The following is a 109,733-nucleotide window of genomic DNA, read 5'->3' as shown; positions in this document are numbered from 1 at the left end:
GGATTGGCACAAACCTTTCTACAGACATTCATGGTCCCCAGAGGATGAATCTTAATGACTGATGTTAGCATTTAGCTCAAAGCTAGGGTGGATGTGGAACACAGAGACTTAGAAGGCAGAGGTAGAAGCTATTAATTCCAGCAGTACGTCTGCAGTGTTAAGAAATAATTTTAATTTAAAATGTTTGTGTTAGGAATAGTGCCTTCAGGTGTGACAGCAAGAATTGTTTTTGGCGCAGGTTTATGCTCTCCAGTTGCCTTTTAGGTGTGTTTGTCACACAGTCTTGTGCATTATGATTGTTCTTACATTGGAGTCATCAGATGGACTGTAAAGGTTAGCACCACAGGCATTTCACGCTTGCACAGTTTAACAAGAACCTTATAAAAATCTTACATTTGTAGCAACTTCAGCAAATCTAAATGCTTATTCTGCTGGCGAGCATAAAAAACCCTTGATGATCAAAGCACAATATAGAGCAGACCTCCTTCTTACCAAAACCAGATCTCAGCAATCTCGAGGGTGACAGCGAACCAATTCCTCAGAGCTAAAGGAGATAACAAGCTGAGCTCTGAGGCCCATGATGCAGCCAAATTTCTCAGCAGAATTTTGATCCATCTTTCTGTCTCACCTCTGTTTAAGGCAGCAGTTCTTTACAAGATCAGAACAAACTGGGGAGCGTTGCAATAAAGTCCAGCAGCGTAACACTGAAGGCCCCTGTTAAATCAGCATATCAGAGCTCAAGCCAAGACTTATGGAGGGGAAAATAAACATATCATGGATAATGGGATTTGGCTTTTTCTGTGCTCTTTGTGCAGTTTGCAGAAAGTGGCCGTGGGAAAAAAAAAATCTTTTCATCCAAAAAATGTCCCAAAGTTTAAGACAATTACTGTCTTTTAATGTCTACGTGATAATGTTCAATGCCAGCTGAGCTGTGGCATAATCCAATGACATTTATGCACTTTCATCTCACAAGAAAATCCAATAAAGGACATGAAGTATACGCGGTAGAGCGGTTAACTTTCCTGTCTCACACATAGCCGCTTTGCAGGCATATGCCAGAGGATTGCCATAGTAATAATCTGTTAAAACAGCAGGGGGAGGGCGGTGATGGGACAGGGCTGGTACACAGCTTCCACTACTCAGTCATACACGGCTGAGGGCAGCTCTCTGACGTGAATTCATAGTGTCAAACATGGACGTGACCCCCTTCCCATTCAATCCCACCCCCCACCCCCCCCGGCCCCTTGCTTTGTTTTAGCAGTGTAGGCATATTGTATCTGATTATATTCATAAGATTAAAGCATTCGTGAATAATACATGCGATGAAATTGCTTGAGACACTGCATTTGTAACCATTATGGTCATGTGAGTGTTGTACGTGCATGTATGACTGTGTGCCTGTGTGTGTGTGTGCGCACGCATGTGTTTGTGTCATCAGAGGCAGATGTTAGGCGCATAGATTAGGTCTGGCTGGGTGTGTAATCCTGGTGTTACTGAGAAGAGCGTGGATTTATAATCACCCACACAGCTACCCCTCAATAAGCAGGAACTGGGGTATGGTAATCTCTCTTACTTTTCCCACTTCTCTACTCATCTCTTGCCTTTCTTGCATGATCTATCCTTCATTCCCCTCCTCCTTTATGTAACATCCTTTCATCCTTCTGTCCATCCCTTCCCTTCCCTGCTGTGTCCAGCCAGATCTGGAGGAACGTCATTGTGAGAAAAAAAAAAAAGCAGAGAAGAAGAAGGAGAGAATGGGGGGGGTGGGGGGTAGAAAGAAGGTTTTAAGTGGCTTAGCTGACTCTGTGGTGTAAATGCCAGATGGTCCAATGAAAAGAGCCAGCAGAGCTAAAGGGACTGGCAGGTCCTCATCAGTTTCCTCTGATGCATGATGAATAAACACAACAGTCACTTTGTTTATTGCTCTCTCTCTCTCTCTCTCTCTCTGTCTCTCTCTCTCTCTGTGTGTGTCTCTCTTCCCTCACACGCCCTCGTATTTGACTTTGGTTTGACCCTGTGCCTGTCACTACAACAGCCAGCATGCTTGGAATACGTTAAACAAGCAGGATGGTCATCAAAAGAGTGTGCCAGAGAGAGTATGTAAGTTATTGGGACATGTTGCATAATCCTTGTCAGAATAATTTAATAAGCTGTGGATCTGGGTGAATAAATCGCTCGTAGTTTTCCCCCCCTCCCTCTGACCAGACAGCAGGGCTATTTCTACCTGTGGTGCGTTGTTTAAATTTTTGTTGCTGATTCTGTGTGTACCACGCACATGGCTGGAGGTAATGTTATGTAAGGCATTGCCCGTGAGGATGCATGCGCTGTGGGTAATGACTCTTGTTTTCCTCCCTCTAAAGACCCAGAATGTCGGCAGGATCACCCATGAATGAAGGGGTGGATTCAGAGAAAGCTGACATGCCACCTACCTCTTATCACTGGAGACATCTTTAGCATATTATGCTAATTGATCAAATCAAATTTTCTGCGTTGCCTTGTTGCGACAGGCAAGGGTAATAGAGGAAACATAAATTCAGGTGTTGTGATCATATTGGGGAGCAAAACAACATGATTATTTTTGGGCTGTAAAGTCGGTAATAGGAGTTTTAGAATGTCTCCCGCAGTGACAAATTTCGTCAAGTTTTATGTGCATTTTACACAGTAATGCATGAATCTTTCCTGGGCTGAGGAAAATAGAAATTCATCTCCCTCGAGTTCTGCCTTGTACCTGTTTGTGTCTTTTGTGGTTCATGGTTCCTGCAGGGAGAGAGAATAGAACTGGAACAAGCCAGCCAACATTTGACTATGAGCTATTTCCATCTATTGCACTGACACAAACTGGCATGCACTAAAAGATATATGAAGTGTTGCGCTCCAAAATGATATCCACCATTCAAAAAAATGTAACACTTACTCTGACAAAACGATTGCTGTCGCGAAAATACAGCTATTGCTGCTGCTGTTGGCTATCCTAAAATGTACACTTTGCAAATAGTCATTTTAAAGGATGTAATGACAGATTCTTGAAATGGTTATAAATAATTTTAAGGCACTTTTTTTCTCCCAAACCTAAGATACTCAGGCATGCATGCTACTACTGAATTCTGACTTACCTCAGTGCATGCATACAAAATACCTACATATTATTTGTTTAGGAGTGGGCGAGTGCTTATTCTTGTGTCAAACAACCCCCCCACCCCCCTATCAAAGCAGGCATGTAGAGCATCATGTAGTGACAAACATCATGCATCTGTAGTACAGCAAACACACACACCGCACGTACAGTACACACACACTTATATACACCTCCTCGCCCCTTAATTGGCAAAAATGTGTTGCATGTGACAGGGAAAACGAAACACAAACATGATCAGGGGAATGTCTGGTTGCCATGGGAATGTTTTCTGGCAAACAGTCTACCTGGTGGTGTTTATACAAGGAGGGTTGGATGATAACAAGGACAAAGTTTGTGTGTCAACTCCACAGGGGGGGAAAGGGAAATAATCAAAAACCACAAAGGTTCCTCTGTGCGTCTCCTTGTTAGCCACAGATAGAGTAGACACGGCGCACACTGACCATCACCTGCCTTCAACCTTTTGTCACCAATCCAGAATTAATGACCGGCCACCTTTTGAGGATGTAGATGAAGCGATTAAGAGATGTCACCTTACTCGCTGGCAGCAGACCTTGTAACATTCCGTAATTAAAGTTGCCTTAATTTCATGTGCAGGGGTGCATGTTCTATTAATCAAATACATACGGGAGCTGTGGGATGGGTTTTTCATGCATGGCCGATGGCAAGACTCCTAGCAAATTTCTCAGCAGGCAGCAAAGGTATTATCTAATCACAGATATGTGCTTTTAGGGATGCATGGTCTGCATGATTTGATCACAGCACTGGGTCAGTATGGAAATAAAGTCAAACTCACAGGAACCACACAGTAAGCTGGATACATCTATTCAAGTCAGCAAAGAAATCTGTTCCTGAGGTAAACAAAAGGGCAGAGAAGATTACACTGAAATCTGAAAACTGTTGACAGTGTATACAGCCAAAGCAATCATATCATAACAACCTTTTCAAATAATCTCAAATGATTTCAAAATAAAATTTATTGTTCAACTGATCATACAGTTTATACACCTCACATTTCAGAAGACATTCTCACGCCTTCACGTCTCCCCAGGACATCGATGACTTTAAGCTCTGCTAAATGAATCTGCCAGATTCCACTCGGGGAAGGAAAGAAAAACATTTAAGAGGCGTGACAAGACTGACATGATAGGATTAAATATTTTATGGGTATTATTTATCTCATGTAGTCTGCGTTGAGATATAGCTCACCTGCTGCAGCACACCACGTACATATTCACCCTTAACACGAATGCCATTTTCTTTCCAGTAAAGTATGAATGTGCTTGATTGGAGCATATTCTTCAAGTCCTTGTGATGCGCAGCCACTCAAACACCCACACTGGTACATAAACATTGTGTTTCAGCGTGTCAGCGACCAAAAATAACTGACAGACTTGAAAGGTACTTTGCGAGACGATTCAACTGCAATTGATGGCAATAAAGTAGTAAAACCTGACAGCAAAGGTGCCTCAGGTGTTAGCAGAGTTGATTCACAGCACGGAGGTTCTAGGTTTAAATTTCAGCCTTTGGAAGCTGCTGTTCTGTGTTGAGTTTGTTTATCACAGTATTCCTATGGGTTTCCTTCCACGGTCCACAGTCATGCAGGTCAGGTGAACTGGAAACTGTAAAGTGCCCACAGGTGTGAATGTTTTTCTTTCTTTTTTTTTTCTTCTCTCTCCTTGTGTTAGTCTGACCTGTCCGGGTTGTTTCTCTGCCTGTTGTCCGATGTAAGCTGGGTCATGCTTCAGCAACCCACTTACAGAGCGGACCTGAAAAGGAATGGGTAAAGAGGATGAATGGATGGATGGACACCATACTGTGAGACATGGATGCATTAGGTGACACTAAGCCTAATCATGACCATGTTAAGACCTGTCAGTTGGTGTATGGCTGTTAGTGTTGGTTTTTACAGATCCTCCAAAGAGTTCATCCGTATAGTACATCTCACTATAACATTCTCTACAGTTATTCTGAAATACCACATTCAATGACAAATCAATCCCTCTACTCTCATTGGAGCAAGCTGATTTTCATTTGCACAACAAAAGCTATTCAAAACATAAAATAGCTTTCAATGGTATTTTTTTGTTAAAATGATTGGAAATACATTTGAATCCCCAAAACAGTTTGCCCTTGGGTTTTCGTATATTTCTTAAGTGCTATCTTTCTTAAAAGGCCTTCAGTGTTACATCGTAATTACAGTATGTGACGTGGATGATTTGCATTTACACTTGGTCCTTCAGGAGTCCAAAACAGTTTGCTATGTATATTGTTGGCTGTTTACATCCTTGAGTAAGATGTTTTCCGCTACACCACAAGGAGAGTCATGTTTACCAGAGGATATATGGCAAGTGTGAGATGAAGGCTGTCTTGTCCTGAGATGCCACTATGAATATGTGAATCCTTAAATACTCCTAGTTACCTAGTTTGTTCTGCCAGTGTTTCAAAGTTGTTTAACATGGAGTTTGAATCCCATTTACATTCCCTTTGTTGTGCGTGAACAGGGAACACAGCAGCATTTACACTGCCTTATCAGGGAGGCAACCGTGTGTACATGTTTTGGGTGAGTGATTCTGCACTTCACGCCTGCATTTCCACATAATTCTCTAAGCCTTTCAGCACATAAAGTCGGAAAATTCATATCACATATTAATACCAGGTTCTATCTGAAGCACTGCTACAAGTTCAGCTTTGGTAATATATACAAGGTACATAATGTACATGTGAATCTGTGCTCATAAGTGATCCACGCGCCATCTTTCATAACTGCAGAGCAGGTATTGTGAGTTAAAATGAGAGGTCAAAACTAATGTTGAGTTGCATGAGTAAAACAATCAAATATGTAGCATAGTTGTATGAGCCACATACCTCTGATGCATGTGTTTGTGAAGAGGTTCATAAGCAACCAAACAAACAAATAGTGTAATAATTAAAAAAATAATCATCAGAATAATTAAATGATGAAAAGATCCCGGTATCAACTCCTGGTAATCTTAATAGCATCTCTGAGGCTATGTCTGGGATGTGTGTTCTCTCCAAAACAACCCAGAGCACGCGTCAGTAAAAATAAGAAATGCATTAAGTATTACATGGTTGAGCTGTCAAAATGATTGTGTGTGTTATTCAACAGAATGATGTATGGAATACATGATAACATATGTACATACATTGGCATCATCTAAAACAGAGACAGATTGGCTCCTTTCATATTTTGATGTTAATAAATGCTGTGCTCCAGCGGTTCTATAAATAATAAATGTAATAGCATTGATTCACAGCCAATCTCGACAAACTCTCATGCAGCACAGGTGACAGTGTCTAGAGAACACATACATTTCCTCTTATTCCTCCAGCTTATAAATGAGCCAGGGGATTGGTGGTGGATTAGTGTTGCTTACAGTGGGATAATAATGCGGGATAATGAAAGTATATATGGTAATATTCTCCTTTAATTATTTTTAGGTGGTGGACCAACGGTGTAGTATTATAAATGTCAAGTATAATCAGAGACGGTCACTGCCTCTCTTTAATTTATAAAGGAATATTAAATCTATTTGTTTTAAACAGGTCCTGTGTGCTCATTTAAATTCGTCCCAGTCTGTCGAGGGTTCAGATCTGGTAGAGGCTCTATTTGTTCGCGTGGCTCTCCTGGCTCTGAGCGACACCAGGTTCAGTAGTCTCTCCAGCTCGTCCCCAGAACCTGCCAGACTGCTGGAGCCGAGCGCTCCGCGATCCTCCTGCGATCCCCTCCACTCCCCTGTCTGTAAGTCCCACGCCCTGAGCGGGGGCATGAGTTGAGCCGGGTGCAGGTTGATGCCTGGGGGGCTTGACGGGTATCCTTCGTAGGCTGGTCGGGTTGGGGGTAGAGTGTCATAAAGGCTCTCTCTGTCTTCATTTTGCTCTGGGTGATGGCTGGACTCTCGGTATTCCTCGTAAACAGGCGAGGAGCTGTCTTCACAGCTGTCATGGCCGTGCAACTGCTGACGGTCTCTGTGGTCCTGGCGTGCCCCCATGTCTCTGCTGCTGTTGCCCGTGCAGCTTCCTTCCCCGTCGTGAATTCTCTTTTCTTCTCTGTCCAGGATGCGTTTCCTCTCCCACTCACCCGACTGATTCCTCTCCCACTGGAAGGCCCTCCTCTCGGTCTCCCGCACCCGCTCTCGGCCCCTGTCACCACCGTAGCCCATCACTCTGTAGTCCAGCTGGAGAGACCGGGTGCTGCCTCCTCGTCGGATGTTCTGCTGGGTGTCACTGAGGTCATAATGGGATCCCACCTCTGGTGGACGCAGACGTGACGGTGACAACCAGCTCGAAGTCTGACTGGAAGACTCCCAGCGGTATGCTGAAAAGGAAAGAACAAAAACAGGAAAAATAAACAGTTTAAAATAGTTTAAGTGACCAATAGTACATAGTATGTTTGTGGCTTTGTTGTTGTTATAATTCCTTAATTGTGTGTACAGGCTGTGGAAACTAATTTCCTCTAACGGAGGACAATAAATTATATATCTCAGCAGTTCTCACTTGAATCTGTGTGTTATATTGCAAACCTTTCCGCATTGCACAGTGTGAGCAAGGAATGAGATTATCTATTTAATAGGATCAGCCTGCGAAAGGTGCCACATCAATAAATCACTCCACTTCTAAAACGACAGTATCGCGGCAATCTTATCTACCGGAGGTAAGCGAGGTGACACCAGCGAATATGCTTTTGTGAATCAGTTACTGGGGGGACTGATCTGAAGATGTTCACAATTACTCAAATCACTGCTGATTCCATCTCTGCCCTCCTAAAGCCACAGCAGCTAACTCGAGGTGTAAAATCACTAACACAAGATGCCAGGTTCTGGGATTTGCTGCCTCCAATAAACAAACCTCCTTTACTTAAAAGTAAAAAAATGTCAGCCAACTTTTTTTTACATTAATGAATATCCTGTGTATATACTTTGGCTTGTTGTGCTTGTTTCTATTTTTTCTCCTCTTTAGTTTTTCCTCTGCTTATTATCTACTCCCTTGATCTCTTTTTACTCTCACAGAACTGTGTTGCTTGTTAGTTGTGTGTGTGCGATTGTGTCTGTACATGTGTGAGTGTGTGCTGTTTGTTTGTGTCTGTGATGCAGTGGGAGGCTCGTGAAATGGCTTTGTTTCTTACTGTGTCACTGTGGGGTTTACTATGTGCTCTGTGTGTTTATGTTGTGTAATTGCTCCAATTCTCATTTAGAACTTATTAATGTGCAAATGAAACCAGTCAACAAAATTATTATTTTTTTCTTTTCATGCTGTTAAATGGACTGATGCAGAACTCCCCGCTAATCCACTACTTCCTACAAACTACAGCATGCAGGTTGCATAATTCATGGTTAGGTTAATGAGCTGTGAGTGCAAAAATATCATATTGATGAAGTGAGAGAAGCCAGAGAGGTCACCCTCTGTGTGGGATGGAGAGTACCTTTCATTAGCAATGCCTACTCCTGGTATATAATGCAAAAAAATGTGGGAGTTCTGACTGCATGCCATGCTCCTGAAATATCTCTACTTTTGGTTGAAATATTTTCAATTGAGTGCTTAAGGGGGGGGGGAGAAAAGAATGAATGTTCTTACAATCCACAATGTACTCTTTGATGAACTCTACACAAATCTCATCTTTGCTCTGCAGGTGGCGACTTGCTATCAGTGAGGTGGAAAACAAAACAAATATCTCATGGGACAGGAAGCCTTTGATGATGAAATGCTCCTCTCGTACAAACAAGTGAATGCAGAGAGACATGGTGAATTATGACAAGGAAGAAAACACACTCGGTAAAGGGAGAGGGAGACTGGCAGAGAGCCATTTAGCACCGATACATGTAAACAAACAAATACACACACGCACGGACAAAATTCATAACACATGATAAACACATGCACACTGTAAATGCACACACAAAACATGTGCTTGTATTAATGTCAAATGTAGACCAAATATTTTCAGACCCCATTTTCAGAATAACAGCCTTTTCTTTCTCTATATTGGTATTTTTGACTTTTTTATGCAGTTGTTTCTGTAGTGCCCTGTGTTTGGTACGTATGTATTGTCCTGTCACTTTTCTTGACTAGAAATATACAGTATGTTTGTACATGTGTTAACTTGAATCCAATCGGTTATTTGGAGAAATAAAGCCTCTTATGCTTCAGTAGGCTGGCAGTGAGAGAAGCAGAAGCGCAGTCTTGCTGGTGGGTAAGTAATGAAATGCTTTGTGGACCCAGTGAATTACATGCAACTGAGAGAACAAACAGACTTGGTAACTATGAGCCAATTAATATTGGTTTTTAAGGCTGGAAGCAGCTGACAAGAACAGAGGGATCTTATAGGATAGGTGCAACAGGATTACGACTGCCCTGATCTCTGTTTAAGCCGAACCATGCGTTTGGTAAGAGTGTAAAGTCAGTGTTCAGCCTGTAGATGATGCCCCTTTTAGTGTGGGGGGAAAAAAAAGTGTTTGAAGCTGCCTTCTCCTTTGCCATTCTATGTGGATGTGGATGTGAGGCTTGGCTCAAAGTGCCCCTAAAATCCACTGAGACTCTCTACGAGGCCGGGGTGAAAGCTTTGCTTTGCTTGGAGTGAGGACCGCTACACACAACTTGACCGAGCTATTAAATGTCAGCTTCATTAAAATGATCTTAATCAACTATTTATACACACTAGGCACTTGTGTATGTTGGATACTTGCCTGAAATAATTATGTGGTGAGATAATTGTTTCATGCATAGAATATTTTTGGACCTAATGTTTTTGTACATCATCAATCATAGAAATCTGAGTTTAATATTGGGTTTGGGTTTGGTAAAGGTTTATAGAATCTGAAACCAGTATCAAATCCACTTCAATTCAATCCAAAGCCTTTCAAATCCCTGATCAAACCCATTTTGGTTTAGCTTTCAACAGATTGTAGTAATTAAAGACATAAATAACTAAAAGTCTGACATTCAATTGAGATCTTTATCAGCTTTTGTTGACTAAGAAAGCAGAAACACTGCTGTTTTGAGTGGAAGCCTAATTAACAGAATTGATCACTCACAACCAGTTGCCACAATCTGCAGGAAGAGCCTGACACATACTGGATTTATTTTGTGTGATATCTGCCAATATTTGTTTTCTAGAATAAAAACATAACATACGAAAGCCCTGAGAGGCAAGTGAGAAAATAGAATTCCTGTGATCTATTTTCTAAGTCTGATCTAAATTGTCTTATATCCTGTGTTTATGACTCAAGAACAGGTGAGACAATCAGTTTTGCCAAGTGAAAAAAAGGTTTTCCAGGATTATTTCCCTGCAGGTGAAAAAAAAGGTTTTGGCACACAATGTTTCTTTTACTCAGGATCATCTTTCTAAGTGTTTGATGTTGTAATACTCATTTCGTCCACAAGACGCTGAGGTGCACCACTACCCCATGTTCTAAATAGGACTAAAACTTAAAATGTGTGTTAGCATTTCAATGGATTCTACACAACATTTCTAGCCAAAAGAAAGACATGAAAGTAAACACAGGAGAGAAAACAATTTAAATGAATATGGAAATAAAAAATTCTGGTGATCCATTTTCTAAGTGATCTATTTTTTTTTCTCACTTGTCTCTCAGGTCTTTCGCAATAATATAAAGGAGCCATTAATATTAAGTTATTTAATTTAAAAAAATTTAACCAAGATACTGTATGTACTGAGTGGGACCTTTTACTGGCCAGCCTGATGCTATAGAATTAATGTTAATTAGCTATAGCTGATATAATCTGTTTTTTTATTTTAACTGAGGAAAAGTGATGAGAAGGCTGAATATTGTGTTCTTTACTTTTTGCTAGATTCGAAATGTAACCAGCAATCAGAAACCAACTGTAGTTGGAAATAAGGAAACATAACTAGAAACTGGGAGCCTACATGTACAATCAAAGTTTGGGTAGGAAAAAAATGGCGTAAACATAAATGGTAATCTGTGCTGAACAGTGTATGATGAAAGTATTAAGAGAGAATACTGTAAAGACCACAAAAGGTTGGGTTTTGCAATCACAGCCTGAGAAATAAAGCCAAAGGGAGGCAAGTTAATAAGATGTTTTTCAGTTGCTTTGCAACTCACTCACCAGGGCTGTTCTGCCGCTGTTCTTTGTCCATGTTCGACACTACAAAGGGAGAGAGAAAGCAAGAGTCAGAAAAGACTGAGACAAACAACATAGAAACCAAAGGGGAAAAATTGAAACACGGAGAGATCCAGTGTTAGAAACTGACAAAAATATTGGAAATCTAAGCAGGATGTTTTATTCTGAATAGAAAGAAGAGTGAACAGCAGAGGCTCGGCTGCATTCAGTACATTATATCTTAGTGCTACACCACTGAACAAACACTCTGACATCAGAAGACAAAAGAGACAGAGGAGTTAACAGAAGATATTGTTTCATACCTTCACTTTCAATATCATCAACAGCATCATTGACGAGACGTATGACTGTCACTATCGAGGCTGGGCAGAATACAGAAAGAAGGAAGAAGAAGAAGAGAAACAATGTCAGTGCATTTATGAATAGGGTAAGGTTTCATGTGCTGGGTGTGACTGCGATGAGATGAGAGAACGTGTGAGCATGTGTGTGCACACGTGTTAAGAACAGACGAGACATGTTAGTCCTGCCAACACGTTTGTATGCTTGTGGTCTGTGTGTGTGTGTGTGTGTGTGTGTGTGTGTGTGTGTGTGTGTGTGTGTGTGTGTGTGTCCTATAAGGGAGTGGGAGAGACATGAGGACTCCTTTTCTTTGCAGCTATAGTAATTGGAGGAGAAACAAAGCACCTACATGGGCTCTTTATCAGAAAAACAAACCCACACACATGATCATTATACTTAGCTCACGGAAGATCAATGGTATTGAGTTATCTGGGAAAAAGACACGCTATAGAATTCAAGGAAAGAGTTAATAGTATTGAGGTATCTGGGAAAAAGACACGCAACAGAATTTCAAGAAAAGGGCTTTCTGTGCATTGGCCTTTGATGCATTTATATGTATGGATTTGGTTGCATTAAGGTACCTTTCATGAAACATTTCCATTGGTCTATTGTCTGCTTGCTTTTCAGTATGTTAATGCATTAGAGTAAAAGTGCAAAGTGGACTGCTCCTACATTTAGTTTATCTACAGCAGTGGTGCTGCCTAAATATGAAGCAATGTCTACTTAAAAAACTATTTCACAAGAAAAACGGGTCATTTTAGCGTTTTAGAGTCTCACCGTTGTCATCGAAGGACTCAGAAGTGTAGGAACTGAGGGAGTGCTCCTCAGAGGTGGAGTCTGAGAGACACGCCACCTCGTCCGCCAGCTCGGACACATCTAATGTACAAACACACACAAACACAAGTACATATTCATTTCCAAATCCCTTTTAGAAGCATTTTCTTAATAACCAACAAGCCATACCAACATGTTCCACCCAAAATCAGATATAAATTAAAGATTGTTAAGCTGATATAAATTCAAAATATTAAAGATGTTTCATAATGCAACATTCAAATGCCCATATTCATATGCCCACTTTAAGAGTTACTGAGTGCTGTAATCATTCCATCTGTCCATCCTGGCCATGAAGACATGCCTTACTGGCACGACTCAAAGCTAATATGAGGTTTCTGCAGTCTGAGTTAGCCAAGTCAAGTGGGTAGGCTCTTGATTTGGCTAGCTAGGACTACAGAAGAATTATATTAGCTTTGGCTGAACGCATTTCTTCACAAAACTATGGATTTTCCTATCTCTTACACTGAAGGGATGTCTTTACAGCCAGGTTGAACAGGAGAAATGATTACAGTGACCAAACACTCTTCCAATGTGCATATGGGCATGTGAGTGTTGTATTAAGATAGACTTTTCTTTAATATCCATCTATCCATACCATACCAACCACTCACACACATAAGCTATCCACACATAACGACAAGTTGCGGTATCTCCAAAAATAATTTTGATCTGTTCACAAAAGCTGCCCAACTGCTTTGGAGTGCAGCATTTTCAACAATTCCCAGCAGAGCCACTTTAATGCCGTCTGCACCAGCTGGAGGTGTCATGGCGGGTGAGGACGACAGAGTTACTTGTTCTAGTGTAGTGCCGTGCAGCAAGATGTGAAACACAAATTCTTCAAAGTACATGGAAAAATGCAGCCCAAAGTACGACCAATCACTCACACACACTGTAGTAATCAAAGCTGCCAGCCTTAACCTACATGTCTTTATAGGCAACATTTCAACTATAACGGATGCTTACAAGTATGGGTGATTCCTGACAATGTTTTCCTTTGCTGACATGTTATTTGGGAGGTCAGAAGCGCCTCTGAGTGACTGTTTGTCAAACAACTGCCGGAGGGGCAGGGTGGGCACTTATGTGTCACAATGACTTCAGATAAAAGCATGTTGCTATGAGGACTGTCTATAAGACTGTCTGTTAAGCCAAGAGAGAGGTGCGTCTGCTCTTCCAGGTGCTCTAATCTAGCAGCAATAAAATACCTGGTTTCACAGTAGTTTTCAAATTGGGAAAGAGATACAGGAGACCAACAGAGCGGAAAGCATCGGTATGGGCTCTGAAAACAATTCTATTTGGAATATAAAACTGTTTGGAAATAAGAACTGGCAGCTTGGCTGATGTGATTAAAAGTAACTTTTGACAAAACTAAAGAGGCTTTATGTTGGTAGGTGGAACGAATAAGAAAGAGCAGACAGAGAAAACAGTTTACTGACTTTTCAGTGCCTCTTATACTGAATCTCAATACACTTCAAGTGCTGACCTTAATGTGTGAAATAGCTGGAGAGTTGCCATTGAATGCTCAGGATTCTTAGTCTTGATGAAAGACAACAGTAAATATTCATGGCATCAGTACCGAGACTCAGCATTAGCACATCTAAAAAATTAAAACCACATCCAGTCCAGTACCGTTTTCATAAATCCTGTGCAGATATGTAACAAGTGAAAATGTATGATCTTGACACTGCTGTGGTTTCCAGCAATATATACTGTTTTCTGTTTGGCAAAGCAAAAAACAATTTGTTAGTGTACCTTGGTAGCATGGATTGTTTTAACAGGTTTTGTGATTGGTGGCTTGCTTCTCATAACTGGACACAGCATGTCTTTGCCACCCTTGTCCGTCACATCTTCTAACATTTCCTTGTCTGTTTCAACATTGGGATTTACACTGAAGTATCTACAAGCAAGCAGTCACGGCTTGGCCCATCTTATAACCAAAACCGCACTCTGTCCACGAGGGGACGGGATGTCTGGACATCAGCTTTAGCTTTCTGAGCCCAAGCTAGGTGGTCGTGGTCCAGTGCGTACGGAACAAGAGAAATGCTCCTGTGGGAATGTGAGCAGTAAGGCAGCACCATCAATCAAACTAAATAAGAAAGGCAGCCCAACAGCCACTGGTCTAATTCAGCATGCAGGTGAGGGGGACACTTGTCAACATACTAGAAGAAAACATTTGACTAAAAGTAAGCATTTTTCTTCTATTCTTTCTTTCTTTTCCATTTATTTTCTTTCCTCACATATACCCATTCGTTATTGTGCCAGCGACTACCCTGCCATGTGCCACTGTTGGCAGCCATGCCTGAGGTTACGGACCCGACCCCTGCTCTAATCCTACCACTAACACTCAGCCGAACCATATCCTCATCCTGGCCCCAAACTTTTTAAATCCCCTACACTTTTCCAGCTGTACGAGCCTTCAAAAAGTCATTTTCTGGCATTCCCCGTGTAATTCTGACAACATCTGTCATTCTAGAAAAGGTAAAACTTCACATCACACTAATATTTAATTAAGTTGAATTAACTATTAATATTAATTAGCACACAATCTGGTTTGGCTCCCTTCACTTTTTCCATTATTTTTCAAATTTTTCCATTCAGACCAATTTATAACATTTTAATTGGAAATACTTATTACCACTAATACTAAGCCAAACATAGGTCTAATCCTCACCTCCAACAGTTTTAACTCTTGGACTTCTTTCCATCAACCAAAAACAGCTTCACAAATTGCTTTCTGTAATTTGTCCTGTAATTGGTACAGTAATAGTCACAGCATTTGAACGGGGAAGCCTCCAATAAGAGGGTTTAATCGGCATTATGATGTGACTGTTTCTGTGAGGCATTAGTTGTCAAAGTCATTCAGTCATGAACCTTTCATTAAAACTACATTTCTTTGCAAACACCATGAAGATCAATATAGCCTTCTTATTCTGACACATCCTGTATTTGAGAGCACAATTGCCAAAACCTGAGCAATATGGGACCTATTTATTCGGTATTTAATCATTCATTAGATTTTATTTATTCATGAGCATCAGGTAGTGACAGAAAAAAGACCAATATGTTCCCTCACGTATCGACTTGTGCTTATCCATTGCAATATTTATTATTGTTATACTTATTTGTGGTTGTTGTAGTGTAAATAAACAACTAAACTCTTTCTATTTGATTAATTAAAGTGGCAGTTAACACTGGAGTCATTAATGCAATAATCAGGGTATTAGTTTGCTATTAGCTTAATCACATATTAATTAATGGACTGTGATGTAACTGGAAACCCTAGAGGCACATGCTTTTCTTTTTTTTGTGCATACACTCAACAGGGGAGCAAAAAAATAAAATAACCTATTTCCCATTCCCACAGGAAGGAATCAATAATTAACAGGCAGGAAGTTCCCACTGCAGGCTGTATTATTCAAACAACAGGTTGGACAGAGAATCGAAACATGTGACGTCTACCTCAGCAGTGAGATGCAACGTGGTTATTTCATTGACAGAGAACAGTGAACTGTGCTATTGCTGCTGACAGCGTCGGCAGCTAAATATCAGACTGACGTTGAACTATCTGGCAACTAGTTCTCACCGCTCTCGCTCACTTTGTCATCCTCTCAGTTGACAAAGGTACACGTGAAGCAGACTTGGATGAAGACAAACGGTAGAAAACTTAGCAGAAAAGTTGACCTTTTTTTTGGGAGTGGAAGTGTTCCAACTAGTTTGATTTTGACTTAACTTTTTTGAGCAAAAGTAGGACAAGAACATAGGACATCAGTTCTGGCTGATTACCCTGACCATTCAAACAGAAGTGCACAGGAGATGTAAGAGAGTTATCCTGATACAAGAGGACATGATTGCCAATTTCAGCAGTAAAACCAGTAAAGTACCTTATATTATCATTTATTGCTCCCAGGACGTAAATAGTCAAACTAAAATGAAATGATGGCAAAATAAAAATATTACTGCTTAATCACTCTTGCTTACTCTGGGTCATTTTCTTTGATGTGTGTGATCAAAAGGCAGAGATCACTGTGAAATAAGCTCTCTCAGTGGAGATGATGGCATGGGTGTAACACAATGAGTTCATGGCTTGTGTGCCTTTTTGATCGGAGGTTAGAAACTGTGTGTGCATGTGTGCGTGCACGTGGTTGCAGTCTTACCCTGTGGACTGTTATCTCTCTGTGTTCTCTCCAGCTGAAAAGCTCTCTGCCCCCATTCCTCCTCTCTCTCGTGTCTCACCCTCTCCAGCCCCTCCTCCCTGGTTTCCTCCCCCTCCCAGGACACTTTGTGGGCTGGACTGTGCTCTGAGCGACAGGCCGATGCCGAAGGGAGGTTGGGCGCCACACTGCACACTGCGATGCCCCTCCTATTGGCCACACCTCGGACATTAGAAATGTCTGAGAGGAAGCTGCTGAACTGTAGAGACAGGAGAAAACAGCAATGCACAAAAATGCAAAATAAACACAAGAAAACAGGAAAAGTGATATTCAATATTTTTTGTATTGTCAAGAAATCCAATGAAAAGACCAAACTACCAACACATCAATGAGCGGCATCATTGCGCTGGGTAACATGTTCTTTCATTATAGTGAACATGGGCAATGTAGTTCATTTCGAGTCAATCCCACATACATGCTGCAATGTATGTGGGATTGCTTCCATGACTTCTCGCTACCGTACCAAAATATGCTGCTCAAAATGGTCCCCATTAAATGCACTATTTATTCCATTTAGCCCATTTTCAAAATGAAAGTATATATTTGTGACCCATTTCTAAAGATTTATAAGATTAAGTCTTCTGTAGAAATGAATAGGCTTTGGTTTTGGTCTTTTCATGGAATTTGTTGACAATAACAAAACTATGTAATATCTCCAGCCTTATCCTTTTAACTTCTTATTTATTCTTAATCTTACAATGTATTTTAAAGCCTCTTTCAAATTTCTCTTGTGGCATAAGTTTTTATTTGAGGAAGAATGAGACCGAACCAGTGAAATATGGAGCAGTTTATGCATCATGCTATCAGCCCATTCGCCTCAATGTCCTCAGGTTGGGTCATTGTAGCAGAGGTATTTTTTAACAGTACCACATGGGGGCGGGAGGGGTTCCAATTCTTTACATGGTGGCTTTAAATAAAATAAAATAAAAAGTATAATATTCTTTAAAGCCTTTTGTTCATATCATACAGTACCCTCCAACTGTTCAAAAGTAATAATTGGAATATTACTAAAATTTCATTGTCCCATTTTTTTTTATATCAAAACTCCATCACTCTGCCATATAAGCACTTTTTTCATAGCTCAACCCTGAGGACACACTTTCTCAAACACATTATGGCTGTTTGTAAGTATTAGACGTACTAATATCTAGACTCTAGAGTCTCTTTCAAACAATAAAAGGAATATAACTGAATTACAGAAGCACAGCATCATCAAAAATAGGAGCTGGAAGATATGCTGATATAAGTATTGATATTATGATACAAAATTGATATTAATTTAATTTTTTTTTTATTAGTAGTATATAGTATTGCCCACCTCTATGAAATTACTTTCCCAAAACTGCCATGATAAATACCAATGCACACTTTTGCATACCTGACTGCCCTCACTGGAAGTGGTCTTGTCACCATCTCCACTCCTCATGCCCTGGTTGCCGAGTCCTCCTGGTAGAGGGGAGTGGGCAGTCGGACGCACCATGACCTGGGGAGGTCCCCCAGTGCTGCCTCCCACCTCGCCATAGGTGCTAGTGGTCCCTGGTGAACCTGATACACGCACGGCTTTAAACTCAATCCCTTCGGCCCCCACTCCAGTCTTGTGCAGCATGTAGCTGGTTTCTGTGGAAATAGCTGAAACACCCATCACAGCCTGAGTCCCCGGGCCCGGGTCTGACTCTTTCCTAAATTTGATTTTCTTCCGAAAGGCGATGAAGAGTACGAGGAGGAGAATGATGACAAAGGCAAGGACCCCGATGCCAATTATCTCTCCTGGGCCGACATAAGACAGGGGCTCCGCCTGGGCAACACGAAGAGAAAAATCATAAAAACATGGATAGAACTGTGCAGATGTATCAGTGTCTGCTGGAATCATATCAACTCCAATTTAGAGGATTTTCACCTTTAGAATTCACTTCCATTCAGATACAGAACAATCACATATTTTCAAATTGCTGAGAAAACTCCTGCACCTGTTGGCATGATGAAACCTTTTCTAAAAAATGTTGCATATCAAGGTGTCAAGGTACAAATTGGTCTTTTTCCCGTCAGTCTGTGACAGTAGTACAGATTCCTTTAACATGATCAAGCCAGTCATATGACAACTGTATTTACTGTGCATGTTTGATGGTGGAGGGCACAGATACAGTGCAGTTGACCGACCACTTATTGACATTTTGTTGATGTGATGACGTATATATCTCCATTTTGTATCTACTCACTACTGCAAAGAATTACAACAATCACATTCCTGGTCTTGCAGTATGGAAGTAAAGATTAATTCCATGTATTCTTGTTTTAATACATGATGAGTAAGTTCCAGTACAAAAAAGAGCAACTTTTATTCCGCTTTATTTCCAGCAACAGATGTCCTCAAATGTCCTTAAAAAAAAACAAAAAAAACAAAGCTTAACGTATCCATTGGTTGTGAAAGCAGCTTATTAGGTTTTGTCAACTTTGGTTACTTCTCTGCTAATTACAGTCTTCTAGGGAATAATGAAAGCACCTTTCTTCTTACAATGTGTAACATTAATTGGGCTTACAGTCTCAATATAAGGTATATAGTGCACGACAAAAGTCAAGAGCGTGACAACTTCAAATGGAAACTGTGATTTACCCATTACCACACTTTCATTCATCTACTGCAGAGACAAACATACCAAGCTGGTGAATAAACCTTCCCGGGAGGCCACTGCACACTCAGAATTCTCAACAGCTCCACTGAGTATGCCAAGTCCCATTAGGAGGAAGCTGAATGCGCAAAAAGCAAGCCGAAAAGCTTGGGACTTTTTGGAATATACTTGAGTATGTTCTGCAAGATTCTGTAAGTGTTGTTCATACTGTACCTGCATGTCATCCCCCGGGTCACCAGGCGCCTGATCATCACAGAACTGACCCTCGTACCCCTCTGAACAGTTACAGTAGAACGACCCGAACGTGTTGACACACTCTCCTCCATTTCCGCACTCGTCTTGGTCGCACTCATTTACATCCTCATCACATCTGTGGAGGCATAGACAAATAAACTGCTATGCATGGGAGTGGTGAAGACGATTTGTATCAAAGTGAAAGAGAAGAATAGAAGATGAAAGCGTGACAGTGAGTTAAAAAGACAGAAAGAAAATAAATACTTTGGAGATCATCTTTTCAGAGGGCCTTTCTTTTGCTAAATCAAGGGATTATCTTCACGGATTCCCTATTATCCTCATTTACATGCTTCTGATTTAAAGAAATAAGCATGAATGCAAAAACACACACACACACACGCAGACAGACTAATATTCTTAGATAAAGGCGTAAATTCCAACAGAACATCACAAACATAATTTTACTCCACACACATACGTGCTCATCGTGGCTTGTCATTTCAAACATGGTGCCCCGCTGTGAGGGAGATAGAAAATACTTGTATTTCTCTTTTCAATTATTTTTTCTTGATGGGATTTTCAAAACACTGGACAAGAGTTGGTCTGATGTAAAAAGAAAGAGCACTTCTGAGGACTGCGGGAAGCTTCCTTGTACCCAAAGTTTCGCTTTAAATGAGAAAAGTGTAGGGAGTCATTAAGCATATGCAGTTTACGTAACAGGGCCTGGATATATTAGCCAGTGATATCTCCTCATGAATATTTTAGAAAATGAATACCTTATACCCTAATTAACAAACCTCATGAATTCAGCAAGTTGTGTCATATTTGTATTGTATGATTCAGCTTTTAAAAGGGAACCTTTCACATTTTTAGGGACTATTTCAATTGAATACACTCTATGTTATTATTATTTAAAAAAAAAAAAACGATTTCATAGCCAATTATATTCAACAGCTGTTTGCTTGTGGCAGAAAATAGTATTTGCTTTGGCTGTGGTTTCAATCTGTACTCATCATGAACTGATAATGATAATAAACAGTCTGCTGCCTTAAACATCTTCAATTTAAGTGAATCCAACTTCATCAAAAGCATTTTTACATCTTTGTCAAAAGCATTAAAAAGCAGAAGCATTTTCTCTTTTGAGGGAAAACTGCTCTCTAGTGGTGGCTCCATTGAACAACACATCAGCAGAGAGGTTACTTCAAAGGCAATTTACTGAGCTGTAATTAAGAAGGAAGCTAGAGAATGATTATAGGCTTTTCAACTGAAATTATTCTGAATTAAATTAGAAACACTATTTTATCTCACACAATAACAACTAAAACAACACAGTGGGTGCTGGGGTGCTAATGTGGGGTAATGAGTGTGTGTGTGTGTTTTCGCTGTGTCCTACACATGTTCTTTCACATTTGAATGTGAATGAGAGGGGAGATGCGGATGTTAATGTTTCTAAATTGTCACTAACCTAACTGTTATTGTGTGCATACACGCCATTCATCAGCAATGTTTTTACAGTCAGTAATTAAGGTTTAAAAGTGTGTGTGATTGCAGGCAATTTTATCTTACATAAGTCCCCCGAGTCCTCTGGGACAGCCACAGAGGAATGCACTGCCCACAGGCTTACAGTCCCCACCATTCTGGCATGGGTTTGGCATGCAGGAGGTCAATTCAATTTCACAGCGCCCCCCAGTGAAGCCAGCACTGCAACTGCACATGAAGCCTGTTGGAGAGAGAGATTCAAAATGTGACAAATGATAATAACGTGTATAATCAAACATTAATAAATAATATCAATATCAAATCCAGTTAATATCATGTGATTTTATTTGTGAGTAACTGACTGAATATTTAAGAGTTGATGGTCACTACTGCACAAACAAACCATCAAATTAGAATTAAGCAAAAATAAAAACTCAAGTGAATTTGTTTCATGTGACAGCAGTTGTTTATGTCATTTATATTTCCAACATGATGACTAACACCCACACACAGTCACACTGTCTTCGACACAGACCTCCAGAGGGCAGGCTGCTGCAGATGGCTCCGTTGAGGCAGGGCTGACTGACACATGGATCTGGATAAAGCACGCAGCCCAACTTGACCTCGCTCAGCCCGGCTATCTCAGCGTAACGGCTCCTCTTATTCTGGAGTGGCAGCTCGTTACCGTTCAGCACCAGTGAGCCCAGGCAGCCCTGGAAGCCATCCTGGGCTCTCGGGGGGGCCCTCGATGCACGGTCCCCGAGTCCCGGCCCTCCCTGGCTTCTCCCTGGCCCCGGGCTTGGCCTCTCGCCCTGCCCGTTTGTTGGCCTCACTTGGGCCCCGAAGAAAAAGGATGAATCTGGGGCCAGAGGCCAAAGGCGGACAGGTGCTCGGGCTGCTCGGCGGCGCTCCACGTAGCTGTCATCCAATGACAGGAGGGTGTAGTTCCTAGTCAGCTCCAAGGCAACAGCATGCCAGAGGCCGTCGTTTATTGGTCTGCCAGAGATACCCATAATGCCAAGGGTGTTGTCACAGTCCAACTGGAACCAGAGTCGGCCCCCTTCAATCTGTGGGAGGAAAGGGAAAATAGTTGTAACTGTAAAAAGGATGCAGCCACTAAAATACAGTCCACCCTTTGCTGAGCAGATCTTGCATTGGAAAACTATATAGTAAATACCATTAGGATGTAAATGTCTTTACCTTGAGCATGGTACAGGGGTTAACACGCGTGAACATAATGACTCCTCTTCTCTGAAGTGTTCTGATCCTCAGGCCGAGCCTCATCTCTCCACTCTGGCCACTCTCTGTCACTCTGTACTTGATATAACTGTTTCCAGAGAAACTCAGAGAGGTTTGGCCTACACATTCCCAAAACATAGAGATACAGGATTAAAATCAGAGGGGAAAGGCTTGAACTTATAGAAAAAGGCAAATAATATAAAATCAAATGCTTGAAACTGGTGATCTACTCATCTGCCCCCGATCAGATACACAGTAGACACATCAAATCCTACCTGCACACTCGTCTAGTCTCTCAGGCTGACACTGACAGACAGATGGCGCTGTAGGACCAGAACGGACACACTGCATGTCTGCTGGACAGGACTGACCATCACAAAGCTCCACAGGAGTGGGGCATGTCCCTCCTGTTTGGAAAGGATTATAGAACACAAGAAATATCTGTGTACACTATTTCACAGATTTTTACTAACTAAACTAATGACTAATACTGTAGATTTACACTGACAATGTGAGCTGGGCTTAGTTTAGATTGCAAGTGCAAGTGCTCACCAGGACAGGTGCAGGTCTCTGTAGGGCGGAACCTTGGTGACACCAAGCTGACCCTCTCTGTGCTGTAGGTGACAGGTGAGCCACCCTCCATCACCAGTGTCTGTTCACACATCCTGTCCCCGCACTCCAGCTCCCCAGAACAAGCGCTGCTCACCACCACTGCCCCAGCTAAGACACCTCGAATCAGGCCTCGCTCGGCTGCTTCCTCCAGCTTTGCAGACAACTCTTGCTGGGAGTAGATCCCCCCCATCCGTCCGCTGCCTGGTGTCTCTGGCCTCTCCATGGCCAGAAGCAAGTCCACGTCAGACGTTCCCGCCACTGGCTGTACACTGAGTATGTGGAGTGGATCCTGTTGTCCTGGTGACCATTTCCAGCTGGCTAGTCCACGTAGCATTAGTTTGATCTGGCTCAGGTAGCGACCAAGCAAGTCCTCCGGGGACAGGGAGCTGAAACGTAAGGTCAGGGCACTACGCAGCAGCACATCCGTCACCTGTTCGACCTGGACCGACACATCAGCTATCACAGCGAAACGTCCGTCACTCACTGTAGCATTCATCTGGTATCTGAGAGAGGACAAGGAAATCTGTTGTGTTTTCATATCAACAAGTTTTCAGCCTGTGTGTGTGCTAGAGAGTTGCGTGTTTGTGTGGTATAGTGTGTACCTGCCAGGTTCCAGGCCCGGCAGAGCCACAATGCTGCCATCCTGTCTGTTTATCTTAAACATGCTCTTGGGCTGAGGCTTCTGGGTAAACGACAACACGTCATTGGGGTCGCGGTCGGTTGCATAGATCCGACCAATCGGGCCGCCCTGGAAGGTATCTGTTGCCATAACAATGAAGATTTCCAGTGGGGAGACGGTTGGCTTATACTGACTGTTCCCGATGACCCTCAGAAAGATCCAGGAAGAAGAGGTAAGACTTGGCTTACCAGAGTCACTTGCCTATGAGACCAAAACAAAGTTACAGTAAGATATTCAATGAGTCAGAGAAACAGAGTTAAAGTTGTGCTGAAATATCAAAAACTGATTTAAGGTTGAAAACGAATTACTTGTGTACCATTTCTTACTGGGGAAGATGTGTAAAGAGGGTTATAGCATACAGATGTTTACATTAGGACACTCACTCTCCTGGCATCTATATAACCAAACACTTATAAGCAAAAACTGAAAAAACTGACTGGAAGCAGTCAATATTAAAGACAGACCCTCCTTCTATGCCACTATATTAGTGGTGTTAATAGCTTCTCCATTGCAGAAATGTGTTTATGTGCTGCTACTTATTAAAACCCAAGACTCTAATAGCCTGACTTAGCAGCCAACAGTGTGAGTAACGGGCTGCTCCTAATGCTGACTGTGTGTAACCATGCTAACAAAGTGTATTTGTCAGTCAACTTTTCCTGAATATATGGTGGTTGCTAACCTGGATTTCAAGAGTGAACTCTCTGGGGGCTTCAGGCCCAAACGCACGGTTGGACCTCAGAGTTCCAGTCTGGTCCAGGGAGAAGAAATTTCCCTCATTTCCTGACACGACGCGAAACACAAAGGGAGGGCCGTTTCTAGGGGAGTCTTTATCGCTGATTGATAGCTTCAGCAGAGTGATTCCAGCAGCCTGGTTTAGCTGGAAGTATGGAGAGAGAGGAGTTGAGATGTCACTGGCACAAAAACACACAAACACCAGCAAAGACACGCAGACGGTTACCTGTATGATGGCTGTGGAGTTGGGTGGAGTGAAGACAGGAGGGTTGTCGTTAACGTCGGAGACGTCGATGTTAAGGGTGACGGTGGAGGACATGGCAGGAGAGCCACTGTCGAACGCCTGCACTGACAAAGAGTACCTGGATACCTACATGGAGCAGAAGGGGATGAGAGTGCCATAGCATCTGTATGTATCAAGCAATATAGCAAGCACTGTTATGCTTGCATAATATGAGACTTTATTTGGGACTTTATTTGGTGCTGACCTTGAGCAGACTTGGTATTTTCTGTCTTGGCTGTGCTCATGAACCAGAAAATTACTATTGATTGTTTATGAGATATTCTACTTAAAGATGCATCCTTACTAGTTCTCTGTCGAGCCGCTTATTGACTTTGAGCAGTCCTGTAACAGGGTCAATCCAGAAGTGGTTGCTACGGTCACCTTTCAGGATTGAGTAGGTGATTCGCCCGTTCACCTGGCTGTCCAAGTCCTCTGCCAAAACCTAAAAAAATACACAGAGTAACACAAAAGTTAATGAAAAAGACAGGAAAGCATAGAGAGACCAATATAAGAGTGGAGAACCAATGAAGACAAAAAGTTACCCTTGTAATTGTCTGCCCAACAGACGCATCCTCGCTGACCAGAACATTGTAGATGTCCTGACTGAAGGCTGGAGCGTTGTCGTTGACGTCCATGAGTACAATGGTTACCATGGTAGCAGTGCTGAGAGGAGGGTTCCCGCTGTCCCAGGCCTCAATGGTGAGGTAGTAGTCCTTACACACCTCAAAGTCCAAATCATCAGCCACAGAAATAGATCCTAAAACATAAACATAACACGTTATGTATCGGATTCAATGCAAGAAATTCTTCTGCTCAAAATAGAGGACAGTACAAGGACCTCTGCTCACCCAGTTTTCTGTCTATGGTGAACTTTCTCAACTCGTTGCCTGACCGGATGCGATAGGTGATTTCAGCATTAAGTCCAATATCAACGCTCGTCGCCAACACTCGCAGCACCTCGGTTCCCACGGCTACATCCTCTGGGACAGTAACAGCGTAGTCCCTCCTCTGGAAGACCGGAGCGTTGTCATTCACATCCAGCACCAAAATGGTCAAATCAACCTGAGGGAGACACAAGAGACTCCCTATCAGTTCGTTTGTCTGCACTGCTCCTGGCCCTGAGAGACTTTCAGCACCTCGGACAGTGGGCCCACATACATAAATGGGAGCAAAGATACTAATGGCTTTACTAAAGATACTAAAGGCTTTACTAACAAGAAAGTGGACTGAGGCAAAAATTCTTCTGTATCCACCAAAGCCTGAGAAAGAATTTCTTGGCCGCTAGATAAATGTTAAAGATTTGTGGCTTTACTGAGCCAGATAAATACACTTTTTGCTCTATTGAGTCAACAATTCACCTTTTCTGGTAGTGTGATTTAGTTTCTGCCTTTTTGAGGGAGGTTACAGAAACGGTTAACTTTTGTTAGGAGAGCTGCTGGAGTGCATTCCTTGAATATCAATAATTTTGGAATGCTTCTTAAACATTTTATTTTGGAAGGAGATATTGCACACAGAAATAACAAAACTAAAAACATCTTGAAAGATTGGAAGTTGGACTTTTTGTAGCAAAGGGTTGGGAAGAAGTACGCACTTTATGAACTTTGTATATGTTAGCTTTTGCCTGGGGTTTATTTCCAGTTTGTGTTTCTGGTTTGCTTTGGCAGCCTCAAAAGGACCTAACAAAGACAAACCTAGTGGGTGTGAGAGAGCAAACACCGTCTTTTCCTCCTCTTTTCTGCACTGCCTCTGTCTCTGTACCTGCCACCTTCCCCATCTTCCCCATCCCACCCACTGTACACTTTGACGGAGCTTTATCTTGATTGAATCTACTAGGTCCTTTATCTGATCCCTGCAGTAAACATGTTTTTATTCATTGGCTTCTCCTATCCACGTGCATGGACAGAAATACAGATTGCACATCCACCAGATGGATGACTCCATGGCTGACTAATCTGCCAGTTAATATATAGTGTATAAATTCTAATTACATTATTGCGGTAAAATGGTTTAATGGCATAATCATATCTGTTTGTGTTTTTAGAAATAATTGATGTTAATTACTCAGAAGCTGTGTTAATTGCTCTGTATCTGATTTAATTACTCAGAACCATGATTATATCACCTAAAATATAAATGTTGTGAAGACTGTTGTGAATTTTAATAATGTACATTTTATTTATTCATTTTTGTTTGAGCTAGCATCAGAATAAGTGCCAGTTCTTTGGGGGGATCATGAGTATCTGGTGGAGTAACACTCCCAACTGAGATTGAATGTGGGTCACTGGGGTCACTGGGGTCACTGGGACCACCAACCTGTGAGGACAGTGCCCCCTGTTGCCCAGCTTGGTCAGTGGCCCGGACACGAACACGATAGGAGTCTCGGCTCTCTCTGTCCAGAGATCTCTCCAGAATTACCATCCCAGATACCGGGTCGATGGAAAAGAATCCACTGACTGGATCCACCAGAGAATAGACCACCGTGCGGTTGAGACCTGGAGAGAACAGAAGACAAATTCATGCACACCCAAGACTAAACATCAAGCCAAAATGTTCCTGTTCCTGTTCCTGATGATCTTTTTTCTATTACAGGGTAATTTTAGATACATGGTAAGAATAATAAAATGTGTCTCTTGGACAAGTAAGCAGTTTGAATGCTGAGTGACACAGTGGCTTTTGCCTGCATTCAGTGTGTGTAGGAAATGTTATCATCCTTGCTTTGCATGTTACACATCCAACATATAAAAGCACAACATCACACCAGCTTACCTTCATCGGGGTCGCTGGCTTGCAGCCGGGTAAGCAAAGCCCTGGGAGCGGCATTCTCGTACACACTAGCCAGGTAATGAGGAGAGGAGAAAGAGGGGGCATTGTCATTCACGTCCAACACTTTGAGAGAAATGTCAGAGCGGCAGAACAGCCCTCCTCCATCAGTTGCCTGGGCAATCAGTTTGTAGGTGGGCGTCATTTCTCGGTCCATGAAAGTGGCTGTACGCAGCTCACCTTGAGACACAAATGGAGAAGTGTATAAAGCGCTAGAAAATATGTGATGTATGGATTGTTTTGATACAAACACCTAAAGAAAAACAATAATCAAATGTACCAGTGTTTGCATCCATGTAGAAATCTTCGACCCCGATGCCAAACAGTGAATATTGGATTTCAGCGCTGGAGCCTGAGTCAGCATCTGCTGCGCCGACTGTGAGGATGCCCTTGTTAGTGGGAATGTCCTCAGGAAAAGAGGCGCTATACACAGCCTGGCACAACACACACACACACACACACACACACACACACACACAAGCACAAAGTGAAACCACAAACAAAAACCAAAAAGCATACATCCAACACATCAAAAAACACAATCAACTGTTGGGCGCAGCATCCATTATCCCTGCTGATAGAACAGCACAACGGCCCTTTTCTGACCCCGCCTGTGACTGCCTGTAGAAATGAACTTTATGACCTCACTATTTCATCGAACACAGACCAGCATGATGGGAAAACTACTGTAGTATGTCCATGTATACAGTGCAGCATATACCACCCTGCTGCTTTTGCTCTGTACTGCAGAGTTATCCTGTAAATGATTTAATTATATTTAGAGCTGGAATGATTAGTCAGTAAACTGATTAGTCCACCAACAGAAAATGAATTAACACTATTATGATAACTGACACCTTTCAAGCAAAAATGTCAAACATTTTCTGGTTCCAGCCTCCCAAATGTGAGGATTTAATTACCTGTTACCTTTAATTTACCTGTCTCTGTTTTATATAATTGAAAACTGAATGTCTTTACTAATACATTTTTGACTGCTTGTCGGACAAACAAGCAATTTTAAGATGCTCTACCTGTATGGTAGAAGCAATACAGTGCAAAAGTGGCATTAGTATATGCACCTTTACTGCCATTACTGCTGCTACCACCTCGACAACAGACCACTACTGCTACTTCAAAAAGAAATGCTATTATAGAACAGGTACAACTGCTATTACTTCTACCACTACTATTGCTACTACTACTACTACTACTACTACTACTACCCCTTAATAATTTAAAAACATGAGATTCATGTGCTAACCACACAGTTCAGTCCGTGTCTGACTCTTAATGTGTTTCCATACATTTGATGCTGCTACCGTGTAATGTCGTGTAACCACCTTGTAGCCACACAGGCCTGACTTGTCTAAGAACAGACAGAATATAAGAGGAGAAGAGGGACACAGGGAGGATTGATTTCAAAGAGAATTAGTAAGAGTTTAGAGAGAGAATGAAAGTTTCTCAACTAATTATGTGAAATTGAAGAATTGCTGAATACTACTAAATATAAAAGGGAAATTCCCAGAAGACCGCACTGCCCAATTATCTTCCCTTCTCACAGTGATCTTCTTCTCATAGATCAGCTTGTGACACAGTATTAACGTTAATTTTAGTCTTAAAGTAGCAAGGTAGGAATTAGCACACTTGGCTGAAGTTGATTGGTTATCACTGATTCGTGTCATTTCTTTGCATATATTCTGTAATTTGTGTAATTTAAAGAGCACAGTCCATCAGATTTTGACTGTGGGCATTTTCAGATTTTAATTGAACAAATTCTGTTTTACTACATCCCCAGATTTTGGCTTTAGAGTATGCAAATTTTAACATTATGGAACACAATTTTTTTTCTGAGCTAAGCTACCCTTAAAATTACCCAAGAGGAAGTTCATTATTGTGGGAATTAGGGCCTGTTAATCTATAGCCTAAATAAATAGTCTCTAATATTTACTGTGCATTGACATTATCATACAATGTATTCAAAAGGAAAAATCTTCCTACACTCCACAGTCTGCTCTGTGTTGGTTTGCTTGGATTTTTTTTATTTTATTTGACCCACTTCCCTTTTCCTGTATCCCTGACCTGGTTGCAGATGGGACTGTTGTCGTTAGCATCCATGATGGTAACTTCCACGGCAGTACGAGCTACATACAGGCCATCGCTGGCTGTGATGTTGAGCAGATACCAGTCCTGCTGCTCACGATCCAGTAGACCACTCACATAAACCTTCCACTCTCCCTGCACCAGGGCCAGGCCAAACACGCCCCGCGGGTTCCCGCCTGGAGATTAGACAGGAGAGGATTAAAACGCTGACTGACACTACACAGCAAAGAAAGAGGAGAGAACGCATTGTAACAGACTTGTGAACAAACTAGAAGTCTTATTCGTTCACAAGATGAATAAGCATCAGCTACCCACCCATCCACACCCACCCACACACACACACACACACACACACACACACACACACACAAACAAATGATGCAGGTACCCTTTGGCACAATCAATAAACATCTATCATCAGAGTGTAAACCAGACTCGTGGTGCAGCAGAAATGGCCTTTCAAACTTTAAAAATTTGACCTTTTATTACAACACTTCCATTAGGCCAATCAGTATTTTTAAATGTCAGAACACCAGGCTAAAATATTTCATCTTTAGTCATTATCAGACAGTGTCATGTCACATCAAGCTCAGTGTCAAGGTGAGAGTTTTGCTGGAGAGGCTTCACAATGTTTTGAAAAAGGAGCGACCACACAAAGTCTTGTATGTGTGTGAGAGACTACCTCCGATTGTGGAATTCCAACTAATCTACTCATTTCACCCAGGTTGGTTGATTTTATTGAAAACTACATAACATAAACTATAGGTTTTAAGCATTTTTCTTTCACTTATGTTGTATTCAATTTGAGAAATAAAAATGTGAACATACAGGGTTTCTCTGCCTCCCTTGATAAAAAATGAAAGGTAAATCGTGTGTTTGACATTTGAGTTCAAAGTAATTTAAAATTTGACCTTTAATAATAAAAACCCCATTAGGCAGAATGAGTTTTATGCAACAAAGCCTCATCTCACTGCATGATGGACAATTGCTGCAGCAGAGCATGTCTGTGTTCGAAATCACATACTAACATACTATTCATACCAAGTGTGACTATTCATGGTATGTGATTTCGAACACAGCCTGTGTTGAAGTACATTATGTTAGTGTCCTCTTCATTTCCTTACCAGCGATGTAAATGCTGACTAGGTGGTTTTGATCTGCGCCGTCTCGATCTTTGGTTTTTAGAACAGCTACCACCTCACCGAGGGGATCGCTCTCCTTTACTGCACCCCGGTACAGCTCCCTCTCAAACAGCGGTGGGTTGTCGTTGACGTCCGCCACAGTGATGGTTACCACCGTGGTGGAGGAGAGAGACTGTACCTCCCCCAGATCAGAGGCCACTACTTTAAAGCTGTAGCTGGAGCAGGCCTCGTGGTCCATCTGACTCACTGTGGTGATCCAGCCCGTTTTACTGTCAATAGCAAAGACAGAACTCGCAGTGATGGGGCCACTGAGGGAGCGAGCGTCTTCTGTCAAGTCCAAGTTGTAGGTGAGCAGAGGTCCGAGGCTGTAGGTTACCTGCAATTAAAAAAAAAAAGATACATACAGTAGCCTTTCAAAGCACCTACAACACTCTGAACTGAATAACTGTACTGAGAAACACAAATACAATAACAACAAAATACTCAGTTGAACTTGTCACACACCTGTCCATTAGAGCCCCAGTCTGGATCAAGTGCACGCACTTGGACCACTCTTGTCCCTGCTGGCATCCCCTCCATCACTGTGGCTACATAGGTGTTAGTCTCAAACACTGGCTTGTTGTCATTCACATCCAGGATCTGCAAAATGACAAATCTTCACTGACTCAGCCCAAAAAAGTCTGAATTCTACTGAAAAGACAATGCAAATGGATTTGGCATTTAAATTGCATTCAATTTCTTTATTACATTGTATTTGAATAATTTCTGAATTGTACATTTTAAATCATCTACAACAACCATTTTAACAGAAATGCATTTCTGATCATGTAGTTTTATGGGCTGTGTGTGTGCAGTCACTACCACAACCCCTCATGGTTCATTTTGCCTGACTCAAACTTCATTTTCTGTAGTTCAGTTACATTTTATTTGATTGCACTCAGAGGCCGAAAAAAAGATTAAATTCAGTTCAAATGAAATAAACAAAAGGAAACAACAGGCTCTATGTTTAACTGTATCACCAACCTTAACCTCCAGGTCTACAGTGGACACAGACTCAATCAGGTCTCTTCTTGTTGTTGCTGCAATCTTAAAGCGGAAGATGCTGATCTGTTCGTAGTCTAGCGGCTTGATCAGACGGATCAGACCTGATTCCCTCTCCACCAGGAAGGTCCCTCCTTGGTTGCTGTCGAATGTCTCTCCTCCGACTACGGTGAAGAACCCGGTCTGTCCAGGGCCCATGTACACAGACCCCAGGGCTGTTCCTACTGCTGTGTCCTCGGGGATGGTGAAGGAGTACTGAGGCTGGCTGAAGGAGGGAACAAATGCATCTGGTGGGACGACGTGGATGAAGGCCGACACCAGCGAGTGTTTGGGCGGAGAACCGCAGTCTGTGGCTTTGACAAAGAAGGACAGCACAGTCCCCTGGAGGTGGTCTACGGTGCTTTTAGTCATCATCCAACCACTGTCTGACTCCACCTGGACAAAATCACAATGCCGTTTACATCAACTTTAGAGACAATACTCCTAGATTGGTAATAGAGCTCACATCTTTGACTCTCAGCCTGAACATTTGAGCCACTTGGTATCTATTTATGTTTATATTCTAATACTACTTTTTAATATGCATTGATATTTTATTAGCCTTTTATACCACAGCTTTTTGTTTCATTTACAGTTATAGTTGTTTATTTATGTGCTATTTAAACAGTGCTAACTTTTGAACAGCAAAAACTGAAGCATCAGTCTTAATGTAACATAATCTTCATAGGATGAGTAAAAATTCATAATTACAGTTAACAGATGACTGTTAATTCACTGAAATGGGGAGGAGGTATCAATTAAATTGAAATTCAGGATTATAGCATAATATATTTAATATGGTTTACCCTGATTAAATACAGTTGTTGAGGTTTGGATCTAGTTAGACTTTTGCATCTTTTTCTTGAAGGAACTGAGAAGATGTTTGCAGCTCTATTAAAACTAAGAATACAGCTATGTAGTGCAAGTACAGTAGTCTAAAGTACAAAGTTAAAGAGCAAGAACGTACTGACCTCCAGCACATCAACCAATGATAGGCGTGCCTCGCTGTAAAGGGAGTAGGTGATCCTCCCATTAGACCCAGCATCAGGGTCAGTGGCTTGGATCTGTGTGACCAGAGAGCCTTTGGCCACATTTGCTTTAATGCTCATACGGTACTCCACAGCTCTGAACCGGGGGGCGTTGTCATTCTCATCAGCAAGAACCACTCGCACTGTGCAAAACGACGCACGGCCTGGAAAAATAACAGGATATAAATATAAATGTATGGATTCATCAAATGTACATAGTTTGAATACAGACAAAATGGGCATTTTTCTACTGTAACATTCATTTTGGATGATAAAATGTAATGCATCGGTAAGGTGAAGATGCTTAAATTTTCATTCATTTTCAGGAGTGTGGGATCTTATTGTACAAAAGCTACCCTCTTACAGGCAATACCTGCAGTGCATTTACCAAAAACAGTGACCACTCATGCATTAATATTAGCTAAATGTTAGGCCAAGGTTGCTTTTTGTCAGTTTACAGTCAGTCAAAAATAATACCTCCACCATCCAGGGCCATAACAGTCAGTACCATGTCCTTGTTAAGAGGATTTTCTCTGTCTAATTTCTGAACAGTGGATATGACTCCATCTGCATCAATGGTGAACTGAGTTTTCCCCAGATCATTGATGAAGGAGTAGGTGATCTGGCCAAACAGCCCAGAGTCCTCGTCTGTCGCACGAACCTGGAGGTGCATACAGAGATTCAGGAAATAATGTCAACGTTCTTCAACATCATTGTTCCTACTATTCATGTCGGAGGTTTCCTATTGAAAGTCCTGATGGAAACATTACTGATTGAGTAGTGAGAAGGCAAACTTACTTGAATGACTTTTGATCCTGGAGGGGAATTTTCTTTGACTTCAGCCAGGTAGAACCTCTGGCTGAACACTGGGCTGTACAGGTTAGCTCCCAGCACACGTATAATCACCTGGGGATCACCATCATCGTTATAATCATCATCCCACCACCATCATCACCAACATGATCACATCAACATGGCATGCAGACCAGCAGTAAGAGCGTCAGGCTTGTGATCAAACGGCGGTTGATGCAGCTGCATGCACTTTCTCAGTCTCTCTTACAAACTACTGTGGAGGTACACTGTGTTCACATCGTGTCAGAAGAAGAAGAAGAAGCAAAGGAATTGGGTGATGTGTTATTGCTACAGCATATAATGTGGACTATCAGAGATGTGGGATATCAGAGTCCCACTTGTAATTACCACTAAGAGACAGATGTGAACATTTTTTTCCCAGTTGGCAGCTCGTCCTCATAGTAAATCCGATATGACATGAACACACATTAACCTCCGACTGCAAAGCTGCACAGCAGCCGGTGGTAGAAAACAGCAGACGTACTAGACAGCTGCAAATGTGTGTAACAAATTTGAAGCGAGGGGTTGCTAAAGAAGGTCATCCGGCTTTCTGAGCATAAACACTGAAAAGGTTAAAAAAGAGCAAATCAGTTGACAGAACTAAATTGTAACCGCCGAGAAGTTATCTCACCTGAGCAGTGTTGGTGAAGACTCCATCTGACACAGACACATTGAGTTGATACGAGAGTTTCATGCCTTGTCTCCTCTTGTTAGACAGACTGAGCACCCCTGTATCTGGCTCCATCATAAAAGTCATTCTCTCATTCCCAGAGAGAATACTGTACCTGAAGGCAGATCAAAACAAAAGTACAATGTTGATTGTGTTGTATACTGTTATTTTGCTCAGAAGCTGCTGGAAACGGATAAGTGCTGAGCCACAACCACTTGAGAAAAAGACAAATAAAACATGGAGTGAAAATGACTTCGATTTTTACAACAAAAACAGGGTTGCCTGGTAAGCAAAGTGCTTTTCTAAACATAATGAACTGAAAAGTTTACACAAAGATTCAACTGAGTTCAAAAATTCCAATCATCACAGGAACAAAACATTACAAAGAAAACACCAAACCCATAACTTTTTCTTTTTTCTCACCTCAGCCTATGAGCGTCACAGATGTCAGCATCCGACGCCTGAACACAAGTCACGAAGTGTCCTCGGGGAGCCAGCTCGTTGACAAAGGCCTCGTACAGCGCTTGGCTGAAATTAGGTGGGTTGTCGTTTGTGTCAGTAACAATCACAGTGACACTAACATCACTGCTGAGGGCAGGGTCTCCACTGTCCGTCGCTCTGACAATGAAGTTGTAGCGCTGGATGAGCTCATAGTCGAGAAGGCGTGCCGTGAATACCAGTCCGCTGTTACTGTCAATGTGGAAGTAGTCGCTGCTGTTGTAGATGTCAGATAGGATCTGGTACCTCACCACGGCGTTCTTCTCTGAGTCTTGGTCCTGGGCAAACACCTACAAGGAAAGTAACATTAAACTTTGCACTGCCTCATGCATAATTCAAGGTAAGCTCTGATTTGTTTACCCTGACATACTCTATAGCTACAGTACCCACACACAGTCCAAATGGAAAAAAGTAAATTAAGTTCTGGATTTCACTGAGCAATAATTGCATCTAAAACCACATTAAAACATTTTCAAGCACCTGGCATGATCATTTTGTTGAAGCACAATACTTTAGCTTTTTATTCTTAGTGTTAAGTTTGCAATGTATCAGTGTGACTGGCTAACCTCAAAGATATTGTTACAGAAATCAATGAATTCAATAATTTGGTGTCTTAGAATCATCTTGTGCAAACCTCAGTGCAACAACAGCACTGGTCTATTACTCACTAAAGGTCAAGCGCTTCCACTGGGAAATTTCACGGGAAACATCATACTATCTTCTCATAAATAAATGATTTGGCATCTAATATTCATCCCCAATACTTCTGAGGCGAGTCTTAGGTGTAAACAATCAGTAAGAGCACACACTGGACTCAATAAACAAAGACACACACACACACACACACACACACACACACACCTGTAATACGGTCGTTCCAATCATGGAGTTCTCAGCAAGCACAGAGGAGTATGAGGTGTTCTGGAAAAGCGGCGGGTTATCATTCACATCCAGCACGACGATGTCTACATCGACCTCAGACTTCGCCCCTGTCATTGTGTCTGTAGCCTTCACAGATAACCGGTAGTACTGATTGGTCTCATAGTCTAACGGGTAAATCACACTGATGATTCCTGTGTCAAAGCCGATGTCAAACTGGAGGGCAGGGTCTCCATCCGTGATGGTGAAGATGACGCTCTGGCCTTCAGGACTGGTGGCATTGGTACACAGGACAGGGGTGGACACGACCACATCTTCTCTGACAGTGACACCATAGAAGGGCTTATCAAACACCGGCATGGCTTTATTTACTACAGTAACAGGCAGCTCCACCTCTCTGGACAGAGAGGGGAAGCCACCGTCAGTGGCCACAAGGACCATCTTGTACTCCGCGGTAGATAAGTCTGCCTCAAAGGCCCTCTTTAAGGTCAGCTCTCCCGTCACAGGGTTCACCTATATGGAATAAATACTTGTTTAGGAGCATAAGAATGTACAAGCCCATGAATTTTGAAATGTATACTCACCAAAGTAAAAAAAAAGAAATTAAGAAAACATTTAAGAGCAGTTAATTGAAGCTCTCACCTGAAAGTTCCTGTGCTGTTCCTTTAGGCTGTAAGTCACTTCTCCATTCAGACCGTAGTCTCGGTCAATGGCCGAGACCCTGAAAATGGCCGATCCCGGCTCTGCTTCCACTTGCACTGCAGCGTAGTAGGGGAGGTTCACAAACTCTGGAGCATTGTCGTTTACATCCTCCACCTAAAGAAAGAACGGTTGTCTTAAGAAAATCCAATGTGGTCGTAAAAAAAACTTTGGTGGGAACTGAGGACTTAAAGAATCAGTCCCTAACATTTGCTGACAGGATCAGAAAACGTTGTTGGTGTTGCTAACGATCAATGTCAAGTATGGTAAACAACAAATATACAGTAACTGTCCCACACATCATAGTAAAGTATAGATCCTAACTAACCTCTTAACTTTGTGAAGCATAAAAACAATCTCTATCAGTTTGTTCCAGCATTTTATTGGAGCCAATGTGCATCATACATACTGAATTATTCAAAACCAAAACACCGTGTTTAGTAGAGTACCACTCTTACAAAAACGTATAACATCAAACAAAAAACAAAGCACCCAACAAAAACTTCTGCAAGGGATCTGGAGAACTTCCGATCTTGACAACATTTAAATGCAGAGTCCTGAACAAAATTGCAAAAGTGAGTCAACAGATATACACGAATGTCAAAGGGTATGAATGAATGAATATGTTTCACAAAGCAAAATAAACAAACATTGTGTGTAATATAAAACTAACTTGACTAAACGGAAAGACACATGTACACAAGTACATTAAAGAGTCTGTGCACGTGGGAAATAAGACACAGGAGAGAAAGTAAAAAAAAACAACTCATGCGCACAGATTTCCACACCCACCTGAACTCGTACAGTCACCCTGGCCACCCTCAGTATCTCATCTTCTCTGCTGACCTCCACCACCAGTTCATAACTCTGTCTCTCCTCTCGGTCGAAAGGCACACCAGTGGTGAGCACCACTCCGCAGGTCGGCCGGATCGTGAAGCGCCCACCGGGGTTCAGCAGGGTGTACCTCAGCGGCTCATTGAGGCGGTTGCCGACTGTGTTGACAACAGTCACTAAAGTGACGTTGGGTATGTTCTCTGGGATGGAGGCGGAGTAGACCGGGAAGGTGAAGAGAAGGCCACTGTCTAAAGCTTCTCGGACAAGCACTGTGACCGATGCCATGCTGGAGAAACGTCCATCCCATACCTTTAAACAGACAGAAGTGGAAAGGCGCTCTTTGAATTTATTTGACAGCTGACTCACAATAGGCTAATGCAGAGGATGTCATGCTAGGGTTTTAATGTGTATTCAATAAGACTTTGCATGCACTGCCCTTTTCTGTCTTACCAAAAATAACTAAACAATCCTGCGGCATGTTGACCACCCATCTACCTGGGCAGAAAACCCTGCGTCAACTAGCTGAAGTATTCTACATCAAGAGACTGAATAACTATGGACTCTGTGTGCACAATTCTGCAGCTGACCCTGTGCTCTGACCTGACAGGATACATAGAAATTCTGTGTCCAAACACTTACCTTCACATTAAAGCGGTAACGGTCTTTATTGAGGTTCTGGTTGATGACAGTCACAACCCCAGTGAAGCGCTCCACAGAGAAGCACTCCGCATTGCTGTCCACCAGAGAGTAAACTAGCTGGGGCGTGATGGACTTGTCTGGGTTCAGGGTGAGGTCAGAGGTCATATCAGGGTCAAAAGCCTCAACCCTAAGGACCTCGACGCCCATGTAGGTTGGCAGGAGGAGTACTGTCTCATAACTGTCCTGTGATAACTTTGGAGGTGAGTCGTTGATGTTGATCACCTAAGCCAGGGTATGAATGGAGTGAGAAGATGTCTACTAATAACATAAGAATCAAAGTGAGTTAAGAATGGGTAGAAGCTGATTCATATGTCTTTTATTTACCTTTATAACCACCTCTGCTGGGCTGTCAGCACTCTTAGGAGGCTGACCACTGTCCCTAACATGAACCCAGAAGACGAACTCAGAGAAGGTCTCATAGTCCAGACTGGCAATCGTTCTAAAAACGTTTTAAGGAAAATAATAATCAAATAAGAAGAAACCCATTCTTTGCTCCAGAAATTATCAGATTATAAGCAGGTGAATCAGACATCCTCAGAGGCGACACAGTCGGTCTGGTTTCTACATATCACCTACCGAATCGATCCAGTCCCGGAGTCCACGCTGAAAAATATACGAGCAGTCTCGTCTACAATCTGAAACACTAATAGGGCGTTGTGATTGCGGTCCCTATCGGTCGCCTGGATGACTAGAGGGTTGCCATCCTCTCCCAGGACCACAGTGTTGACTGGAGCGGCCTCACTTATAGCGCCCACATACCTGTTAAGGTAAAAAGAGGACACTGTTGTAAAAGAGGAAAGCTATACTTGAATCACTCCAGAAAAGTACATGCTGTCAGGACTCAACACGGCTCATCAAACAGCACAGGAGCATGTCAGTGCCAAAGCTCTTCTCTTTTGACCACCACTGATACCTGATTTGTTGGAAGACAGGCGGGCTATCATTGACATCCCCCACCTGAACGATGACAGTGGTGCTGGCCTCCACTCCGGCCATGCTCAGGGCATGCACCACCAGAAAGTAGGATGTTGTTTGCTGCCAAAACAAAGAAATGCAATGAGCAAAAGTGCTATCTTTAAATCTCATGAGTGAAAACAATCAACACTGAGCTTTGGCAGATGGTATAAATTAACACACCCACTACGTTGAAACACAAGCACTAACAAACCTCAAAGTCAAGTAGTTTGCGTGTGCTGATTACGCCAGTATGATGGTTGATGAAGAAGCAGTGCTCCTCGTTGCCCCTGGTGATATCATAAATGAGTGCGGAGCGGCTGAGGGCACTAACGGTGGTCACGTGTGTTCCAATAGTGCTGTTTTCCATTATCTGTAAAGACATCGGTGGTAGAATTTTAGGCACTTTGGTGAGTTATGTGCACACTTATATCATTGATATGTACCTACTGTATATCACCATCTCCCAGACTTTCTTCATTCCGTTTCTCTGTCCCTTCCCACAACCTCTCCCCCATGCACTCATCCTTTCAGTCAGCCATCTCTCTCTTTACCTCAGCCTGATACTCCTTCTGGGAGAATTTGGGATTGGAGAAGTCAGAGAGCATCAAGGAGATGCGAGCTGAAGCTGTGGCCATTAATGGAGGAAATCCACTGTCTGTGACACGCACAGTGAGGGTGTAAAAGCCCACAGAGGTGAGGTCCAGGTCCCGGGCAACGAAGATAAGGCCTGTGGTATTGTCGATGCCAAACACACCACCTGTGTTGCCTGAAAGTAGCAGAAAGGTCAATCAATACTGGTAAATCCAAAAAAGACTTTTCATCCCAATTTGTTCTCCTCCTGACAAAGCATTAAAGTCATAATTCAAACCACTGTTAAAAAACAGAAGACAAGAAAGAATTAATTAACTTTCAGATAGCATCACACCTGCTTCCATAGAATAGGTGAGTTGCCCGTTAATCCCATTGTCTTTGTCTAAGGCTGTCACTTGTAGTACAGACGTGCCGATGGGAGAAGACTCATACGCTACAGCATCATATACGGTGCTGGTGAAGTAGGGGATGTTATCATTGGAGTCCTCCACCGCCACCAGGATACGAGCCAGGTCGCGGTTAAATGGAAACTCCTGATCCTTGACCTGCAGCGAAACGAGAGATGAATATGGATGGCCTTGTAGGAGGTGATAAATGAAAGAAATCAGCTAAAATTAAGTAAGGCGGGCACTGCTGCCAAGAGGAGCGTCATTTGTAAGAGAACACAAGTACACTCATACAGACCCATGCCAACCATTACACAAAGAAACATATATTTCCCTGCTCACCATAATAGTGAGGATGTGCTGTGTTCTGGCCTCATAGTCCAACCTGTCTGCAGTGTAGACAACTCCCGTACCCGGATTGACCCTGAACAGTCTCATACTGGCTGGGTCAACGCTGCCATAGATGGAGAAACTCAAACGGGCACGCTCGTCCATGTCTGACGCTCTAACCCGCAGTAGCTCCATGTCGACCGGTATGTCCTCTGAGACACTGACATCATAGGCTGGCTGTGAGAAGACCGGAGGGTTGTCGTTGCTGTCTAGTATTCGGATGAACACCTGAGTGACAAAGAGACAGAAGGGGAGTTTAAAAAGTCAAAGGTAGGGAATAGAATTGTGCTCAGTATATTGTCCTTAAAGATAAGAGCCCTGGTGTAGCGTTTGCTTTGGTGACTGATATTTGATGCAGTTGTAGGGTAGAGCTACCCTTTGAATTTTTCATTTGCAAGCTGGAGGTACCAAAAGGATTTACACTAAACCTCTATATTCAAAGCAATAGTTTTGGTGTTTTTTCAAGCCAGACAGGGTGTTTTCCAAGAGAGATGTGGGCAATTTTCATATTTATACAAACACTTGACCTTTATTTGCCCAAGCTAATCCCATTAATCCACTGATATCAAGGATTTCCCATACAAGGCAGACCTAGTAGGCCAGCCAAGACAGCAGGAGCACAGGAAATGCCAAAGACAGAGCAACAAAAAGCAAAATTTCATAGTCAGCGAGAGATAATTTAAGAAAAAGGGAGTACATGCGTAGGAAGGAGGAAAGCTGGGAGTAAACAGCTCCCTTAGGAAGACAATAATTTAATTTGATGTGGGTCTGGAGTGTATAAGAGGCAGCGGCAGTACATAACAAATCAAAAGTGCGTGTACCTGTGCTGTGGCAAAGTTGGTCCCATCTGTCACCTGTATAGTCATGTTGTACACAGACTGCACCTCTGCATCCAGGGGCTTGGCCACAACTAGAGTCCCCACTCCCACTTGAAGGTCAAACTGCATGTCAAAGCTCCCTGGAATCACACACACACATGCACACATGGTTCACACAGAGTTTCATTCATTTCGTATTCACTGTGCGTGCTAAACTCAGGTGCTCTAAGTTATTACTGTGTAATTGTTTTGGCCAGGTGCCTGCGTCTGGAGCTGGAGGGTCTGTGAAATAAACTGAAGTGAAATGCAATGCAATGTAGCACCGAACCCACTTGGCAGCCTGCAAGCTGTTAACAGCCACACAAACATCTGTCTTATCACTCCAAAACACAACCCATCTCACAGATCAAAAAACCTGCAGCCGGGTCTTTTCCACGGGCGGTGAGTGTACAGTTTAGAGGCTTAATGTTTGATTAGAGTGAGGGAGAGGATTGATGTGTGTTAGGTATTCAGTACCATCCTTCGTCTCATTCCAGCTTCTCTCTCGAGATATCTAGGAGCTTGAGCTCTCCTCAGCATATGAATACTGATTGGGCATTTTTCACAGAACCACTGATGCGTGTTGAGTCGGAGCAAACCACGGGGATTCGCTTTTTTTTTCTGGAGGAGAGGTTGGTCAATATTACACTGCAATCTCACAGCATCAAGAAAAACAGAAATCACAGTCTGTAGCCTCAAAATAACAAGAAGTACCTTTCTTTCCTGTCTGTTAGAGGTGCCTCTAGGGGATCTGATGATACTTCAGATTTAGTTTTAGTATTTTTGGTTGCGTCTGTATTTTAGGAACATATAGAATCTGAACAGGTATGTATAGTTTATGTCTTCAGAACAAATTGTGTCAATAAATTATGACTTTGTTTGGACATAAATGTTTTAATTTAACAGTAAATAGTCAATATTTTACTTTCTATTTGACATACTTTTTAATTACTCACCTAGATTTTGTCTTATTTTAAGATAACAGACCTATAATTAATTATTAACTAATAACTCAAATGTACCCTGTCGAGTTTTTGATGAATAGTGGTGCTGTAGAGCAATTGTTTTTCATTGGCTCCCTATATTGTTTGTATCACATATTCTACTAGCATAAGAGCCCATAAAAATGAATGGCACACATGAATGTCAACCCAAAAAACAGATAAACTGAAACTGATCTCTGGGAGAAGTGAGAGGATGTCTGCTATTAAAATAACATCAATGAAACAGTGTGGACTCATATCAAAACTTTAGTGGCATTGCTGTCTTAACATCACAACAGGTATATTTTCAAATAGATCTAGTCTCTCTGAGGTAGGAACACTACAATTAGAGGCCGACTGTGTCACATCACCTCCCCATTTACTTTCCAAAGTAGCAGCAGAGCGGCTGAACACATGATATCAACTTGTCCCACCTGGTTCAACAATAACAAACCAGTGCTGTTTGTGTGAGAATATTTTTTCAAGCTCAAATCAATCAATACTGCCTTTGGCTAAACAAGGTCCTGACACTGTGCGCTGCATTTTTGGAATTCCTCCAGACCCGGGGCATTTGAGGAAGAAGTGTGGCACAATGAGCTTTGACCAGACCTGTGTCTAGTGAGCAGTTTCTTCCACATGCATTCTGCGGGATGTAGAACGTTTCTCTGGCGAGCCGTCCGCCTTAACGGTGAGAGACAGAAAGAAAGAGAAAGAGATTATTCAGGCAGTCAAGGATATTCTTGTGATCAAAGGTCTGCATCATCTACAGTACATACAGCACTCTGCAAAGTCGACTCCTTGACGTTTTTCACATTTATGTGTATTATTAAGTAATGTAAGTGGACTACTTCAGCACAGTGTGGTAAATGCGATTCATTCATGGGTGATGTTCGAGTTCAGTTTTTGAAGTTTGAGAGAAAAGATAATCACCCTGCTTTCATTTTTTGTGATAAAAATACGTCAAATATTAATGAGCTTCTCCTGCACAATTACTCCCCTGATGTCAACAGCAAGAGAGGAGCAGGAAAAACCCACCACATTTGCATTTTCTGTATCTTTGATGTGTGTGACTGAAGAAGAACAATCAACTAATAACAGTCCTTTTCATATTAACACCAAAGTAAGGGAGCAAGACTTGAATCAAGGGGCCAGACAGAGCTCACCGATTTTAAACAGGCAGACAGGTATAGGCCTTTTGATTTTAACAAACTAATTTTGATCATGAGGAATATCCACTGCAGGTAACTTTCCAGAAACTTGCAGCAGTGAGAGGTAACAGAAATATACTGCAATGTGTCCAAGTTAAAGAAAAGTTGTTGTGGAGGTCTGTGAGGAAGCCTGCAGTTTGAATCAAGAAATATAACATTTGCAACCTTCTACATTGCACATTGCATGGTGTGAAATGCATTGGTTCCAGTGTTTCGGTTCCAGCTCACAGATCTGACCCGAAAAAAGCCAAATACCATCGCTCTTATCATGATACTCCGCCATGCAGTTGGATTTTTCAATTCAAAATACTTTATTCATCCTTCATGGGGCAATTCAATCTCTTCTGGAATTAAATATATATAAAAACATGGAAAAGAAAAACTAAATTTTTGCTTGTGTGGCCTGGCTATTTTTGCTATACTTGTTAAACACCCTGAATAAATGTATTTGAATTTACTTGACAGCACAAGACAATTCTGAATATGGATTGTTCTCTGGCCTGTTAGTTTAGTATCGTACATTAATTTTCTTACCGACTATGTTGAACCACAGAGGTGTGCTTGACTGGCTGACAGCGACCACTCCCACCGGCTGAGCTACAGCTGCCGTCTCCGAAATAGAGAAATTGTAGTACCTCTGTGTGAACACTAGGGGCAGAGGTGAAGGGACAGGTTTGCGAATCCACTCTACGTGGAGTTTGACAGTAGACCATAATGGGGGATCACCGCTGTCCTCCGCTTTTATCTAAGAGAAAGAACAATACTGAGAAACCAGACATTCAGGGGACACATCCCCGAGCAAAATTAATCATTTTGGGAATTTAAGCAAAATGCTGAAAGATTTTCACTGGTGAAAGGAGGAGAAAGATTTACTGTTATTTACCACCTCACAGGATCTAGTGTTATGTATTCAGGGCCTCTCCGCTTCACACATATTGTCAAAACTGTACGAGATCTACATTCATCTTCTCTACACTGACACCTACATTTACTTACACCTACACCTCAGTGACAACGTCTCTCCCATAAATAATATTTTTGTTAACCTCAAAATTGATCCCAGCAATTACAGTTTAATGTGATGGCTGTCCCTGCCTGACTTCAAATAACTTGCAGTGCTTTTCACACACCAAATAGGAAACGCATTAACCAAAATAAATCAACTAAATCTTTGGAGGAACATACGAATATAGTATATATAGTAAAATATGGTGTTATAAGTGGTGCTCAGTGAAGACCGGAGCCTGTGAGCCAAATACATTATTTGAACGATTTTTTGCTTAGAGAACAGTGTTACCCTGAAAATAAAGAAACACTGTCGAAGGGGAGAAGATTGGTGCGTTTGTTGTCCTTATCACTGTAGAAGGCTGCTCCCACAATTCAACTATGAGCCCTTTTCCACTGAAACGGAACTGCAAGAACAAACACCCAGGGCACACGGGCGTGATCAACTAATCAGTGAATCAGGCACATAAGAAAAATCAGATGTCTGCAGCTCATATGTAAAAGGGGCTGGATTTGGTACACAAACAAAGCCACAAAAATTGAAATATGTGCTTGTGTTTGGGATTAGACAAAGTCTGAGCAGGGGGAAACACAAGTGCCATTTCATGCCAGAGTATCACAAATGCACTGTGCCACCTGATGTGCATAAACACAACTTCAGCTGTGCCACTTCACCAAACTTAGCACTTTTAAGTCTACCAAAAACGTACAAATTCAAATACCTGGGCTGAAAAATGAATAATGTGAGCACCTGCATGACAGCAGAGCCCCATAAAACTAATGGAACTCCTACTGGTTATGAATTTAGTTGTAACAGGAAACTGGAATTGGAAAAGTAGCACTCAGGGAGCAGAAAGAGAGGAGCACTGTGCCTGAAAGAGGTCACAGTCTTATCTCATGTCAGACCACCTGTAGTCTGTAATTGAGACCATAGACTAATTGTCATGTTTTCCATGTTGCTATTGAGTGCTGTATTTTAGCAGAAATCTCCTTCTAGCCATGTTCAGACTACACAGCAATTAAATAAAAGTCAGAGATCAAAGACCATGTTTTAAATCTTGTGTATGAAACTCACGGTGAGGATATCATAGCTTCCCGCTGTCACCATCTTCTTTGATGACACCATAGCAGTCCTGGGGTCAATACTGAACTTTTCATCCTCATTACCATCAACGATACTGTAGGTGATGTTGCCATTGGCTCCGAGGTCCCGGTCGTAAGCAAAGACACGGTAGACCGGTTCACCGCGTTTGTTGCGGTCTCGTTCAGTCAGGCTGATGCGGTAGGTGACCTCCGGGAAAGTGGGCGGGTTGTCGTTCTCGTCCTCGACGTGAACTATGACCCACACAGTAGACTGGCGGGTAGTCACTGGGCCATCTATAACTGTTACCTGAGGACAAAAGGACAAGTGTACAAGTACAAAAAACACATATGAGGTAGTCCTAGAGACTTGAACATGTTTCGTCAGGTGTGTGGGATTTTATTTGTGAGTACCCACATTTATTAACATCTTAAATGCTGGTTCCCACTGTGTGTGGAGTGCAGGACCATGTGGGGCTGAGCTCACGGGAAATCTCTCCGTATTATTGATCCCCTGGAGGCAGAGGCAGAGGTCTGATCACTGATCAATTGGATCAGATCAGGGTGAACACCACTGCTGCCAGCCTGCCTGCTCACTAGACTATTAATTACAAACAGGCAGCATAGACTGGCAGGCGGAGCAGTGGGTGGCATGCATGGACTGGCATCCCGATTGAAATCTCAGGACAAGACAGGACAGGACAGGACAGGACGATGCAACAACAAAGACTTCTCTGCCCCCAATTTTAAACTCATTTTAGGTGGGAATGTTTAAGTATATGATGTCGGTGGTTTCAAGTTTCTTTCTACAGTTGCTGTTTTCATTTTGTAGTGTGTTGTCATAAACTGGGTTCTTATTAAGTGCTAGAATTGAACAAAGCAGCAAAAAGAGTTATTGAATCTAGACAATTGGCTCTGCAGAAACAAAACACCAAGCTGCAACGCTGTGGGTCAACTGTGGGTTATTTCATTCCATTTTGCAGGAGGGCAAAGTGCTTGTAGATTCAGCAGCATTTAATAAGTTGTAAGAAAAGTTTGGGGAAGTACAAGTTTGCTCAGGCCTCTGAAGTTGAGAATCTCTGATTATCAGGTTCATCTGCATGCAGAGCAGCAGGAGCGACAGAAATGGTAATCACGGAGCTATCTGTATGCCCAGTGTCTGCGCTTATCAAACGCTGGGAGAACCAGCTCCTCTCCTCCCTGTTCCCCTCCTGAGTAGAGACGATAACCAATGATGAATGATTGCATTTAGAAAATACTAAACCTGGGGCCCAAAACTACGACCATTCATCACTGTTTATGGAGCCTTGAGGGCCTGCCCGGGTTGTCCTCCACCCTGTCTCTGTTAATAGTGGGCTGTGGCATGTGGCAGGGCCAGATAAATAATAATACTACCAACCCATATACATTGTTCAGGTTTTTCTATACCTCTAAGAAGTGCACAGCCTGTTGTTCTCTGTCCAGTTTCCTCGCGGTTGTTGTGATCAGCCCTGGAAATCAGAAAAAAGAGCAATTTCAGGTTACACAAACACAGATTTGCAGATGGTTGACACTTGGTGTCTTTTCGACATTTAGTGTGAATACAACTTTCATAAAATATTCATCATCTCTCTTCACAAGTTTATATTTATATTATAAACATTTTAAAGAATTATTTCCAATTAGAAAGCCTCCCACTCAAAAATGAGCGGGTGCGCACACATATTGCTCAAAGAAATATAGCCTGCAGCCTTGGCAGAGACGATGGCATTTGGCACATGTTCATATGGCACTGTATAGCTGAGGGTCATTCAGTTGGCCGGCATGCCACCAGGACAGAGGGAAAGGAGCGAGGCTATTGATTATAGCTTTGATCGAACCAGATTATTCAGATGACGGTTAGATGGTTTGACAAACGCTAGCAGGCTGCAAAGGAGGACAACCGCAGCGCCATTTTCCCCTTACGTTTTTTGTTCTCTCTCTTTCTTTCAGTGTTTTGATACTTTGTCATTTGCTTGCTAGCTCACTGTCATTGTACAACTGCATAGACCCCCCCCCCCTCAAACGCACACACACACAAACAAAGACACAGTTTGTGTCAATCAATCAATAATTGCTAGGTTTAGTCAGTAAAAACTTTATGAATAAAACAAATCAAAAGCTCTCCAGTCATTATGGCTAACAGGGAAACAAGAAAAACAAATGCAGGTATTAATCCATAAGCAGATTCAGCACATTATATGACAGTTTTATAATATTGTAAGCCGACTTTTGTTTTCCAGAATAAATTAATGTTGTGGATCACAATCCTTGTATACTATTCAGCGTCTCATGAGAGCATCCAAACACAGTGAAATGGGCACATTTCTCAAAGCCTGGATCCATTTTACACACAAATACAAATGCACAAGAAAAATATACACTGATACAAGCGCTGAAATACTATTATTTTGTTTTAGTTTTAGAAAAAGAATACATCTGTCTGCTGTAGCATTCTTTGTTTCATTCAGAGTATGTGCATAAAGTACTCTACACCAGACTACATGCATGTGCAAATAAAGTCATCCATACACACACATGGGTACATGCACAAATAACGTACATACATATATATTCTGAAATTATGTCTGTGTAGATTTTATATGTGGAATAATTACACTGAATGTGCTTGAATGGTGATAATGTGTTTGTTTCAGTGTAATGAAGCGTTGCAGTGAAGTAGGATTATTCTGGATGCTTAAAATATCTGTGCAGTCAACGCTCAACGGACGGACTAAAACCATGGTGCACACACACACACACACACACACACACACACTCACACGCGCACACTCTGGTGCTCGCACATATCGCAGTGTCACCTTGAGCTTGCTACGCAGGCTAACTTCAATTAAGCAAATTAGGAGTAAATCTAGAGCAGCAGTCACAAGCTGCAGGAGAGAGACTAGAGGGTGGGTGGGGGGGGGGGGGCTTGTTCAGCAGAACACAGTAACAACTCTGATAAAAATCAATGATCTACAGCTCGCAGCACATCTGCAGTTGGACAAGCCTCCATTTTAATTGGACATGAGAAAAAAAAATTAAAAATCCCCACCCACTCCTTCACACACACACACACACACACACACACACACACACAAATGTATGTAATGGTCCAGTGGCTTGTTTCAAATCTTTAGACTTCTCCTCCTTCCTATAAAATACAATCAGTAAAGTCAATTCATAGCCTACTTCTTTGTAAGGGGAATAGCTCTCATGCATTTTCTAACTGGAGCAAGAATAAAAATACAAACTTGAGATTTTCATACTTTTGTTCATTGTTGATCATGAATATTGACTTGACTTGAAGTGTTAATATCCTGGTACAACAAAACCAATCCAATCCAATGGTGTATTGCAAAAAAGGTCACACTCCATGAAGACACTCGACAAACATGCATGTTTTTCTAAGAAGCACTCCATCTAACACTCTGTGTCAACACTTATCTGTTCTGTCTTCACCCTCAAAGGAAATAGGCTTCACTCACACACCCAGAGACAAACACTGTATGCTGTCACAGCACATTTACACACTTTGCACTCATTCAAAGTTCTGCTTCAATACATTTTGGGAATTGTTGCAGTACCTCAAACCCATCAAACTGACACTTCCAGAGTGAAGTTGAAAATGTATTTACTTTGAACCCCCCCAAACCTAGTTTTGAAAAACAATTTGAAACTTGAAGGGGTTTGCCAGCGGTTCAGGTCAAAGTGTGGCTGACAGCCGCTTCATGAAAGCAAATCAATCAGTTTTGTTTATTCATCTATCCAATGAAATCACTCTGGTACATGGAAAGTTTTTGACTGGGTAAACAGTGAGGAGTGATTCATACTGAATGAATCTCTCACTCATGCACGTCTCATTACCAAACTAATAGACTGGCACTATCAGTCACACCATTGTGAAAATTATGTTGAGGATGTATTGAAATTGACACCTTGTGATTGTGCCTTTCTAAAACTGCAGAATAAAGTATATCCACAAAAGAAATCCATGCTTTTTCACATGCTGCACTTCAATAGGCTGGTGGGAACCAACCTGAAGTGTGGCCTCTGAGAGAAAAGATTGCATGAAACATTAAAAATCAATTGCTCAGTATTGCAGTGAAAGTTCATTTATCACAGTGTGAAGAAGATAGTCATCAATATGAATTCTCTTGCATAGAATTGACGAGAAACAGATAACAAAATACTGAGTGTCTTTGACAGAGACAGACAGCAGGGCTCAGATGGCTAAAAACTCTCCCCTGTGGCACACACACACACACACACATAAAGACAAATTATTTTTAGACAGCTGTTAGGTGTATGTTGTGGTTCACACAGAGACATGAACACATGTGGATACACACACTCTGTTTCATACAGTATTAGACAGCATCATCTTCATCGACTCATTGCGACAGCGCTGCCCTCTCTAACACACTGCTGTAACCAATTAATCAATTGATTAAATTGCCACACAAACTCTCTTTCTCCCTCTCTCTCTCACACACACACACACACATACATGAATCATACATACGGTAGCTGGACCTATGAAGAGTACTTGTAATCTGCTGAACAATAAATCAACTCGCCGTGTGATTTTGCAACTGTATTAATGACATTCACATCTGATGGATGCATCAGCACAGGCACAGTAACTGATTATTACTTAGAGTCATATGACCTGAATCATATTTCACTCTCAAGGACTCTAAAGGGTCAAAAGTAAGTGTGAGAATGTGTGTATGTTGGGTTTACATGTTAATGAGTGTGTGAGGACCAGTATGTCTCTATCGGGATCAATATTAGCCTTAATATATATCCACAATGCTGTAATAACAAAAGCCTATTTGTAGGAAATGGAAAAACCCACTTTGATTTACAACAGAGTGAACATGCAATAGCACACCGTTAGGGGATTCCTTTTACCATAAGCTTGATAACTGACGTGCTGCATGTTACATATAGGCCACTGGTTTTTGATCATTACGTTGACATTTCTTGAATCAGAATACAGATCCCTGTAACAGCCGAAATTTGCCTTTTTGTTGTTTACTGAAACGCTTAATCTAGGGCACAGACAGAATAGACTTCACAATTTTTTTTCCCCAGGATTTGAATAAAACATTTCACCTCTTCAATAATTCTTTAATGGAAGCTTCAAGCAAAGCTTGTTCTGAGAATGAATGGGACCCTCCCTCGACTTCAAACTTGGCAGCCAAGAGCTAAAAAAAACATTTGAATTCATTTGCTTTAATGATGTTTGCAGTCTGAACAGATATAATGGTAATTCTTCTAATAATGGCCATTTCGTCAAAAAGTCATAAATACTTAAAATACAAGAAGACTTGTTGTGAGATGATATTTACTTCACAGGCTGAAGTTATAAATCATCTTTTCTGAGCCTGTTAAAAGAAATGTATGAGGAATTCAAGTGTGTGAATGTCTAAAAAATGTTGCAAGCACATACAATTTGTGTTTCAAGAAACATGTTGAGAATGTATGGATAAAATATGTGCACAAATTGTCTCAACAGTAAGGTTACACAAAAATTCTAAAAGGCAGAAGACTTTGTGAATATCTGGGTACAGACAAAAAAGGAAAGGAAGGAAACTCTGTTTAAAACTGAAAAACTGAAAGTTCCAATGATGTGTCTGAAATTTAAAGGGGAACTCCGCCAATTTTACGCATCAAAGTGTGTTTACAGATCTCAGGAAGTACTACTGCATTTGTGAAAAACATTGTATAAAGCTTTTAGCGGCTTGAGAGAGCGGCGCTAAATCAAATAAATTGCCTCAAGTGGTGTGACTTTGTCACTGTAGCTTGCTCCTAATCTCTGCTTGAGGCTAGCAACTCAAGGCTACATTAGCCGCTACTAGCATAATGCGTGTGGGTAATGTAGGCACCAGGTTTTGACAAGGGAGAGGAATGCGTAGAATAAAACAGACGACTGCAATGCTAAATCGGCAGAGTACTCTTTAAAAATGCACTCCCAATTTCTGATCCCATCTTTACAGCCCAATCCAACTAGATAAAAATAGAACTACCCACTGACTATTACGCAAATTAGAGGTTTTATCACCCAATTAGGCTACATTCACAGAAACAGACGGGTATTTTTGCATGCACACGTTAAAGTACAATTGGTCAGGACCGGGACAGGGTACAAATTTTGTCATTTTGCACAGATGCTTTTTACACATTCATGCTTTGATTTCTCATGCAGTATTTTCCCACAGGCTCCAAATAGGTAATATACAAACATGGGCTGTCTGAGCATCATTTCACAAGCTCAGGCTCTTTAAGACCTTGTCTTGATCCCATAGTAGAGGGCTTATGGTGAACCCACGTGGTGGTTGGCAGCATTTTCTGTATACAAACCTAATTCCAAATCCAAGCAAATACTCCTGAAACATTTTGCCAACTTCAGCTTTGGTTTTCCCTTTAGACTTTTTGGAACGTTCTGTGAAATGCATGTTTTTATTCATGTTAACATATATCACAGCAGCTGGATATAAACTATTTGGCCCTCCTTGAGGGAACAAAAGTAATGGGAAAGAAACTTTAATTGTAAACTCCTTCATGATTAGAAGATATTCACCCACACACTGGCTTAATAAAAAACTAGCTACACTAATTCCCTCACGTACATTGCAAAGAGCTTTCACCCCTAAAGAAGACTGGAAGCAATATTCAGTTAAGAGTGCAGTGAAGACTGTCTGGGCAGCTCATCAGTGTCCTAGATGTTTGACTGTGTGGGCACAAAAGTCTGTTTAATTTGTTGCGTGGGAGCCAAAGCCTTTTATTGAATGAACGTGTAGTAGGAGGTGCATGATGAAAGAAAATTCCTGTCATTTCAGAGGCATTTAACATCGAAGCACAAAAGACTGGTGTAATTATTTGTTCTTGATAAGGATATATTACTTATTAAGCCATTAGTCCACAACATTGTACTGCCAATAATATTACCAAGATATTTTAATTATCTAAAATTGTGTGTCTGTTTGTGAGTCTCACCTGTTTTGGGGTTGATAGAGAAGAAATTCTGCGGGTTGCCAGCAGTGATGCGATAACTCAGACGACTGGCCGTTGCAGTGAGGTCAGGGTCCTGCGCCTGGATACGGATGACTGACACATCCTTTGGAGAGTTCTCCATGACAACTGGGTGGTAGATAGGATCCGAGGTGAGGGGGGCATTATCATTGACATCTTCTACCTGAGAGAGGAAGAGGGGGAAAGAAGAGGAGGAGGGAGAGAAGGCAGGGTTTGGGCAAAGGACAGGAGTATGCAGTGTTGTTTGTATATATCTGAGTTGGATCTGAATTGGCAATTAGATGATAAAACCTTCTAAATCAGCATGTATGGTAATATTGCGTTATTGTGTGGAAAATCTGCAGATTTTAGTATCTTTGTTAATCAACAACTCATGAAATGTAGCATGGACTGGGTCCATTATCAATCACAAAGTGGAAATTTATCCAGCAGAAAATGTCATGGATGTCATACTTTAAATGCACTGCAAATTAATTTCCCTTCTTACAGCATAGATCTAGAATATTTATGGCAAACAGAGCGTTGATTGAGTGTTTGCTGGGAGGCACAGAGAGCCAAGATGGTTCAGCCGGTGAATGAGGAGCACCTGTGCCTGATTAATCTCCCTATTTTTGTCTGTGATGAAGAGGCTGGGAGTAAAGTACCCGATCACGCCGCCACACCTGAATATCCCAAAGCCAGAAAAGGCTGTTTCGGGTTTTTTACACACTGCTGAACCCTTCCCCAGAGGGTGAGCAGTGTTGTAGCAGTGATGTGTGTGTTTGAGTGTTTAGACAGTGGATTACTTAGTGCCAAATAAAACAGAAGCTGAAGCAGAGAATTCCCTCCAGTGTGTATCTCTTGCTTACAGACTGAGCAGTGCTATAGTTATCCACTGCACTGAGCACCATTGGTGTTTTAGAGAGTAACACACTGATTGCTTAACTCCATAATGTTACTTTGGATGTAACACTAAAAGCGTCAAAACAAGCCTGCAGTTACATGTTTGCAGGCTGTAAGAATGTATCAATGACAGATGTTAGCTGCTTCCTTTCATACAATGTCATCATTTTTGGAGTAGAAAGATGTCAAACGTTATATCTAAAGGAAAGGAGTGCTGGGTGTATAACCAAATATGGTATATATAATAAATATAGAGATAAAGCTGAGAGGACAAAAGTCAGAAATGTGGAAAATAATGTGACATTATGCTGGAAATACTCCACCCAAACTCTCTTTTCAAATGTCAAACAATCCCCCTCCTGTAGACTTGAAAGAAGGCATTTAAAAGTTATGCTCCTTTGCAGAGTGTGATGGCTGAGAAGCTGCTGTATAAACTTTTTGGTGCGACTTGGTGAGCAAAGTCAAATCAGTGATTCAACATAGATTAGCTGTTTTCTATCTAGCTAGTACTAGTATAGTGCGCCTTGGGCCCATTGTTGATTCATTTGGGACAAATTCCCTGCCTGTAATTTACGGAGTTACTGTATCTTTGTGATCGATTACAGTGGATTGAGGTTCCACTGATGAGTTTTTATTAAAAACGACACCATATTCAAGTACTGGTTTGGGTACTTCATGTTTCTGCTCATCTCTCAGTGCAAAAATCAAAAGACATCTCCTCTGTATAAAACCTCTTATGCATGAATAGTATAATGTGAATATTGGCAGCAGAGTGTGGGGTACCTGAATGAAGACTTCAATAGAAGCTGACAGGGGTGTAACCCCCTTGTCTGTGGCAAAGACTGTAAGCCAATAGGAGTCTTTGGTCTCACAGTCCAGGATACCAGCAGTGTAAATCACCCCTGTTGAAGCGGAGAGAAAGATTAATGCAGTTGTTACCTGGGATTGAGAATACATATCTATTAGGTATGTGACGGGGCAATGTGGGTGTCATCAGCAGAGTACATCCCTAAAAGATCTTGTGGGGAAAGTCTTTGAATACTAAGTTTCCAGAGGCAAAGACACAAATTTAGAGTAAACTTTGTGTCCTGGCTTCAGTGACATTCACAGGCATTAGTGGCGCCGCTGTAGTCACCTTCAATGTTTCAGCTTCTCTACAGCTAATCACAGCTGACCAAACTGCTCCCGCTGCAATTTGCTTAGTGCTAAACGTACCCTGAACTGCCCTACACCAATATAGACGCACACTCACACACACATTGACTGGCGTGTGTTTAGTGGCCTTAAGGAAGATGAGTAGCTGACAGCTTTGGTGACCTCTTGAGGGACAAAGAGAACGCTCACAATGGATGACACATAGGCACCTCTTTTCTTTTTAAACCAGTCATGTAGGACTGTCCATGCAAACACTCGAAAAATGACACACGTGTGAGTTCACACTCTAGATTTTAGGGTTCATTCATGTCATTTCTAAACATTGCCAAGAGCACTGAAGCACAATGGAGGAAGGTCACGGTCACACGCAGTTTTTTATACCAGGGAACCTGATGTCATGATGAAAAACAACACATATGTCTAACTTTTCTATCAACAGAAAATAACACAAGTCCACTAGGAATAAATGGACTCTTCATAAGGGCAGAGTAAGCAGTTGATGTGCTTTTACTGAAAGCACACAAACTTTCATCTCCCCTTTTATGTTGAATCAAGGCACTTTTAAAAGCCAGCATGAGTCTGTTACTTCAACTAGCTTAAAGGAGCTCAGTAAGAGCTGAGACATACAGCATGCCTCTGTCAGTGCTTGCAGAGTCTGTGCGTGTATCTGTGCTTGGGAACACAAGCAATTAACCCCAACAGGATGCTAGACAGAGCTGAGACTGGACATGTGAGCAAGTGCATATTTACTTTGGCTCTTTTATGCTTATCTAAACCTTGCTAGAGGTAGTGCTAATACACTTTTTATAATTAAAGACTGGTTGATATTGATGATGTTAGAGTTTATGCTCTTGCATGCAAAGACTTACAATGTGTTAGTATTACCATTAGAATTAGTATTAAAAGTAGCGGTAGGAGTCCGATTTGGTGTTGGTTGGATGGCCTTATCATTGCAGATGAGCCTATTGTCACCCCAAATTCATATTTATGGACATGTAGTACTTCGTACATGACTTAATTTTCAACGTAACCACATTTCTGACATGGCAACACAATTGTTATTAACTGTGTTACAAATGGCCAAAGTAGTAAGGTAAGTAAACAGGCTGTCTGGGTATTTGTATTTTAAGTGAGAGCATCAAGATAGATGGATGCAACACATTTTATCAAAACTGTGTTTCCCTTACCATCCACTGCAAAGAGAAGACCATATCTGGAATTCCTTTAATTTGATCGAAACAAATGAAGACCTATGTCGGTGACTCCAGGGAGGCAGAGAGAGCCAAGGCGGTTCAGCCCAGACTTCACGCCCCCTGGGATAAACATGCTCAGTGCCACTCATGCTGGATTCTGTGCCTAACCCCGGCCACCCTATTAAAAACATTTTTGCAGGATATCATCTAAACAATCATAAAACATATGTTGTTATTCAGTGGAAATCATCTAACTAGAGAACTTGAGCACAAGTGCCATGCCAGTGATCCTTTCTGATTATTAAAATATTACGTTATTCTTTTTATAAAAAATGACAGAGATCGATCCTTTCATACATATATTTGTATTTTCATATAATTTGTGGCTGGGCTGCAGCAGAATTAACTTGATTTCCTGTCACACAGTAGATGTCTGCTGTTCCCTAAATTCCACTGAACCATAAACCCCACATGCCCAGGTTACAGCCATACAAGCATACAAATCAGTGACTAGAGGTGTGACTGTGTGGCCTTTTTTGTGTACTTTAGTCAGTCTTGTTGCAGCTTCCTCAGCCGCATTGGCAAAGGTGTTACGTTATCATCACAAAGTGTGTGTATATGTCAGATTATGATTAAGCAGCTGCCCAGGGCATGCACAATGCATAGTAAAAGTGTTTTTCTGAAACACATCCTTGCTCTGTCGTCCTTGACCACGTCCTTTTCAAACCACATCTCATCTCTGTCAGATAACTCGACAGAGAGAGACGACAGGCACTATTCAGTGAATTCAATATAAATCTGACTTGACAGCATCCATTCTCACCATAAATAACACACTTCAAAGAGTGAACAAAAAAATTGAAGGGTCATGGCGTATTTTTCTAATCTAGAAGGTCACAGCACGCTTGGGTTTGCATCCATCTTTCATGTCTACTCAACTTCCCCATTCTTGAGAAACAGGTTTTGAGGTCCCGCTATCTAATTAATGCCACCATATCAAATAATCAATCCCAAGATTGATGAGAAAATACTGTGTGTGTCTCTGCATCTTGAGACACAGCTGAATAGCTCTACGTGTGGCAGAAAAGAAGACATCAAAAAATATAGCCTGTTAATTTTTTAACAAATGCAGAATAGATTACTTTTTAAAAGTGTGTTTGCCTGTAGCTTAAAGAATGCTCTATCCTGACTGTGACAAATCCTGGAGCTTGCAAACCTACTAATAGAGGAGCAGTGGCTTCTGACAGCTGCCCAATGAGAAATTGCAGGGCTTGCTTTCCCCCTAGCCAATGACAAGAATACCAATTTTTGTTCAAAGTACAGGAGAGTTAAGGATTTAAGCCAGGGAAGATCCTACTTCTTTTATGATAGATAGCCCCTGTACTTTCCACCCATATAGGAGTGAGTCATCTTAAACATTTAAATATCAAATGTGTGAAAAGGGGGCATTCATAAACAGCAGGGATGGCAGACAACGAGGGTGTCATGGGCCATACAAGATGCATCATAGAGCCGATTTACAAACTACCAAAGGGGGGACATGCACAAGTTAAGACAGGCTAAAAAAAAAAGATTTCTCACACTTTCTCTCATTCTCTCTGTCCCTTTTACTCTCTCTCACTGTCTGTCACACTATCTCCTCACATACTTCGTTTTGGCACTAAGAGCCACAGATTGACAAGCAGTCAGAGCTGAGCCACTCAACATGGCAGCTAAATGCGTGGTGGGAGGACAGAGCGGTGCTACTCTGTCCACGCCTGACAACACTGACTTCTACGCTACAAGATAAAATGAAACACTTGATGAGGGAGAACTCGGCATGCGCTTTCTGTGTCTTCTAATCTGATACAAACAAAAAAGACTCTGGTCAGAGACTCAGGATATTAGGGAGAAAAAATAACAAAAGCCACAGCTTAAAAACAAACTTCCCAAAAGAAAAAAAAAAAAAAATATATATATATATATAAAGGCCTGGGAGGAAGAAAGCAGTATTTTCTTCTGACACTTTTTATGTACTCCAGACTCCCCTGCATCCTCTTCCTTCCTCTCTTCGCTTCACTTCCACTCCCCTCTCCCTTCACTTTCTGCTCTAACAAGCACTCTGATTTCCCCTGGAAAATCTGCACTCAATAAACTTTCTCGCTGGCTGTGATGCTCCTTACTGAGGTTTTAATACTGAAGTGAATAACAGCGCCAAGCACTATTACAGAAGACTGTAGGGACATGTCTGTCTGCGTACTGTAACACTGTTTTGTCTGTGACTACAGTATATACACTATGCATAGGTGATTATGTAGACATAGTTATATATGTGAAGAGAGAGAGAGCGAGAGAGTGAGGGCAAGAGACATTCTCTCCATTTGTCCATCTGTTTCTCTCTCACTTTCTCTCACAACTACAGTCAATACTAATTAGCCTAGTTAAAGGTCAATACAGGCCTCCAGTGCAAGTCATGTACAGTAGGGACAAGTGTGACGAGAGGTGAAGAGAGAGGCCAGAAGAAGAACACTGTCATTTGATCCATAAAAAAAGTGCTAAAATAAACTCTACTGGTTAAAATAAACCACTTCTATTTATTTTGTAGGGAGCCACTGGTCACTACACTGCCAATTACTAGTGACAATTGATTTTACTAGCTGCTGTACTATAGATTATATTTCTAATTATATAACTACTGGTCATGCATTTGGGTTTAAATCTAAATGTTTCACTTTTCCCAAGTGTCAAAAAAAAATATATATATATATATATTTATATTGCTAACTGAAATCTATGGGGCTACGCATTTTAAGTAAAGCTTTTCATGATTAGCCTAGGTGGTCTGTAAGAAACTAGGTTTTACTAGGCAAAATATGGATGTATTTAATGTGATAAAAAAAAACAGTGAGTACTAGCAACTAGTGACAATAGAAGTTTCCAGAGTAAAGAAGAAAAGCAAATAGTCTTTAAAACATACTCTCTAGCAACAAATCCATAAAAATGAGTGAAACTGGGTTAGATATGTGGTAGTTATATTAGTGAGTTTTGAGTGGGGAAAAATGTAAATAAATTACTGATATAATGAAATATTATACCCAGTACTGATTAAATCATAACTAGTGCTTATTACATAATTTATCTTGTTAAATTTAATTTCTATTTTATATACTCCCAATTATTTATTGTTTTTACCTTTCCCTATTTATCTGAACATATTTCTGTTCTTATGCTGCTGCAAAACCTGAATTTCCCCTCTGGGGATCAATAAAGGCTTATCCTATCCTATCTTATCTTATCTTACTTCCTTTTAAACAGTAAAATAGAGACTTCCACCTTAAGCTTTCAAAATTCCTACACTTCTCACCTTTGCTTGCTTATATGCAATACAGGACCTGTCAGTGGTAACACTTAGCATCAGTGGTGATTATGAAATACTACTCACTATGGAGTACCCTACAGCATCATGCGGGGAAGAGAGATGAGTGAATGAAGGACTGATTTCGGAGCTTGAAGTTTGAATTTTTCAGCACCATGGAGAGAGACACACAGAAAGATTAGGTTTAAAAGCTGCAGCACCATGAATAGAAACAGAGACTGCAACTAGCCTTGATGGGAAGGCAAGAGTTCTCACTCACTCTTGGGGGGGGGGGGGGGGGGGACTTGTTAACAATATCACTTGGGGTTTCTAATATTGCCTTAGTAAAAATATATCGCAAGACAAACTTTAATCATATGATGTACCCTCACGTTTTTAATAATGTTATGTGGCATGTACAATATCTTAATGTCCAAGGTTATTACATTACAACAACTTGGAGGAAAATAATTAGACAACGCTAGAAAAAAATATATGTGTAGTTGGCCTTTCATTTTGTACACGATCCAATATGAACTAATATGAACTGTCCTATTTTCATACTGTGTATTTGATTCATTTTATCCCTGGGTGAGTGAGTCGCGGCTTCTTGTTTGGACAAACATGTTTTCAGCTGCGGTTTGACACTGTAGGACAGTTGGAGACAACCACACGCTCTTTTTTTTGGGTCAGGCATCCTTAAATAAGTCACAGTTTCACTATTCTTGGAAAGGATGGTGGTGCTGTGCAGGAGAGCCTTGATCAATGTTATCCACACAGCACTGGATCAGTTGTACTGAGCGGCCTGAGGCCCAACCACTGTAGCTGCCATGCTGCCCTCATTACAGTAATGATCTCCCAGTACACAGCTCCCACGTGAGGCCCCATCAACCCACTGACTCTCAGTGTACCTCACACTCTCTTCACCTCTCTCTAACACACACATACACATTCACTCAAATAAATAATGCAATTGCAAAATAAGCAATGATTAACAATACATTTGGATGTTGATATTCCACGCAGGGCACAGTAAGTTACTGGATTTTCACTTTACATAAATAGGCTTCAAAATTGATCTTGTGTCACACCTGTGTCTTCGTCAATGGTGAAAGTGCCCAGTCCGCTGCCTCCTCTGACAGAGTACCTCAACACGCCATCTCGTCCCTTGTCATCGTCCTTAGCAGTGACTGTCAGGACGCTCGTGCCTGCACGAGAGTTCTCCTTCACTGAGCCTCTTACAGCAAAGTCAGGGAAGTACGGTGCATACAAATTCTCATTGACATCCACCACCTGAAGAAATGTAATGGTTCACTTTAATTTTGAAGAATTGAGTGAAGATATGTGTAATATCATTCATTAGGAATGCAAGAACAGAATAGCATTAGACCAATATACCAATATTGCCTTTAATCACATTATAGCTAGCAGCTATTCATGCCCACTGACAACATGATTTCCTGACAAGAATTTTGTAAATAAATGATTTACTTTGCTAATGTACCTTAAATGGGTTAGGATTAGGGTTAACAGAATTCAACAGAATTGAATTGAATTGAACTGTTGTTCTGAATTGAATTAAATTGTGGGGCATCCTGCAACTTGTCCTTAAACAGTCACTATATTGCATGGCTTGGTCTGGGGAGTTTTAGTGTACCTTGATCTAAATGCTGTTACACAGGTATTTCTATGCTGAGAATAAAAATGGGGGGAGCATGAAAGAAAATATATTATTATAAACGTAATATTGGCACATCATATCACATCACAACAAGTGGAAGCTTGAAATGAACCAACAAAACTATCAATGTTGATACTTAATTGATGAAAACAATCATTAGAATTTGTTCTGATACAACTATGTGTGTGTGTGTGTGTGTGTGTGTGTGTGTGTGTGTGTGTGTGTGTGTGTGTGTGTGTGCGTGCGCTACATACCTCCACCTCCACAAATGTCTGACTGCTGAGACTAGGTACTCCTCTGTCCTCAGCAAGTAATGTCAGGTTGAAAAACTGTTGCTTCTCAAAGTCCAGCTCCTTCCTAATCCTCAACACTCCACTCACAGCATCGATCTGTACAAAGCATTACAACACATCATAAACTGTCAATAAAAACAGGATCAACATATGCAGCAGTATAGACAATACAAATCGTGACATCACCTACCTTAAAAGTGCCATTGAAGTCATTAATCAAGGAGTATCGGACCTGTCCACCGGGGCCAATGTCTGGGTCCTGAGCCTGTACCCAGGTAATCACCGCCCCTGGCGGGAGGTCCTCCAGTACTCGAGCATTATAGCTGCTAGGGACAAAAGCTGGAGCGCAATCATTGACATCCTCCACTATTATACTTAGAGTAGTCACTGACGACCGTCGAGTGCCTCTTTCAGCCTTGTCTCTCACTTCAATCTTCAATATGAACATTGGGGTGGTTTCTCTGTCTAGATGGCTGGCAACAAATACACTTCCAGTTTCGCTGTCAATGCCAAACTGAGGGACACTGGTCAGCATTATATAGGAGAGCTGTCCATTTTGACCCATGTCTCTGTCAAATGCAGTGACGGAAATAACTTCCATACCAATGGCTGAGTTTTCTGAAACAAGAGCAGAGAGGCTGTCCTGATCAAACTGCGGGTCATTGTCATTTGCATCCTCAATGATCACAGTCAGCAGTCTCCAATTGGACATCTGAGGAATTCCCTGATCGTAGATGGTGATATTAAGGAAATAACGATCCAATCGCTCACGGTCTAGTGGCTGTAATACAGTTATCAACCCATTTTCCATGTTGATATTGAAACAGTTTTCTTTGTTGCCATCAGATATTGAAAAGAGAACACGGCCATTGAAACCTGTGTCACCATCTCGTGCTCTCACTTGAAATACACTGGCACCAGCAGCGAGGTCCTCTCTCACTAGAATACTAGTGGGCAAGGCCTCAAACTGTGGGGCCTGTTTGTTCACAGAGAAAAGGTCTGTAAATCTCTCATCTGGTCTTGGTCTAGCCATAGCAGACACTTTTGAGAGCATTTTTTCTGCCAAAAGCTGGGCTACCCTGGTCTCCTTGCAGCTGAACCCCCTGGGTGGCATCCTGCCCCTCACCACAGATACATTCACAAATGTAGGATCAGAGAACATCTCTCCATCTGTTGCAACTATTTTCAGGTTGAATAGCCCACTTTTTAAATGATCCACTTCTAACGATCTCTTCAATGACAAAGCCCCAGAGTCTGGATTTAAGTTAAAGTAGTCTAACTCGTTCCCAGACAGTATCTTGTACTTCACCATTCCCAGCTCATCCATGTCTACAGCTGACAAGGTGACAATAGTCTGGCTGACAGGGAAATCACGGCTTATCATCCCCCTGCAAGAAACCATCTCAAAAAGAGGCTGGTTGTCATTAATATTTATAAGACGAATGCTGACATTAACCTCACTCTCCCTTCTGTAGGGTGAACCCCAATCAGAGGCCCGCACCGCAAAAGTATAGATATCATCTGATGACTCATAGTCCAGATCTCTTGTGATCCTCACCTCCCCTGTGTCCTGGTCTATGGTAAACGGAAGAGACTGCTCACCACTTATTGTGTGGGTGACATACCCATTCTCTCCTTTATCATCATCCACAGCAGACACTACAAGAACAACAGTACCTACAAGTAAGCTCTCGTTGATTGCAATATCATAAAATGGCCTGTTGAACACTGGAGAGTTGTCATTAGCATCCTCTATGGTGATTTGGACCCTTGCTCGCTGCTGACTAATAATATCAACCACCTCCATCTCCATGAAATCCTGTGATATCCTTGTCAGCTGCCTTGTGGTCATAATAACTCCAGTCAAAGGGTTTATATCAAAGTGCATTGGATCTGAGAGGCTGCTGAAGCTGTAATTGACACTCAGAGGAGCTGGGGAGATTTTCACCACCTCTACAATAGTGCCCGGGGGAGCTATTTCACTCAGCTTGACTACATAAACATCCTTCTCAAAATTCGCCAACACTGGGTCTGGCTTTGTAACCAACAACTGAACAACTTGGGTATTAGAAAACTTTGGAGGTATACCCCTATCTTTAGCCTGGAAAGTTAAGTTACAGCCATAAGGAAATGTATCCCAGTCGACCAATTCTGATGTTTTAACCCTATACTCATTCCCAACAGGTGATCGATCAATCACAAACTGCTCAAAGGGGTCACCCTCAATGATAGACACCCACTCTATATCCCCAGATACCCCCTCGTCTTTGTCGTCCACAGTCATGATGACATAGACGGGGTTCTTGTCCAACCACGATGGAACGACAGCAACTGCACTAAGAACAGGAGAAAATTCATTAACCCGCTCCACAGTTAGGACCAGTCTAGCAGTGCTGCTGATACCATTGTTCCCATAGAGTTTCATCCCTCTGTCGACAACCTGCACCTCCAGCTCAAATCGGTCTTGTTTGTCCATCCTGGGACGTCCTGTGAGGGTGATGACCCCGCTGGTTGGATGAACAGCGAAGAGTTCAACTCTGTTCTTGAAGAAGTAGTAGAACTCTCCATTGGAGCCCATGTCAGCATCTGTGGCTGTTACACGTCCTATGCTGGCACCCAGTGGGGCACTCTCAGAAACAACGAATGAATAAGAGGTTGGGGAGAAGAGAGGTCGGAGATCATTGGTATCCAAGACTTTGATATAAATAGTGGCTAAGGCCTCTATGCCTCCTTGGGCAGATGCCTTAACTGTCAGTGTGTAATTGTCCTGTACTTCCCGATTCAATATGGCACCACTGCCTCCGTTGGTGCGTATACGAAGGAAACAAAAATCTCCCATTACAAACTCCTCAGCCTGAAAGATTTCCTCATTGTCCCCAGACTGAATGGAATATTTTATGTCTAAAGACCGAGGCGGCCCAAGAATGATGCCCATTTTGACCTCACTTCTGGCATATGTTCTTGCAGCAGAGTTCTCAAAGATGGAAGCATTATAGGCAGGCTGGGTGAAGAGCAGCAGGCCTTGTCCTGCCCTAGGTTCAGGCAGGAATTGGGCATGGCTTGGGGGGAAACAGAGGAGGAGGAATAAGCAAATAAAATGGAAAAGAAGAGAGAAGATGGGTAGAGGAAGCATATTTCCCCACCGATTAGGCTTCATCACTATTCCATCACCCAGTCACCCTATATTTGGAAAGAATAACAGAGAAAAACAGGGTCTGGATTGAGTTGGTAAATTGTCAGAGACATGAGCTCGACATGCTAAAAATTTGATCGAGAACTTTGAGACAAAGTTACAAAGACATTTCTAGGTACTGCTTATCACTACAGGGATATGGTAGCATATTCAATGTTGCGCTCAGTTTGCATTCACTGAATATTGCACCCGAAAGGCTCAGAAGCAAAAAGTGACATATCTTTAAAAAAAACACATCAAAGCACAGCCCACTTACAGCCTCAGTGAAACATATCATGTCACCAAATGAAATAACAGAGATCAGGAACAATCAATAAAGAGTGCCTAAAAGACACAAAGGCTTGTTGTTCTTTAGCCAGTGACCAGGGTTGTGATATTTTCACAAGAGAAAATGTGACTAGGAGATGGTTTGAGAATCCTCATCAAAAATTACACTTTCTTTGAAATTAGTTGCATAAACACTTTTTGAAACAGTCTGGTTGAAACAACTCAAATGCACAGCCAAAGTTTAAACCCATTTAATAACCGGCAGAAAGGGAAATGAGAGGGAAAACTAGATGACCTAATTAAAAACATTTTCTTATCTCTTTTCTTCTTTTAAATGGTTTTAAATATTGTATGGGCTACAGTACACTGAATGTTGTATGCACCGCCTTGTACAGCAGCCTTTTCTTGATCATTATACAACTTCAACGGAAACTAAAATAATAGAAAAAAAATAAAGAAAAGATGATATGAAATTTGACCCCACTTGTAGGGGTAGGACCTATAGTATAGATTAAAATCAGCAGCAAATAGGCTGTCAGAATTTAACGATTCAAATCAACATTCCCCAGAGGGTGACTGTCCCGGGAGATCTTGGGGTGCATTTATAGTCTCCCATGTTGATGTTGATGCAGATCCAATGGAGCTCGCCTCCGTGCAAAATCCACGAGTTTCATTATGCTACAGTCTGCAGCTTAATTAACTATACTGGAAAGAGACTTCACTCACACATCGCAGCGTGTCCTACCTTTAGACGAAACAGCTGTAATCAGTGGAAGTAAATAATTTCCCATCCTCTCTCCGACAGTCATTTAAAAAAAAAGAAAGAAAAGCAAAACGCGCAAAATAGTCGCGCAGGAGTCGATGGAGATGAGCGAAATGGAAAATTCATGTGAGCATATCCCGAGAGGCAGTTGTCTGCTCGGCTGCAGCCATCCTCGTAAAACTAAATAGCTATTGCCCCAGTTTCATGCACCTGACTACTGTAACCCTGAGTGCAGGGGGCTATTTCGGCTTTATCAGTAATAGTTAACACAAAACTGACGTTTAAACAGTTCGGCGTTCGTTTGCTTCACGGTTAAGGTCCGAGATAAATGTGGCATGAAGACCATGTCGCTTAACGCAAGTTTGGAAGCGGTCAGCATCAGTTGTCGCTTGTGTGGGACCACTGTGCGCTCACAGGATGGAGGAGGCGGGTTGGGCGAGCGCCGATCTTTGCCGAGTGTAGCCGACAACATCCGGAAGTGAGACCAGTGTAATGCACAGCAGTTACAATCGTTGCGGCTCTGTATCTCTCACACACGCGAGCGTTTTAGTCGTTAGTGACAAATCTGGCCACAAGTTAAACTTGTTTCACCCGCCACCATGTCCGTTTTGTGTTATAATAAAGGATGTGGACAGCGATTCGATCCGGAGAACAACCCGGACGGTGAGTAGTATGTTAGTTAACTATCGCTGTGCCCTGTACCAGTCTGTTAGCAAGCTAACCTCTGATCATCTGGAATTTTCTACAGCGAGCAGGCCCCGGTGGGCCCATGTAGCGAACCTGATGTTAGGTGGCTGACTGGACCCAACACAGTGGCAACTTCATTCATCAAACGTGCTGTAGCTAATAACTCTGGTAGCTAATAACACATGGGCCTGCTGTGACTTATCACGATGTTGATAGCATGTTAAGCTCGTGTGATTAGCATGTTCGAGGGGAGTTCACGTTAGACTTTCTGGAACCGTTGTCCCGGACGGGGCACTCGGGTTAAAAGTTACAGTCAAAGAAGCAGGTCTTTCAACGTTTTTACTAGCTACATGTAGACTGTCTACAGCTCTTCCCTCAATGCTCTGCAATAATCGTAATCATCACCTTTTTCAACCATTCGAAAAGACAGCGAGGAACAGAGCCGACAGCTACAGTTATAATGTTAAGTTAGTCAGCGGCACTGGTTGTTAAGTGCTTGAAATATCCATCACATGGCTTGTTTTTTCAACAGCTTTTGGAGCTGACTGAAGATCAGATATCTCCATATGAGAGATCTCCATTTACATAAGGGTTGTCAAGTAACGTTAAGTCACACATGAAATGGATGTTAACACAAAAGAGACATAAATACTGCAAATATAAAACTAAATTGAAGGAAGCAGTGGGACCAATGAGAAAGGTGGGCAGTTGACTGGATATAAATGCTGAAATCGTCACCACAGCCTCCCATACACCACAATGTATATCATACTCCTTATGTTTGTAATTACATACCTTATGTTTATGGCATGTCTGCTTTTAAGCATACAAAGATGCATAATTAGGAGCACACAATCTGAGAAACTCGGAGGAAATGGAAAGAAGTAAGATGCATTCATGAGCTAATCCTTTTCTTTACTACCAGAAGGGCTTATGCCTGAGGAAAGCAAGCGTGTATTTTGAACCCACACTGTCTCCTGTCAGCAGTTAAATATCAGTCTGTGAAAGTGAGAGCAGCCTCCCCAATGACCAGGGGCCGCATCTAGAAATCAGGACATTTGACAAATGTAGTCCTGATGTGTTTTCAGTGTATGTTCCTCTCCAAAACAGTGGCCAAATCCTTGATTTTAATGACATTTTAGACACCACTCATCATCATGAGCAAAACAAATTATTCCCGTCTCTTTGCCTTTTCTCATGTTTGAGGCCATGGTTGATAACATATACAAATGAAATGATTAACTCTTTTTCTATATAAAAAAAACAGTGTACTTCCAGAAGTGCAGTACCCCAACAAAACCACTAGTAAATTCACTTACATGAGGTTTACAGGGATAAGATTATTGTGATGATAGTTTGCTTCTTGATCTTGAGTTTCCTTTCTTAAAATTAAGTTTGCTCATGAAACCATTGTTTATGTGGAGCCACAGATCTATATATAATTGAACGTTCAAGGTGGTATTGTTGTCTTCAGCTCCCATGACAAGACCTCAGTGAGTCCCTTATTTCTTTTCCTTAGAAATGTCCTCCTCTGTTTTCAAGTAATACACAATGAGTCAAGTCTAATTTCCATTTTAATGGGATGCCTCTTTTCATAACAGTAGAGTATATTATCATTACCTTTAGGGGTATCTAAGAGCTGTATCTAAGGCAATGGCAGGGAAGGAGCACAGCCCTTGCTGTACTATAAGGAAAATGCTTGATTTATAGTGTCACCCAGCCACATTATTTTATTCATTCCACAGTGTCTTGTCTTTCAGGGCAGTTCCAAAAAGAGGACATTTCAAGCTGTACTTTTCATTTAAGGCTGATCTCAAATGATGATTTGTCTTTCTGCTGGCATCTCCTATGTGTCATAAATCCATTAGTTTAAAATTGTATTAATATAAAGTTTTCATGTGTAGTGATCTTGTGTCGGTTTCAGATTGTCTTTTGTCTTGTTTGGCTTTTTATGTTGCTCATATTTCGGGTTTTTTTTCATTTGAAAAACTTTTTTCCTCCACAGAAATTTGTTCTTTTGAAAGGAGAGTTTGATCAATCTTTCCAATTCATTTCCTAATGCCCAAGTTAATAATTTATCTATGCATTTTGTGTTCTGCTCTTCACAAGGACAAATGCAAATGATTTAAGTTTTATGTAAAACATAGAGAAACTTGTACTCCGTTTTATCAAATGGAAGTTTAATACTGAGTAGGCTATTGAAAACATTTCATTATCTACTGAAGCGTAAATTCTCTATCTTTTTTTTGTTTTCTAGTTTGTTAACTCTGTAGTCTGGTTGTTCGTTTTAATCATGAATTATTCAATGTTGCTTTTGGACATGTGATCAGTTCTTGTTCTAAACACCAAGGATCATCCTACTCTTTTTTTACTGATGAGGTTTTTCCAGTAAACTACTGAATTGCCTTCAGAGGGAGAGAGCGAGAGAGAATAAAGACATTTTTATTTTGTGTTTTATACTATAATCTACACACAATTTATGTGAATTCATTCCAGCATATTAGGTAATTTTAATAAAATGTTTTTTAAACTTCACACTTGTCTGAGTACATTATGATGAATAGTGTTAGGGACAGACTTCACCCCATACAGCCATCAAATACAGCTGGAATAATAGTTACCAGCTGAGTGCACATCAACAAACCAGTGCAACAAGTCAATTTGGCAGGGAACAGCTGGAGGCAGCATCAGGTTTGCCCATCAAACAGTTGAAAATGACTAGATTGTTTGTAGTTGTTGGTTCTCAAAATGCCTCGCCACATTCAGAAACTACTATTCTACACCTATTTTTATTATTCTTTAAAATGAATAAGCTTTTTGCCAGTGAGAAATGTAGGGTCTGCAGTGAACGCTGAAACCTTTGTTTCTTTTATGAAACTAGAATTCATTGAAAGAAGGCCAGGAAAGCTAGAAGAATATAAACAGTCACGTTTGCATGTTATTCGATACTGGTTTGAGTAACACTGTTTCCTGTATCACTTATTTTTCCTCTGAATTAATCAAAGTCATGTTTTGTTTTCACAGATGGCTGCACCTATCATCCAGGAGTCCCAGTATTCCACGATGCATTGAAGGTAAAATGCCTGAAGATGCACAGTTGGCTTGTGTCACGTAATCTGGTCAAAGTTAATGTCTCTCTGTCTTTCTCCAGGGATGGTCCTGCTGCAAGAGAAGAACTACTGACTTCTCAGACTTCCTCAGCATTGTTGTAAGTTATTGTTTCGGTTTGAATCCATACTTTCAATTCTCCATGGTCGTGTTTCCATTGTCTATTGTTTTCATAGGCATTGACTGCCACCCCACCTCTGCTGTGGCCGTATAGGCCATATTGTCTGTGAGTCCAACAGAGTGACTTTCTCCTTTCACAGGGCTGTACAAAAGGTCCACACAACAAGGAGAAGCCCCCTGAGCCGGTGAAACCAGATGTGACCTCATCTGGAGAAAAGAAAGACGCAGATGACCAAAAACCAAAGTTTAACGAGTACATCATCTCCGCCCCAAAGCCTCAGGAGGCGATACGCAGACCCAGGTTGTACAATTGGCTTCAAACATAGTTTTTTTAAATATTTTAATCAATACCAGAGGAATACCCTAAGCTCTTATTATTTGTACAGCGAATCCCTATTCAAGTAAAGGAAAAATGTTTTTGGAGATACAAAGATTCAGCCCATATTGGAACTGTATTTTATTATATCAATAATCATATTTAAAGGAAAAGCAGGCCAAGAAGAACACACTTTCAGTACATCAACAGGGCTTCCAGTTTAAAACTGTTTATCCTTATTGGCTCCGCAAACTGCATTCTCCCATTAATTATTCTGGTTTTGTATCAAATGCATGAAAGGATGGTTATAGTATCAGATGTATTAAATCAGCCGGAAATCATCATTCGTATGCTGAGGATCCACAGTATAGTCAGAGGTATTCTCTTGTTCCCACCAGAGTTCAAAAGAAAGTGGACAAGCGACTGATGAGGCGATTACTACTGAACAGTGAAACTCCTTTCAAGTAGTGTATTGGTCTTAGGCTGGCTTTGTACCCAAGCAAACTGATGTTGCCAATAATGTATTCCTTACTCAAAATAAAAACCACAGTACCCTTCCAAATAGTTTTCAACTAACAAATTAACAATAAAGAGACCTTTTGTCCGTCCCTTTCTTATTGTTTCCTGTCTATTTGTTTTACAGTGCTGATGAGCCAACAGCGAGATTGCAGCATAAAGTCTCCGCTTCTCTGAAGCAGGCTCTGGAGAAACTGAAGCTTTCTGAAAACGCGACAGAGAAGGAAGGTGAGAACAGAACTTTATCTTCCCCTTCTTTGTCCTCTTTACTTTTCCATGTTTCTGTTATAGTAGACAGGAAGGTCATGTTGACAGTTGAAGTTAATGGATGGCCACTGGGAATTTGCCCTCACCTGTGTCATTCACATAATGGCATTTGAGGAAAAAGCTGACAGGGACAGGACAACTCATCATAACTGAATGCATTTTTTAGATGCTCTTCAAAGTATGGGTGTCACTTCTTTGTCTCTTCTGTCTTTCCAGAGGAAGATAGTGACGAGATCAAGATTGGAACATCGTGTAAAAATGGAGGATGTACTAAAGTAGGTGAATATGTTGTTGTATACTGGGGAAAACTTTCTTGAATAAATTCTGAAGGTGTTGACAAATCTTTTTATCTTCATCCATACTTCTGTAGAACAGATATCATTAAATGAAACAAATGATGATGACCCGATTTGATCCTGACAAAGAAATTAGAACGCCCCAAAAGAGCCCACCGCTCTGGGTGTGCAAATCAACATTTTTTGCTCAAGCTAATCTGGCCTCTCAGAGCAGAAACCCCAAAATTAGAAAATAAATTGTGAGGAACATTTACATTGACTTGGGTTTTGTAGAGGCTTGGAGTGGGACTTTAACGATTTACATAATTGTACTTTAACTGATTTGATTGAAGGGCATGGGATATTCTCTCAAGGGCTGCCTGCTGTTGGTTCATTAATCAGTTGGGGTCTTGGTAGAGTCGAAAAATGGTACTTTTAAAAAACATTTTGTAGTCATTACTCAAATCCAGAAAATGCTACTTTCACCTCTACTATTATTATTATTATTATTATAATCAAGATTGTGCTTTAATAAGCAATATATTTTAGGAGAACCTTTGTTAATGCCTCCATTCGTCTGCAAAGAGATGACAGTACTGGGGAAATTATTCAAGACCTGTCAGTTCAAATAACTAATTGGGAATCCTATGACTATTAACTAAGAGTTTCATTAGTTCATGAGAACCCAAGTACCATACATGTGCAGTTTAGTCCCATGTATATTTTTGACAACAAAAACAATCTACTTCAGTCTTTTGAACCACACTTCTTGTTATCTTCAGAGTTTTGATGGACCTGCAAGTGATTCGGATGTGTGCTCATACCACTCTGGATTTCCTATCTTCCATGAAGGGTTAGTATTACTGATAATTTTTTACCACATCATGAAGACATTTTAAAATTCAAGCTAAAAATAAAAACTTTCCATCTCTGCATTTCACTGTATTGACATGAAATAGTAGTTATTCTTTGTAAACTGTAAAAGGAGTGTGAAGAGCAACACTAGTATTTTCCTGTAAGACTTGTTTACTGGTTCTCTTGAGTGACACGTTATTGACTGCTAAAACTCCAGCGGGTGTATGTCTTTCCTGCATCTCCAGCATGAAATACTGGAGCTGCTGTAAGAGGAAAACCTCCGACTTTAACACTTTCCTCTCTCAAGAGGGCTGCACCAAGGGAACACATCTATGGAGGAAAAAAGATGTGGTAGGTGCACCCGTTGATACCTGTGATCATTTATGTGTGCAAGTCTGCATGAGAGAGCCTCAGCTGTAACTCCATCTAGTGGTGTCTGGTAAACACTTGCACAGTGGAGACAATGCTACGTGGAAGAGACTGAATGGCTGATTATCAAATGATCTAACGCTTCTTCAAATGTTGTTTATCTGAAATCCCCTAGCAGGGTAAGAAAGTAGTTCCATGTCGGTTTGACTGGCACCAGACCGGGGCGCAGGTCATCATCTCTATCTACGCCAAGAACGCCATCCCCGAGCTGAGCTACGTGGACGCTAACAGCACTACGGTGAGGAATACTAATACACACATATCTAAACTGCTTAGTTTTTGATTGTGTTCTTCTCAACCTAACATTTATTTGTCTTTTTCTGCTTCAGCTCAACATCCATGTTGTATTTGAGGGAGAGAAGGAATTTAATCAGAATATCATCATGTGGGGAGTGAGTACAACTTCACTTTCAATCTGATGTATAATATTATATTATGACCTTTGCTCTATGACTTTTAAAATGTTTTAATATATACTTTTTTCTTTCAAGATATCACAATTTAACAAACTTTTGTGAATGATTATATATGTCTTATTATTTGATATGCTACAGATCTACACTAGGAATTGTACCAACAAAAAAGTTTATCACCATGTGATCACCTTATACCAAGGGAACTCTCTGGCTGCTGTTTTTACTTTGCTCCCATGTTGTGATTCATAATTTATTTTGGGCAGTTCCCATAAGTGACGCTACAACTTGATTTGAGTAAACTTGATGATCGGTTAGAGTTTGAATCTTTCTTCTGGTTCTGCTGTAGGATTTCAGCTGGCAAGACAAGATCATTCTCTGAAAATACACCTAAGCACAACTCTAATTGGTTGCATTTTGTATGATAACAGGCCCTTTTACTTTTTTTACCACCTGTTAAGCCTTTTGTCTTTTCCTTGCAGGTGATAGATGTAAGTAAAAGTACAGTGAACATGATGGCCGCCAAGATCGAGATAGCCATGAAGAAGTCTGAGCCCATGACATGGGCTCGTCTTGACCTTCCTCCCCCCGTCGCCCCACCCAAGGAGAACGAGAAGAAAAAGGAGGAGACCGATAGTGAGGATGAAGATGAATGATGAGGAATTAAAATACAAACATAGTGTTTATTTTTTAGCTGAATCTAAGGCCACACAGTCCATTCCTTACCTCTTTAAAGAGTCGCCACTTTTGCTGTCATGGAACTTTGGCCTCTGCTCTTCAACAATGCAGTGTTTCCCCTTTCATTCTTAGTTTTCAACGTTCTTGATTTTGCCCGTTTTTCTTGAGTTTTGGTCCTTTTATTGGTCATTATATCGTTGCAATGCTGAAGTATTTTTTACAACAGTTTTTCACTCAAGTACTGAATGAAAAGGGGGGAACACTGACTTTTAGTAAACTTTCAATCAAGTCAGAAGATGACACACTCAATGACACACTTGTTAATTGCACTGAAATCCCCTGGGAAATAATGCCACAAAATATGATAGGAGTCAGGTGTGACCATGCTTTATCTCAGACCCATAAAGGCTGTCATGTGGACTGCTCACATCAGGTCATCATAATGGGCCACAGTTGTGACCATCTTCTGTTTCAACAATGTTTGATAACAGGTTCATTCCATCCTTTTAGTTTCATAAATTGTATAAATGTTTGTATCGTTTGGTCTACCAGCATCACATCAGACTAAATGTTGTCTTCACACATATATTCCCATGTCTGTGTGATAATGAAACTGCTCTACGTAGTTTGAGTAGGAAATTTGGATCTCTAAAATGTCCACACTTGTATAATATGAATAGAAGAAATATAGTAGTTCCTTGGGACTCTTAAACTTAGAAATTAAATGTTTGACAGGTGTGCTCTGACTATCCCACCTTTTGCACAGTTAAATTGTAGATTTGCTTGTTTTTTTACATAATTATACCTAATGTGTATTTTGTAAGTTTCGCTTCCAAATGATCAACGCTGTATTTATCTCCTCATTTCTTGTCAAAACAACATAGCGCAGTTTTAATAATGAGAATGTACTGTAATATCTGAGAATGCCAATTGAATACAAAGTATTTTGAGCAAAGTACTGTATTATAGAAACGTTATGCTAGACAGCATGTCTCGAGGCTTAGAATGTATGAATTCAATTTCACTGAGTGAGACCATGACGTAAGGGTAAAATTATTCGGGAACCAATTTATCTTACCAAAAATAAACTTTTGTGTTGAACTTTTAAAAGTGGGGTGATGTGAGTGTGAGATGGTATATTTCCTACTGTGAATATTTCTAATGCAGACTTGCAGTGTATGCAGAGCAGAGTGGTATTAACGCCAGACTCTTCCAGCAGTGGAAAGAAACACTAGAATTAAGGTGTATAGAAGTAGGTATGACCTTTCAAGTGAATATTTTGAACCACATGCAACTTTGGGAATTGCAGTGACTTTTACAAATGTCATAAAGTTTTTTAAACTATTACATCACTCTAAGGTCAGAGTATGTCCTGGTGCTGTGGAGATGTCAAAGACCTTGACACCCACCATCACCTCTTTCTCTTTCCAACAGCACGTCTCACACCACAAACATGAATCAATTTAAATGTTGTGGTTCAGTCAACTCCCACGTAAAGATAATACAAGAAAGTCCCCCAAGGCTTCTGTAAATGTAGCTGAAGAGTTTGTCTTTCTCACTCTGAATGGCAGTTGGATGCACGTAGGATATCGTTTCTTCATAATAAATCCCTGCGAACATTGCTGATGCAACATACTGCGGAACCTTATTTTGAAGGTAGTCATCATGTTAATTCCAGAGAATAATTTGTGAAAAGTCATTATGGAACATTTCCATGACAGAAACCATTAAATGTTGCACACACCGTGTCTGAAATTACCTAATGGGTAGAATTTGACAAGTTACAAATTGTCGGTGGAACATGTTCAAAGTCATGCCTCATTTCAAAATGTTTTACTCTTTAAATACAGTTTAAATACATTGCCATCAACAAAGATTGTAGGCTCATTACAGTTAGTCAGTGTAATGTATAATTCACAGTGCTTTGAAATTCAGGCTGTGCCTTCACATAGTTGTTTGGTAGTTTCGGTGGTTGGTTTCCTCTTTGTCACTTCTCATGATAAGTGGCTGCCTTTCCGGGAGAGCAAATAACTTTTTCCATCTCCCCACATGCAGCCGCCGCTTAGCTTTCAGGACAGCAGCCGCCATGGCCACTGCTACGATTCCTCCACAGAGCCCTGCAAGCAGCAGCCAGGGCCACACGTCCTGTAATTCCTCCACGTAAGGACGCATGGATTCTGCTAACCTCTGGTCTGGGAAAAAAAAAGATAAAAGTAGTCACAGGAAAGTAAGCAACATGGTACAAGCATAGTAGGTAACCTAAATCTGAGTGGGTTAAACTATCATTCCTTTACAGAATAATTTTTTGAGAAATGAATGAAATTTGGTTTAAGACACTTTTTTTTCTTAAATTGCTTTAACGGATAGATTTCTGAAAATGTGGGGCAAGAATGAAAGAAAACATTAGCAGAGATAATGGAAAGCAGTAATTTCTTTCCTCAAATGCAAATCAAAGTGGAAAATAGAAAAGCTTCATGTAGACAGAACTTACTAGCATCCAGCAGATATGAATATTCATATCCCAAGTCCTTGCTGGAAATGAAGAACTCTCTGTTTCTGTGGAGGGGCAGGAAGGGCACCATGTGGTATTCACTGTTGTGCCCTATAGGAGCATTAGACTCTGGGTACTGTGATGGAGATGGTCTATGCCTCCTGAGCCATTGCTCATAAATGCTTTCATGGAGAAAATGAAAACAAAAACAGTATCTCTGTTAAGTGCAAGTGTGTAAGTGTAGTCACATTATAAAATGTGTGTCTGTGAGTGTCTCACCTGTCTACAAAAGCATGGTGGAGAAGGAATATGGGGTCATTTGCTGAGCCCTGTACTGAGGACATGGATCCGTTCATGAACACATGGAGAGCAGCGTGCATGCCCATACGAGAACTGTTTCCTACCCCAGTCTGAGGATTACCAAATCCTGCAAAATGTATTTAATTAGCATTGACAATGGTGGCAGCAGCATTTTGACCCCCGATACACTAAGTCTTTCATTGACAATATGGAAAAATAAGATAATTTCTGCTTTGGAAACAATTCAAGTATTCAGGTAATTTTTTCAAACAAAATGGAAACAGTACATATTGTGCATTTTGGAATTTAACCTGTCAAACACACAAGCATTGTATCTTTAACTTAGATGTGTAAGGAAATAGCAACTTCCATAAAGCTCTCCTACATTTAACATATCTTTTAAATATGTTCAGGTCTTATATGGGTATCCTAGGAAACCATCACAAGCCTCTAAAGCTATGCTAGCACTTTATTTGGATAGTTCTGTGTTGATATGCAACTGTTAATAGAAAATAAACGTTTAGCAATGTGTCATTTAGTTTTCCTACAACAGCTGGACTTGTGCAGAATTTCTAATCCTGAGCCCATGTTAATACAAACCCTGAGATTAATGTATACTTAGATTATCAACAATATATTTAGATAGTTCTTTTGATTGTTTGTAACCCTCAGTTTCACTAAATGTCACTTTCACTGCATACTTTAAAAGGGTTACAGTTTACGTGGTCATTTATGACTTGTTAATCATCTGCAAATCATTGATAAATGCATTATAACAGCTTATTACAATAAATAAGACGTTGTAATTCATTAATGAAACCAACTTGGGTTGTCAGATTATGAGCCTTATTGAAAGTGGTGAGTATCCCTTCATCTGTTATATTCACACGGTGCAAGTAAACTAAATGTATGCCATGTGATGCAATTTATCACAGAGTCAGAGTAGCCTACACATAGCCAGCACATTACTGGGATGAGACAGGCAGAGTACCAGATTAACGCAGTGAGAGTGAAGAGTAGCAGAGCAGAGTGAGAGATATTGCTTATAGAGCAGAGCAGTGTGTGTGTGTGTGTGTGTGGTCAAGCTTATCTGACCTTCCAGAGTGTTCCTGAAGCTCATGTTGGCACTGCGGTCCATGGCTCCGGTGTCATAGTTGGCCAGACTGACAGTGAACTCCACCTCTGCTGAAGTTGGTAACCGTTCAACCACGTTGCGATTTTGGTTTCCAGGGTTACGACGCAGCGGGCCCTCTCCACTGGCATCACACAACACACCTCTGTCATTGTAGTCCTCTGCTCGGGAGCACAGCACCTGTTGATGGAGGACACACAGCAACAGAGTGAAGACCAGACATTTGTCAGTTAGAATAAGTAACTGTATGGCCCTGCTCTGTCAGGTTTACTGGGTTAATTACATTTTTACAATCCTCTTGATCAACAGACATTTTTCCTCAAGTAAAGGTGCAAATGTAATTTTTTACAAATTCATTAATTCATTTAAAATTAGGCTATATGGTGTATGAGTGAGCATTGACATTTCACTTACCTATGAAATCCAATGCCCTTCATTTATCTTTTATGTGAAAATGCGTAAATACTATAGGCAACATTTCAGAAATTAACCCTACTTCAATGTTTTAGCTAAAAAGTCAGTCCACACATACATGTTACTGTGTTAAGTAAAGAAAAGAGGGAAGGGAGGGACGGTGGATGAGTTACTTGAGTGTGTTTACCCTCCAAGAAGAGAAGACCGAGCCTGGGCTGAGAAAACTGGGGTCCTGGGGGCTGCGGTCCCCCATCAGCTCGTCCGTGCACACGTCACACCCCTGTGCATCCCTCCAGTCCCAGTACGGGATGGTGAAGCTCGTGTCTCCGGTCAGCTTCCTGATCTCGTGCTCCCAGTGCAGCAGGTACAAGCGGTGCCACGGGAGAAACGCAGGCGCCCAGTGGGCAAAGTCCACATCGGTCCACACATTCCCCGGCCCGCCCAACAGCGCGTTGCGGGACACATAGTAATGGATCCACACAAACACATCATACACAGACACGTTAGCGAACATCGGGTCGGAGCCGTTTCCCATCTCCTGGTAGGTCCCGGTGGCCACCACATAGTCCCTGCTGACGGTCTGCTTGGCCAAGTTCAGGTAAGACACGAGCCGGATCCTCTCGGCCCTGGACAGGTGAAATATGTTCCTCCTCAGAGACTCTCTCCTCTCGTTGCAGTTCTCTCCAAAGTAGCCAAACTTACAGTCCGCGCAGTTGAAACCCATGAAGTTCCCCGCGCACTGGCACGTGCGGTTGTAGAAAACCAAGGGCCACTTCTCCCTGTCGTCCAACCCGGAGAAGGGGTACTGCGGCCCGTCGGGCTCGTCCGGCACCTCCGCATCCTGGCAGAAGCCCCGACCCGAGCTGGCTCCGCAGGGCGAACCGTCCCCTTCCCAAGACGGGCAGCACTCCTTGGTGCGCAAGGCTTCCCGGGTGGCACACAGACGGGGGAATTGTTGATGGCTGGGCGCAAAACATAACATGAAACTAATGATTACCAGGGGCCACATTACAGCAAGGGTCTACTTTGGACACGGCAGTCACCGAGACATGAACCAAGTAGCTACACAAAGTGAGAAAGCCTCACAGACTTGAATTCTTTTAAGTTTTCTCCGGGCACCCTCACCCCCCTCCTCTTTGTTGAGCCAGTCACATGCTGCTTAACCTCAGGGTGAAGCTTACTTCATGAGGGGGGCAATAAGGACAAATGCACACATCCCAAGACTGCAGCCAAACTCCTAGAAAAAAAGAAAAAGAAAATTCAATGAAGCAGTTCTATAATGCGATTTTCAGAATTTGTTCTGCTCAATGAAGGCCTACTGAAAGCTTAATGTCATTATTATGATTAAAGTATTCTAATTATGATTATAATGATACTAACTAAACAATACCATCAAAGACAACAATCCCTTGAAGTCATTTAGAGGCATATGACGCCTGTAGGCTGACGGGTCGTCAGCGTAAAACAGGCGAGTCACTCATGATCTCTCTCTCCACACACACACACACACACACCCCGTGCCACAAATAAATGAAACGGTTATTCCTGACATTATGGGATGGAAATCACTAAGACAATACTGGGACCAGAGAGCGAGAAAGAGAGACATTTAGAGGAGGAGGTGAATATAGTAGGCTACACATGTTCACAGATGTAGGTGTATATATATGTGTAGGAACACTGTATAATTTTCTTTTTTTTGTCTCTTTTTTTATTATTTTCTTTTATGTTGAGGGCATCTGTCCCTGTCAGAATTCAAATATATTTTTAAATGCTCGCCTTTTGGTGTTTAGTAAAGTGTTGCCAAAGATTTCTGTGAATAAATCACATTATGGAATTGGCATTCGACTGTGTGGTCTTATGACCCCACAGTACTGTACCTCATGGCCTACCTCGTGTAAACTGAAGGGGTGCATTAAAACAAACGATTTAGTGAGTATAAACTGATAAATCAAAGCATTACCTAAGGCAACAAGATTGTATTTACATTTGTACAACGTTTCTAAGAAAATTTCAATGACTTAAAATTTCTCAGTACTATTGTCTCACATGGCTCTCTTTACCTTGAACTGTAACCACTCTGACCTTTAACCTTTAGACTAATGCTTATGAAACTTGCATGTGATATTCATTGGGCAAGAATATTACAGTAAATGAAACTCCACCAGAGGGCACCATGCGACTACTTCCAATACCATTCTGTCTCTATAAACGACAGTTTCACTCACTGTTGTCACCATGCTGAAGCTACATGTTGATTGTGTGCTTAGTCATGTTCAGATTGTGGTGCGTCTTTTGTAGTTTTCCTCTGCAGATGAAGCCAATCATCACAAAATAGCACGTACATAATTATTTATGGGGTCAAATTGACATTTACACAAAAAAACATGAGACTAATCTGTGTCTCGCTCTATTTATAAGTTACCTCTTTGTCAGATCATTATTATCGCCTGTGCAACTTCGAATAAAGAGCTTCGGGTTTGGTGCTTAAATGACTTTTATTCAAAAGTTATGTCTCATGACAATCTGGAAAGACATCCATTGAAGAGGGTGTGAAATACACGTTATATTATACAAAACAGACCTTTAATTATGTTTGGAGTCATTCTGACCTAAGGCAAGAGAGGGAAAGAGCTCCAGTGAAAGTGCATTAAAGGATAATTTCATTTCCCATCCGGCTCGGAAGAAACCCGACCACGTCTCTTTGAGAACAGAGACTATAATGACAAATTCAATGAAAAGGCATGAAGCATCAAGCAGAATAGATAAAGTTTTGTCTGTTTTGTTTTTTTTTCAGATTTCAAACAGTGAGTCAAATCGACCTCACAGGTGGGTCGGCCCAAAACAAAACCATTCAAAAACATTGGATTGTACGGTCACTGTTTATATCTTTCTAAATGCTATTTGAAACTGACAGAAATGGGACATATTGAAACTGGTTGTTAAATGTAACTTTCCAATTAAAGGGAATCATCTCATTTCACAGACCTCAGGGGGGATAAGCCCAATTAAATTATGCCTGATTAATGATTAATTGATCAGTTTGAGTTGGTTACCACAGTCACATTAAAAGGGTGAAAGAGACTTAAAGTGCAAGAGAAAAAAGAAACCACTTTATGAATTGATTGTTAGACAAATAAGACCTACAGATAAGCCATCACGTTCCATACTAACCACCACTCTATCCCTTACATGTCTACTTATATATTTGTTTACTTCTTTCTTTTTTCATATGAAACATGCGTCTGTGTGGCACGCCTCCCGTAGCTTTCCACAGTTGTACCCATTTAGTCACTGTTGATGCTCCATGCCTTCCACTGTGCACATCCTATGTGAATGCGGTCTGCTTTCTAGTCCGGGTCGTCAGCGTAAAACAGGCGAGTAACTCATGATCTCTCTCTCCACACACACACACACACACACACACACAGCGTGCCACAAATAAATGAAACGGTTATTCCTGACATTATGGGATGAAAATCACGAAGACAATACTGGGACCAGAGAGCAAGAAAGAGAGACATTTAGAGGAGGAGGTGAATATAGTAGGCTACACATGTCCACAGATGTAGGTGTATATATATGTGTAGGAACACTGTATAATTTTCTTTTTTTGTCTCTTTTTTTATTATTTTCTTTTATGTTGAGGGCGTCTGTCCCCTGTCAGAATTCAAATATATTTTTAAATGCTCGCCTTTTGGTGTTTAGTAAAGTGTTGCCAAAGATTTCTGTGAATAAATCACATCATGGAATTGGCATTCGACTGTGTGGTCTTATGACCCCACAGTACTGTACCTCATGGCCTACCTCGTGTAAACTGAAGGGGTGCATTAAAACAAACGATTTAGTGAGTATAAACTGATAAATCAAAGCATTACCTAAGGCAACAAGATTGTATTTACATTTGTACAACGTTTCTAATAAAACTTCAATGACTTAAAATTTCTCAGTACTATTGTCTCACATGGCTCTCTTTACCTTGAACTGTAACCACTCTGACCTTTAACCTTTAGACTAATGCTTATGAAACTTGCATGTGATATTCATTGGGCAAGAATATTACAGTAAATCCATGACAGTAAATGAAACTCCACCAGAGGGCACCATGCGACTACTTCCAATACCATTCTGTCTCTATAAATGACAGTTTACCCGAACTACTCTTCTTTCTCTCTGTCTCCCCAGGCAACTAACAAACCACAATTTTGCAGGCAGAAATTCATTAATTTGGCTCCTAGTAATGAATCTGTGGAAATGTGGAAACACATTTGATTCGACTTTACAAACATCCTCTAAAAAAAATTTTTTGCTGTTAGATGTGCGTCACACATTTTACCCTACAAATACATTTGCGTTACACATTGTCACCGTGCTAACTAACTGTGACATGAAATCTTATTACTATTAGATGGGAGCCTGCTGAAAGCCCCGATGATGCTGCATCTTCCACCAGAAACCACTGGATTCACCTACACATTGTGTTCACGTGCATGCAGTAACTACTGAAATGTAAATTAGTTACTGTGACTTCCAAGTATCCTCCTGCCTCCTCTGTCATAGATGGATAAACCGGACCAAAATTGCATGGATCAACATGTTCCTGTTGTGGTTAGCTGTGGTGGAGCCTCTTTAAGCTAGAGCAGGATGTTCCACTTGATCAACTGAACTGAACCACTGCAATAGTTAGTGGTATCAAATCAAGATATTTCACTCACTGTTGTCACCATGCTGAAGCTACATGTTGATTGTGTGCTTAGTCATGTTCAGATTGTGGTGCGTCTTTTGTAGTTTTCCTCTGCAGATGAAGCCAATCATCGCAAAATAGCACGTACATAATTATTTATGGGGTCAAATTGACATTTACACAAAAAAACATGAGACTAATCTGTGTCTCGCTCTATTTATAAGTTACCTCTTTGTCAGATCATTATTATCGCCTGCGCAACTTCGAATAAAGAGCTTCGGGTTTGGTGCTTAAATGACTTTTATTCAAAAGTTATGTCTCATGACAATCTGGAAAGGCATCCATTGAAGAGGGTGTGAAATACACGTTATATTATACAAAACAGACCTTTAATTATGTTTGGAGTCATTCTGACCTAAGGCAAGAGAGGGAAAGAGCTCCAGTGAAAGTGCATTAAAGGATAATTTCATTTCCCATCCGGCTCGGAAGAAACCCGACCACGTCTCTTTGAGAACAGAGACTATAATGACAAATTCAATGAAAAGGCATGAAGCATCAAGCAGAATAGATAAAGTTTTGTCTGTTTTGTTTTTTTTTCAGATTTCAAACAGTGAGTCAAATCGACCTCACAGGTGGGTCGGCCCAAAACAAAACCATTCAAAAACATTGGATTGTACGGTCACTGTTTATATCTTTCTAAATGCTATTTGAAACTGACAGAAATGGGACATATTGAAACTGGTTGTTAAATGTAACTTTCCAATTAAAGGGAATCATCTCATGTCACAGACCTCAGGGGGGATAAGCCCAATTAAATTATGCCTGATTAATGATTAATTGATCAGTTTGAGTTGGTTACCACAGTCACATTAAAAGGGTGAAAGAGACCTAGAGTGCAAGAGAAAAAAGAAACCACTTTATGAATTGATTGTTAGACAAATAAGACCTACAGATAAGCCATCACGTTCCATACTAACCACCACTCTATCCCTTACATGTCTACTTATATATTTGTTTACTTCTTTCTTTTTTCATATGAAACATGCGTCTGTGTGGCACGCCTCCCGTAGCTTTCCACAGTTGTACCCATTTAGTCACTGTTGATGCTCCATGCCTTCCACTGTGCTGGAGTAGGAGGAGGAGGAGGTGGAGAAGAAGCAGGGAGGGGGGGCCGTCGTGTGCGTCAGTAAGTCAAACATGTTTCAATAACGGGCTATATTATCTGCTGCTATTTGCAGTTTGCTGTAGCCAGGCGCCAGACTGAGCTTGAGCAGAAATCTGCAGCGCTTTTCTTATTGCTCTTCTGTGATGGAAACGGTCTCAAAAGGGATGGCATCTTCAAGGCAGCTGGCAGAAAAGAGGTAGGCTGAAGTTGTCTCTTACTTTGGGTATGCGGTGCGCACTATAATGACTGAATTCTTAAATACAGAAGAGTTTTACATAGGTTGTTGATACCTCATTGGACCACCAGATAGGATATCAATTTGACAGGTTTCATAATGTGCTGCCAACATCATTTCAGCACTGTGGACAGCAACTTGATGTAATTTTTAGGGAGGGCAGCAAAAAGAGAGGAAACCTACTTTTCTTTTTTTCCACATGATTCAAAAATCACTGTATGTTGACTTGCCTGAGGAAGTCTTACAGCGAAAAGTCTTAGTGTATTGTATGTTAAACATACGTACACTGAGCTCATTTGCTTCCTATCTCTGTCCTTTTCTCCAGGAATCTAACCTTTATCCTCGGCACTATGAGCACCATGCCAAAGATGACACATTCATCCCAACCTCAGCTTTAAGAGGACCAAGCATGGCAGGAGGTGTGAGGAGGAACACAGGGATGGGAAATAGGCTAGGGTTATATGTGAGGCTGTTTGCAGTGAGTGTGTTACTGGGAGCTGATTTGAGCTGGCTGGGCCTGAAAGACCAGGTTGGGGTCAACGCCCAGAACACTGAGAGGAGGGTACTAGCACATATCCCCGGTGACATCATCATAGGGGCTCTGTTCTCTGTCCACCACCAACCACCTGCAGACAAGGTACATGGTGTGGTGTGTGTGTGTGTGTGTGTGTGTGTGTGTGTGTGTGTGTGTGTGTGTGTGTGTGTGTGTGTGTGTGTGCGCTTATTTTCTCCATGTAATCCACTTGTGTTACACTTTGCTCAGGTCCATGAGAGAAAGTGTGGTGCAGTGCGTGAGCAGTACGGGATCCAGAGGGTTGAGGCCATGATGCACACTCTGGATCGAATTAACGCAGACCCCGCAATCCTCCCGAATATCACACTGGGCTGCGAGATCAGGTCAGAAACCAATCACAACACTTATCATGTCATGTTGTTGTTGTTGTTGTTATACAGCAATACATTGTTGTTGTGACCTTTACTGTTAGACTGAAAGTGGACTATGTGTTGGCACAATGAATATAATTTTCATAGAAAAGACGGGTTCATTTGCAAACAATTGTGGCTCATCCGTTTCTTTGAGAGAAAGACCTGAAAGACAGATAATAAATCTTACACAGAATAGCATGTGTAAGCTCAGGGTAGGATAATACCTAGAGGTTTGGCATAAGACTGTCGTTCCTTTGAAATACCATATGTAAAGACTAATTAGTTACACAAATTATTAAGCAACATTTGTTTGGATTCTGCTTTTTACAACATGTGATATTAAAAACAATGCACTGAGGCAAGGCCTGTTATATTAATTGTTTTACTGGTCTCTAAAAAGTCTAAAAAGCTGCTGTGATCTGGACTTTTTTATAAAGAAAGCAAAGCAAAATTGCACTAAAGTTAATATTTCTTAATTTGGGTCCAACATTCTATAAGGAAAAGGATTTCCATGTAAACTGTTTCCATTAAAGGAGCAGGCAAACTGCCAGGGAGACTGTAGTTAAATGAAGACGGCCGGCGACAGACAGGTGACCTGTGGTTAGAGGAATTAGGCCATAAGAGAAGACTGACAGGTTACCAAAGAGTGTAGGCAATGAAGTAAGCCAGACAGAGGCAGCCATCCACTTACAGTAACCTGCAGGTCCCACCAACATGGCAATCTGACCCACTGACAAACCTTGTCTGGAGACATTACCTTAAAAATCAAAGGACAGGTTCAGAATTTTTCAGGTGGAAGCTGCTGCAGATCTCAAATGCCATGTTGAAAGAGTTGGTTGTTGCAATCGTCCCTCCTCTCCTTACGGGCTGTGAGGTGATCACTTCCAAGCACAAAAGCACTCTAAGAAATGATGGACAAAATCCACAGTCTCAGTTTCGTACAAGTTCAGCTGAAGCTAATATGAGGCTGCTGTTGCTGCTGTTGTTCCCCAGCAACAAGCCTACATGTGACTAATAGGAAATATCTCTCCGCAGGGGAACAAAAAAAAAGGCAAATTTGTACTAAAAAGAATTTGGAAGATACCAGCTTGATTTGACTGACCCAGACTGCTGAAACATCATATTAGCTTTGGCTGAACCTTAGATTGCACACTTCTCACTGCTCCAAAAATTGTGTTAGTCAAGTGGTTCTTTCAAAAGACTATGTACTTAAAAAGCATCCAACTGGCTACTCCAAGCTATCCTCCTCTTATTCCCATCCTGCTTGCCTAAACAACGTGTACTCCATCTTTCTACACCAGGGACTCATGCTGGCACTCTGCGGTGGCGCTGGAGCAGAGTATTGAGTTCATTCGGGACACGCTCGTTTCCAATGAAGAGGAGGAGAGCCAGGGCAGGTGTACTGCAGAGGCAGGGAGCTTGCTGGTGCAGGGGAAGAAGCCCATCGTGGGACTGATTGGACCAGGATCCAGCTCTGTGGCCATCCAGGTGCAAAATCTCCTCCAGCTGTTCAACATCCCACAGATAGCTTACTCAGCCACGAGCATGGATCTCAGTGACAAGGTAAGACCAGTTAACACAATCAATCAATCACATCAAAGACTGAGACAATTTGAAAAAGAAAAAAAAATTACAAGGTAGAAAAATATCAAACATGGCAGAAAACCAAAGCAGGAAAGAAAATGTTTTTTCATTCTTACTTACGTTACTGGTTTTGGGTTTGATGAAAACTTGTTGTTGATGTCAACTACATGTGTCCTTTTTACTTGAGTTGCATTATATGCAGTGTAGACTTCACAAAGTAACCTGACTTGTAGATCATCCTCTGACAATAATATAATATATGACAACAACAAAAGCAGACATTTCATTGTGATGGATTATCTATCTCAGGGACGATTTTTACATCATAATGAAATTAAAACTGGTGATTGGAGGCCAGGTAAAAGACATTAAAGAATCTAAAATGCTAAAGCACGTGTAAGCCTGTTAAAACATCGAATGGGGTTTATAATCGGGGGTTATTATGGATGCATGTGTAAAAAGTAGACAGGCTGTCACATGGAAACATATCACGTGTACTGCCAGACTTGTGAACATGTAAATTCCTTCCAACAGAGCCTGTATAAATATTTCATGAGGGTGGTGCCATCAGATATGCAACAGGCCAGAGCCATGGTGGACATTGTCAAGAGATATAGCTGGAGCTACGTGTCGGCAATACACACAGAGGGTAAGACTGTGTGTGCATGTTTGTTACTGCTTTACATTTGTCATTCTTATATTTTGTCATCCTGTCATTCTCCTTTCATCTCTCTCTCACATGGATTAAGCAACATTTAGGATGTTTACACTGAGTTAAAAGTTTATCAGTATGCATTTGTGCAGTCTATTGTGGTCTAATACAATAGTGCAACAGTAAATCTTTAGAGAAACACGTGTGTCTGTTTTGTGGGCAGTGACTGACTCAGTTCTTAGTTTCAGTTCGTAGTTTCAGTAGTTATTGAGTTTTCCATCCGAAAGGGCAGAAGAGAAGCATTATACTTTTACTCACTGACACTCTGACCTGCCATCAACATAGGCAAGTAGCCTCCTGCAGCAAGCACATTGGAGCCAAAAGAAGCCTGCGCCTTCACACAGATACACATAGCATTCACAAACAATCAAATATAATGCATAAAGTCACTATCACTTATACAATACAATGGAGGCCATTATATCTATGGCATGAATATGAAATCTAGATGAAATTAGCTGTGATTATATATTCTGCTCATCATTGGCAAAGTTTCCCAGGGAACATCTGCCATTTGCTTTGAACTGTATGGGGTATCATGGCGCTCTGTCCACTGATTTCAGCTCTGCTTTAGCCACTGATCACATTCTCACAGCTATTTATTCACTAAAATGTGAAGGAAATCATCCATCATTTTAGCAAAGAGTTAACCCCCCCCCCCACATGTTATAAAAATGGACAGATAAAGTAGCATCTTTATTGTTGTCCTTTGTGGATGGTTAGATGGATATATTTTTCATATTTTCTTTTTTTCTGTTTCCACAAGTGAATCTCTCATATTTCATAGTGCAGACATAAGGCTGATCTCCAACTCTTGCCTCAAAGCAACCCCCACAAGCCTGACATCAAGGCAACATCAACACAGGGGGTTATCACATCTTCAAAAGATCCAAGCCCTGAATCCCTAATCCTACCTATTCAGAAACAAAATACATGGTATTGGCATCATTCTCAATATCAGTCTAAATATCCCATACCGTTGCCATCAATTTATTGCTTCTGTCTTAACCTCTCAGTGGCTCGAGGCCATTTTTATGAAATAAATCCCTCTTGATAAGAATAAGTGCTAAATCCTGACAGGATCGTTCCAGTATGGTCCATAAAAAGGAGGAGGATTTAAAAAAAATCTTTTGCATGCCAAATGTTCTTTTCCAGGATAAAACCTCATGTCATGGGTAGCTCTTATTTAAAAACAAAATCCCTATGTTTTAACATTTATGTTGCCGACTATCTTGTCCAGGCTGTGGGATGCACATTTCTTAGTCTATGTATTTAATAATGCACACACACACACACACACACACACACTTGATTTATTTATTTCTATTTCTTTTACCTGTCACCTGTTACCTGACACTACCTAGACACTGTTGTACAAGTTTGTTAACTAGTTACAAGACAAACATTCTGTGCAACATTACTCAGCATTTAATGTGCTCCAGATTAAATGCTGGCTAATGGTTAAAAATCTATTGCACATCCTTGGTAGTCAGACATCACAATTATAATACCCAGTCTGTCAGATGCATGTGCACTTTACTTGTTACTCTGCTTTGCATAAACTAATAGCAAGGTTTATGGCCCAGTAAACAATATAAACTTTGCTCCATTAACAGCTACAAAGTACACAAAATTGCTTAAAAAATGGTCAGTACTGACATAACTGGTATAGTTCTTTAACGAAGCACAGACATCCTAAGTACAGAGATGCAAAGATTCCTCTGTAGCCCCAGAGGTTACAGTTGTGGTTATGAAACACTGTACTGCTCAGCCCACTTTCCAATATATTTTGCCTATACCTCCAGCAGGGCAACAAACTAATTATTATTTACAATGTTGGCCACATAGAAGGTAAAAAAGCTTCTTGGAGAATTAGAAAGGGGGGAAAGAAAATAACATAATTATAATGCAGACAGAAATGGCAGCATCATCAGTAAGAGAGTTGAATCGAGGTGAAAAATACAGTTAAAAAAATGAAACATTACATTACCATTCAAGGAGGCATGCCACATATGGGAGTACAAGTCACTCGTAGTAATGAAAAGGATGCTTCAAACAGTGTCATGCCCAGATTGAGAGTACACTTGCCAAGCAGCAGAAAGTAGGTGACCTCATTTCCAGCACAAACAGGGAAGTCTAACCCCTGACAGCTTCCATAACGGGGACAAAATTACCAGCTTCTTAAGTGTTGTGCTGGCATTACACCTTTGTATTTGTCCACACATCTAAACTGCTTTGTTAAAGAGGTCTGGTGAGTTGAAGAATGTTGTCATAGTCTAATCTGTTTGGTTTGATAGCTTCAATTAGGAAGCAAACCCTAGGTTTTGTGTGAACAGTATTGTGTGTTTACGAACACCATTCCATTCATGTTTTCCCCTCCATAGGTAATTATGGTGAGAGTGGTATGGAGGCATTTAAGGACATGGCAGCAAAGGAGGGGATCTGCATCGCCCACTCTGATAAGATATACAGCAACGCAGGGGAACAGAGCTTCGATAAGCTGTTGCAGAAGCTCAGAGGTCACCTGCCCAAAGCCAGGGTGGTGGCCTGCTTCTGCGAGGGCATGACGGTCCGAGGCATACTGATGGCCATGAGACGACAGCGCCTGGTGGGAGAGTTTCTGCTGGTCGGAAGGTGAGTGGGGGGTCGTGGTATGCACAATTTATGTCTTCATTTCTTACTCATGGGCTTTTTGCTATTATTAGAGGCTAAAATAATTGAGTGATATATTTGTGCTTCAGGTATTTTAGTGTTGTGCATTAATTTCCAATCCAGACTCTCTTCAGATGTCCAGCATCAAGGGACAAGATGTGTTTGTTGTCATTGGGGCCATCTTTGTCCTCTCATCATCATCATCCTTATTAACATCTTCATCGCATACATCGACTTCATGATGGTCTGGGAAAATCAAGGTATTGTTAATGAATGTACTTTTTTTGTAAATACATGACAGTGACACGGTGCCACACATTTTTATGAGACTATCAAAATGGAGATTTCTGTTTATCTTCAAATTAGAAATTCTTGATACTATTTTTACATTCGGTCGATGCACTTGTTGCTATTATTGACAAATTCTAATCCAGCCTGCTTTGTTCTTATTCCAAATAAGGTTAATTCATGCAGGTGTTGTTTGTAAGACCATCCTTCAGCTAGAAAACTGCAAAAATGTGCCTGAAAAGAATACAATCTGAGGATCCATATAGAGAAGTACAGTCAATGAATCATACTCAATCAAGAAATGGAGGTATAGCTATTATCATATCAGTGACAAATGAACAGATAGCAGCATCCTAATCCATCCCTAAAAATATAACAACACTGTGGACATTTTCTGAATTTTCTACCAGGGAAATAAAGACTGGGCATGTGGTGTAGGAGAGAAAGTATGCAATTAGAAATAAAAAATAAAATAAAAAAATAAGCGGGAAAGAGGGGGTTGATTTAGCGGGAGGCTTCGCTCTCTCCGAGAATAACATGTTTTATTTTAAGGTTTAGCTCTCTGGCTCACTCTCGTCCCTCGTGTTCTATAAATGCCTTTCCTCATTAGGAGCCACATATGTAGGCTGTCGCTCAAATCTGACAGCAGGAAACATAAAATAACCTTGAACTACATATTGCAAAACACCCGCTCTATAGTCCATATTACCACACCGAGCTTCCAGACAGTTGTGGTGTTGTCTTCTGCTCATTATTAAAGATTATAGTGAATTTGTTAAGATGTTTCTCCTTGCTGTTCTGTTTCGAGGCTAATTAGATTTGAGTTGCACTGTTGAGGTGGCAAATTCATGTCTCTTTTGATGCATATGCATTAATGCGATCATTCGTGAGCACGCACTGTTATGTGTGTGTCCTATTAAGAGTTCTGGCATGTTTTTGACTTCACTTTGTTGGTTTCATCAGCTTTCTTGTTATTCTAGATAGTTACCGGCAGAAACCATCCATTTCATGTCATCCTGGAGGATGTGTCACCAGGTTTGTGTGTGTGTGCAGTGCATGCATGCTTAGGTTCCATTTATAGAAAGAGAGAGACTGAAGGAGCAGATGATGTTTTGATTTTTTTTTGTGTTTGTTTTGTTTTGTTGCCAGCACAGTTGTATCCAAGCCGCTGTCAGCCTTCAGTTTGTTTGTATAGAAACTAATGGAGAAAAGACAGTTCTTGTATTTATCACAAGAATATTATAGAATTATGATTCTCCTCCATATGGGGCAAAAAGTCACACAAGTATAGTCCCTCTATAGGATGGATTGCCATGAAATAATGTGCAGACATTTATTGTCCCCAGAGGATAAATGTTAGTAATATTGGTGATCCCCCATTGGTGCCGTGTTTATCAGAGGAGACATACAGTATGGCAGTCCCTTCACAGAAGTGCTCCAACTGACCTCTTGGGAGTTGCTAGTGCTGGTAAAGCAACACGATCCCCCACTGGCCTCCCACCAGCAGATTCTGCCTTTTGTACTGGTTGGAGCACCTGACTAAGTCGGAAACACGTCAGCCAAGGTTGCTCAGGCCGTGGGAGAGTGTTATTTCTCCGTTCTGTTTTCCGACAGCTGTTTCACTTTTTTTCCCCTTTCATCTCTTGTTTCATTTTAGAAATGGACACCTTTCCAGCCTCAAGTTCATACCACTACAGAGTTCTAAAGTATCCACTCAGAAAAGATCTTGCTTGAAAGTTGACCAGTATTATGTCGTATGAAATAAATGTACAATGTGCTTGTGTGTCTTCAGGCTTGTAGGTGGTGTAGCAACACGCCGCATACAGCATATTGCCCTCCCAGGTCGATGTGTGGGTTTCAGAGCTCTCGTTCAAGAGTGATTCAAACTATCCAGAGTCAAAGCCCTCCATGCTTTTCATATCCATTCCTGTCTTTTCTATGCCAGTGTGCAATTTCTGTGCTGGCTTCTGTAAGGATGTGTTATGAAATGATCTCCTACCTCACCCAGAGAACCAGGCATCATAAAAAAAAAAACACCCACACAACTGTTGTGTAACTCGAGCTCGGTTAGCGAAGTTTTCAAAAATGACTTCTCTTGCTTTTTTTGAAGAAGCATTTCTTTGTGTCAGTGAGGTGTGCTTGTTTACATGTATGCACATGTGTGGAGGTGTAATCAACCTTCTGTCTTTGTGGATTGTAGACAAGTGTCCAGAGGGAGGGATAATAATAGATGGAGTAGAAACCATTTCAAACAGCTCATTGATGATAAAGCTTATTGAGTCCAAGCCCACAAGGTTTTTGAATAAAGAGCCGACCAGATGTGTCTACAGATGCTGCAGTCTGGTGGTGTTTGTCTGGTGTTTAAAGGTTATTTAGCATCAGGTATCTTTTTGAAACTAATGCCAGAAGGTGTTACGCCAAACAGCCTTTCTGTAGCATGAAAGGAATAATTAATAATTTATGTAACATTTACAAGTTACAAATCAATAAATGCTCAGACTTTGTCAGAATTAAAAATACATTAACAGATAAGTTCACAACAACAGCTTTTTCCTGCGCTGAGATGTTTGCTCCTGCAGTTATTCAAGTCAAGTAAATCAATACACTCTTCATTACAAGTGTGTCTCAATGGACTTCACAGATAATGAGCCTACAGAGATCTAATTAATCAGCAGTCAGACACAAACTTTGCAAACAAAGGTATGTGACCATGGAAGTAATACATACAAAACAAAGCACACAACACAAATGCTGAAAAGAAAAGACCTAACAGGCCTCTCTATCTCAGCTAGCCAAGTCCTCCTAGTCCCATCAACCTTTGATCCCTGGAGATTTATCTTTGCACATGAACATAATTAAAACATTTCACTTCACAATTCTTAAACTTGGATATGTGAGCAAATACTTTCTATTTTCATCACCCAGTGTGTCTCGTGTTGGTACATCTGAGTCATCATGATGAATATTTTATTCTACTGTAACTCTCTGCAGAGCAGTCATTAGGTTCATTTTGCGAGGCACCACCTGTCTCCTTCAATCTGTGCAACAGTGGGACAAAATATACTGTAATCATAAGCTCCAACTGCAGCTTTTTACAGCAAACTTCACACAGTAATCTGTTGTACTCTGACTCTGTATTTAGTTAAAACCTTGATTTCTGAAATATTTTGCCTCAAAGTGTTTTCTGATATGACCTTATGTGCTATAGACTTTCTGGACTAGAACCACAGTGCATAGGCACAGTGTTGGTTAAGGGGTGGGAGCTGTTCTTCGGCATCAACTTCATAACCCTAATGATGTTTCCACCCACCACCTCTGACGTCCATGCTAGATTTCCAGGTTCACTTGCCTTAGTTAACAGCAAAATAAATCCGCTAATGTGTTCCCAAGAATGCTGTTCACCACTAGTTTACCTGCTGGTGATTAACTGTGTGAACTGCTTCAATGTTCTTTAGTATTAAATATGAGGACAGACGTTAAAGTGAGGTGTCCCTTGTAATGGTCGATAGAAGTTGTGCCTTTTAATCATTTGTTTTTCTGGCATTGTGTCCGGTTTGCTAACTGTTCCAACCCACAAGTCTTGCTGAGGCGACAGTGCTGTCGAAACAGTCAAATCCTGGTGTGGGTTGCAATATTGAGCAGTTACCAAGATGCTAAAATTGGGTTCAATGTGCTGTGTATACTGAATGGTTTCTGTGTAAGAATTAGAAAGCTATTCTTTAGGAAAATGTGTGTACATCCGCTATAATTATTCTATTATTTGCATGTTTGCCTGTACACATTTCACACATTTCTTTAATAAAAGTGCTGATTTTATCAATAGCTTTGGGAGAAAACAAAAAATCTATAGGCCAGCAAATGGAAAAAAATAAAATAAAATGAAAAATATTGAAGAAAACATGTCAAGTCTCCTAGGGACCGATCATTCCTCTAACTAACAACCTTGTTGTACCTTTGTCTCTCTCTCTCTTCCTCCTCCTGTCCAGCGATGGCTGGGCAGACAGGTACGATGTCACCGATGGATACCAGAAGGAGGCAGCGGGTGGAATTACTATAAAGCTAAAATCCGCATATGTGACCTGGTTCGATGATTATTACCTGAACCTGAAGCCTGATGGCAACCTGAGGAACCCTTGGTTCCCCGAGTTCTGGCAGCATCGCTTCCAGTGCCGGTTGAGGGGACACCCGCAGGAGAGCAGCATGTACAACCGCACCTGCTCCTGTTAGTACAACACAGAGGTCACTTAGTCTGTATTCACATCCTAAAATGTTCACCATCAGTTTAGAATACAGTGATTGGGTTTCTCTTTATGAGCAGGTCTCTGTTCTCCACAGGGAGAGAGTCTCTGCGCCATCAGTATGCCCAAGACACCAAGATGGGCTTTGTCATAAATGCCATCTATTCCATGGCTTACGGCCTGCACGCCATGCAGGAAGCCCTCTGTCCGGGATATAAGGTAATGAACAGTGCGCACATTTGTATACTTTCATATTGGGCATGACATTATTAACAGTGTTTGCTCCTCCCCTGGTGTCAGGGTCTGTGTGAGACCATGCGGCCCATTGATGGCCGCAAGCTGCTGGAATTCCTAATGAAAACCAACTTTACTGGTGTAACAGGGGAGACCATCCTCTTTGATCAGAATGGAGACTCACCTGGCAGGTAAGGATCATGGTGGGGAAGGAAGAAAGGAAGGAGAAGAAGTAGAAAGACAGGTTAAATGTTTGCATACGCTGTTTCATGCATACAGTATATGTGCCTCAGGTATGAAATCATGAACTTCAAGCGCATAGGCGAGGATGAGTACGCTTACATCCATGTGGGAAGCTGGGATCAGGGTGGCCTTAAGATGAACGATGAGGAAATCTGGAGTAACACCAGTGACCAGTCAGTGATCCAGTCAGTCTGCTCTGAGCCCTGCCAGAAGGCACAGATCAAGGTACGCACCACATCAACACACAACATTTTAAAATCAACAAGCTATATTGACTTTCTTGGAATTTTAACAGTTTTTTATTATTTAAATAACAATATATCGTGTATATATTAACATCTTCAGTTTAATATTGGCAGCTCTTTCTGTTATGATGATCTCCAAACAAAAGACATGGTTTCATACATTCATGCTTCACTGTAGACCAGAGAACATATCATAGTTGCACTGAAGAAAAACTGTCAAGCAAGACCCACGCAACAGCCTTGACTTGGTCCCACTAGTTTGCAATCTATGAAAACGGTCCAATCAGATCCTCGAGTACCCCGCCAGGGACTCAGCAAAGCTCCTTGTTCAAGCTTTAATCATGTCCCATCTGGGCTTCTGTAACTCCCTGCAGCCCATCCAAATCATGGAGAACACTGCGGTCTGCCTCCTCCTTATCATCCCAAAAGTCTCCAACATTAAACCCTTCCTACACACTTTGCAGTGACTCCCTGTAATATAGCAGCTAAGGAAGTAAGAAATTCAAAACTCCAGTCTCATGCAACTCAAGGGTCTGAAGGCCTCACACCCCAGCCCAGTCCATGTTCCTAGTTTTGGCTCTACCAGCTGCTTGGCTCTCTCTGACCTGTGCTGACCTTGACAGATTGGAGTTATTCCCTACTTCTTATTATCAAAAATATTCATCCATCCATGAAGCCTGACCAGGCCACCGTCACAGGGCAGCATACAGTTGCCAGATCTCCTGACCTGCATGTCTTCAGACTGTGAGAGAAAACTGGAGCCCCTGGGGGAAACATGCAAGAAATGACAAAAGCTGAGATTTGAACCCAGAACTTTCTGAAAGTGACAGCATAGACCACTGACCCACCATGCCTCCACTCTCTTTAGCTTATTTTCATTGCCTTTCCACACTGAAGTGCTGCTAAGATAAAGAGAACATTTTTGAAATAATGAGGCTATATACATCTTTCTTTTTTTCTTCTTTTGATCCCCTGACAAAGAAATCCTCATTTTGCTGCCCCGCAGGGCAGTCAGAGTGTAAGATTAGCTACAGAAAAGTGCCATTGGAGCTTTGAGACCTTTCCGCCCTTACATACGGATGTCTGTGTGTCTCCAGGTGATCCGTAAAGGAGAGGTGAGCTGCTGTTGGACCTGCACTCCCTGCAAGGACAATGAGTTTGTGTTTGACGAGTACACTTGTCGAGCCTGTGTCCTTGGCTCCTGGCCCACAGATGACCTCACTGGTAAACACACTTTGTTTGTGTGTCTGTTACTTACAAGTACAAGATTTCCAAACAGGCCAGAGGAGCCCTGAATCTGGGTCACACATTCATGGTGCACCCAAAATCCCCTTACGTACCACACACGCACACACCACAAGCTGGCAAACACAAAGACACACTCACTACTGCACAGAAATCAACACAAATACTCATGTACTGTACACACACCAAGAGACTTTAGATCCTTGGCAGAATACACGATTTGGCTGAAGCCAGATTTCATAACTCCAAAGTCTGTAAAAAACAGTTTGAAACACTTTTCCTGCCCTTTTGTAAACACTTATCTCCCACAGTATTTCTGTTCCTCTGTAGTTTGAAAAAACACAAAAAGACAGTTTTTCATGTGTATCCTCCATTGAAGAACAGCAGTGTGTTCATCCTGTTATCACTCTGTTCTATCTCTCTTTGATCCCTCTTCCCTCCCTTATAAATCCCTTTAATGTTTCACAACAAACATCAATACACGTCCTTTCACTATCATTCTTTCACACAAATCAAACATTTTTCTTGACCTTTACTGCATCTTATTTTCTGAGTCCCCCATGATCTCTCTTTATCCCTCAGGTTGTGAGCCAATCCCGGTGCAGTATGTCCGTTGGGGAGATCCAGAGCCCATCGCTGCAGTGGTCTTCGCCTGTCTGGGCCTCATGGCTACACTTTTTGTTACTTCTGTCTTTATCAAGTAATTATAGCCCACGGCTTTATTAGTGGTGTACATACATAGTAGAAATCAATGGGTCAATATAGCAGTAACATACACTAACGCGGTAATGGGTTAACTTTACCCAGTGTCCATGGGTAGAAAACCACCCAGTGTTGGTGTTATTCATTACATTACTGTTGGGTTGTTTACCCAAACTAAAATTTACTTTTTAATGTCACTATTTGTTACCGAATGTTACCAATATGTTTATCCTGTCATATGCACATCATTTTGTACAGCTAACAATACATTTGTGACAGTTTTAAGGTAAAACTTATAAACTTAAAACTTACCCACTAACTGTGGGTCAAATTGCTGTATTGACACAAACTGGGCACATTCTTTATACAGTGTTTGTAAGTATATGTGTTGTTAATGACATAAATGAATAACCACATGATATTCAATTAAGATTCGACACAGTTGTCAGCCTAATTTACAGTAGATACAAAATATAAATATATTTATATATATAAATACAGTAAAATCATACAAATACAAAAAATAGCATTGCTCTAAACCAAAAATGGCTTGTTGCAATTATAAGCAATCCTCATTGAAACCAGTGAGCTTGTGAATTTATGTAACAGTCCCTTTACTGCTCCAACTATCTTTTTACTAATTTTGTGAACCTATATACATAAAGCCTGTAATATAATTTGACCTATCTGTAGATTTTGGGACACTCCTGTGGTCAAGTCATCCAGTCGTGAGCTCTGCTACATCATCCTGGCTGGAATTTGTCTGGGCTACCTGTGCACCTTCAGCCTTATCGCCAAGCCCCACATAGTCTACTGCTACCTCCAGCGGCTGGGAATCGGCCTGTCCCCTGCCATGAGCTACTCTGCCCTGGTCACCAAGGTATTTTCTTCTTTGTTTTGTTTCCAGGAGGTAGAGGAATAGATATACACAGTTCAGGTGGTATGGGCTAGTGTCATGTTTCACTTCCTGTGAAACTTTGTTGAAGTTAAAGCCTCATAGTTCCATCAGCAGCTTAATTTGATATCTGATTGTTTTATTAAACTCTACAATGCCACTGAGGGCTAACTATTCCACGCTGTAAAAAGTAATCTTTACACCCTCTCATCAAAAGTCTGATTAAATGGCTTTTAGGTTAGAAATTGTGTTTCTTCCATTTTTTGACACGCTTCCAGGATGTTGGGATTGAGATGCACTTGAATAGAGGGTTCAGAAGTCAGCAGAACAAAACTGCAAAATGTACACTGAAAGTAGCTGTTGAACATTAATCACTTCTTTCATCACAGCATACATTTTGGCATAAATAGAAGGGCATTTTAGGATAAGGGCAGGAGTAAAAGGGCTACCTCCAGAGATTGGATGATGGCCAATTGTAAGGGAGGTATGGTAGAAGTTGAGGATCTGTGTGTAGGCTGAGGTTGATGTTTAAGATCTGGGAACTGAAAAGGGAGATTACTGTTATGAATCAGTGCGAGCGGTATTATCCACAGTGGATGTCAGTGAAGCCTGTATAACCATTTGATCTATTTTTGATCCAGACCAACCGTATAGCACGGATCCTGGCAGGCAGCAAGAAGAAGATCTGCACCAAGAAACCGCGCTTTATGTCCGCCTGCGCACAATTGGTCATCGCCTTCCTACTCATACTGCTGCAGCTGGGGATTATTGTGGCACTTCTTATCATAGAGCCACCACAGGTGTGTGTGTGTGTGTGTGTGTGTGTGTGTGTGTGTGTGTGTGTGTGTGTGCGTGCGTGTGAGTGTTTTACAATGTGGGTGATTATCATTTACATGTATTTATGCAACTAGAATAACCTCTCCCTTTTTCTCCTCTTAGGTGATCTATGACTACCCCAGTATCCGGGAGGTACACTTGATCTGCAATCTGACCACTCTGGGGGTGGTGGCGCCTCTGGGCTACAATGGCCTGCTCATCCTTAGCTGCACCTTCTACGCCTTCAAGGTACTTTGGCATAACAGTGGTTCATAATACACAGGCTGCCACATTGTACTTATATATTTTTCTTTCTTTGCACTCAGAACTTTTCTTATTTTCTGTCTCCTTGTATCCGGTCCTTTCTCCTTCAACTTACACTGCTAAAAAATGATATTCTTCCTTTTCTCCAACAGACTCGTAATGTTCCGGCTAACTTTAATGAGGCCAAGTATATTGCCTTTACCATGTACACCACCTGTATCATCTGGCTGGCCTTTGTTCCTATTTACTTTGGCTCCAATTACAAGATCATAACCATGTGCTTCAGTGTCAGCCTCAGTGCCACAGTGGCTCTCTGCTGCATGTTTGTCCCAAAGGTAAGAAATGGAGACACAGACAGAGTTACTATGAAAAACTCACACAGTTCTAAGAATCCTTTTTGCATCCCTGCATCTTTGTGCTAAGAGTTATTTATTGTTCATTTTCATCGTCAGGTGTACATCATGCTCGCCAAGCCCGAGAAAAACGTCCGGAGTGCTTTCACAACATCCACAGTGGTGCGCATGCATGTAGGTGATGCCAAGAAAGCTGCCAAGTCCAAATCATCTAGCAGCATGGCCAACTTCTTTCGACGCCGTGGGTCTGCACAGGACAACATCAGGTATGAGTTGATATTAAGCTATGAATAGATTAAACACCTGTGCTCAGTTGCATGTAGCTTCTTGACAAAACATTTCCTTATGTTAGTTCTCACTAAGTTTCCATAGAAAAAGAGTTATGTATATAGTGCATGAGTCATGTATATGTGTAGAGTTATATATACATAGTGTATTTTGAAGCTCTTGAATTGTGTTTTCTCCTGCATGCATGTCCCCAGCATTTAAAATAAGGGAAAATACTGTAATGTAATGTCAGCTTTTTGATAAACTGTATGAAAATGTGGCAGAAGAATATTTTGAGACATTTAAAACCCTATGAAGACCTTATATTATTATATTAACTTTTAAATATAATTCTGTCATCTTTGGGTGTAGTCATCAAACAACAATTTGGCCTCCTTTTTGGCTGATCTTTGTCAGATCAGGTTGGTAATCACACTAAGAAATACCACAGTCATGGTTTGTATTGCCGTCACTGAGCACTTTACCTTAGGTAAGGGCTTTATTAGTAATGGCCTTGGTTAGAGAAGGTCCAGCAAGCAAGAAGGGGCTATGAGGGGAAGCTGCAACCAGGTAGGGACACGGCAGACAAGGTATAGTCTAATTGCTGAGAAACTACCTGCTTGGCTCATTATTAGGCAGTCTAAACTACTCTCCTTACAGCCACATAGTTTAGTTGTTTCTGTCCATGTATCCATGTATAGAGATGAAGACTCTGCTGAGATGTTTCCAAGAACACAACTATCCCTGTTTCATCTTAAACTGTCTTTAGTAAATCAGAGCTGGATCCATCACAACAGGCCGGATATGCCAAGAAAAAAACTGTTCCCTGAGCTGAGAAAAGGCTACCTCATTTGGGTTAAGTACTCCCAGAGGAGACCCACTGCCTTTAAGGATTTCTCTTTCTAGGGAAGATAAAAGAAAATGGAGGGAGATGTGAAATTACACAGAAAGCAAAAGATAGAACGGGGGATGGTAGAAATACCGACAAGAGGAAGTAGAACATGAACCTCAGTGTAGATGGGGGAGGTTCTTGTGTCAATGTTTTCCTTGTATGGTGGTAATATACAGTGTATATGTGTTGATCTGTCATATTTATTATCACTTTTCAACCAATGTAAATCAATTTTATGTCTCTGTTTTTCATATGTTTTGCAGTGCCAATGGGAAATCGGTGACATGGGCGCAGAATGAGCACAGCTACAGACCAAACCTATGGAAGAGGATTTCATTCCACGTCAAGAAAAAGGAACCAGTCGAGGTGAACCAGACAGCCATCATCAAGCCTTTCTCTAAAGGAGGAGACGCACCTGTGGACACAGGTGTCAAAGAGCAGTATGAAGAGCCACAGGTGTCTCAGCCACCCTTCACCTGCTCCCCTGCTCAGTCACCTCTGCCCACCGTCAGCCAGCATGCAGCGAAGGCAAGGGGCTTCCAGGGAGGAGAGGATGGAGAGGAGCCACAAGCTTTACCCACCTACGTACCCGAGCACCCTGCTGGGGTCAGAAGACGAGGTGGGGACAACAACCAGGGTGTTGGTATGGTGGATGGCGGGGACATCAGCGTCATAGGTGTAGGTGACATTGGCATAGGGATGATTGGCCAACCTCAGGGCACCACTATCATGGACCAGATCAGCTGTGTAGTCAACCGTTTCACTGCCAACATCAGTGAGCTGAACACCATGATGCTGCCGGGGGGAGCCACCGTCAGCCCCTCCTCCACCGCTGCTCTGCCCGCAGCCACAGATGCCGCCCCGTGCCCACCCCAGTACCTCGCACCCAGGGGCAGACAGGCCCCCTCCACTGTCACCACATATGCTGAGGTGGCAGCCGTCTCCAATTTCTGCGAGAATCGACCAGCAGGTAAGATTTACGAGCACCTGGCTGGGACTTGCGTAAGCAGCAGGCGAGCCAAGGATATGGAGGAGCTGGTGGCTCTGACGCCTCCCTCCCCCTTCAGAGACTCATCTCTGAGCTCTGAGGGCAGCTCACCCCCCTCGCTGTCCCCGGCTTCTGAGGCTGAATATGACCAGCTGCTGCTGAAACACTACAGCCACAGCTCCTCCTCTCTCTAAACCTGTGCTCTCTACACTCCTTTTCTTCTTGTTTGTCCTCTGTTTGGGAGCATTTTAAACTCCAAAAGACAAATCTTCAGACTGGGACCAAGCTCTTGGATGCCTTTCTACATGTGGATATTCTGAATGTTTAAGCAGTAGTTTGTTGTTTTTTTTCATTTTCAGATTGGACCCACACATGCCTCCATCAAGAGGTCTGAGAGACAAATACCAGTGGCAGGACTGCAAATACTAAATGCTGAAATTAAGCTGAGCAACGTCAGTGCTTCATCTTTTGTCTCCAAACTGAAACACACACGGGCATTTTACAGACTTTTAATGACACAGGTACTGACACAGGTTTCTATCTCAGTTTTAAACTTTTCAAATTCCAAAGAAAATACTGATAAGTTGTGAAAAATAAATTAAATCGGCAATTACGTTTTTATTTCATTATAGAATAGTTATCAATCATAAGTGGGGGAAATTTACCAAATATTTATGTTCAGTGCTTCTTTGGATTATGCCAAAAATTGCTCATACATTGAATCTCAAAATGGCATTTGATTTCTCTTTAGGTAAGGTATTAGAACACTAAAGATAGTTGTATTTCAGTTTTTTAATTTGTTTTTATTTGGCATCATCTATTATCATAAACACAGAAAGCGTGATTTGTTTTTATTGCTAATATAATTGTTGTTTCTGTACATGAGATGTTTTTCTTACTGACAAATTATTGCCCTAGTCTTTAATACCGCGAGACCCAGGTGGATGCAGATTGTATCAACATGAAGACATCTGTCCGGAGCTCAGATAACTTTGCCTGTTGTTGTCAATCCTGGAAGACATAAGCAAGTGTTTTGTATCCTAAAGGAGAAGGTGTACAGATGCTGCATTGTACAAATCAGGAGGCAGGTTTTTCTGTGCGGAGAGTTCTCAGTGATCTTCCCTTTTCTTGTAAGGGAAACATTTACTGAGAATGAAACCAGGAGCTCTTTACGTCTTAAGGGAATGTAATTGTCTCAATGGACGCAACATCATCAGGTGTCTAACCCACAAAGGAGCTTACTTGGACTACTTGGATGTCTTCTTTAATTCTTTTCTCTAGATGTGACTTAGTTGAATGTACGATAAGCTGTCAATTTGAAATGGACCAAAATGATCTTCCACCTCAGGATGTGTCTGAACCAAAATACTTTCTGACTTCTGACTCCTACCTGCTGAATGAGCACCATCATGTGTTGGCTCAAAACTTGTTCCCAGTTTGCATGATGTCAAGATTTGTTTGCACTCCTTAAGTTATATTTGTAATGAATTACTTTTTAATATCGTACATGTCAAAGCAATTAAAATTAATAGATACAGTAGCAAAGTAATGATACTATTCTTGATGTTGATGTGTTTTTAAGATTTGTTTTAAGAGGAGAGGAGCAGACTGAAAGTGTGCTAGAGTTTTTCCAGACATCTATTGCAAAACAGCTTGTTTCCAGCCTGGCTTTTTACCTACATACTGTATGTGCCAATGTCTCTTTGCAGTAACTTAAAATGCGTTTCTATAAATGGGCTCATGTTGAGGATCCTTCTGCGAGCCCATTTAGACTCTACTCTTTCAAGCATTTCAGGCATTATAAGGAGGACATTCTTTTTTATAATATGTTATGACATGTTATTTCTTATGCTTGAACATATTCAATGAATATTCTTTTTTTAATTCTTTTTATTTTTTTGTATCTGCATTTTGGCCTCTCTGAGGATGTAGATTAATAGTTAATGAAAGTATGGATTCACTGGCTAGCGGACGTAACTGCTGATGTTAACGTGGGAGCTAGCTTGTGTTTGTTTATCAGATGTTTCTTTCTTTCTGACTTCAGTCTCTTTTTTCTGTATGTTTACACAGGCAGGAATGTGTTCATGTTTTTTGAAATGTGCAGTATTTTCTACTGGTTTTCAATGTAAAAATCATCATAGACAGTTGCCATATTTGCATGCGGGTTCGTGCCAACTGAAATTTTGCAAGTGCATACTACTCTTTATACCAATAATTCACTCATATAATCTACAGAAGACACTTGTGTTGGTCTTATCTCTTCTTCTGCATTTCAGATAGCCAGAATTTACTATTTAGACTTGTGCTGCATTAAAGGTTTCCATCCAAAATCCAATACATTTTTTTTTTGTAATTAATTGTAAATGCTCCTTATTTACATTGTAGGCATGCTTCATTCACATTGTAGAAATTCTTCATCGCAAATATATGAATGATACTTCATCTCACTATTCAAAACCCAAAAGTATAACTGTAACTGAAAGAAAAGATCTCATACTGACTCATAATTATACTAGTGCATCATACTTGCACTTAATTTCCTTCCTTTTTTTCATTCGGTGGATAACTCATTTTTGAATGACACTTTCTATGCTAAATGTTTGTCATGTTTTTAGGAGTCACGTTTCCTTTCAGTGCTGAGAACTGGACCGTGTGCAGCGTTATTTTTACGCTTCCTAAGTCGATGTTACTTATGAACCTTTTCTAAATAAGAAGATAATTGTGTCAAATCACAGTGCGATAATTAATAAACCTAACGGGAAATAGGGTTTCTAGGCCACTCTTTATTAAATAACGTGATATAATTTCCTATGCCGTAAATTGTAGAGCAAAACTGCGAAATGAATATCAAGATGGCAAAGTTTATTCATAGTTAGAGCGTAATAGCTTTGATGAGCCCAGGGAGACAGCAAGACCTCAATGGACCAGCTCATTGTTTATCGTTGAAATCTGATGGTGGTACATACATAGTCTACCCTCACTGATATAATATTCTTCTTTACAGCTCATATTCTGTATACAGACACACTTCATGCTGGGAGAGGTTAATGTCCTGGAACAGGAGGCATTTTATGATTTCTCTCACTCCTACAGACCACTTTAGATTCACACATAAAAACGCATGTGGCTTGAGTGCATGTGGGTTGGATTATGCAGGAACATATGTATAATCACAGCCTTACTCATCTCTGACTTGGCATACATGTATGTGTTATTAAAGGCAACAGAAAACAACCAGTTCAGCATTATTGCCTCTACTGCTACCTGTCCAGCCGTGGTGGGTGTGGACATCGTCAGAGGTGAGAGGGGGGAACAAAAACGCTGAAACCCCCCATTCACAAGTGCAGGGGCAGGAAGCAGGATGTCAGTGTGTCAGTGTCACTGTGGGATGTGTGAGCAGCCTCTCATATGACATATTTGTGTTGATTCCCCCAGAGAACAAATACAGATCAGAACTGCCCAAACAGAGCTGAACATAAATCAACATACTGACTGAGTGAAGAGACTGCCAGCCTCTTTGCATCTGTCCGTCTGTGTGAATGCACTCAGTACTCTTATCCAGTTTACAGATATGGCAGATAATACCAGGTCAGGGATCTGTTGAAACTGCCTTATTTCTATAACTTTGCGGAGTAACATATGTCCAACACTTCATGTGGTTCTAGTTGTCCTACTGTCTCAGTAAACATGTAAACATTTAACATATATTAAAATAATAATAATGATTTTCTTGCATTATTCAACCTGAAACCAACTATTTTTGTTACGATGGTACTGTGGCTTACATTTGTGGCTTGTGTATATCTTTGTGATAATGTGACAATAAAACTATTATTTAAGAAATGTTTACAGTAGCATGAACAGTGTAGAGCATGTGCACATTTGTGTCTCCAGAGAAGGACACACCACTCTGTAAAGGACAACCTGTACCTGAAGCATTGGCAGTTTGTTTCGTACGCTGGACTAAAGAGCTTTTATATATGAGACAATGGAAGAGACATCATGAATTGTCTTAGCAATGGCATGTTGGCCTTGTGTTTGCCTGATCCAGTTGGATGCCATGTATGTGTTGCTATATGTGGTGAAAAGATTAGAGATTTATACACAGGCTACCTAAAACATCTTTTAATAATGAGCCTAAAATATGAGGTCTCTTACTACAACTACTGTGTGAGTATAGTTTTTAAATGGACATGTCTACCTGGCATTACTGCTGTAAGTCTGTATGTTAACATTTAAGGCCTGTGAGGAGGTTAATTTTAGCATTTGAAAGGGACAGTTTTATAGTACAGAAAGACAGCAGTATCACTCTTTCCTGCACGCCATTGGACAATATGTTCCTAGAGCCCGTCTTTATTTTGGATAACTGAAGCAAGGAGGAGACTGTCTCGCAGCACATAAAGTGTTAAAATAAGCCACCAGTCGCCTATTGTGGCAGTATGTTACACTAGAGACTCTCAGAGCCCTCCAACAGGAACTAACGTGACTGTGCAGCGCCTTTAGGAAACCGTGCGCACTGCTCGTCTCTCCCCAGGGTGACGGGGCGAGGTCACAAGTTCCCGAGCACAACCCTTGAGCAGACCGCACACACTTCCCCACAGGGAGGGCGGTTCCTAAACCCAGTCAGCGGAGGGAGACACACGGGATCAGGGGACGAAGCCTGGAACTCTTCACTCACACCGAGTCAAAGTTGCCGAAAGCTGCCGCGTCTGAGCTCCGACAGGTGGAATCACTCATCTCCCTCCAGCGGCATGCAGAGCCTCCGGAAGGAGCACCTGTACAAGGTGCTGGTTATCGGAGACCTGGGGGTCGGGAAGACTTCCATCATTAGGCGCTACGTCCACCAGACCTACTCCACCAACTACCGGGCCACCATCGGAGTGGACTTCGCCCTGAAGGTGTTGAACTGGGACTCTGAGACTGTCCGGCTTCAACTATGGGACATTGCAGGTGGGACAGTGAGGAAGTTGAATATGTTTAATGTTTTTTTTATTTGCAGGGTGTGTAGTTGTCTTCTGCTGTCACTACAGCAATTGAAACTCAGGGTCCAGTACAGCTAATTGATGGATGTGATGCGTTTGTATTGCACACCATTTACAGCTTAAATGGAGGGTACTTTAGTGTTTTAAAAGGTGCATTAAGTAAGGAACCTTTTCAAACCCTCATTGAAAAGAGTCAAAATGTAGTTTAGAAAGGTTTGTCAAAGTCTAGTTCCTGAAAAACTGATGGTTTGGGGAGATAAGATTTATCTATAAATTGACAGACAGTTGTAAAGTTGTGAAACATTCACAGCTCAAGATGCACTGTCACTGTGGGGAGCTGGTATCTGACACAAACAGAATCCTCTCACTCACTTTCTCTCTCTCTCTCTCTCTCACACACACACACACACACACACACACACACACACACACACATGCACACACTAATTGTTGCTGAGGGAAGACCACCAGCACGCTGTCACTCAGTCATTCATTCAAGGTATGGTGCTGCGTCATGTGATTATGCCCATGTGAGGGAGATTTTTAAAGGCCAGCCACAGGAGTGTCACTGAAGCCTAAATAAAAAAAAAACTCAGTCTCACATGCGCACACATGCAGGCACATGCTTTAAGCAGTTAATTTGGATCCGTCAAATGCAATTAGTCTTGTCTACCTGCTTGAGATTCAGGGAGTAGGGACTGAATTTCTGCTTTGTTATAATTTATGGAGCGGTACATTTTACATGTTGCACTTTGAAGAGGTATAAAGCTTTAAATTGCACCGTCAGTTTATTGAATGACAGCGTGTCAGGAGACATGTGTGACGTGTGTGTCTGCCTGAGACTGCTGTCACACCACGGCAGATGAGGGTTCCTTGTGAGGGATGAGAATCATTGGCACTCGAAAGGAGGAAGTTCTCAATCCACGTCCTGTCAGATTTTCCATTTCCTCTTACTCATGAGGCAAATGGCAGCATTTTGTCCTCATCAAAGTGTTCTTTGCAGAAGCCAAAAGTGGACTTTCACCCATCAATATTTATCAACCGTGTGAACTTCTCCGCTGAGAGGGCATGGTGTGTAAAACAAGCAGGGTGCACACCGCTCAGCTTTGGACCAACAAGTACTCACATTAGACAGCAGAGCACACACCCCCAAGGAATGTAATGTTGACAGCTGTTCCAACCCGCTCCTCGAGCACCTCATTTCCATTTCCTGCGCAATACATATGGATGAACACACATACATGCCTTCCTGCACACAGACATTTCACATGATTATATTCTCACAGATATATTGTATGAATACCTTTGTAGTCAGTTTGTTTTCAGGTTTTAATTTAAGTAGGCCTATTATCAGCAGGAACAAGCAGTCACATTGACCATCTGGTTAAGTGCAACGTGACAGTAAGACCTCAGGAATGTGCTGTTTCATGGGAATGCAGGCACTGCTAACTGCAGTCTTAATGCCAGCTGCAAAAAATGCAGGAAAACAATGAGAATCTCTCATCAAACCAATGGCTGGGAACCACAATGTTGCCACACTAATGAATTAAGTGCTCTGTGTGTGTGTGTGTGTGTGTGTGTGTGTGTGTGTGTGTGTGTGTGTGTTCATCACAGGTCAGGAACGTTTTGGAAACATGACGCGAGTGTACTACCGTGAAGCCATGGGAGCCTTCATAGTGTTCGATGTGACACGGCACACGACCTTTGAAGCCGTCATCAAGTGGAAAGAGGACCTGGACTCCAAACTGATGCTGGCTGATGGGCAGAGCATTGCCACTGTGCTGCTGGCTAACAAGTGTGACCAGGGCAGGGAGTTGACCAACAACGGCATCAAAATGGACCAGTTCTGCAAGGACCACGGCTTTGTCGGGTGGTTTGAGACCTCCGCTAAGGTGAGGCCAGAGCATGGTTACAGTATTCTTGTTTTCCAATCAATCAGGTGAAACTTTGTTAAAAGAATAATTTGCCATTTTGGGAAATGTTTAAAAACTTAGATGAGAGAATCGATCCCACTCTCATATCTGTCAGGTAAATATGAACCTGGAGCCGGGAGATGATTAGCTTAGCTTAGCATAATCACTGGAAATAGGGGGAATCGGCTAGCCTGCCTCTGTCTAAAGGTAACAAACTCCACCTACAAGCACAGGCACAAGTGTGGTTTGATTGATGGTTATGTGCATGTCTTTTTCTTGGCTCAGGGCGCAGTGACTTATACTGTATATATATACACATGTATTCATTAGTGAGCTTTAGAGGTGCTGGTAGGTGGACTTCCAGTCTTTATGCTAAGCTAAGCTAACTGACTGCCTGCTGTAGCTTCATATTTAACAGACAGACATGAGAGCGACATCCATCTTCTCATATAACTATAAATGTTTTCCCAAAATGTTGAAGTATTGCTTTAATCGTCAACATGACAATGAATGGGCCAGATTGTAGGCCTTTGCAGTGAGTGGCTGACACGCTCAATGGAGATCATCTCCCACTCAGGTCACCTCAGTCAGAGAAAAACATCCCGTCAAAGCCAGCTGGAATTTCATATCCTCATGGAAAGTGGCTCTGCGCGATACATTTACAAAGCAGGGTCAGAACAAGTCATTGAATTGAAAAGTTAAAGTTTTTTTTCTGCCACGTGTTCAAAAACTCAGAAATACTGGGATCTAGAATTTAAAATATAGTCATGTGGCTTTGAACATTTCTTTTCTGTACTATATGTGTTTGTAAGGATGGACCTGCCAAATAATAATGAATAGAATAATCCAAAAGCTCTGCAGTACTTACACATAGCTATAAATTCACAGAGTCTTTATTCACACGTCCTCTGTTGACACTAATGTGTTGCAGCAGCATAAGTGTGCTGCCTTTCTTGTGGCATCAAGACTCTACATTCTCAAAGGTCAAAGGTTATAAGGTGCAGGTTCAGCCAGAGGTGTCAGAGGTGGGCTATGCAAACAGACATAACCATAGTTCTTTGGTAGCAGCTAGAAAAAAATGTTTACAGCATTCAAATGAAGTAGTTTCAAACACTTAAAGGTGCACACACGGTGTTGTTCACATGAAGGTGACAAAATGCGTCTTACCCACACTTTGAACACACCGTAACTCAGCCACTGTTAATGCAAAGGATGTGTACTGACGGCAAGGTAAATGGAGCCGGGACGTTATGTGCTTTACTGGCTTAGCTGAGATGATTGTTTTAATAACTATTACTTGAAACATGTTTTTCTTGGGGTATGCATTGTCCTAGTGCAATACTATAAACAATCCAAATGTCAAGCAGGATATATAACTAAAAACAGTTAAAACAAATAATGCAAAAGAGAAAAGTAAAAATAAATTATGGACCCATACCTAACTGTAGTTTGTCTCTCTCCTTTAGGACAATCTCAACATCGCTGACGCTGCAAACTTCCTGGTGAAGCACATCATGGCCACAGAGAACGACATCCTGAAGTCCGTGGTGCCTGACACCATCTCACCTCAGCTCGACTCCAACAGGCAGATGAGCTGCTCCGGCTGCTTCAAATAATGAAGCGACGGCGGGACAGAACAGAATGGAGACACAGTAGGACAAAGAGGGACAGGCACACCACACGGCCTTCTAAGGAAATCTAAGTACCTGCGATACAGTCTTCTGCATGTTTGTGTGTTCAGTCCCCAGTTACACGCAAACCAGAGCTTGCAAACTACAATCACATGGACTCAGAAGTTGCACATTTCTGTTTTGGTAACTTGTCATTCTGAGAGTGTAAAGTCCTTGGCAGACAAACAAGTATAACAACCTTGTCTATGCTCTTTGTATCAAACTGCCAACTTTGCCTTTTGGAGATGTTTGGAGTGCCTCTTTTTAGCTGGTCAAGATTACATCGTTCTTTAACAACAGCTCACTTGGGAAAGGACTGGCAACTGCCACCCTGCCTGACCAAACTGAACTAAAGGAGTGAATGCTCCCAGCATGCTTGACGCAACGCACTCAAAGGTGTGCAGTAATGACAGCATGAAAAGGCTTGTTCAACTTAT

The 109,733-nt window shown here is 41.4% G+C and overlaps 5 protein-coding genes across 7 annotated transcripts; 3 read left to right on the top strand and 2 right to left on the bottom strand.

Annotated features, from left to right (window-relative positions):
* Nucleotides 1–6,711: 6,711 nt before the first annotated feature.
* Nucleotides 6,712–64,035, bottom strand: LOC139295463 (protocadherin Fat 3). Its single transcript, XM_070917657.1, has 52 exons — nt 61,069–64,035; nt 60,840–60,974; nt 59,996–60,197; nt 54,006–54,124; nt 52,305–52,503; nt 46,710–46,771; nt 45,277–45,591; nt 43,731–43,941; nt 42,598–42,669; nt 40,970–41,106; nt 40,101–40,376; nt 39,707–39,917; nt 39,333–39,547; nt 38,993–39,151; nt 38,738–38,859; nt 38,401–38,583; nt 38,149–38,263; nt 37,765–38,046; nt 37,084–37,434; nt 36,235–36,408; nt 35,575–36,105; nt 34,639–35,003; nt 34,177–34,330; nt 33,492–33,599; nt 33,171–33,354; nt 32,637–32,857; nt 31,609–32,061; nt 31,090–31,224; nt 30,568–30,961; nt 29,423–29,619; nt 27,624–27,777; nt 27,290–27,523; nt 26,837–27,015; nt 25,372–25,585; nt 25,066–25,280; nt 24,828–24,965; nt 24,467–24,610; nt 24,188–24,385; nt 23,432–23,709; nt 22,770–23,332; nt 22,493–22,624; nt 22,179–22,336; nt 21,514–22,045; nt 21,066–21,219; nt 19,479–19,635; nt 18,017–18,433; nt 16,582–16,837; nt 12,371–12,469; nt 11,557–11,616; nt 11,240–11,278; nt 8,729–8,794; nt 6,712–7,472 (listed from the first exon to the last, which is right to left on the bottom strand). Exons 1-52 carry the CDS (start codon nt 64,033–64,035, stop codon nt 6,712–6,714), a joined length of 14,397 nt encoding a protein of 4,798 aa, XP_070773758.1.
* A 1,629-nt stretch (nt 64,036–65,664) lies between these two features.
* chordc1b (cysteine and histidine-rich domain (CHORD) containing 1b) lies at nt 65,665–74,140 on the top strand. 3 transcript variants are annotated; one of them, XM_070917309.1, is made up of 11 exons: nt 65,665–65,764; nt 68,813–68,862; nt 68,940–68,996; nt 69,157–69,317; nt 69,976–70,076; nt 70,332–70,390; nt 71,173–71,243; nt 71,491–71,596; nt 71,793–71,912; nt 72,004–72,066; nt 72,570–74,140. In XM_070917309.1, exons 1-11 carry the CDS (start codon nt 65,701–65,703, stop codon nt 72,741–72,743), a joined length of 1,026 nt encoding a protein of 341 aa, XP_070773410.1. In that variant the 5' UTR covers nt 65,665–65,700; the 3' UTR covers nt 72,744–74,140. The 3 variants fall into 3 exon arrangements, with proteins under 3 accessions (XP_070773410.1, XP_070773409.1, XP_070773411.1); XM_070917308.1 differs by having other exon boundaries at nt 71,790–71,912; XM_070917310.1 differs by lacking the exon at nt 68,940–68,996.
* A 569-nt stretch (nt 74,141–74,709) lies between these two features.
* Nucleotides 74,710–78,111, bottom strand: LOC139294929 (tyrosinase-like). The gene is made up of 5 exons (XM_070916932.1): nt 77,290–78,111; nt 76,652–76,868; nt 75,536–75,683; nt 75,257–75,438; nt 74,710–74,957 (listed from the first exon to the last, which is right to left on the bottom strand). Exons 1-5 carry the CDS (start codon nt 78,109–78,111, stop codon nt 74,710–74,712), a joined length of 1,617 nt encoding a protein of 538 aa, XP_070773033.1.
* A 5,484-nt stretch (nt 78,112–83,595) lies between these two features.
* On the top strand, nt 83,596–100,925 carry LOC139295578 (metabotropic glutamate receptor 5-like). The gene is made up of 17 exons (XM_070917786.1): nt 83,596–83,823; nt 83,950–84,083; nt 85,415–85,676; nt 86,232–86,346; nt 88,794–89,043; nt 93,336–93,571; nt 93,685–93,806; nt 93,888–94,012; nt 94,115–94,289; nt 95,407–95,533; nt 96,137–96,254; nt 96,950–97,136; nt 97,793–97,951; nt 98,091–98,216; nt 98,384–98,566; nt 98,684–98,850; nt 100,007–100,925. The coding sequence occupies exons 1-17, from the start codon at nt 83,596–83,598 to the stop codon at nt 100,923–100,925; spliced, it is 3,633 nt and encodes a 1,210-aa protein (XP_070773887.1).
* Nucleotides 100,926–105,482: 4,557 nt separating this feature from the next.
* On the top strand, nt 105,483–109,242 carry LOC139294995 (ras-related protein Rab-38-like). The gene is made up of 3 exons (XM_070917038.1): nt 105,483–105,681; nt 107,328–107,605; nt 109,093–109,242. The coding sequence occupies exons 1-3, from the start codon at nt 105,483–105,485 to the stop codon at nt 109,240–109,242; spliced, it is 627 nt and encodes a 208-aa protein (XP_070773139.1).
* Nucleotides 109,243–109,733: the final 491 nt, after the last annotated feature.

This window comes from Enoplosus armatus, chromosome 13 (assembly GCF_043641665.1).
Source record: "Enoplosus armatus isolate fEnoArm2 chromosome 13, fEnoArm2.hap1, whole genome shotgun sequence".
In the NCBI taxonomy this organism is placed as follows: domain Eukaryota; kingdom Metazoa; phylum Chordata; class Actinopteri; order Centrarchiformes; family Enoplosidae; genus Enoplosus; species Enoplosus armatus.
The sequence above is the reverse complement of the archived record's forward strand: the minus strand, read 5'-3'. Positions and strand labels throughout refer to the sequence as shown.

Excerpts from the sequence above, each read along its gene's own strand:
- LOC139294995 (XM_070917038.1), top strand. The coding sequence starts at position 105,483 with ATGCAGAGCCTCCGGAAGGAGCACCTGTACAAGGTGCTGGTTATCGGA. Across the intron at positions 105,682-107,327 it reads TCAACTATGGGACATTGCAG|GTCAGGAACGTTTTGGAAAC; the intron begins GTGGGACAGTGA and ends TGTTCATCACAG. Across the intron at positions 107,606-109,092 it reads GGTTTGAGACCTCCGCTAAG|GACAATCTCAACATCGCTGA; the intron begins GTGAGGCCAGAG and ends TCTCTCCTTTAG.
- LOC139294929 (XM_070916932.1), bottom strand. The coding sequence starts at position 78,111 with ATGTGGCCCCTGGTAATCATTAGTTTCATGTTATGTTTTGCGCCCAGC. Across the intron at positions 76,869-77,289 it reads CGGTCTTCTCTTCTTGGAGG|GTGCTGTGCTCCCGAGCAGA; the intron begins GTAAACACACTC and ends CTCCATCAACAG. Across the intron at positions 75,439-75,535 it reads CACCATGCTTTTGTAGACAG|CATTTATGAGCAATGGCTCA; the intron begins GTGAGACACTCA and ends TCTCCATGAAAG.
- LOC139295578 (XM_070917786.1), top strand. The coding sequence starts at position 83,596 with ATGGCAGGAGGTGTGAGGAGGAACACAGGGATGGGAAATAGGCTAGGG. Across the intron at positions 95,534-96,136 it reads GCCCACAGATGACCTCACTG|GTTGTGAGCCAATCCCGGTG; the intron begins GTAAACACACTT and ends TTTATCCCTCAG. Across the intron at positions 98,567-98,683 it reads GCTGCATGTTTGTCCCAAAG|GTGTACATCATGCTCGCCAA; the intron begins GTAAGAAATGGA and ends TTTCATCGTCAG.
- LOC139295463 (XM_070917657.1), bottom strand. The coding sequence starts at position 64,035 with ATGAAGCCTAATCGGTGGGGAAATATGCTTCCTCTACCCATCTTCTCT. Across the intron at positions 11,279-11,556 it reads TGATGATATTGAAAGTGAAG|TGTCGAACATGGACAAAGAA; the intron begins GTATGAAACAAT and ends CTCCCTTTGTAG. Across the intron at positions 7,473-8,728 it reads CAAAGAGTACATTGTGGATT|CATACCGCTGGGAGTCTTCC; the intron begins GTAAGAACATTC and ends TTTCCTTTTCAG.
- chordc1b (XM_070917308.1), top strand. The coding sequence starts at position 65,701 with ATGTCCGTTTTGTGTTATAATAAAGGATGTGGACAGCGATTCGATCCG. Across the intron at positions 68,997-69,156 it reads CAGACTTCCTCAGCATTGTT|GGCTGTACAAAAGGTCCACA; the intron begins GTAAGTTATTGT and ends CTCCTTTCACAG. Across the intron at positions 71,597-71,789 it reads TATGGAGGAAAAAAGATGTG|CAGGGTAAGAAAGTAGTTCC; the intron begins GTAGGTGCACCC and ends GAAATCCCCTAG.